Source organism: Rhinolophus hipposideros (assembly GCF_964194185.1).
Source record: "Rhinolophus hipposideros genome assembly, chromosome: X".
NCBI classification, from domain to species: Eukaryota; Metazoa; Chordata; class Mammalia; order Chiroptera; family Rhinolophidae; genus Rhinolophus; species Rhinolophus hipposideros.
The window spans coordinates 56,537,813-56,661,230 of NC_138046.1; the positions used below are offsets into that span (position 1 = coordinate 56,537,813).

The following is a 123,418-nucleotide window of genomic DNA, read 5'->3' on the forward strand; positions in this document are numbered from 1 at the left end:
GTTGTACACTTGAAACTTATATAATATTATTAACCAATGTTACTTCAATAAAAAAATAAAATAAAGCACCCATGTAAAAATGTCAGTGTCCCTGGGGAAGATTCACACAAAGGGGTATTGTCAGTCATTCATGCCCTAGTGGGACTTAATTTAATATGCTGCTTTGTCTTTTGCAATGAAGTAAAATACTGGCACCTGGAGGTGGAACTCACTTCAGCTAATAAGGGATTGGTAGAGCTTCTGAAAGTCACAGAGACCTACAGAGTGGTGCCAAGTTAATAAGTGCCAAAACAAGAGTTAATAATGCTAAGAATTATTTAGATTTGTAGCAATGTTTTCTTTTTGCTCAATGTGTTGTTACATTGTTTATCAATATGAATAAACATCGCTGGTCCTCCTCCTCTTCAAAATATATCCTAAATCCACCCTTCCTATCTCCACTGCTTTGACTCTAGACCACGCCACTCTGATCACATGCCCCACTCCCATAATCAGTTCTTTACACCACTACCAGAGTATACTTATAAAAAATGGAAACAAGATCCCATCTCTTCCCTGCTCAGTACTGCTTTCTATCACATTTAAAATAAAATCCAGGACTTGGGGAGACATTTCTCTAAAAAGGACATACAGAAGGCAAGAAGACATATGAAGAAATGCTCAACCTCACTAACCATCAGAGAAATGCAAATAAAAACCACAATGAGATACCACCTCACTCCAGTCAAAATGGCTATTATCAATAAATCAACAAACAACAAATGCTGGCGCGGATGTGGAGAAAAGGGAACGCTAGTGCACTGTTGGTGGGACTGCAGATTAGTGCAGCCACTATGGAAAACAGTATGGAGGTATCTCAGGAATCTGAAAATGGAACTACCCTATGATCCAGTAATTCCACTCCTAGGCATCTACCCAGAGAAATCCAAAACTCCAATTCAAAAATCTGTATGCACTCCTATGTTTATTGCAGCACTTTACACAATAGCCAAGATATGGAAACAACCAAAATGCCCATCGGTAGATGACTGGATTAAGAAGCTGTGGTACATTTATACAATGGAGTATTACGCAGCCATAAAGAAGAAAGAAATTTTATCATTTGCAGCAACATGGATGGATCTAGAGAACATTATGTTAAGTGAAATAAGTCAGAAAGAGAAAGACAAGTACCATATGATCTCACTTATATATGGAATCTAAAGAAAAGACTATGTGAATGAACTAATCAGAGACAGTTTTGGGGACGCAGAGAAAAAACCGAGAGTGGTTAGATGGGTGTGTGGGAGGGGGTTGGGGATAAGGGGAAAGGTGAACGGATTTGGAAGCAGCTGGTAACCACAAGATGGCCTCAGGGTTTTTTTTGAAAATTAATGTGGGGAAGGTATTCTATAATGTTGTAAAGATTTTGTTGGGTATCCGATGGACATGCGTCCTATTTGGGAGACCACCTCAGGGATACTGTGGATACCTGATCATGGCATTGTACACCAGAAGCTAAACATTAATGAATGCCAACTATAATTTTATATATATAATGTGATGGTTCAGTGTGAGGTCGGAGGGATAGTGGATGGGGGGAGGGGGGTTCACAGTATGAGGGATATAAATGATGAACGTCTAAGTATTACCTTGTTTTGTACACTTGAAACTAATAAATAAATAAATTAATTAAAAAAATAATAAAATAAAATAAAATAAAATCCAAACTCCTTACCATTTTATATCATATATGTGCAATGTTTTATCTTATCTATAATTTACTTCAAAACACTTCAGTTTCACTGTGCAATTTATCTTATTTAATCTACTCTAAGATGTATATTTTTTCACTTTTTATTACCTCTGAAATTGGAATGAATTTTACCATTAATGGTACGTCATAGTTTAATTGAGAACAATTTTTGTTTCTTGGTACATAAAAGAATGATGGGTCCTATAACCTATGACATCTTGGATTTATGGAAGCAATGATTTAATGAAATGATGTGTATCTGTTCACAAAATTGTTTTTTGAAATACTGGTCTAGGGTGAGGGCAGTCGAGGTAAGAAGAAGGCATGGATTTAGTATGTATTTGGAAATGGAGAAGAACCAGAAAATGTTTATTCATACTGATAAACAATTTATACAGGTTATTGTAAATTAGTTTTAACTCACACTCTCTGGGTGGTTAGTTAACATTTGAATTATACTAATCAGGAATATGCACTCAGGAGTGCTTAGTCAGCATTTGAAACACACTAACTCAACCCCATGATGTTCACATTTTCCTACCTGAATATGTGCTATACCAGGAGTTCTTAAACTTTCTCTGTGCCATGGGCCCCTTTTGTCAACTGGTGAACCCTTTTCAGAGCCACATTTTTAATGCACAAATTAAAACACATAGGATTACACTTAAAACAAATTGTGGTGAAATGCAATTATCAAAATAATAAAGTTACAATTTTGACAATAATATGTGTGCTTCTTTATTAACCTAGCAAATAACAAGATCTAGCAGCAGGTCTAATAATTTTGAAATAGTTATGAGCATAAATGATCTTTTTAGATATTGGCAACAGCTGTAATGTGAAGTGAAAATATCTTCAATATGTGTTGGTGACCAAGTCATAGGTACTGCTAATAAGACTGTTGACTACATTCAATTAGAAATTGATAGAAATAAAGACATAACTTTTTCCCATTAAAGTCCATGGGCTCCCCTGAGCTCTACCCACAGGACCCAAGGTTAAGAAAACTTGCACCACAGACTCTATTAATTAGCATGAGGTGTAAGAAATGATATTTCATTGGTAAAAAGAATTGTGTTCAAAATATGTGGAGTGGCTAGAAATATTGTCCAGGTGCCTGTAGTCTTTCATGAATAGAACACGGTAGTACCTCGGTTTTCGAACGTCTCTGTTGACGAGAAAACCGGAAGTAAATGCTTCAGTTTTCGAACACACCTCGGAAGTCGAATATGTTGCACAGCTTCCACTGAGTGCAAGATCCTGAGACCTAGCTGTCGGCTGTTTTCAAATGTTTCAGAACTCCAACGGTCTTCCAGAACAGATTACGTTCGAAAACCAAGGTACCACCGTATAAACATCTAGCAAGCCAGTCCCACAGTTCAGCACTCCTTGGAGTGGCATTCTAGGCCTCAGACTCTGTGTGGTCCTCCATGCCACTATGTGTCCCCAGTGATGCCTTCTTTGTGTAGTCCCTTCCCACACTGAATAGGGGCAACCTGTATAACCAGTAGGATATTATGGAAATGAAAGTGTATGACTCCCAAGACCACGAAAAGATATTGCAGCTTCTGTCTCTCTCTGCCTTGGATCATTGCTGTGATCTTGTTATGAGAACATGCAAGCAGCCCTATGGAGAGGTCCAGGGGGGGAACTGAGATCTCTTGCCAAGAACTAACGTGAACTTACTAGACATATGAGTGAATCACATTTGGGAGAAGATCCCTGGCCCATTGAAGCCTTCAGACGGCTGCAGCCTTAGCCAACATCTTGACTGCAACCTCATGGGAGATTCTCAGTCAGGACCACCCAACTAAGCTGCTCCCAGACTTCTTTTTTTTTTAATTTATTGGGATGACAATTGTTAGTGAAATTACATAGATTTCAGGTGTACAATTCTGAATTACATCATCTATAAATCTCATTGCGTGTTCACCACCCAGAGTCAGTTCTCCTTCCATCACCATATATTTGATCCCCCTTACCCTCATCTCCCACCCCCCATGCCCCTTACACTCTGGTAACCACTAAACTATTGTCTGTGTCTATGAGTTTTTGTTTCTCATTTGTATGTCTTGTTCTTTTGTGGTTTTTGGTTTATATACCACATATCAGTGAAATCATAGGGTTCTCTGCTTTTTCTGTCTGACTTATTTCACTTAGCATTATACAATCAAGATCCATCCATGTTGTCACAAATGTTCCTATATCATATATTCTTTCTGCCGAATAGTATTTCATCGTGTATATATACGACAACTTCTTTATCCATTCATCTATCGAAGGACATTTTGGTTGTTTCCATTTCTTGGCCACCATAAACAAAGCTGCAATGAATATTGGAGCACACGTGTCTTTATGTATAAATATTTTCAGATTTTTTGGGTACATTCCCAGGAGAGAGATTGCTGGGTCATATGGTAATTCTATTCTTAATTTTTTGAGGAACTTCCACACTGCCTTCCATAATGGCTGCACCAGTCTGCATTCCCACCAACAGTGGATGAGGGTTCCTTTTTATCCACAGCCTCTCCAACATTTGTTACTGTTTGTCTTGTTAATGATAGCCATTCTGACTGGGGTGAGGTGATATCTCATTGGGGTTTTTATTTGCATTTCTCTGATGATTAGTGATGTTGAGCATTTTTTCATATGTCAATTTGCCATTTGTATGTCCTCTTTGGAGAAATGTCTCTTTAGGTCCTCTGCCCATTTTTCAATTGGGTTGTTCGTTGTTTTTTTTGTTGTTGTTGTTGTTGTTGAGTTGAATGAGTTCCTTGTATATTTTGGATATTAGCCCCTTATCGGAGGCATGGTTTGCAAAAATCTTCTCACATTCAGTTGTTTGCCTCTTTATTTTCTCGATGGTTTCTTTTGCTGTGCAGAAGCTTTCAAGTTTCATATAGTTCCTTTCGTTTATTTTAGCTTCTACTTCCCTTGCCTTTGGAGTCAAATTCATAAAATGCTCTTTGAGCCCAAGTTCCATAAGTTTAGTACCTATGCTTTCTTCTATGCAGTTTATTGTGTCAGGTCTTATGCTTAAGTCTTTGATCCATTTTGAATGAATTTTGGTACATGGTGACAGATAGCAATCCAGTTTCATTCTTTTGCACGTGGCTATCCAATTCTGCCAGCACCATTTATTGAAGAGGCTGTCTTTCGTCCATTGTATGTTTTTACCTTCTTTGTCAAAAATTATCTGTCCATATTTATGTGGTTTTATTTCTGGGTTCTCAATTCTATTCCATTGGTATATGTGTCTGTTTTTCCGCCAATACCAAGCTGTTTTGATTATTGTAGCCCTGTAGTACAAGGAAAAATCAGGGAGTGTGATACCTCCAGTATTGTTCTTTTTTTTTAATATTGCTTTGGCTATTCGGGGTCTTTTGTGGTTCCAAACAAATCTGATGATTTTTTGTTCTATTTCTTTAAAAAATGCCATTGGGATTTTAATGGGGATTGCATTAAATCTGTATATGGCTTTGGGTAATATGGCCATTTTAACTATGTTGATTCTTCCAATCCATGAGCACGGAATGTCTTTCCATTTCTTTGTGTCTTCTTCAATTTCTTTCAAAAATGTGTTATAGTTTTCAGCATATAAATCCTTCACATCCTTGGTTAAGTTTATTCCTAGGTATTTTATTCTTTTTGCTGCAATTGCAAAAGGAATTGTTTTTTCTATCTCTTTTTCTGAGATTTCATTGTTGGTATATAGGAAAGCAATGGACTTTTGTACGTTGATTTTGTAGCCAGCAACTTTACTGTATTTGTTGATTGCTTCTAATAGCTTTTTGGTGGAGTCTTTAGGGTTTTCTATGTATAGCATCATGTCATCTGCAAAGAGTGACAATTTAACTTCTTCATTCCCAATTTGCATGGCTTTTATTTCTTTCTCTTGCCTGATAGCTCTGGCGAGGACTTCCAACACTATGTTGAAAAGCAGAGGTGATAGGGGACAACCTTGTCGTGTTCCTGAACGTAGAGCAAAGGGCTTCAGCTTTTCACCATTAATTATGAGGTTAGCTGAGGGCTTGTCGTATATGGCCTTTATTATGTTGAGGTATTTTCCTTCTATACCAATTTTATTAAGTGTTTTAATCATAAATGGATGTTGTATCTTATCAAATGCTTTTTCTGCATCAATTGATAGAATCATATGATTTTTGTCCTTTATTTTGTTTATGTGATGTATCACATTGATGGATTTGCGAATGTTGAACCATCCTTGTGCCCCAGGGATGAACCCCACTTGGTCGTGATGAATAATCTTTTTAATGCATTGTTGTATTCGATTTGCTAGAATTTTGTTTAGGATTTTTGCATCTGTATTCATCAGAGATATAGGTCTGTAGTTTTCTTTTTTTGTGTTGTCCTTACCAGGTTTTGGTATCAGGGTAATGTTGGCTTCATAAAATGAGTTAGGGAGTACTGACTCTTCTTCAATTTTTTGGAAGAGTTTGAGCAGGATTGGTATTAGATCCTCTTTGAAGGTTTGGTAGAATTCACTGGTGAAGCCATGTGGTCCAGGACTTTTGATTTTGGGAAGGTTTTTGATGACTGATTCAATTTTCTTACTGGTGATCGGCCTGTTAAGATTTTCTAGTTCTTCATGATTCAGCCTTGGAAGGCTATATGTTTCTAAGAACTTGTCCATTTCTTCTAAGTTATTAAATTTGGTGGCATATAGTCCTTCATAGTATTCTTGGATAATCCTTTGTATTTCTGTGGTGTCCGTGATAACTTCCCCTTTTTCATTTCTGATTTTGTTAATTAGTGTCTTCTCTCTTTTTATCTTAGTGAGTCTAGCCAAGGGTTTGTCGATTTTGTTAATCTTTTCAAAGAACCAGCTTTTTGTCACATTAATTTTTTCTATTGTCTTTTTGTTCTCTATTTCATTTAGTTCTGCTCTGATTTTTGTTATTTCCTTTCTTCTGCTGACCTTGGGTTTCGCTTGTTCTTCTTTTTCTAGTTTTTTAAGGTGTAACATGAGGTTATTTATTTGGGATTTTTCTTGTTTCTTGAGATAGGCCTGTAATGATATAAATTTCCCTCTTAAAACTGCTTTCGCGGCATCCCAAAAATTTTGGTAGGATGTATTTTCATTGTCATTTGTTTCTATGTATCTTTTGAGCTCTCCTCTAATTTCTTCTTTGACCCAGTCGTTCTTTAAAAGTATGTTGTTTAATCTCCATGTATTTGTGTTTTTTCCTGCTTTCTTTTTGCAGTTGATATCCAATTTCAAAGCTTTGTGATCAGAGAATATGCTTGGTATGATTTCAATCTTCTTAAATTTGCTGAGGCTGATTTTGTGTCCCAATATATGGTCTATCCTTGAGAATGTTCCATGTACACTAGAAAAGAATGTATAGTCTGATGTTTTAGGATGAAGTGCTCTATATATGTCAATTATGTCCAATTCCTCTAATGTGTCATTTAGGGCTGCTATTTCGTTATTTATCTTCTGTTTGGATGATCTATCCATAGCTGTCAATGATGTATTTAAGTCCCCTAATATAATTGTGTTTTGGTCAATTTCTCCCTTTAGTTCTGTTAGTAGTTGCTTGGTATATTTCGGTGCTCCCTGATTGGGGGCATAAATATTGGTGACTGTTATGTCTTCTTGTTGTATAGTCCCCTTTACCATTATGAAATGTCCATCTTTGTCTCTTGTTATCTTTTTCACCCTGAAGTCTGTTTCATCGGAAATCATTATGGCTACACCTGATTTTCTCTGGGTACCATTTGCTTGAAGTGTCAATTTCCACCCTTTCACTTTGAGTCTATGCTTGTCCTTGTAGCTGAGATGTGTCTCTTGTAGGCAGCATATGGTTGGGTTTAGTTTTTTGATCCAATCTGCTACTCTGTGTCTCTTTATTGGTGAGTTCAGTCCATTTACATTCAGGGTGATTATTGATATGTGAGGATTTCCTGTCATTCTGTCTTTAGTTCTCTGGTAAGGCTGTGTCTCCATTGTTTCTTTGCCTTTTTGTTGTTGTCTGTTATTTCTATGTGGTAGTATTCTATGATGTTTCCCTCTGTTTCTTCTTTTATTACAGTATATATTTCAGATTTGGATGTTTTTTGAGTGGTTACCCTTGAGTTTATGTAAAAGAAAGTTTGATATTTAGAGTATTCCAGTTTCTTCAGTACGCTTACTTTCTCTATTCCCATATTCCAGTTCAGGCCTTTACGCTCCCCCTTTTTATGTTTCGGTTGCCACAAGTTGTCCCTGTTGATGGTGGTCTAATAGCCTCCTTTAGTATTTCTTGTAGTGCAGGTCGTGTATTAGAAAATTCCCTCAGCTTCTGGATGTCTGGAAAGGTCTTTATTCCTCCTTCATATCTAAAGGAGATCTTTGCTGGATATATTATTTTTGGCTCATGATTTCTCTCTTTCAATAGTTTGAATATTTGGTTCCATTCCCTCCTAGCTTGTAGAGTTTCTGCTGAAAAATCTGATGATAATCTAATGGGCTTTCCTTTGTAAGTTACCGTCTTCTTTTCCCTGGCTGCCTTGAGGATTCTTTCTTTATCATTGATTTTAGACAGCTTCAATACAATGTGCCTTGGTGAAGGCCTGTTGGGATTGAGGTAATTAGGTGTTCTATTTGCTTCTTGGATTCGAGGATCCAGTTCTGTCCACAAGTTTGGGAAGTTCTCATCGACGATTTGTTTGAATATATTCTCTGTTCCCTTCCCTCTTTCTTCACCTTCTGGTATACCCATTATTCTTATATTGCTCTTTCTAATGGAGTCAGAAAGTTCTTGTAGAGTTCTTTCATTTCTTTTAAGTCTCAAGTCTCTTTCTTCTTCCCTCTGTGTAAATTCCAGGTTCCTATCTTTGATGTCACTGATTCTTTCCTCCATCTGGTCAACTCTACTACCTAAGCTGGATATTTTATTGTTAATTTCTTCTATTGAGTTCTTAATCTCCAGAAATTCTATTTGGTTCTTTTTCAAGATTTCAATCTCTTTTGTAAAATGCTCATGGTGTTCTTTGATTGTGTTTCTGAGTTCATTAAACTGCCTTTCTGTGTTTTCTTGCATCTCGTTCAGTTTTTTCAGAGTTGTGAGACGTGGCCCAGAGCAATGGCGGCGACCACCACCACAGCCAGTCCTGCTTCCACAGCTCCCTCCCCTTTGCCGGAACTAGTTGAGCTGCGAATCTGTGTCTGCGGTCCACAGTTCTCAGAGCAGCAAATATTCTGTCCTTTGATCCGACACTGCTACTTTATCGCTTCTAGCACCGGGCAGGTGGGGGCGGGGCGAGCTCTGGGAGGGTAGGGAGGGGGCGGCTAGTCTCCGTGCCTAAGGCTTCCGTTCTCCGCTCGGCAGTGAGGGCTTAAACCACCGATTTCAGCCCTCTTCCCTCAGTCTTTGCTCCGAGGTCTGCCGTGAGCGAGCGTTGGGTTCAGCGGTTTTGTATGCTGCCCCCTCAGCCCTGTGGGCCGTAAGCGGAGCCCTAGCAGTCCGAGTCCTTCCCTCTCCCGCAGCTGCGGAAGATCCGGGAGCAGCGGGTTCCGAGCACTGAGCTAGGTCTGTGTCCTGCGCCCGCGCGGCTCCGTCTCCGCACTTCTCTCCCTCCTCCCCCGCTCGCGCGATTCACCCACCTGGAGGTGAATTCAGTAGTCGGCCTCTTCGTCTTGCCTGTCTGCTGTGCAAGGAGTCCTTTGTGGAGTTATTGTTGTCCGATTCGTTGTAAATTCCAGGGGAGCGTTACAGAGCCTCACCTCACGCCGCCATTTTTTTTCGTCCAATACGTTCTTCATTTTAAAGTCTATTTTGTCAGATATAAGTATTGCAACTCCAGCTTTTTTCTCATTTCCATTTGCATGAAATATCTTACTCCAACCCTTCACTTTCAGCCTGTGTGTGTCCTTTAATCTGAGATGAGTCTCTTGTATACAGCATATAGAAGGGTCTTTCTTTCTTATCCACTCAGCCACTTTATGTCTCTTGATTGGAGCATTTAGTCCGTTTACATGTAAAGTGACTATTGATAGGTACATAGTTATTGCCATTTTTAAATTTGTAGTTAGATTATTTTCATCTTTCTTATATTTATAGAAGTCCTTTTAGTATTTCTTGCAATGCTGGCTTGGTGGTAATAAATTCCTTTAGCTTATTCTTTTCTGGGAAGCTCTTTATCTTTCCATCAACTTTAAATGATAGCCTTGCTGAATAAAGCAGTCTAGGTTGTAGACCTTTGTTTTCCATCAGTTTGAGTATCTCCTGCCACTCCCTCATGGCCTTCAATGTTTCTGTAGAAAAGTCATTTGAAAGTCTTATGGGAGTTCCCTTGTGTGTAACCCTGTGTCTTTCTCTTGCTGCGATTGCAATTCTCTCTTTCTCTTTAAGCTTTGCCATTTTAACTATAATGTGTCTTGGTGTGGACCTGTTTGGATTTATCCTGGTTGGAACTCTCTGCACTTCCTGGGATTGTATGTTGGTTTCCTTGATCAGGTTAGGGAAGTTTTCGGACATTATTACCTCAAATATGTTCTCAAACCCTTCCTTCCTCTCTTCACCTTCTGGTATTCCTATGATGCGCATGTTGTTGCGCTTGATGTTATCCCAGAGGTCTCTTAAACCATCTTCATTGGTTTTTATTCTTTTTCCTTTCTGTTGTTCTGTTTGGGTGATCTCTGCTAACTTGTCTTCTAAGTCGCTGATTCGATCCTCTGCTTCATCTGACCTGCTGGTAATTCCTTCAAGTGAGTTCTTAATTTCGGTCATTGTGTTCTTTAGTTCTAACTGGTTGTTCATTATGATTTCTACATCCTTTTTTATGTCGTCTCTAAGCTCCCTAAACATTCTAATCACCAGTGTTCTGAACTCTGTCTCTGATAGGTTTGTTACCTCTGCTTCATTTGGTTCCAGTTGTGGAGGTTTCTTCTGTTCTTTTATTTGGGACATGTTTCTTTGTTTCCCCATTCTGTCTGACACTCTGTGTTTGCTTTGATGTATTAGGTAGATCCCCAAGAGTTCTTAGTTCTGAGTTCTGGTTTATCTGATGTAGTATGTGTCCTTTATATTTGACTTGCACTACTTCGTTCTTCTCCTCTACGTGTGCTCTAAAGTTGACTCTTGTGTTGTGTGTATTGCCCTGTTAAAGAAGATCTTTAATTGCTTTTCACTTGTGAGTATGTGGGGATAACTCCGAGACTGACTAGTTGTGAGACTTGGCTCTGCCCTCTGCAGGATATTCTGCTGCGTGAGGGTTGACCACTTAAATGTGGTTAGGCCTCTATGGGCTCTTATGCCTGTAGAGAATTCCCTCTGGGTGTGTGACTTGTAGGTCAAACCCGGTAGTACTCTGGTTTGGTCCAGAGTTGGCCTCTGGCTATGTTGAATCTTGTGCCTCTGAAGCTGGGCCCTGGTAGGGCAATTTCAGAACAAAGCAAATCACCAAGCACAACAACAACAATAACAAAGAAAAAAAATCAAATACATTCACATGTAAAAACAACTTACAACCCCCACTCAACACAGGCAAAGATATCAAAGATATAAAGACAAGACAAAACAAAAACACAGCCAAAAACAAGCAGCGCCACTCTTGGCTTAAGCCCACCAAGTAATATCCAGGTTGTCCTGTGCTGTACCAAACAGTCCCCTGCATGTTGTGCAGGCAGAGCCGGTCACCTGGTGCCCAGAGTGACTTTGGGACTGTAGATTTAGATGCCTGGGGCTGAGAGGTCTCGATGGTAGTTTTTACAAAGTCAGTGCAGTTTCTGCCCTTGCCTGCACATATGCACACTGAGAGTAGCAACACCAGCCCTGTGTCCAGTTCTCCTGAGTCTTAGGGCACTTCTTTTTGTAAGAGTAGGTTAGCATAAGAAAGGAAGCCATTTTCTGAATGACCTTAACAAGGTGTGGACCAGATGTCCTGTTTGAAAAGAGCTTATCTTGTTAACTGCCGACTGGGTGGGGTACAAGCCAGCTTATCTTGTCAAATCCCCAGAATGTGGAACAAGCCCATGATATGTATACTCTTTGAAGCTATGGAAAATTACTGGATGCTTTAAAGATGCTATATAAACCCTTGGCTTTGAGTGCTCGGAGTCCTTGTTGAAACCCGCTGCGTCGGGCAGATACTTGGACCCCAGCTAGCTGGAAATAAACCTCGCTGTGTGACTTGCATTATCGCGTGTGTCCTCTGTCCAATTGAGGGGCGGTCGATTCTAGACCTTAACATTTTGTTCATGTGTGTGTGGTGGGTGGGACATTTCTGAGATGCTGAAAGCCGGGAACTGAGTCTGCCACTTACTGCTGATCTCTGGGAGTGCCTTCGCAGTTGTTCTTGACACGCCCTAGGCAGGTCAGAAAGGGTGGGGGCTGGGGATGGAAGGGTCTTCTCTCTCCCAGCCCAGCTGTGTCACACACTTTCTGCAGGCCAGAAATGGGGGTGGCTGGGGAGGAGGCGTCTCTTCTCTCCTAGCCCAGCATAAATCACATTCTTCCCAGCCTCTTCCCTGGGTCAGAGCTTCCTGCCAGTCTTCCCAGAGCCTGAGCACTAATGCTCCTCTGTAATCTGACACTACTCCTCAGTTCAGGGGCCAGTTTAAGTATCTGGAAGGGTGGGGGTAGGATTGGAAGAGCAGGAGGGAGGGGCCCAGGTATGGAATTTGTGTTCTTTGTCCACCCTAGGGCCCACCTAGTTGCCCCCTCGGCAGGAGAAATCAGCTGTGGGACGCAGGGAAGGAGCCCACCTCCTGGCTTTTGTGTTGTCTGTTCTGTCCTGGGATCCCCTGCATCTCTGCAGCTGTGGGTGCCAGCCGCATTTCCACCACCGCAGATGCGGGCCTAGTCTCCACAGCCGAAGGTGCGGGCCACGTGCCCACAGTCACAGGTGCGGACTGTGTCTCAACTCCGCTCCCTTCCTCTTCCCCTGCTTGCCCAATTTGCGCACCTTCAAGTAATCCTTCCACGAGACACTTAGCTGTTCTGAGTGATGAGCTCAGAGTCCTTTGATAGGCTAATGTCCAGTTTGTGATGAGATTCGGAGAAAAACTCAAAAAGTGCGCCCCGCTGCCGCCATTCCTATGACGTCATCTCCCTTTAGTATTTCTTGTAGTGCAGGTCGTGTATTAGAAAATTCCCTCAGCTTCTGTATGTCTGGAAAGGTCTTTATTCCTCCTTCATATCTAAAGGACATCTTTGCTGGACATATTATTCTGGGCTCATAATTTATCTCCTTCAATAGTTTGAATATTTCGTTCCACTCCCGCCTGGCTTGTAGAGTTTCTGCTGAAAAATCTGATGATAATCCAATGGGCTTTCCTTTGCAGGTTACTGTCTTCTTTTCCCTGGCTGCCTGGAGGATTCTTTCTTTGTAGTTGATTTTTGACAGCTTCAATACAATGAGCCTTGGAGAAGGCCTGTTGGGATTGAGGTAATTAGGTGTTCTATTTGCTTCTTGGATACGAGGATCCAGTTCTGTCCACAAGTTTGGGAAGTTCTCATCGACAATTTGTTTGAATATATTCTCTGTTCCCTTCTCTCTTTCTTCTCCTTCTGGTATGTCTACTATTTTCATATTGCTCTTTCTGATGGAGTCAGAAAGTTCTTGTAGAGTTCTTTCATTTCTTTTAAGTCTCAAGTCTCTTGCTTCTTTCATCCGTGTCATTTGCAAGTTTCTATCTTCGATGTCAGTGATTCTTTCTTCCATCTAGTCAACTCTACTACCTAAGCTGGCTATTTTACTCTTAATTTCTTCTATTGAGTTCTTAATCTCCAGAAATTCTATTTGATTCTTTTTTTAAATTTTAATCTCTTTGGCAAAATGGTCATGTTGTTCTTTGATTGTGTTTCTGAGTTCATTAAACTGCCTTTCTGTGTTTTCTTGCATCTCATAGAGTTTTTTCAGAACTGCCATCTTGAATTCTCTGTCATTTAAGTCACATATTTCCATATCTTTAAGTTCCTTTTCTGAAGACTTCACTTTCTTTCTGAGCTGTCTTGTTGCCTTCGTTATTCATGGCAATTGATGATTTATTATTTCTCTTCCCAGATATCTACAGGAGTGGCTTCTGCAACGGATTGATAGAAAGAGGTCTTCCTTTTGTTTTCCAGTACTTGTTGGTAGAATGTTTTTTCTCTCCGACTGCAGCCTTTTTCTCTCTCTCACACGGTAGTGCTATGTTTTCTCTGTACTATTACAGCTTCTCACACAATGGGGGGATTCCCTGGGAGACAGGCTTCTCCTCTGTTAATAGTTTGCCTGGATCACAGGGTGCAGTGTTCGTGTGGGTATGCAGAGAGCTTTTGAAGTTCCAAAGCATTTCCGGCACCAGATTCAGAGCCGGTATGTTTCAGCAGTTCTGTTTTCTCCTGCAGGGATCTACCCAGACGGGTGGGGCCAGGGGCAGGGTGAGTTGTGAGAGGTGGCCCAGAGCAATGGCGGCGACCACCACCACAGCCGGTCATGTTTCCACAGCTCCCTCCCCTTTGCCGGAACTAGTGCTGCGAATCTTTGTTTGTGGTCCCCAGTTTTCAGAACAGCAAACATTCTGTTCTTTTGATCTGCACTACTACTGTTCCACTTCTAGCACTGGGCAGGTGGGGACGGGACTACTCTGGGAGGGTAGGGAAGGGACAGCTAGTCTCAGTGCCTATGGCTTCTGTTCTCTGTGGCAGTGAAGGCTTAAACCATCGTTTTCATCCTTCTTCCCTCAGTCTTTTCTCCGAGGTCTCTGCCGTGAGCGTTGGGTTCAACCTTGTTATATGCTGTCCCCTCAGCCTTGTGGTCCATGAGTGGAGCCCTTGCAGTCCGAGTTCTTCCCTCTCCAGAATCTTTGGTAGTTCCAGGATGCAGCGAGCTCAGAGCACTGAACTAGGTCTGCGTCCTGCGCCTGCGGGCTCCGTCTCCACACTTCTCCCTTCCCTCCAACCCTGCTCGCGCAATTCACGCACCTTTAGGTGAATTCTGTAGTGGGCTTCTTTGTCTTGTCTGTCTGCTGTGCAGGGAGTCCTTTGTGGAGTTATAATTGTTGGATTAGTTGTAAATTACAGGGGAGATTTACAGAGACTCACCTCATGCTGCCATTTTGATGATGTCTCTCCTCCCAGATTTCTGACACACAGAAACTGTTTGTTGTTTTGAGGCAGTACATTTTGGGGTATTTGTAGCATAGCAATAGATAATCACTGAAAAGAAGATTTTCCTGCTCCACCCAGAATATAGACTGCTCCTGTTACCACTTTATTAGGCCATCTGTTTTAGGTAAATTTTTCATGCAAGGAACTTGCTGGAGTTCCTAAAGGTCAGAGAACATGTATGTCAACCAGTTCACAAGAAGAGGTTATGTGACTGCTTTATTCCATTATCACTAATAACTGTATGAGCCATAGAATTCAGTCTCACAATTACCTTCACTGTATGGTTCTTTTTAGTAAGGAGGCTGAGGGAGAGGTGACCTATAGCCCTCACCTACCTCTAATCTTCAGAGGCTCCCTAAAGTCTACTCAAAACAATGGGTTTAGATCTATTTGCAATACATTGCAAAGGCCTGCAAGGCCCTGCATGTCTAATCTGACTTTTATCTACTTCTCTGAACTCATTTCTTAGCACCTACTATCACTTCCTTCCGGCAACACTGGCTGTATTTGTTTTCTAGAGCTGCCGTAACAAAGTACCACACACTGAGTAGTTTAAACAACAGAAATTTGTTGTCTCACATTTCTGGAGGCTGGAAGTTGAGATGAAGATATTGGCAGGATTTGTTTTCCTGAGAGCTGTAAAGAACACTGTTGAAGAATAATCTGTTCCGTGCCTGTCTCCTTGTTTCTGGTGCTTTGCTGACATTTTTGGGCATTCCTTGGCTTATGGAAGCATCGCCTTGATTCCTGTTTTCATCTTCACATAATTTTTCTCCCCATGTGCATGTCTGTGTTCAAATTTCCCCTTTTTATAAGGACGTATTGGAATAGAAGTCCACCCTACTCCAGTCGGACATCATCTTAACCAATTACATCCAAATAAGGTCACATTCTGGTATACTGGGGATTATGCCTTTAACATGAATTTTTGAGGAGACACGACTCAACCCATAATACTGGGCTTCTTGCTGCTCCTCTAGCACACCAAACTCATTTCCACTTAGGTCCTTTATACGTCATACCAGTCTTTCCATCTAGAATTCCAAAGAAGCATGACTGTTTCCTTCTCAGCACTTCAGTGTCATCTCATATATGTCAAATTCTCAAAGAGATCTTCTGATTATCTAGAATAGCCCCTCCAGCACACACACACACACACACACACACACACACACACACTGTTCTCTGTTCAGAGAACCCTTACCTGTTTCAGTTTTCTTTTCTTTCTTTTTTTAAAAATTTTATTGGGAAATATTGGGGAAATGTGTGTTTCTCCAGGGCCCATCAGCTCCAAGTCGTTGTCCTTCAATCTAGTTGTAGAGGGCGCAGCTTACTGGCCAATATGGGAATCGAACCAGCAACCCTGTTGTTAAGAATTCATGCTCTAACCAACAGAGTCATCTGGCTGCCCCATTTTTCACTTTTCTTCATAGTACTCATCACTACCTGAAATCTATTTTTTTTTACTTTTCAAAAATTATATTAGTTTCAAGTGTACAAACAACATAATGATTAGACATTTACACCCCTCACAAAGTGATACTCCCGAATTCTACTACCCCTCTGACATTGTATATAGCTGTTACAATACCATTGACATCCCTCACAAAGTGATACTCCTGAATTCTACTACCCTTCTGACATTGTATATAGCTGTTACAATACCATTGACTATATTATCTATGCTGTACTTTACATCCTGTGATATATATATATATATATATATATATATATATATATATATATATATATCTCAGTGGTGCCAAAAATGTATACACATTTTAAGAGATGTTAACACGTTGGTCAACGTAGCTCAAGCAGTAGTTTGCCATAATCAAAAGTGTCTGGACACTGGTGGTAACCACTTTGAGCACCTCTTGCAACTGCAGAAGTGAAACATGACTTGTATTCATCTTTTGTTATCAGTATATATTAATACAGTTTTTCCCTTTATACATTTTTTTGGCTCTCTCTCTCTCTCTCTCTCTCTCTCTATATATATATATATATATATATATATATATATATATAATTATAGTTTTATATATATATATAATTATAGTCTCTCTCTCTCTCTCTCTCTCTCTCTCTCTCTATATATATATATATATATATATATATATATATATATATATAATTATAGTTGACATTCAATATTCTTTTACTTGAGCTTCATGTGTACAGCACAGTGGTCATGCATCTACACAATCTATGAAGTTATCCCCTCAATAAATCCAGTACCCATCTGACACCCTACATACCGTGTTTCCCTGAAAATATGACCTAACCAGAAAATAATCCTTAGCATGATTTTTCAGGATGACATCCCCTGAACATAAGTCCCAATATGTCTTTTGGAGCAAGAATTAATATAAGACCTGGACTTATTTTCGGGAAACACGGTAGTTTTTACATTATTGACTATATTCCCAATACTGTATTTCACATCCCCATGTCTATTTTGTGACTACCAATTTGCACTTTTTAATCCCTTCATTTTCTCCATCCCTCAGACCCCCTCCCATCTAGCAACAATCTGTTTTTTCTCTGTATATCTGAGTCTGTTTCTGTTTTGTTTGCTCGTTTATTCTGTTCTTTAGATTCCACATATAAGTGAGATCATGTACACTAATTCCAAAGAATATGTGCACTCTTATGTTTATTGCAACACTATTCACAATAGCCAAGATATGGAAACAAACGAAATGCCCATCAGTAGATGTATGGATAAAGAAACTGTGGTACATTTATACAATGGAGTATTACTCTGCTATAAAAAACAATGAAATCTTACCATTTGCAACAACATGGATGGACCTAGAGGATATTATCCTAAGTGAAATAAGTCTTTTTCCTTGTTTGTATTAGTCCTTGTCACCAGAATATTAGTTCCATGAGGACAGGGAACTTGTCCATCTTATTTATTGCTATACCATCAGCTCCTAACACAGTACCTGTTAAAGAGTAAATATTTAATAAATGTTTGTTGAATAAACATTGAATGAGCAAATGCTCACTTTGTTGATTCTCTGATTTAGTCTTTGGAAAGCCCAGTAGAATCAAGTTTTCCATGAGAAAATGGAACTTATCTCAAACTCCTTGAGGTACTCATTTCCCCCTTTTAAAATGAAACAATCCCCTCTAAAAGACCAATTACAAAGCAGTAAAATAATATTACTTCTCTCCCCCAAAGTTATCTGTTTACCCTCTGTACTACCTAGAAACCACCCAAGGGTAGAAAAAATCAGAGTGAAGAGAGGTCTGTTCTGAGTCAGAGGCACATTTTCAATCTTTCCTCAAAAATTGTCCACTACCTGCTCTCATTCCAGACGGGCTATTTTCAGGTTCAGTAGGCACAAATAAAAAAGCCTGTCTGGACTACCTATTAGGGAAAAATGGAGATCCCATAATTGGACCAATTTGCTCAGAAAATGCCAACGAACTAAGCTGACTTTCAATTGAGATTTCTAAATGTAAGAGCCTTAAGTCAAAGAAATAGCTATATTTTGTTCCTCAAAGGTTTTGTTTGTTTGCTTGCTTGCTTGCTTGTTTTAAGAATTGTCCACTTTGAGACTCGTGGAAGGTTTGCTTTGGGATGCGCTAGTTGGGCAAGCGAGGGAGGAGAGAGGGGCGCGAAGTGGAAACGCACCCCCCCCCACGGCGGAGCCCAGGCCAGACAGCAACTGCTGCGCTGCGTGGCTCCCAGGACGGAGCGGAGACTCATGGAAGGTTTGCTTTGGAGTGCGCTAGTTGGGCGAGCAGGGGAGAAGCGAGGAGGGCAAGAGGAAACGCGCCGCCCTCTCCCCACCCCCCATGGTAGAGCCACGGCCCTGCAGCGTGCCCACAGCAGCAGCGGCAGGCAGCACCCGGGGCTCTAGAGTCCCACGGGAGCCCAGGGTGCAGCGGAGAGCGCAGGGTCCAGGAGGTGGGCTCTTTCCCTGCGTCCCACAGCTGGTCGCTCCCGCCGGGGCGGGCAGCTCGTGGGCCCTATGGCAGACAAAGAACTCAGACGCCACACCTGGGCCCCTCACCCCACTTTTCGAATCCTCCCTCCGCCCTTCCAGAGACTTAAACTGACCCCTGAACTGAGGAGTAGTGTCAGATTACAGAGGGGCATCTGTGCTCAGGCGCTGGGAAGATTGGCAGCAGTTCTGACCTTTGGAAGAGGCTGGGAGGAGGGGATTTTCGCTGGACGAAGAGAGAGGAGACTCCCACACCCCCAGCCACCACCTTTTCGGGCCTGAGGGAGGAGTGTGACGTGGCTGGCCTGGGAGAGAGAAGACCCCTCCATCCCCAGCCCCCACCCTCTCTGGCTGGCCTGGGGCGGGGCAAGGGCAACCGGGGAAGCACTCCCTGAGTTCAGCAGTAAGCGGCAGACGCAGCTCCTGGCTTTCAGCAGCTTAGAGATTTCCCGCCGCCCCCTCCCACACACCCACGGAAGGAGGGCCCTAAGACTCAGGAGTACTGGGCACAGGGCTGGTGGAGCTACTCTCAGCTTGCATTTGTGCAGGAAAGGACAGAAACTGCACGGTCTCTCAGAAAACTGTCATCCAGACCCCTCAGCCCTTCGCATTTAAATCTACACTCCCAAATTCACTCTGGGCACCAGGTGACCAGCGCTGCCTACGCAATAGGCAGGGAACTCTTTGGCACAGCGGAGGACAACCTGGAGATTACTTGGTGGGCTTAAGCCAAGACTGGTGCTGCTTTCTGTTTTGCTTTACTTGGTGTTCTTTTATTTTCTGCTTGTTGTGATTTGCTTTCTTCTGCCTTTATTTCTTTGATATCTTTGCCTATGTTGAGTGGGGATTGTCGGTTGTATTTTACATGTGAATGTACTTGATTTGTTTTCTTTGTTGTTGTTGTCGTTGTACTTGGTAACTTGATTTGTGCTGAAACTGCCCTAACAGGGCCCAGCTTAAGAGGCACAAGATTCAACATATCCAGAGGCCAACTCTGGACCAAACCAGAGTACTACCGGGTTTGACCTACAAGTCATACACCCAGAGGGAATTCTCTGACGGCACAAGAGCCCATAGAGGCCAAACCTCATTTAAGTGGCCAACCCTCACCCAGCAGAACACCCTGCAGTGGGCAGAGCCAAGTTTCACAACTAGACGGCCTAGGAGTTAAACCCACCTACTCACAAGCAAAAAGCAATTAAAGTTCTTCTTGAACAGGACAATATACTAAACATACGAGCCACATGTGGAGCACATGCAGAGGAGAAGAACGAAGTAGTCCAAGTCAAATATAAAGGACACATACTACATAAGATAACCCAGCAAGGACTAAGAGCTCTAGGGGATCTTCCTAATACATCAAAGCAAACACAGAGTCAGTCAGAATGAAGAGGCAAAGAAACATGTCCCAAATAAAAGAACAGAAGAAACCTCCACAACTGGAACCAAATGAAGCAGAGGTAACCAACCTGTCAGAGACAGAGTTCATAACACTGGTGATAAGAATGTTTAAGGAGCTTAGAGAAGAAATAAAGAAGGATATAAAAATCATAAAGAACAACCAGTTAGAACTAAAAAAGGATGTAGAAATCTTAACGCACAATCAGCTAGAACTAAAGAACACAATTACCGAAATAAAGAAATCACTTGAAGGAATGACCAACAGGTTACATGAAGCAAAGGATCGAATCAGCAACTTAGAAGACAAGTTAGCAGAGATCACTCAAACTGAACAACAGAAAGAAAAAAGAATAAAAAACAATGAAGCAAGGGATTGAGAACATATTTGAGGTAATAATGTCCGAAAACTTCCCTAACCTGATCAAGGAAACCAACATACAATCCCAGGAAGTGCAGAGAGTTCTAACCAAGATAAACCAAAACAGGCCCACACCAAGACACATTGTAGTTAAAATGGCAAAACTTAAAGACAAAGAGAGAATCTTAAAAGCAGCAAGAGAAAGGCAGAAGGTTACATACAAGGGAACTCCCATAAGACTATCAAATGACTTTTCTACAGAAATATTGAAGGCCAGGAGGGAGTGGCAAGACATACTCAAAGTGATGGAACACAAAGGCCTACAACCTAGATTGCTTTATCCAGCAAGGCTATCATTTAAACTTGATGGAGAGATAAAGAGCTTCCTAGAAAAGAACAAACTGAAAGAATTTATTACCACCAAGCCAGCATTGCAAGAAATACTAAAAGGACTTCTGTAAATAGAAGAAAGATGAAAACAATTTACTACAAATTTAAAAATGGCAATAACTATGTACCTATCAATAATCACTTTAAATGTAAATGGATTAAATGCTCCAATCAAGAGACATAGGGTGGCTGAGTGGATAAGGAAGCAAGACCCTTGTATGTGCTGTATACAAGAGACTCATTTCAGATCAAAAGACACACACAGGCTGAAAGTGAAGGGTTGGAGTAAAATATTTCATGCAAATGGAAGCGAAAAAAAAGCTGGAGTTGCAATACTTATATCTGACAAAATAGACTTTAAAATGAAGAACATATTAAAAGACAAAGATGGGCACTATATAATAATAAAAGGATCAATCCGACAAGAGTACATAACCCTAGTAAACATCTATGCACCTAACATAGGAGCCCCTAAATATATAAAACAGGTACTGATGGACATAAAGACAGAGATCAACAGCAACACTATCATAGTAGGGTACTTTAACACACCTCTGACAACAAGGGACAGGTCCTCCAAACAGAAAATCAATATGGAAACAACAACCTTAAATGATACTTTGGACCACTTGTATTTAATTGACATTTTCAGAGCATTTTACCCCAATGCTGCAGAATACACGTTCTTCTCAAGTGCACAGGGAAATTTTTCCAAGATAAATCATATGTTAGGACACAAAACAAGCCTTGATATATTTAAGAAAATTGAAATCATACCAATTGTCTTCTCTGACCACAGTGCTATGAAATTAGAAATGAACTACAGGAAAAAAAAAACCAGGAAGACACACCAATTCATGGAGGCTGAATAACATGTTACTAAATACTGAATGGGTCAAGCAGCAGATCAAAGAAGAAATCAAAAGATATCTCGAGACAAATGAGAGTGAGAACACGACGACCCAAATTCTATGGGATGCTGCGAAAGCAGTGCTAAGAGGGAAGTTCATAGCACTGCAGGCCTACCTAAAGAAACAAAAAAACATCACTAATTGACAGTTTATCTTCACACTTCAGGGATCTGGAAAAAGAACAGCAAAATAAGCCCAAAGGGAGCACAAGGAAGGAGATAATAAGGATCAGAGCAGAAATAAATGAAATAGAAACCAGAAAAACAATACAAAAGATCAATGAATCCAAGAGTTGGTTCTTAGAGAAGATAAACAAAATTGACAAACCTTCACCCAGACTCATTAAAAAAGGGAGAGAGAGGACCCAAATTAATAAAATCAGAAATGAAAGAGGAGAAGTGACAACAGACACCACAGAAATACAAATTTTAAGAAATTACTATGAGCAACAATATGCCAACAAATTTGACAATCTGGAAGAAATGGACAATTTTCTAGAGGCGCACAACCTTCCAAGGCTAACTCAAGAAGAAACAGAAAGCCTGAACAGTCTGATTACCACCAGGGAAATTGAATCAGTAATCAACAATCTTCCAACAAACAAAAGCCCTGGACCAGATGGCTTTACAGGTGAATTTTTCAAAACGTTCAAAAAAGAATTATCACCTATTCTCCTCAAGCTCTTCCAAAATATCCAGAAGGAAGGAAGACTCCCAAACACTTTTTATGAAGCCACTATCACCCTGATCCCAAAATCAGACAAAGACACCACAAAAAAAGAAAATTACAGGCCGATATCTCTAATGAACATAGATGCAAAAATTCTCAACAAAATATTAGCGAACAGAATTCAGCAATACATTAAAAAGATCCTACACCATGATCAAGTGGGATTCATCCCTGGTATGCAGGGGTGGTTCAACATCCGCAAATCAATTAATGTGATACACCACATTAACAAAAGTAAAAATAAAAATCACATGATCATATCAATAGATGCAGAAAGCATTTGATAAAATACAGCAACCTTTTATGATAAAAACCCTTAAGAAAGTGGAAATAGAGGGATCATATCTCAACATAATAAACGCCATATATGACAAACCCACAGCTAACATCATACTCAATGGAGAAGAGCTAAAACCATTCACCCTAAGATCAGGAACAAGACAAGGTTGCCCAGTTTCTCCACTTCTATTCAACATAGTGCTGGAAGTACTAGCCACAGCAATCAGACAAGAGAAAGAAATAAAAGGCATCCAAATTGGTAAGGAGGAAGTAAAGTTATCATTATATGCAGATGATATGATACTATATAGAGAGAACCCTAAAGACTCCACCAAGAAACTATTAGAACTGATAGATGAATTTAGTAAAGTAGCAGGATATAAAATTAATATTCGGAAATCAGTTGCATTTGTATATACCAATGATAAAATATCAGAAGGAGAAGTTAAAAAAACAATTCCATTTACAATTGTTCCAAAGACTATAAAATATCTGGGAATAAATTTAACCAAATATGTAAAAGATCTGTACTCAGAAAATTATACGACACTGAAGAAAGAAATGAAAGAAGACATAAATAGATGGAAACACATTTCATGTTCATGGATAGGAAGAATTAATATAGTTAAAATGTCCATACTGCCTAAGGCAATATACATATTCAACGCAATTCCTATCAAACTACCAACGACGTTTTTCACAGAAATAGAACATATAATCCTAAAATTTATATGGGACCATAAAAGACCCCAGATAGCCTCAGCAATCTTGAGAAACAAGAACAAAGTGGGAGGTATAGCGATACCTGATTTCAAACTATACTACAAGGCTACAGTAATCAAAACAGCATGGTACTGGCATAAAAGTAGACACATAGATCAATGGAACAGAATAGAGAGTCCAGAAGTAAATCCATGCCTATATGCTCATCTAATCTACAACAATGGAAGCAAGAATGTACGATGGAGTAAAGACAGCCTGTTCAATAGTGGTGTTGGGAAACCTGGACAGACACATGCAAGAAAATGAAGCTGGACCACCTCCTTACACCATGTACAAATATAAATTTAAAATGGCTTAAAGACTTAAATGTAAGATCTGAAACCATAGAATATCTAGAAGAAAATATAGGAAGAAACTTCATGGACATTACCTGGAGTAAGATTTTCACTGATATATCCCCTCGCGCGAGGAAAGTAAGAGAAAAAATAAACATGTGGGATTACATCAAACTAAAAAGTTTTTTCACAGCAAAGGAAACTATCAATAAAACAAAAAGGGATCCTACTGAATGGGAAAAGATATTTGCCAATGATATATCTGATAAGGGATTAATATCACAAATCTATAAAAAACTTACTCAACTCAACTCCAAAATAACAAACAACCCAATTAATAAATGGGCAGAGGACTTGAGGAGACATTTTTCTAAAAAGGACATACAGAAGGCAAGAAGACATATGAAGAAATGCTCAACCTCACTGACCATCAGAGAAATGCAAATAAAAACCATAATGAGATACCACCTCACTCCAGTCAAAATGGCTATCATCAATAAATCAACAAACAACAAATGCTGGCGCGGATGTGGAGAAAAGGGAACTCTAGTGCACTGTTGGTGGGATTGCAGATTAGTGCAGCCACTATGGAAAACAGTATGGTGGTATCTCAGGAATCTGAAAATGGAACTACCCTATGATCCAGTAATTCCACTCCTAGGCATCTACCCGGAGAAATCCAAAACTCCAATTCAAAAATCAGTATGCACTCCTATGTTTATTGCAGCACTTTACACAATAGCCAAGATATGGAAACAACCGAAATGCCCATCGGTAGATGACTGGATTAAGAAACTGTGGTACATTTATACAATGGAGTATTACGCAGCCATAAAGAAGAAAGAAATCTTATCATTTGCAACAACATGGATGGATCTAGAGAACATTATGTTAAGTGAAATAAGTCAGAAAGAGAAAGACAAGTACCATATGATCTCACTTATATGCGGAATCTAAAGAAAAGAATATGTGAATGAACTAATCAGAAACAGTTTTGGGGACACAAAGAAAAAACCGAGAGTTGTTAGATGGGCGGGGGGGGGGGTTGGGGACAAGGGGAAAGGTGAAGGGATTAGGAAGCAGCTGGTAACCACAAGATGGCCTCAGGGTTTTTTGAAAATTAATTTGGGGAACGTATTCAATAATGTTGTAAAGATTTTGTTGGGTATCCGATGGACATGCGTCCTATTTGGGAGACCACCTCAGGGATACTGTGGATGCCTGATCATGGCATTGTACACCAGAAACTAAACATTAATGAATGCCAACTATAATTTTATATATATATAATGTGATGGCTCGGTGCGGGTTCAGAGGGATAGTGGATGAGGGCAGGGGTGTTCACAGTGTGAGGGATATAAATGATGAACGTCTAAGTATTACCTTGTCTTGTACACCTGAAACTAATAAATTAAAAAAAAATTTTTTAAAAAGCTAAGGGAAAGTATATTGAAAAAAAAAAAGAATTGTCCACTTTGAGTTCTGACCTGACTGAAAGTGGAAGCGTCAACTTATTGACCTTCCACTTGCCTCCCAGCTCTTGGCTGTATGACCTATAACAGGTGCAAAGATAAAGTGATATCTAAACAGTCTCTTAGGGGTTTTTGATTATTGTTTGTTTCCATATTTCCTTAAACATCAAAAGAGGACTCTAACCAGAACCTTTGGTATTTATTCACCTAAACTCATGCTCTTCCTGTGATAAAAAAAAAAGGACTGTTTGTGGCTTGTGAACTGGGAAGATTCAAGCAAGAGGTGGGGGGAAGGAGGTTTATTTTCTACTTTTTAAAAGAAATTTTTGTTTAATAAAAGCAGAAATGAATTTAATACACTATTTTGTTTGATCAATTCCCAACTTCTTTTCCATTTAATCTTTTCTCAACACTGCTTAAGTCTGCAGTTTTTGAGCCCTATGTGTTGCAGACCCCTTAGAGCAGGGCTTCTCAAATTTAATATGTGCATGAATCACCTGGTAATCCTGTTAAAATGATAATTCTGAGTCAGTGGGTCTGGAGAAGAAATTATAGGGCAGATCAAGAGGGTTTTCAAGCTTTCCCTTTCAGGCACGTACTTTGGCTTCAGCGGACCTCCAAACACCCAATGCAGCCCTGTTTTCCAAAGCCCTCTCCTTCAGTACCCCATTCTTACCACCCTTCTTGCCAGAAACCTGTTTACAGAACTCTCTGTTTTTACCTTGCCTTCAAATTTACCTGTCCTAGGTCCCTTTCTCTATGGATCCTGCCTTCTGTGAAAATATAATCGTTAAGCCATATTTAGGCCAGGAGCAGAAACCTTATCTTAAAAAAGCCATCTTGTCTTGATCCCATCTTGCTTTATCCCTCAGGAGCCTGTGATCAGGGGGCCTGGGAGGGTCTGCGTGGTCCAGACGGTGAACTGGGGCCAGGGTGTGGAGCTGGAGGGCCTGGTCATGCCCTGAAACCCTTTGTCAATGAAAACCCCCTGAAGCATTGAAGGGGGAACAGCCTCGTTTACCCCCTCTATAAAACTTCATACCCCTCTTTGCTCAGAGAGGTTATGGTCTTTTCTAGCCTGACCTCCCACAGCTCAAACACACCAAATAAATTCCAATAGACTAATTTTGGTCTCCCGCGACTCATTCCTTCAGCCAGGCCTAACAATAATGAGTAAGAGGTAATAGATAAGTGAAAAAAAAAACCAATCACAAGTCACATATGGTATGATTCAAAATGTCCAGAATAAGCAAATCCATTAAGAGAGAATAAAGATAACAAGGAGCAGAAAACAATTGCTAGGGACTGGGGGAAGGCAAGCATGGGAAATTACTGCTTAATAGGTATGAGGTTTCTTTTCATGGTGATAAAAGTTTTCTGTGACTAGATACTGGTGATGGTTGTGCAGTATTGTGAATGTACAAAGTGCCACTGAGTTGTGTACTTTAAAAATGGCTAACATGGTGAATTTTATGTTATGTGTACTCTTGCCCATGTTCAGACCAGAGGAACAGTAGGCACAGGCCCTGGGTGCAGGGGTTACCGGGGTCTCGGTTCTTCTTGCCGACACAGTGAAGAATCAAAGGTCAGCAAGCTGATTAATATGCAAGCAGAGTTTATTAATGATACATTCTCAGGGAAGAGAACAGACCTAGCTGAGGTGTGTGTGTTGTGTGTGTGTGTGTGTGTGTGTGTGTGTGTGAGAAAGAGAGAGAGAGAGAGAGAGAGAGAGAGAGAGAGAGAGAGAGAGAGAAGAGAGAGAGAGAGAGAGAAAGAGAGAGAAGCCTAGGTCCCTGGTGTTAGTGGTACGTTCTGTCCACGAAAAAACATCCAGGCTAAGAAAAAAGCTTATAAGAGTGTATTTGAGCCAAACTGATGACAATTGCTGGGAAGCAAAGTCTTAACGGATTGAGAAAGTGCTCCAGAAAATGGCCATTTTGCAACTTATTTTATGTTGCTTTACAGCTGCCAAATTGTTTGTTCCCCCAAGCTCTTCCCAGAATTTCACAAGGGAGTGTATCAGCAAACTGAGGCCTGATGGAATCATATCAGAGAATCTTCTTTGAGAAGATGTCTCAACAAACTGAGACCCAATGGAATCATAGCCATCCCTCGCCTTCAATGGATCCCCTGGGTCCCCTGGGGATGTGCGTATGTGTGTGAAGGCAAAGTACAAGCTGGAGCACAATGGGGACTTTTGGGAAGATAGCCAGCAGGCCCGTAACTCACAGATCTTGAGATTGACAATCTTTACCTCCTCAATTGTTAAATGATAAAAGCCATGTGTTGGCCCAATTCGGGGCTCAGTCCTTGAGGCTTGAGTCCCTTGGCCACGCTTGCACTCTACTCTTGGCTACTGTCTTTCTTAACCCTGCGCCACACGTCTTGATTCCCACAGCTCTTGTCGTGCAGGACACGACAATTTTATACATTAGAATCAAAGGAGGAGGGTCACATGAAATCTATTGGTTGTAGATTAAGGGGGTGGGTGAAAGCAAAGCGGGGAAGTCTCTGAGATTGGATAAAAAGTGAAATGGAAAGACACACATTTGTTTTACATTGGTGGGTACAGGATAGTTAATAGCATTTTACAGCACCTAGAGATGGTATTTGGGGAACGAGATAGCAGTGAGGGATTTTGTAGTTTCCTGCTCTGGTGTGCTGGGTTGTGCCCCCTGGAGGGTCCAGAAAAAGGGATTACTCTGACATTCCAAGGGTATGTTATCTTAGATGCAAAAAGACCACAGATAGGCTCACTTAAGGTAAAGACTGACCTTTGTCAAGGAAGCTACAGGCCAAGGATGTAACTTCCCGCCATGGCCCACCTTAGTGAGGATGTTTATGTTCACGCCATCCTATGTGGTTATTTTCAGTTCTCCTGAGCTTGTCAGGTTTAACATGTGGCCCCTTTTCCATCCACAGTTCTCAGGGAAGAGAACGGGCTGAGGTGGGGTGGAGGGGGGAGAGAGAGAGAGAGAGACAGAGAGAGAGACAGAGAGAGAGACAGAGAGAGAGAGAGAGAGAGAGAGAGAGAGAGAGAGAGAGAGCCCTTGTAAAGTTTGCTGGGCGGGATGAGGGAGTTACATATTGATTTGGCGGAAAAAGTGGTGCATGCTCTTCCACGGGAGGGCGTGACCTCCTAAGATGGGTGGAGGTCTGTTGACTCAGATCCTTATCTTGCTCCAGACCACCTCTTGTCACCTGTCGTAAATGACCGGAGACAGTCACAGTTAGTTATGAGCTTTTTCTGTAGGCACTCTGGATCCCCTCCCACCCCTCCTCCTACATTTTCTGACTTCTACCTAACATTACACTTTAGTGTGGCTCTTCTCTCAGTACACTTGACTAGCTGTAGGTGTGGGGACAGCCTTCTAGGATTGAGCCCCAGAGCAGCTGGGCCACCTTCTCTAACCCATTTAGCAATTCTCTTCTTTGTCTCCCCCACTTGGAATCCTCCCTGGGTTTCAGGATCCCTCTTCTCTATCCAAAACCCAGTTCTATTTTCTTTACCAAGAGACCTTGATCACCCAAATCCTAAACAATCAAAAACCTTTTTTTTTGACATCAAGAAAAGCTCAGTCCTCAAAATTTAGGTAATCTCATCTTTTACTCTCTGGAAAGGAAGACAAATATCTGCATCCTGTTGTGGGAGAGTTCCCTTACCCCTAGAATGAGCTGAATATCTCTAATACAATAAAGGAAAAGGGTTTTTAAAAAGCAGTTGCATTTCCTTATTAAAAAGACCAATCATTTATATCTTGCTTTACTTGCAACCAAAACAGTTCTAACTCATTTACCCAACTGCACGTGTTATGCTAATGGTAGAGATCATAGTCTGTCAACCTTTAGCTCTGAAAACTTGAGGCTCATAATTCTTTGTTAGGCGGAGTAGGAAGTTTAGAGCCGGTGAATAGTCACAGGAAAGTCATTTATTGCCATTTGTATTCGTTTCCTGTTGCTGCTGTAACAAATTACTACAAATTTGGTGGCTAAAAACAACACAAATTTATTATCTTACAGTTTTGGATATTAGAAATCTGCAATGGGTCTCACTAGGCTAAAATCAAGGTTTTGGCAGGGCTGCATTCCTTTACTGTAGGTCGTAGGGAAGAACCCGTTTTTTTGCCTTTTCCAGCTTCTATACTCCTTGGCTCATGCTCCCCTTCCTCCATCTTCAAAGCCAGCATAGAGGGTTGAGTTCTTCTCACATCACATCACTCTGACCTCTCCTTCTGCCCTGCCTCCCACTTTCACTTTTAAGGATACTTATGTTTACACTGGGGCCTCTCTGTATAACCCAGAATAATCTCCCTGTTTTGAGGTTAGCTGACTAGCAACCTTAATTCCATCTGCAACCTTAATTCCCCTTTGCCATGTAAGGTGACATAATCACAGAGCTTAAGATGGGACATCTTTGAGGGTATATACTGCCTTCCGCACCATCACTTGACAAATGTTTATTGAGTACTTACTGTGCATGGACAGTTTCATGCTCTGACTTAGAGAGCCATCTGGATGAGACAGGACTTATTCATGACAGGTAAATAACAATAAAAGTTTTTTATAGGCTGCAGGAGAGATAAGACAAGAGGAAATTCTGCTATGAAAATTAGAAGAGGGTGTGGTGTGATTGTTGAGGTGTTCAGAGAAGGCTTCCTGGAAGAGGCAGAACTTGCTCAATCAGTCTTAAAGAAAGGACAAAACTTGAATATTGTTTCAACAATATTTAAATATTGAACTGAATTCAATGAGATAAACAAGTCTTACATTCTGTTAAATTAATTAAACAAGGAAGCCATTAGACTGAGGTGGCTCTAATGCTTTGGTGGCCTATGTAAGCAAACCAAAACCTGTGCCTATAAATGTCTCAAGGTTAAGAAATAGAATCCTATGGATACCCAAATCACAAAGATCCAACTAGGCTTTAAACCACAGCCAATCAAATAATTTTTTTTTTTTTGCTTCCCTACTTTCTTTAAATAAGTCATTCCCCTAGCTCTTGTGGAGCACTCATAACCACTTCCGGTTTGGATCTGCCCGATTCAAAATGACTTTTGCTCAAAGAAACACTTCAAATTTTTAATATGCCTCGGTTTATCTTTTAACAACACACATTTCTGAGTGCAGCTTTCCAATGTAGCAGTTGTAAAATGAAAGTACTCACTGCTATTCAAGTGATGCCACCATAACACTTATCAGCTTCAAAAGCACTTTTATAAGTTCATTTGATGCTCATTATAGCCCTGTGAGGGAAGTAGGGAGGGCAGAGAACCACATGAATTTGTCATCATTAAGTCTCCAAGCCTAGGTCTGCTCCCCATGTTCCTTCTTCCTTGTAGCCACAGGGACATAGCCTGTTTACTCTCCCGTTGGGAGCTGTCTTTCTAAGCCTAGCTGAAGAATCAGACACAGTCTCTCCACCTCCCCCACTTCCTTGCTGCCATTTAAACCAAGCAAACAGGCTCATTTAATTTAAGATTTGTCTGCTAACTGCTTTGGATAAACAGAGAATAAAGCTAAGAGATAAGGGAGTGGCAAAGGTTCCGTAATCTTACAAAGTTTATATAATGATGGCCTCTAATATATAGTTTGTATTCCCTATTTCAGTGGTAAAAGAAGGTACCATTGGGTTCAGGCCCTCAGCTTATATTTTCTTAGGGATCATTATCATCATAGCCCCAAGCAACTATGGAGTACATTGTTCCAATTGCTTTACATATTTTAACTCATTTAATTTTCACAACATTTAATTGTATGGGTAAGTAAAATCAGGCAGACTTCAAACCCAGATAGACTGGCTCTGGAATCTGTTTCTTACCAGTGTACAATACTGCCTCTTCCTTACCACTACCTACCTTCTGTGGTCAATATAGGCTACCACTTGGACGTTTTCTCTATGAGGAACCACTGCACTAAGTTACAGATGAATAAACTGAGTCCTAGAAAAGTTAGACTTTTCTAAGGCAACATTGGTAGTGAGTGGGGAGCTAGGAGTTAAATCCAGCTCCATCACTCCATGTTGTCTTTAAGAGAGACTGCTTTGTGAGATCTGGTTCTGATCCAACATAGTGAAAAGAACTGATTTCAAATGATCCCACATGCATCAATCCCTCTTATCATTATGGGATATTTCATCTTTGAGCACTGTGATCAAAGACTGATTAATACCTTTAGAAGCTGTAAGCTCTAAAAAGAGAAGGATGTCCTCCCAGCACCATCCTCTATGGATTCAAATTAAAAACAATTATAAACAGTAAAATAAATACAACAGAGTACATATTTTCTCTTTCATGACTACTTAAATTTTTCTTTTTGAAATCCTAACAATCAAATACTTAAAATAATTCTTAGAAGCATTTTTTTCTGGGTGTCCCAATCACATGTTTAAACTGTTAAGTAATTCAGTACTGACTGTTACATATTACTTCCTGGAAAAGGTGTACATGAGTTATAATTGTCAAGGCAAGTTGGGGACAAACGATGACAGAGACAAGTGATCAGGAAGAACACAGAGCAAGCAAGTCAGGGCAGGGCTCTGTGTTAGCAATTTATCAAAATCCACCTACCATGGGTGGGAACAACGGTCTACGGGAAATCTTTCCAAAAGACTGTGCCCTATAGTATAACTGTGGATAAGTTACTGATGACATTTAAGTACTCCCTAGAGATCTCCAGGAAGCAGCAAACCTCAAACTTAATATCAATCTATAAACCTGGGAAGTGCAAACATTAAGACAGTCTGGTGAAACAAAGAAGGAAGGGAGTTATTATGTCTAGAGCCAAAAAAAGGAAAGTGTTTCTTGGAGGATTTACAAGAAAGGGAGATGGATAAGAATTTTTTAGTGTATAATATTATTAGAACTAATAATGAGTTTAGCAACATTGCTGGATACAAAAATCAGTATGTAAAACACCTGTTGCACTTTTAAATAATAGCCACAATTAAAATAAAAAGATAAGTTACAATTAGATAACAATACAAATTACTTAGCAGTACATGTAACATAGGAAGTTCAAGAGGAAGTTCAATACAAAATTTCCATGAAAGTGCAAAAGTTCAAGAACAGCCAAAGCACTCTTGAAGAACAAAGTTGGGGTAATTTGCTTTATCGGATATCAAGACTTATCATAAAACCATAGGAATTATGGCTGTGGCATGGGGTGAACTAAACAGAGAGTTCAAGAAGAAACCCACCCATATATAGACATTTTATGTATAATAGAACTGACATTTTAGGTCAGTGAAGGAAGGGTACTTTTCAAAAATGGTACTGGCACAATTAGTTTTCCCTATGGTAAAACAGTAAATTGCATATACAGCATATACAAAAAATTAACTCCAGATGGGTTTAAAATATAAATGTGAAAGCAAAAAGTATAAAACTTTTAGAAGAAAACATTAGAGAATATTTTAATGATATCTGGGTAGTGAAGGATTTCTGAAGAAAGGCAGAACATGTATAAAGGAAAATACTGGTAAATCAGAGTACATTAAAACTAAAAACTTCTATTTATCAAGAAAACCATATTGACAGAGTGGAAAGACAAGCCACAGACATAACCAATCAAGGATTAATATCAGATTGTAAAGAGAACTCTAAGAATCTATAAGCCATAGAAAAATAAACCAATAGAAATATAAGCCAGAAACCAGAATAGGCACTTCTCAAGAGAGAAACCTCAAATGGCCAATAATTGAATTAAAAGATGCTCAATCTCATTTGTAACCAGGGAAATGAAAATAAAAATCACAGTAAAATAGTATTTCACATTCACTAGAATCATAAAGATAAAAAAGTCTGGAAAGTACCAAGTGTTGGTAAGCACGCAGAGGAAGTAGAATGCTCATCGATGGCCTGTGGGAGTCTACATTTATGTGAGCATCTGCAAAAGGGTTTGACATTACGTAGTAGAGTTGAACGTGTGCAAATCTCAGGACCCAGGAATTCCACTCCTGGGTATGTACCTTAGAGAAACTGTAGCACATGTTCATCATTCCATCAACATTGTTCCATCAGCATATCCAACAATAGTAGAATGGTTTATTTAAACCGTGGTGTATTCATGCCATGGAATATGATACAGCAGTGTAAATAAACTGAAACTATATGTATCAACATGTATGAATCTCAAAAACACAATGTTGAGTGAAAGAAATCCCAGGAGCATATATACATACAAACAGCTAGGTTCCATTTATTAAAGAGTTCAAAAACAGAAAAAGCTAAACAACAGATTGTTCAGGGATGCATTTAGTTAGTAAAACTATAAAGAAAAACAAGGCGATGATTATCCCCAATTTCAGGATAGTGGTTATATCTGATGGACAAAGAGAGAGGGCCAGCAGGGGGATGTGATCAGGGAGGGCCCCACAGCGGGCTTTAAGATACTGGAAATAAATGTTCTATTTTTTTTAACTTAGGTAGTGAGTACATAGATATTCATTCCTTAAAACAATTCTTTAAGTTTCATATATGTTTTATATACCCTTCGGTGACTATTTTGCCATTTTAGAAAAGGAAAAAAATCAGTGCCCAGAACTGAACTCACAACTCTAGCTAATCAATCATACTAGGAGACAATCACCTCCCTCATTTTGAGTACTAAGACTCCGTTTTGTGAACTGAGGTGTACGCTTATACTGTTCAATTTTCTCTTATTCTATTTGGCCATTCGTTTCACTTGTTCTCCCAGCCAGTCAAGCTCTCCCCAGAGCCAGATCATCCTCTTGGATACTGATCACCCTGCAGATACTGAAATTTCTGAGCCAGCCAGGCTTGATGTCCAAATCACAGCTGGCAGATGTGGAGGCTCTTCTGAAAGCTTATGTTAAAGCAACTTCCTAAACATGCTTGCTTCCTGTCCTGCTTCTCCTGAGCTTATCTGTTTATAGCCCAGCCTAATGTCTTTCTTCCAAGGAACCTTAGCAAATGCCTTATCAAGGAAGGCAATGCTTCACATTAGGTCATGTTGATAAGATGATGAGAGCATATTCTCACCCAAGAAGACTGCTATTTCCTGAAGAGATAAATCCCCACTAGGGAAAACCCCGGTGGTTCTCATAGGTAGGGCTGGTCTACCAAAGCTGATAACATAGTTCCGTCCAGAGGAGAAAGGCCGAATGTACTTATTTATTCCTGGAAGCTTTGTGGGTAGATGTGCATCTTTCATCTCTTAAATATGCACAGCCCCTAGCTGGACAGAGGTTCCAACCCTGAAGAACCTCTCCAGAATCCAGGTTGCTGAATCTTCCTGCTACCCAGAGAGGTTCCAAAGCACCTCTTGACAATGGGAAACTGGGTGGTTAACCACTGGCTGTCAGTTTTGGTTCTGGTAAGTGATGTTGTACTGCCTATTAATTACTTTTAACAGAGTAAAGAGACATCATGTTTGTTAATATTTGTAAAGTTATTTAAAGGGAAAGATTCCATGCCAATATTGGGCTTGTCAAGGCCAGTTATCAGTTAAAAAGTCCAACTCTAGGACTGCAGATATATGTTTTATATAGTCTTCTATGTATATTTCACCATTTTAGAAAAGGAAAAAAATCCAACTCTAGAAATTGATAAAGGGACATATAATATGCAATTGCTCATGTTTTCAAGCCACAAGTATTTGGAATTTCAATCTGTTTACATTTTCTGTCTTCTCTTTTCCTTTTCCATTTCACTTCTAACTACTGTTACAGAGCATTCATTTCTACCCATCCTTCCTATACTGCTCACATCGAGATTTCATAAAATCATTGAACATTTGAGTTAGAGGTGATTTTAGAGACCATCTGGCTCAGCGCTGTCCACAAGAAATATAATGTGAGTCACATATGTGATTTTTAAATTTTCTAATGCTTGAAAAAGTTAAAAAGAAACAGGTGAAATTAATGTCTAGTAATATATTTGTTTAACCCAATATGTCGAAAATGTTATCCTTTCAACATGTGATCAATATTGAAAATATTAATAAAGGTATTTCTAGCTCTAAAATCCTCTGCGATTTTTATCCCTCTCTTATTTTTTTCTCAGAGAGTTTATCGCCCATGGTGGTGACTCACATTTAACAATCTATCTTTGAATTTCCTCCATCCTTCACCAATCCTACTGGCAGGCTCAGACTTCTTGTTATCTCTGACATATACTCCTATGCACTACTTTTTTAAAATGAAAACTAAATTACTCAAAAACATTTTTACTCCTTTTTCCTGAAAGGTATTCTATTCCACTTTATTTTTCATTTACAGTGGAGGAAATGATAGGCGAGGTGAGAAATGGAACTCCTGACTCCCAGATGTCACTGTATCTCATCATTTGCCTTGTCTACAATTGATTATGGGCGGACACAGAGGTTGTTGCCTCTCTGTCCCTCTCGGATCCCGAAACGTTTCTGCTCCCTCTAAATAAGTTTCTCTCCTCTATCTTCTAAATCTTGAGGTATCTGTGGCTTTCATCTCTTTTTCCATTAGCGTCAAAGAATCTCTCGAAGACACTCATCTCTGAAAGGGTCTCTAAGCAAAGGATGTAGGAAGAAATTAATTGGTAAAGCCAGTCTGGTAACAATGCAACTCTAGCCAGCATTCATTGAGCTCTTACTATGCACCAAGCATGATATTAATTGCTTAACATGCATTATTTCACATAAGCCTCACAGCAGTGCTGTGAGGTAGATATTGTCATTATTCTCATTTTACAGGTAAAGAATTGAGGTTCAGAGAGTTAAATCACATATCTGTCTAAGACTAGAGCTAGAAAGTGGTGGAGCTAGAATTTGAGCCCAAGGAGTTTGATTCCAGTATCACACTTTAAATCACTAGGCCATGCTGCTAGAGGTGTGTAAGTAGTTCAGATCTAGTGAATCTGAATGGGCGTGGATATGCTTTAGAAGTATCCCAGTGCCCTAGCGTCCTGCTCAGTTACAGCCGAGCACCTCCAAGCTTGGGCTAAATCCCAATTGGTTGGTCTCTAAGGCAGTGGGCAGTGGGTTCCAATTATCCCCCTTTGCCAATGCAGAGGCAGAGCTTGGAATAGACAAAGCAGTCTTAAGAACTCAAATGAGTCCAAAGCAATGATAGGTTAATTTGAAAAGAGACTCACAATCTAAAAACAGGAAAATGTGTGTCAGGGTGTAATTAAAGAGGCAGGCCCATCTGGAATGGTTTAGTTCTTTTCAGATGAGTATTGTTGCAGCTGTTAAATTTGTTCTTTTTGTTTTTTTCTTTAGAAATCTATATTCACTGATTGCCATATTTTAGGTAATATAGTCCAATTCTAGTCCAGGAATTGGCCAATGTTTTCTGTAAAGTTCTGAGTAGCACACTTTTTAGGCTCTGCAGGCCATATGGTCTCCATCACACCTAATCAACTCGTTCACTGTATCATGAAAGCAGTCATAGATAATACAGATGTAAGTAGGCATGGCTAAGTTCTAATACCACTTTATTTATAAACACGGAAATTTGAATTTCATATAATTTTCAGGTAATAAAATGTCATTCTTCTTTTGATTTTTTCCAACCGTTTAAAAATGTGAAAACAAAAAAATGTAAAAATTGTTCTCAGTTGTAGGTTGTACAAAACAGGTAATGAGCCAGATTTGGCCCATGGACCTTTGTTTGCAGACCCTACTCATCAGTGTCTAATGCATGTATTGAAGTGCTAACTCACTCTGAAAATAAGTTAGATACTAGAGGAATTATATTGATTTAAGATGAAAACAGATAAATGCAAAATAGCCAAAGGATGACACTATTTTCTACTCCTTACGTCCTCCTGCCCATACCCAAATTTCCCTTAATTCTTTGCTTGTTTTACTTGTTTTCTTCTAGGCTACTTGGTTGGGGCTGAATGTTTTCTTGTTTGTGCATACCTTCCTATTATATGAGAAAGTCAACAAGTACTACTATACAAGAGAAATCCTGGGGGTGAGTATCACAGTTGTAATGTGGGGAATCTCGGCATTTTTCTTATTTCCGACCCTGGCTCCTTTGAGGCACAATGCCCCTAATTCCTCTAAGGCTAGAGTTGCCAGAAAAAATACAGGATGCTCAGTTAAATTTAAATTCCAGAAAACTAACAAACCGTTTATTTTGGTATAAGTGTCTTCCAAATATTGCATGGGTCACAGGTATACAGTAAGTCCTTACTTAACGTCGTCATTAATAGGTTTTGCGACTTTAAGCAAAATGAAGTATAACAAAACCAATTTTACCATAGGCTAATTGATATAAACACGAGTTAAGTTCTTATGGCTTCTGATCAACACTATTATGAAACGACCTTAAATAAAAGACTTTATTCTAGAACCTGCTGTGCTCAAAAATTACAGGTTTCCCCTGCTATCTGAAAGTAGAGTGTTCCTATGAAACCTTTTATAAGCCAAAATGGCATAAGTCAAAGAAGCAATTACCATTAATTTATATGGAAAACTTTTTGAGAATTCCTAGAATCCCCCCGCCAATAACCTACCAAATCATACCAAATATGTTTAATTATGTCCAGTTTTATGCTAAGTGAAACACCCTTATAAGCTCTGATACCTTAAAACACATCTGGCTAACATATGCACGAAATGAATCTAGATAAAGCACAGATGTTCACAGACACAGTTCAAAGCTATGGCGGCTTGGTGCTGAGATGCTAAGTGTGATTCCTGGGACGAGATGAGGCTGGCCACTCTTGCTGCTGAGCGTTCACTCTGCCTCTATAAGGGCTCACTGCAAAACAAACGCTGAACACCACTTTCACTTTTCATTATTGTTTTTATTTTATTTTTTATTTTTTTGGTTAAAGCAATAATCCTCTTTGGATTTTTATCAGTTAGTGAAAACAGGTACTACCATGTATGTATGTCATTTGTAAAAGCTAAGTGGAATAATGCGAACTTTCAAAAAAAAAAGAGAGAGATATCTGCATTCATTTTTTAAGTCTGATGTTCAAATTTAGCTGGATGTTCTGTATTTTTGTTCATTAAATCTGGCAGCCCTATCTAGGGCACACTCCCCAGACCTATTAATGAAGAAAATGATTAAGCAGTGTTTTCAAATTGGTTTCTGCAGAAACTCAGGTGCTCCTACAGGGTGTGAGGAGACGGCTGACTTGTAGTGCTCTTGCCCCTGGGCCTACTGCAACCAAAGCAGCCTTCATCTGTCTTACGGACTCCTGCTTACAATTTTATGAGTTTAGTTAAAAATAAATAAACAACTTAAAACCACCACTGTGATGACCTTCCATCAAACAAGATGGATACTCAGGGAGGTGTGTGGGGCTGCAGAACTCAAGGCCTGCAGAAAGGTGGGGGTCAGGTCAGAGGAACAGGATGGAGAAGGCTACGGAAGTGGCAAATTAAGAATAGAAGACATGGTGCATATATATAAGAGAATACTAGTCAGCCATAAAAAAGATGACATATTACTATTTGCAACGACATGGATGGATCTTGAGAGTATCATGCTAAGTGAAATAAGTCAAAAGTAAAAAGACAAGAACTGTATGATTTCACTCATATGTAGGATATAAAACAAAAGGTAACAAATGGACAAATAAACAACCCCCCCAAAAAACCCCCAAACAAACAAACAAAAAACTGGTGGATACAGACAACAAAATGGTGGTTACCAGAACAGAAGGGGAGGATGGGGAGGATAAAGAGGGTTAAAGGGGTCAAATACATGGTGACAGAGGGAGACTAGACTTCGAGTGGTGAGCACATAATAGAGTATACAGATATCGTTTTATAAAGTTGTATACTTGAAAATTATATGTTATTAACCAATGTCATCACAGTAAATTTAATAATAAAAAAGAACAAAAGAGGAAGGGTGGGGGTGGACAGGGCACATTGGTGTGGAAGTTTCTAGGAGGAAGCAAGGAGGTGAGAATGGTTCTCTCACAGGCTCGTCAATCTGGCCACTACCCGATTAGAGAAGCAAATGTGACTGCTAACTCTAGTAAGTTATTCAGTAATGGGTAAATGATTTAGTTAAATCCCTTTCTTAATGGTGTATTTTTCTGTTAGCTTTCCACAAAGACCTGTCTCATGTACGAGTTTAAAGAGATCTTGTCTTTTTGAAAAAAAGTCCTTTTTTTTTTTTCTATAATCAAAGGATTCATGTTGAGATCACAACTAATTTGAATGTTCTGTTCATGGCTTATTTCACCCTGCTGTTTTCCATTTTAAATGTTGGTTTTTGATCCTTCTTTGGAAACTATAACTCCAAAGGAAATGTTAATTTGCTTTATAATAGCTTTTTTTGAAGAGAATGATGCAATAAATGTGACTAATTATTAAGAGCTGAATTGCTTTATGACCAAAAAGTCAACAGCGGAAAAATGAATCATGCCTCATGCTGATATCCTGTGGACATTTCATTTTTAAAGGTCTTCTCTATTAAAAAAAATAATTATAAACAATACTGCTTTCAGTGAGGTCAAATGATATAGGAGTGTATAAATAAAATGTGAAAATCACCTTCCCATCTCATTGCCTAAAGATAACCACTGTTAATAGTTTGGTGTGTGTGCGTATGTAGACATACTGAAATATGCTCACAAATGCATCAGACATATGGATTTTGTTTTGTTTTTGAGGTAGGTATACTATTCTTATTCACTTTGTTTTCCTGTATATGGTAAAATTTGTTCTTTTTGGTGTACTGTTCTTTGAGTTTTGATAAACACATTCAGTAGGACACATAGTTTTTGTTTTAACCAAAAAAGGAATCACGTTGTAGAAATTGGCTAGAAATTTCTTCTTACACTTGGTTTATCTCAGATATCTTTTCGTGTGGGTATGTAACCAGTGATGTGCTGGAACCAGCTAATACCAGCTTGCAGTAGCCAGTTGTATGAATCTCTTACCAACCCTTCATTCAGTGGTGTTCAATGACATCAAGTTGGTATCTTGAGATCTGCCACGGTGGGAGTATTTACATCATGTAAATTGGCAAATGCTGCAAATCAAGACCCCTGTTTCCCCCCAAAAGCTGATTGTTAAACATTTACCATCTCTACACCACTTCACATAGCTCTCATCCTTTTAAGAGCATAGCAGTCCATGCCATTGATGTGCCATAATTTATTTAATCATTCTGTAGGGTATTTCTTAAATTCATGCTCCCTCTAGAAAAATGCAGAGACTTATTTAATTCACTATGAAGCACAGCAAATAAGTAGCTGAAGAAGGAGTTTAAATCCATAGTCAATGAGGCATTAATGACAGCAGCAGTTGAAGTAGAACATCAGTTACTGTTGATGTTGAAAAGTGCACATAAATTGGGATATTTCAATGTGCTGCAATGGGAAAAAAAGATTTTCTCTAAAAAGAATTCATCCTATACAAATGGCCCCCACTGTGTGAAATTGTAGTTCTATATTTTCAATTCACTTGCCAATTTTAGCCTTAAGAAACCTCTGTGACTCAAATAAGCAAGCTGTGGGAACCAATGTGCAAATGCAGGATCTTTGAGATAAGCAGAGAAGTTTTACTCAGAAATGGAACAGGCTGTCTCTACCAAAAGCAGTTGGAGTGTGACTCAGCAGAGGGAGAAACACAGGTCATGTGGAAGAGCAAGAAATGGAAAACAGTAGGGCAGCTCTTGTTCACTGCACTGCCTGACAAATTGTAAGCCATTATGGACGTGAGGCAGATCTTGTTTTGGCTTACTAAACCGATGTCATGTTGCCCTGGGTTTGGGGTGTATGGAAAAATAGTTTTTGTGCCAAAAAGATTATTAGAAAAAAGTCTGAGAAATTGTTAACTCGAACCCATATTCTTCCTCTTAGCAAGTCATTGACAGGCACACACGTAAGGCTAACCTGTTAGCTGAAGTGCAACAATAACTGTGTGGCTGCTGTGAGACTGTCACACTCCATAGCCTGCAGTTCGAAGTACATGGAGCTGACTCAGACCAGTTGTACAGGGTTGGGGAAAGAATTTGGATTTAGCTACCATGGAGTTGACCATATTCTGTCCAGCCTAGACCTAATCAAGCCTGTTTCTGGGCTAAATACTTCTTTGAAGCACTGATTCCTTGTCTCCTTTTCTATCAGTTTCTACTGGTGGATCAGATTAGTCTTGATGTCTGCTGCCTGGCCACCCTAGGAAATCAGTTTGAAATTCTGTTTGCAGAAGCTCTCCCTTTTCAAATCTCTAAGTTTAAACTTTTTGCTCTGAGAGGTTCACTAGTTTTGCCTAAGCTTTATTCAATTATTAAAAACGTCTTAAATACAAGTGCTTAGATCTTGACTTATTTTTATTACACAATTATTACATGCTTGTAATTGCTATCTTAGAAAATACAAAAAAAGAGAAAAAATAGTCACCATCTGTAATTATACCTTTAAATATATACACTTTATTTAAAATGCAAATAAAATATATATGATCCTCAAGATTGTTTCACAAATGATAATAAAATCACAACTGAGTGCATTAAGCAAACATGCTTGTTGCAAAGTATTACAACAAACAGATTGTGTTTTTTAACATGGAATTATTAAATCCTGTTCTTTTTCATACTGATAAATGTACAGTCAAACATTTTCAAACCACCGTCATAGGAATTTCTCAGATCAATACTAAATTCAGCACATTTTTGGTCATTTGCAAACGGAGGGTCTGGCCTGTTTGTTCTAGTTACTGAGAAAGAGGGGAGGAAGTTGCAGCCTGCCCATTTTAAGGTCTCAGACAAGTGCTCCCCTGCTGGATGGTGAAATGAAGCAGCTGATGGTCTCTTCTCTCCTCTGCTCTAGTCGGCGTTGGCCTGGGCTCGAGCCTCTGCTCGCTGCCTGAATTTCAACAGCATGCTGATCCTGCTTCCCATGTGTCGAAACCTGCTGTCCTTCCTGAGGGGCACTTGCTCAGTGAGTTCCAACCACTCGTAGGTCAACTTTCACATTAAAGACAAAAGACCCTGGACTCCTCAGGCAGACAGCCCTACACCAAGGCCCTAGGAATAGAAGCCAGAGGTCTCCTTTGGTAGCCAAGAGTATGGGCAAATGTGGGTGGGTATTGGCGTGCTCTATGTAAGACATGTTGGTTATGGGTTAGTGAGTTTCATAAAGCCATCTGGAGACACCTGACTTCGATCACTTTACATTTATAGTTTTGCAGGTGCAGCCTGAGAAAGCAACTGGATCACAACCTCACCTTCCATAAGCTGGTGGCGTATATGATCTGCCTACACACAGGTAACTGAGGCTCCTACATATTCAGAATCTAGTTTCATTCATCCATGCATATAGACATTACAATATGGTAATAACTGGGTATAGTTTCAGGTGGGTACTAGACAAGTCAGGGAGATCACTTCTTAAATTATGTAAATGTCTAACCAAATGGCTATACACCTGAAATTAATATAAAATAATACTGAATGTCAACTGTAACTGAAAAATTTAAAAAGCAGGGGGAAGAGTGGAGGGTAATAAGAGGTTCAAATTTCCAGATAAAGCATATGTCATGGGGATGTAATGTACAGCATGGGGAATATAGTTAATAATATTGTGATAGCGTGGTACAGTGTCAGATGGTTGCTGGACTTATCATGGTGATCACTTCTTTAGGTATATAAATGTTGGATAACTATGATGTACCCCTGAAACTAATATAACACTGTATGTTAACTATATATTTATTTTATTATATTTTAACCATATTGTTAATAAAAACATTTTTAAAAATAAAAAGAAATTTTTATTTTACACCTGGCACCGTTTGCCAGGCAGTGTTCTAGGCCTACGTTTTTTTTGTTTTTTGTTTTTTTTTGGTTTTTTGAAACTTACATTCTATACCTTTGGGAACAGAATATCAAAAAGATCTTGGATCTGTCTGTAATCAAGGTTTATTTGGCACTTTCTGTGGACTTGGCATTCTGCTAGACACTATGTATAGGATTCTCGTTTTCTAAAGGGCATGCCTGCCATGATGTTCCTGAGACAACTCTCATATCCCTTTCCATCTTTCCATTTAGCTATTCACATCATTGCACACCTGTGTAACTTTGAACGATACAGCAGGAGCCGACAGGCAACAGATGGATCCCTTGCTTCTGTTCTCTCCAGCCTATCTCAAGAAGAAGGGGTTTCTTGGCTAAATCCCATCAAGTCTCCAAACACAGTGAGTTGACTCAATGGCAAGGCATCTGAGTTCTTCTCATGAACATCGAAGCCATGCTATCCTTAGTAGATACTGTGTCAGGCTGACACTTCTCCTTTTTTTTAAATAAAAGTTTATTGGGGTTACAATTCTTAGTAAACTTACATAGATTTCAGGTATACAATTCTGTATTACATTATCTATAAATCCCATTGTGTGTTCACCACCCAGAGTCAGTTCTCCTTCCATCACCATATATTTGATCCCCTTTACCCTCATATACCACCTCCTCCCCCCTTATACCCTGTTAACCACTAAACTATTGTCTGTGTCTATGAGTTTTTGCTTCTCATTTGTTTCTCTTGTTCTTTTGTTGTTTTTCATGTATATACCACCTATCAGTGAAATCATAGGGTTCTCTGCTTTTTCTGTCTGACTTATTTCACTTAGCATTATAATCTCAAGATCCATCTATGTTGTCACAAATGGTCCTATTTCATCTTTTCTTACTGCCGAATAGTATTCCATTGTGTATATGTACCACAATTTCTTTATCCTTTCATCTATTGAAGGACATTATGGTTGTTTCCATCTCTTGGCCACCATAAACAAAGCTGCAATGAACATTGGAGCACACGTGTCTTTATGTATAAATGTTTTCAGATTTTTTGGGTAGATACCCAGGAGAGGGATTGCTGGGTCATATGGTAATTCTATTCATAATTTTTTGGAGAACCCCCACACTGCCTTGCATAACGGCTGCACCAGTCTGCATTCCCACCAACAGTGTATGAGGGTTCCTTTTTCTCCACAGCCTCTCCAACACTTGTTACTGTTTGTCTTGTTGATGACGGCCACTCTGACTGGGGTGAGGAGATATCTCGTTGGGGTTTTCATTTGCATTTCTCTGATGATTAGTGATGTTGAGCATTTTTTCATATGTCTATTTGCAATTTGTATGTCCTCTTTGGAGAAATGTCTCTTCAGGTCCTCTGCCCATTTTTCAATTGGATTGTTTGTTTTTTTGTTGTTGAGTTGCATGACTTCCTCGTATATTTTGAATATCAGCCTCTTATAGAAAGCACTGTTTGCAAAAATCTTCTCCCATTCAGTTGATTACCTCTTTATTTTGTCGATGGTTTCTTTTGCTGTGCAGAAGCTTTTCAGTTTCATATAGTCCCATTCGTTTATTTTAGCTTTTACTTCCATTGCCTTTGGAGTCAAATTCACAAATAGCTCTTTGAACCCAAGGTCCATAAGTTCAGTACCTACGATTTCTTCTATGCAGTTTATTGTGTCAGGTCTTATGCTTAAGTCTTTGATCCATTTTGCATTAAGTTTGGTACATGGTGACAGATAGCAGTCCAGTTTCATTCTTTTGCATGTGGATTTTTAATTCTGCCAGCATCATTTATTGAAGAGGCTGTCTTTTCTCCATTGTATGTTTTTTGCTTCGTTTTCAAAAATTATCTGTCCATACTTGTGTGGGTTTATTTCTGGATTCTCAATTCTATTCCATTGGTCTATGTGTCTGTTTTTCTGCCAATACCATGCTGTTTTGATTATTGTAGCCCTGTAGTACAAGCTAAAGTCAGGCAGTGTGATACCTCCAGCATTGTTCTTTTTTCTTACGATTGCTTTGGATATCCGGCGTCTCTTGTAGTTCCAAACAAATATGATGATGTTTTTGTTCGATTTCTTTAAAAAAATGCCATTGGGATTTTCATGGGGATGGCATTAAATCTGTATATTGCTTTGGGTAATATGGCCATTTTAACTATGTTGATTCTTCCAATCCATGAACACGGAATGTCTTTCCATTTCTTTGTGTCTTCTTCAATTTCTTTTAAAAATGTCTTATAGTTTTCAGTATATAGGTCTTTCACATCCTTGGTTAAGTTTATTCCTAGGTACTTTATTCTTTTTGCTGCAATTACAAAAGGAATTCTTTTTTGGATTTCTTTTTCTGAGATTTCATTGTTAGTATATAGGAATGCAATGGACTTGTGTACGTTGATTTTGTAGCCAACAACTTTACTGTATTCGTTGATTGTTTCTAATAGCTTTTTGGTGGAGTCTTTAGGGTTTTCTATATATAGCATCATGTCATCTGCAAAGAGTCACAATTTAACTTCTTCATTCCCAAGTTGGATGCCTTTTATTTCTTTCTCTTGCCTGATGGCTCTGGCAAAGACATCCAACACTATGTTGAAAAGCAGAGGTGATACAGGACACTCCTGTCGTGTTCCTGAACATAGAGCAAGGAGCTTCAGTTTTCACCATTAATTATGAGATTGGCTGAGGACTTGTCATATATGGCCTCTATTATGTTGAGGTATTTTCCTTCCATACCTATTTTATTAAGTGTTTTAATCATAAATGGATGTTGTATCTTGTCAAATGCTTTTTCTGCATCAATTGATAGAATCATATGATTTTTGTCCTTTATTTTGTTTATGTGATATATCACATTGATGGATTTGCGGATGTTGAACCATCCTTGTGCCCCAGGGATGAACCCCACTTGGTCGTGATGAATAATCTTTTTAATGCATTGTTGCATTCGATTTGCTAGAATTTTGTTTAGGATTTTTGCATCTGTATTCATCAGAGATATTGGTCAGTAGTTTTCTTTTTTTGTGTTGTCCTTACCAAGTTTTGGTATGAGGGTAATGTTGGCTTCATAAAATGAGTTAAGGAGTACTGTCTCTTTTTCAATTTTTTGGAAGAGTTTGAGCAGGATTGGTATTAGATCCTCTTTGAAGGTTTGGTAGAATTCACTAGTGAAGCCATCTGGTCCCGGACTTTTGCTTTTGGGAAGATTTTGGATGACTGAATGAATTTCTTTACTGGTGATTGGTCTGTTTAGATTTTCCATTTCTTCATGGTTCTCATAGGAAGGTTATATATTTCTAAGAACTTGTCCATTTCTTCTAGGTTATTGAAATTGGTGTCATATAGTCCTACATAGAATTCTTGGATGATCCTTTGTATTTCTGTCGCATCAGTGATAACTTCCTCTTTTTCATTTCTGATTATGTTTATTAGTGTCTTCTCTCTTTTTATCTTAGTGGACCTAGCCAAGGGTTTGTCAATTTTGTTAATCTTTTCAAAGAACCAGCTCTTTGTCACATTAGTTTTTTCTATTGTCTTTTTGTCCTCTATTTCATTTAGTTCTGCTCTGATTTTTGTTAATTCCTTTCTTCTGCTGACCTTGGGTTTCACTTGTTCTTCTTTTTCTAGTTCTTTAAGGTGTAAGGTGAGGTTATTTATTTGGGATTTTTCTTGTTTCTTGAGATAGGCCTGTAATGACATAAATTTCCCTCTTTAAACTGCTTTTGCTGCATTCCCAAAATTTTGGTACGGTGTATTTTCATTGTCATTTGTTTCTATATATCTTTTGATCTCTCCTTTAATTTCTTTTTTGTACTGGTCATTCTTTAAAAGTATGTTGTTTAATCTCCATGTATTTGTGTTTTTTCCTGCTTTCTTTTTGCAGTTGATATCCAATTTCAAAGCTTTGTGATCAGAGAATATGCTTGGTATGATTTCAATCTTCTTAAATTTGCCGAGGTTGAATTTATGTCCCAATATATGGTCTATAGTTAAGAATGTTCCATGTACAGTAGAAAAAAATGTGTCGTCTATTTTAGGATGAAGTGCTCCATAAATGTCAATTATGTGCATTTCATCTAATGTGTCATTTACGGCTGCTATTTTGTTATTTATTTTCTTTTTGGATAATCTATTCATAGCTATCAATGATGTAGTTAAGTCCTCTAGTATAACTGTGTTTTGGTCAATTTCTCCCTTTAGCTCTGTTAGTAGTTGCTTGGTACATTTTGGTGCTACCTGGTTGGGGGCATCAATATTGATCACTGTTATGTCTTCTTGTTGTATAATCCCCTTTACCATTACGAACTGTCCATCTTCGTCTCTTGTTACTTTTTCACCCTGAAGTTTGTTTCATCTGATATCAGTATGGCTATACCTTATTTTCCATGGATGCCATTTGCTTGGAGTGTCAATTTTCACCCTTTCACTTTGAGTTTATGCTTGTCCTTGTAGCTGAGATGTGTCTGTTGGAGACAGCATAGGTTGGGTTTAGTTTTTTGATCCAATCTGTTACTCTGTGCCTTTTTATTGGTGAGTGCAGTCCATTTACATTTAGGGTGATTATTGATATGTGAGGATTTCCTCTCATTCTATCTTTAGTTTTCTGGTAAGATTGTGTTTCCATGGTTTCTTTGCCTTTCTGTTTGTTGTCCATTATTCCTGGGTGGTAGTATTCTTTGATGTTTCCCTCTGGTTCTTCTTTAATTACAGTATATGTTTCAGTTCTGCAGTTTTTTTCAATGGTTACCCTTAAGTTTATGTAAAAGAAAGTTTGATATTTAGAGTATTCCATTTTCTTCAGCATGCTTACTTTCTCCATTTCCATATTCCGGGTCAGGCCTTTAATATTTCCCTTTTTATGTTTTGGTTGTCACAAATTGTCCCTGTTGATGGTGGTTAAATAGCCTTCTTTAGTATTTCTTGTAGTGCAGGTCATGTATTAGGAAATTCCCTCAGCTTCTGTATGTCTGGAAATGTTTTTATTCCTCCTTCATATCTAAAGCATATCTTTGGGGGATACATTATTCTTGGCTCATAATTTCTCTCTTTCAATAGTTTGAATATTTGGTTCCACTCCCTCCTGGCTTGTAGAGTTTCTGCTGAGAAATCTGATGATAATTTAATGGGCTTTCCTTTGCAGGTTACTGTCTTCTTTTTCCTGGCTGCCTTGAGGATTCTTTCATTGTCGTTGATTTTAGACAGCTTCAATACAATATGCCTTGGAGAAGGCCTGTTGGGATTGAGCTGATTAGCTGTTCTATTTGCTTCTTGGATTCGAGGATCCAGTTCTGTCCACAAGGTTGGGAAGTTTTCATCGACAATTTGTTTGAATACATTCTCTGTTCCCTTCTCTCTTTCTTCTCCTTCTGGTATGCCCATTATTCTTATATTGCTCTTTCTGATGGAATCAGAAAGTTCTTGTAGAGTTCTTTCATTTCTTTTAAGTCTCAAGTCTCTTTCTTCTTCCATTCTTGTCATTTTCAGGTTTCTATCTTCGATGTCACTGATTCTTTCCTCCATCTGGTCAACTCTACTACTTAAGCCCTCTACTTCATTCTTAATTTATTCTTTGAGTTCTTAATCTCTCTAGAAATTCTATTTGGTTCTTTTTTAAAATTTCAATGTCTTTGGTAAAATGTTCATGTTGTTCTTTGATTGTGTTTCTGAGTTCATTAAACTGCCTTTCTGTGTTTTCTTGCATCTCATTGGGTTTTTTCAGAAGTACAATCTTGAATTCTCTGTCATTTAAGTCACCTATTTCCATATCTTTAAGTTCTTTTTCTGGAGACTTTCACTTTCTTTCTGAGCTGTCTTGTTGCCTTCATTATTCATGGCAATTGATGATTTATTATTTCTCTTCCTGGACATCTACAGGAGTGGGTTCCGCAACAGGTTATTAGGAAGTGGTCTTTCTTTGTTTTCCAGTTCGTGCTGGTAGAATGTTTTATTTTCTCTCCAACTGAGCCTTTTTTTCTCTCTCACGCACTGTAGTGTTGTTTTCTCTGCACTATTCCAGCTTCTCACACAATGGGGGGATTCCCTGGAAGTGGGACTTCTGCTCTGTTAACAGTTTGCCCGAGTCATAGGGTGCTGCTTCCCTGTTGGGATACAGAGAGCTTTTGAAGTTCCAAAGCTCTTCCTGCACCAGATTCAGACCCGTGTGCTTCAGCAGTTCTGTTTACTCCTACAGGGATCCATCCAGATGGGTGGGTACAGGGGCGGGGTGAGTGTGAGAGGTGGCCCACAGCAATGGCGGGACCACCACCACAGCCAGCCATGTTTCCATAGCTCCCTCCCCTTTGCCTTAACTAGTTTGGCTGTGAATCTGTGTCTGTGGACCACAGTTCTGAGAACTATAAATATTCTGTTCTTTTGATCTGACACTGATACTGTTCTGCTTCTAGCACTGGGCAGGTGGGGGTGGGGCGAGCTCTGGGAAGGTAGGGAGGGGGCGGCTAGTCTCAGTGCGTAAGGCTTCTGTTCTCTGCTCAGCCGTGAGGCTTAAACCACCGTTTTCAGCCTTCTTCCCTGAGTCTTTGCTCCGAGGTCTCTGCCATGAGCGTTGGGTTCAGCCATGTTATTTGCTGTCCCCTCAGCCCTGTGGGCCATAAGCGGAGCCCTAGAAGTCCAAGTTCTTCCCTCTCCTCAGCTGAGGTAGTTCCGGGATGCAGCGAGCTCGGAGCAGGGAGCTGCTCTGTCCCTGCACTTCTCTCTTCCCTCCTCCCCTGCTAGCGCAATTTGCCCCCCTTTAGGTGAATTCAGTAGTGAGCCTCTTCGTCTTGCCTGTCTGCTGTGCAAGGAGTCCTTTGTGGAGTTATGGTTGTTCAATTTGTTGTAAATTCCAGGGGAGATTTCCAGAGGTTCACCTCAAGCTGCCATTTTGATGACGTCACTCTCTGATATTTCTCCTTTCATAGACAGTGACGTATGTGACATTCACCAGCATTCCTGGTCTCACCGGAGTGATCATCACAATAGCTCTGGTTCTCATGATGACTTCCGCTACAGAGTTCATCCGGAGGAATTATTTTGAGGTCTTCTGGTATACACACCACATTTTTATTATTTACTTCATCGGCTTAGGGATTCACGGCATTGGGTAAGGTGCTCAAACTCCTTTCTCATGCACCAGACCCTGACCTTGCATAATTCTTCACTCCAAACTGTCCTCCTTTGTCTATTTCAGTGGAATTGTACGGGGTCAAACGGAAGAGAGCTTGAAGGACAATCATCCTCACAGGTGTGCAGAGTCTTTTGAGAAGTGGAATGATCATAACTCCCACTGCAAGCCTCCCCAGTTTGAAGGGAACCCCGCTGAGGTAAAAACCCTATGGACAAGGATAGACTCTTGTTAGGAGCTGTTATTGTTGTTATTATTACTTATTATTATTATTAGCTCAACGGCTATATTCACAAGGTTCCTACCATCAAGGAATTACGATATCACTGGCAACAAGCTAGTGAACTGTCATTAGCAGATAACCCTGAAAAGGAACGAGTAACGGTTAGTGCATGTTGTGAGACCCTCTCGAGAGGAAATAATGATAACCTGCATTATTAATATTTACCATGGGCCAAGTTTGCTGCATAGCATAGATTATCTCATTTATACATAGCAATAACCTATGAGGTAGGTACTTCTTTTATCTCCATTTTGAGACAAAAGGGCTAGGATTCAGAGAGATTAAGTGAATTGTGAAGCTCACACAGTAAGTAACTTGTGGAGCTGGAATTCAAGCCCAGGCCTTTTGAATCCCAAAGATTATGCTGTTGACCACTGTACTATCCCAAAATTTATTTGTGAGAACCCAGTCAATGTTTTTGAGAAAAAGAAAACTTTTTTTTAGCTTTATTGAAATATAGTTGATAAAATTGTATATACTTAAAGTGTATAATGTGATGAATGATATATGTATACTTTGTGAAATGATTACTGCATTGAGGTTAATTAACACATCCATCACTTTACATAGTTACCATTTGTGTGTGTGTGTGTGTGTGTGTGCACGCGCGCACACGATGAGAATGCTTAAGATCTATTCTCTTAGCAAATTTCAAGTACGCTGTATGGTACTATTAACTAACATCACCATATTGCACATTAGATCCCCATAACTTATTCATCTCATAACTGAAGGTTTGTACCCTTTCACCAATATCTCCCCATTCTGCCCCCACCCTGATCCCCACCACCATCCCCTGATCAACCACCTTTCTACTCTGTTTCTATTAGTTCAACTGTTTTTAAAAGCACTCTTGAGGTTGGCTTTCATTGGTGTAATAAGAACATACTTGGAAATTATTGTTAGACAATGGATGATGAAGAAACTGGATTCCAGGGAATCCAAGGTGTGCCTCAGGGTAATTATGTGAATATAATGACTTATCTTTGATTGCTCATAAAATATGTTAGATTGAGGAATAAATGGAAAAGAAAGGTTAACTTGTGTTGCCTCAAAGTGATCTCAGGATGGTTAAAGTCTTTAAATCAGATGCAGAATGAAGAGCAATAGCTCAGTCCTCATTGAGAAAGGGAAAAATATCTAAAAAATATGCCGTAAAGTTGTCAATTTAAATCAGTGGGGAAAAGATACAGTATTTAATAATTTTCTTTAGGATAATAGAATAAACATCTAGGGAAAAAAAAGCTGTATCTTTATTCTACACTTTACACTAAAATATGGATCAAGGATGCATGCATCAATAATTTAAATGTTAAAAAAAATAAAGAAATCATAAAAGCCCCCTAAGACCACATGGGAATTTTTTTTCTAATTCTGGAGTATTAGTAAGAAATACTCTCTAAATAAGATAAAAAATCTCGAAGTCAGAAAAGGGAAGATAATAAAATTGGATAAGTATATATTCAAACTTATTATCCTTTATTTATATAATATATATACATATATATTATATACATATATATATATATATATATATATATATATATATAATTTTGTGTGGCAAAAAAACACATCATAAATAAAGACAGGCAACAAATTACTAAGGATGAAAAGTATTTACAACTTATAGATGAACTAATTTCCTAATATATGACACCTACAAATCAATAAGAAAAAGCTTACTATGCTATATACCTGAAACTATATAACATAATATTGAATGTCAACTATAATTGAAAAATTATAAAGGGGGGGAAGCTGAAGGGGAATAAAAGGTTCAAATTTCCAGGTATAAAACAAATAAGTCTCGGGGATGTAACGTACAGCATGGGAAATATAATCAATAATATTGTGAGAGCATACTACAGTGTCAGATGGTTGCTGAACTTATCATGCTGATGACTTATTTAGGTATATAAATGTTGAATAACTATGGTGTATATCTGAAACTAGTATAATATTGTATGTTAGCTACATTTTAATAAAAATCTTTTAAAAAATTATCAAGATCATCAAAAACAAAGAAAGTCTAAGAAACCATTACAGCCAAGAGGAGCCTAAGGAGACATGATGACCAAATGTAACATTATATCCTGGATGGGATCCTGGAAGAGAAAAAGGTCATTAGACAAAAACTGAGGAAATGCGAATAACATACAGACTTCAGTTAAGATTCATGTCTCAATATTGGTTCACTAATTGTAACAAATGTAACATACTAACGAAAGATGTTTTTACAATAACAGGGGAAACTGCATATGGGGTATATCAGAATTCTCTGTACAATTTCTCCTCTTTATTCTGGAAATTTTCTACAAATCTGTTCAAAAATAAAATGTTTACTTAAAAATAAGAAAAAGCCTAACAACCAAATAAAAAATAATAGAAGATATGAACAGAAAGATCACAGAAATGAAGATTTATGTTAATCTTAAATATATAAAATGATGCTTAATGTTATTCATAATGGAAGAAATGCAAAATAAAACTACATTAAGATACTCTTTTTTTAACCAAACAGATTAGCCAAGATCAAAGAGCCTGTCTGTTCACGAGCTGTGTTGGCATTGCTCTCGTGCATTACTGGTGAGAGTGTAAACTTATACAACTGCTTGTAAGAGTGATTTGGCAGTATTTACCAAACTTTAAAATTCTACTTCGAGGAGGTTTTCTAAAAACATACTTGCATAGGTGTTAAATTACATATGTTAGGTTATTCATTGTAGCAATGCTTGATAGAACAAAAGATTGGAAATCACTGCCCATCAATAGAAGACTAGTTAAATTATGGGAACTTCCTACAATGGAATACTCCACAATCATTAAAGTGAAAGAGGCAGCTGCATAGGTACGAACACGGACCAATCTCTAAGATGTTAAATAAAAAAAAGGCAGGGTAGTGTGTATAGTCTGCTACCATTTGTACTTAATGCAATGTTATCACTTAAATGCGTATTCCCAGAAGGATTCACGAAATAATAACATTCATTGTCTCTGGGGAGCTGGGTGACAGAGATAGAAGGGAGATTTGTACTTTTGAATTTTGTGCAATGTACATGTATTAATTATTTAAAAATAATTTTAAAAGGACATACCTGGCATATGTTAACAGTACCTTTCATTTCAAAAGTCAGAGGAACTGTAAGTTATAACCAGAGACCTGTATTATTCGACAAGAGGCCCTTAAAGACAGGAACCTATAAAGCTTGATCAGCACCTTACTAGCTGTTAATTCCCTGTCTTACCTTGCACATCGACGCCTATCATTTTCTCCTAGATTGCCTGAGATAAGGTATATTTGGCCTATTTGGAGGTAGACTGAAAACTCAAGTGTTGCTTTGATTGGTCAAGTGATACCCCAAGGGAGAGGACACCAGTTTTGCCACCTATTTGAATGTACAGGTTTGTTTCTTTCGTAAACATTAAAAAGTACTCTCTCCACATTCTCCCCATTTAAAAATTATAAAAATAACACATTTATGTATAGTTTGGAAAACGCAGAAAAATATTCAGAGGAAAATAAAAATTTCAGAGTTCTACCACTTAGAGGTAATATTTTTTTCCTCTTCATCTATATCATTGGATACTTTCTTCTGTTGTCAAGTATTTTTTCTGAAACATCTGTTTTTAGAAAGCTGTATGGTATACCATTTTTCATATTTTTTCTACATGGTTATTTTTAATGACCTTGCGGGCAATAGGCTAAGTGAAATAAGTCAGACAAAGACAAATACTGTATGGTCTCACTTTCATGTGGAATCTAATAATAAAAAAAAAACTGAGCTCATAGATACAGAGAAGAGATTAAAAATTACCAGAGGCAGGGGATGGTGGTGGATAAAATAGGTGAAAGTGGTCAACAGGTACAAACAAATAAGTCCTGTGGGTATAATGTACAGCATGGTGACTACAGTTAATAATACTGTATTGCACGTTTGAAAGTTGCCAAGAGAGTATATCTTAAAAGTACTCGTCATAAGAAAATATTTTTGTTACTATCTAAGGTGTTAACTAGACTTGTGGTGATGATCATTTTGCAATGTATACAAATATCGAATCATTATGTTGTACACCTAAAACTAATATAATATTATATGCCAATTATATCTCAATTCAAAAAGATAAATTAAAATTTTAAAAAGTTTGGTATTGACAAAAAAATATATAGTACAACATTTTGTCTTTTTTTTTTTCCTTAGGGAAACTAATGCGGCCATTACTATACTTGTATACTTTGTGCACACTTTAATTATTTCTTTTCTTTCTTTTTTTGGGGGGAGGTGAATTCATGTCTTCTGAATTCAGCTAGGGATTTTTTCCAAATAAGAAGTAGCATCAGATTGTATAATACCCACTCTCAGGTTCACTAGCCCCATCTCTGCCCCTTTTCTCCCGAGTTACCCAAGGACGTTTTTTACCTGAAACAGAATAAGAAACCTCATTCCACACAGTTCTGATGTATCACACTTGAACAATTGTGCAAGAAAGCACATGACTTAACGTTGCCAGGGAATACGTTTTCAGTGACTCCTGTGCATATAGAAGCAACTTGCTACCTTTAAGAAGATCTCAGGGATAGAAAGGTTGCTTTGAAAAAAAATGTAGACAAGATGAAAAACATATTACTATGTTAGATGTTTTGATTACCTGAGAAAAGAGGTGATGGATAAGTACCAAGTTTTATATATTGTTGTTATCAGTAGTGTCAGCCACGTACTTTCCCTTTTGTGTTACTTTTGTTATTAACCATCTGCTTCTATTCCACATCTACTGTCTCTGTTGGTTTTTCAGATTAGACAAGTTGTCCTGCAAAACAGTCTTAGGTTCTTAAAATTATATATATATTTACCATGTACTTAATTTCTGTGCTTTTCTTTTGCTTCCTGGTGAAACCTGTAAAATTTCAGGAAGTGATCTGCTTTATGAATAACAGATTAGCAAACAAAACCATTGTAGTTTATTCCTTTCCATTTGTGTCCTCAAGATTTGGTAAAACTAGTGGCTTAATAATGATACACATGAGACAACTCAATCAATATTTATTGAATGAGGGAACAAACTGCTACACAAGTAAATTCTAGAAAAAAGATTAATGTATAACCACATTCTTTACTGTGTTTCTGTGCAGTCTTGGAAGTGGATCCTTGCACCAGTTGTTCTTTATATCTTTGAAAGGATCCTCCGATTTTATCGCTCCCAACAGCAGGTTGTTATTACCAAGGTAAAGCATATGCAATTACATTTTGCCATGATAAGAGTTCTGTTATTCCTGATTATAGAAATAAATTGCCATGTCGTCACCCTGAAGAGAACAAAAAAAGAATTTGGGGGTAACATAATACTTCAGTTCCTCCAGTGCTGGACAGAACCATGGGAAAGAGGGGTTAGACAGAAATCATCACTATGGGTCTATGTCTGAGACTGCAAAACTGGCAGCCTGCGCCAGATCTAACCCACCGACGTATTCTATTTGGCCCACACATCTGATTGTTTAGAATGTCAAACTGGTTGCTAACACTTAAAAATCTGGATGGAGGCGTTTACATTAAAAATGACATTTCTGGCTTCTCTTTAAGAATCAGGTGAACTGATAGCATTGAGTCGCCATCTGGTAGTGCCAACATTGTCTGGGCTAAGTAACTGCTGCCCCCATTTGAAAGGACATGCTCACAGTTCACCACTGTCTCCTGCCCTCCAACTTAACTCATTTACTTTGTCTACCTGCCCCTGTCTCCATTTGAAATTGTCTCCTTTGGTCTCTGTGCTTCATTCACAGGTTGTCATGCATCCATCCAAAGTTTTGGAATTGCAGATGAACAAGCGTGGCTTCAGCATGGAAGTGGGACAGTATATTTTTGTGAATTGCCCCTCAATCTCTCACCTTGAGTGGCATCCCTTTACTCTGACCTCTGGTCCAGAGGAAAACTTCTTCTCCATTCATATCCGAGCAGTAGGGGACTGGACAGAAAATCTCCTAAGGACTTTTGAACAACAGCATTCACCAGTTCCCAGGTAGGTCCTGGACATTAGCAGAGACCCAGATGAGGAATGCCAACAGGCAGGAAAAAGAAAACAAATCCTTGTTGAACCTTAAGTCTGGTACAACAGAATATGATAAAAATAAACAGGCCCCAAATCAGCCGTGGAAACCCCTAAGTCTCTAGGAGGATGTTTGAGGTTGGGGGTGGAGGTGAGACTTCACTTGCCCGTTGTCTTCTGTCTTCCGCCAGGATTCAGGTGGATGGTCCATTTGGTACCGTCAGCAAGGATGTTTTCCATTATGAAGTGGCTGTGTTGGTCGGAGCAGGAATTGGGGTCACCCCCTTTGCTTCCATTTTAAAGTCCATCTGGTACAAATTCCGGCATGCAGATCACAGCCTCAAAACACAAACGGTACACTCCTTCATACCACTTTTCATCTGGTCTGGGCTTGACTAGTGCATTGCTTTCGTGGGTTGAGCTCTTTACAATTGACAAGAGTAACCCCTCCCTGGAGTTATGAGAGCAAGCGATCACTTCTCTCTGCCAAGGCATCTGCTTACAGATTAACCATAAGAACAGGGTCTTCATTTTCAATTTGGAGTTTGAAATCACCTTGAACCAAAGATGACATTGGAGGTCTCTTTCCATAAGGCAAGTTGTCAGGACTCTGGACATTCATGCTGGCTAATGTTTGCTGCTCCGTAGAGGTGATTTTTCAGGTTACCCTACACTTGACCAACAGTTATAGAGTATATCTACCTGATCATGTCACCACAGTCCATATCGTAAAGGGAACTTAATAAGGCTATGTTTTCTCTTGCTGGTTCCAGATCTATTTCTACTGGATCTGCAGGGAGATAGGTGCCTTTGCCTGGTTCAAAGACCTATTGGCTTCCCTGGAACAAGAGATGGAGGACTTAGGCAAAGTGGGTTTTCTAAACTACCGTCTCTTCCTCACCGGATGGGACAGCAACATCGTGAGTTCAAACAACACACTAATTCCCATGTTGGATGCAAGCTGAATGTCAGACAAAAGATCATGCATGCTGATGGGAAATAATTATTTCTTGTGATTTCCTACACGTCCTCACTCTCACGTCCAAGTTTTAAAATGGCTGAAAGAAGAGACAGTTATCAGGACCTGCTTTTTCTAACTTTTTATTTCTCTGACTCCAGGCTGGTCATGCAGCATTAAACTTTGACAAAGCCACTGACATCCTGACAGGTCTGAAACACAAAACCTTCTTTGGGAGACCTATGTGGGACAATGAGTTTTGTACAATAGCTACCACCCACCCCAAGTAAGTGTATTCTCCTCTGGTTAGTTGAGTTAGCAGAACTAAGGTTTGGGAAAGGTATTACAACACGTTGAACACCCTTTGGGAAAGATCTCTGGGGCAGAAACTATTTGCACCATTCTTAGATTCCTGCTTAAAACTGAGGAAATTCCACCCGGGGTTTTAGCCAAATAAGGGTCATGATCTTGTAATTGAGAACATGGTTGCTGCTCCTACAAGCTCCTATTCAAATAGTGAGGCAAGGAGACTCAGTTCTGATCTGTATTACTAAACAAAATAGAGAACTGGAACAATTCAAATGCATTGCTTTTGGCCTTAGTGAGCTCTACTTAAAGTAGCAAGTGTTGGGAGTACATTATCTAATTAACTGATTACCTGACCGTGGTCTTTCTGGAGGGGTATTGAGACATGATAGAGCATATAGGAAAACGTGGTGCCATGAGATCAGCCATTCTGATGGGAAAGAGATTAAGCTGATCATGTTAGATAAATTCCCAGAACAAGTTGGCAGGCGAAGATCAATTCAATTCCACAAACATTACTGGTTACCTTCTATAAGCTCAGCACTCACTATTCAGGAAGCTTTGGAGGCTGAAAGACAAACTCAATATGGTTCTTGCCTTCAAGGAGCACACATTTTAATATGAGATGCATACAATCAACTCAAAGCAGAACGATGCACTCCATGAAACAAGTGCGTGGACATTGAGGGAGGGAAACTCTATGCCCAAATGGGGTGACCTGGAAAGGATTAATGAAGGCAGTGGTCATTCAGTAACTTGAATTCAGATGATCCTGGGTCCTAATGCTAGTTCTGAGATTTCCCAGGTCTGGGATCTCGAGCTAGAAGACCCTCTGATCTTCAGATTTCTCGTCTGTAAAATGGGGGTTATGTTAATAGATGCCTGCTCTCTCACTTCCAGGATAGTTGTGAATATTAGGCGAGACTATGTTCTGTAAGCAGCACATAAGCAAGAGAGAATATTTTAATTAGTGTGTCGAGTTGACCATAGTTGAAATTATGAGATTGTTAAGAGTGATAGAGACAGACTACAGAGTATTAAGGAATGCTTACGTCATGTAGGAAGGGAGAAAGATGAACAGGGAAGGAGGAGGACAATGTGGAGAAGTAGTGTCATAGAATCCAAGGGAGGAAATATTAGAGAAGTGTGGTCAACAGTTTTGGAGGAGTGGCAGGGTCCGGGAAATGCTTGTTTAACATAAAGATGATCTAAGCATATTTAGACAGACCAGGAGCAAGTAGATAGGAATAAAATAAATATACAAAAGGGGGAGAGGGCTAGGATTGCCATAATAAAAAACAGGCAATAATAAGAGTTGACAAGGAAGTGGAGAAATTGTAGGAGGGTTCCTCCTACATTGCTTGTTGGAATGTGAAACGGTGCAAACCTTGGGGAAAACGCATTTCCTCAAAATGTTAAACAGAGAGTTATCACATGACCCAGCAATTTCACTCCTAAGTATGTTCCCAAGAGAAACAGAACATATGTCCATGAAAAACTTGTACACAAATGTACATAAAATAGCCCAAAAGTGGAAACAACCAGTGTCCATCAATAGATGAATGGATAAACCAAATGCGGTAGATACATACAATGGCATGATATTCAACTGTAAAAAGGTATGAGACACTGATACATGCTACAACATGGGTGAACCTTGAAAATAGTATGTAAAGTACAAGAAACCAGACAATAAGGCCACATACGATTTCATCTACATGAAATGTTCACAATAGGCAAATCTAGAGACAGAAAGTAGATTTGGTTGTCTAGGGCTGGGGGTGAGCGGTTAGGAAGGAATGAGGAGTGACTGCTAATTTGTGTGAGGTTTCTTTCTGGGATGATGAAAATGTTCTGATTAGAAAGTGGTGATGGTTGCCCACCTTTTGGCTATACTAAAAAGCACTAACTACACACTTTAAAAGGATGAATGTTATGACATGCGAATTACCTCAATTAAGTAAAAATGAGGGGAAAAGAAGGTATGAGAGGAAGAGGGTGAGACCCAGAGAATACATTACCCTCCACTGCCTTTTCAGTGAGAAATTTTGAAGTGGGGTTCAAGTGGATGATGGGTTTAATCATCCCATTGGGCAGCTGACACATATGCACTTGCTATGTGCCATGCATTTTTCTGACTGCTTAATGTATATTGTTTTCATTAAAACCTCAAAACAACCCTACGAGGTGGGTACTCTTTTTGTCCCCTTTTGACAGGTATGGGGTGGGGTGGGGAACAGTAACACAGAGAGGTTAAGAAACTTCCCGAAGTCACACAGCTGGAACAAATGTCGGAGCTGGGATTTGAACTCAGGCAGACTTGCTTTCTAGTCTAGCTAGTACTTAACCACCACAGGGCACAGAATCTCCTGTCTGTTCTCTATAGGCTAGGCAAGACTGAGTGCTAAGGGCTGGAAGCACATTTGGGGCTTACAAGCAGAAAAGGAGAGAAAAGTACTATGAAGAACGTGAGGGGAGTCAACAATGGAATTTTTATACAAGATTGTTGGGAGTAGTAACGGCCTGCAGAGGCCGGCTCTCCATTCTCACGAACATCACAGCCTTTGATGCATTCTAGCGCTAAGTACTGTTCTATCCGTGCAGGTCTGTGGTGGGAGTCTTCTTGTGTGGCCCTCAGGCTTTGGCAAAGAGCCTGCGCAAGCGCTGCCACCGATACTCCAGTCTGGATCCTAGGAAGGTTCAATTCTTCTTCAACAAAGAAAATTTCTGACTTACAGGAATAAGGATGCTAATCTGCATTTAGTCTCTCCTTTGTATCGTCAACAACTGACTTGGTATGGTCAGGTTTGGGCAGCCACTTAAGACAATAACATCTCGTGTAAGCCTTGACTCCCTGGCATTTGTTTTATGGATTCAACCTTGTTGTCACTGAGGTTCAAGAACCTAAGAACTTCAGAAGTCACAATACTTGCTAAGCCCACGGAATCTTTCTTGGGAAAATAACTAAATCATTCTGGAATGCCATGACTACAGCAAAGCCTGATAACAGAGGCGGTTAACAACTTAACCCAGGGTGATGTGGTTGATTCCAGTCGTTACTATTCCTGGACTTCGGGTCATATTCTCCCCTCCCTCCCACCCTCAAAGAAAATTTCTAAGTACGGTGATTTTTTAAACAAAAATTTATTTAAGAATTATGAACAAAAACATAATAAGCATAAATAAAACAAACATGAAATTACCAAGAACCCCAACACTATATTTACACTATGTACATTCTTACTGTTATTTTAAACATGGTCTTTTCCAGTGTGAACAGCAATTTATGCTTTATTTATTTTTGCTTGTCAAAAAACAAAGGACTTTCTTCTGTTTTATCAATAAATCTTTTGTTATTTTATCTAGGCTCTTCGTTTGGGAAAGAAAATCTGGAAAGTATGCTAATCATAATTGTATAATAATTGAAAGTCAGCTATATTGTCATTCGCATGCATTGCTCTGTTGGAAATAATGGAAACTTGAACTCCATCTTTGGATGATTTATTTAGTCAACAATGGCTCTTTATCACCATTTTTATTAAGAGGGTTTATTAATGTCTAGTTTTAAAATAAGGCAATTTAGAATTCTGATAACTTTTTTTGCTCCTACTTACTTATTCATTAGGGAAATCATTCACCTAATGACATAAGCAAAATGCCTTTTTCTTCTCCTGTCAAAATGCTTTTTATTTCTCCCATCCACCTGGCTCTGGGATGTTAGTAGTCACAGTGAATCAGCAGAAAGGAAAGACCAGGTCCCTTAAAAGAGGGAAAAACCCCATACTTTATTGTGCCCAAAGACAATTCAACTCCTTAGGTTTATAAGAATGTTTCTACTGAATTAGCATTATAGCACCTATTTTGCTACCATTAAGTGATCAAAAATGGATAAATGGTTGTTTCCAATTACCCAGAAACCTATATGACTTGAAGGATTAGTAAGATTTATTTTTTCAGTCACTAGTCTGAACAAAATAAAGGTAGGTCAGGAACTCATGGTAGTGAACTGTTTCATTTATTAATTGGACATAAGTAAAAAATACTACCGTGTTTCTCCGAAAAGAAGACCTAGCCGGACAATCAGCTCTAATGCGTCTTTTGGAGCAAAAATTAATATAAGACTCCGTCTTGTTTTACTATAATACGGGGTCTTATAATACAATATAATATCCGGTCTTATATAAGATCTTATATAATTTTTTATATGTCTTATATTAATTTTTGCTCCAAAAGACGCATTAGAGCTGATTGTACAGCTAGGTCTTATTTTCGGGGAAACACGGTAATGGAGGCTTCCAAAGGAATAGATTGGGATACCCCCACTGTTGCCAATTTCCTGGATGTCAGCTGTCTAAATTAAATTTAGTAAGATTTTAGAAAAATGCTCAATGGAACCTTGACAATATGGTTCCTATTAGACAACTGCTGACCAAATGATAATTTGATCTTCAATGACTTTGATTTGGAATCTTAAGTGTCCTTGAAACTTATAATGAGTTCCTAATGAGAAAGGCTTCACTCTTGGTCTTAATGTCTAAATATATTGACACTTCAGGTTATGACTGCTGCTAAAATCAACGTATCAAGGTCTAGAATATTCATGGAAGTAGGCAGAAAAGGTAATAATAATAACAAATCCTACATGTAATCAACATTCAAGCCCAAATTGGGGATGTGCAGGATACTCAGAAAGCTCCTCAGCTGTTTTGAGCAAGTTTTCCTTCTTCAGTTGTAATCTGAAGTATCTTATTCAGCAAATTCTTGTTGTAGTAAAGGCTTATATATCAGAGTAGAAAATCCCTCAATTTCAATGTCTCTCAAAAAATTGATTATCTTATCTTTGCATTCTTTTGCTTGACATGTAAGCAATATGCTATTACTTTCTCTAAGCCTATTGGCAGGCTTTTAATTCACTTGACCATAATCCTAACCTGGGTGTAGGATTCTGAGAATATAAATAGGCTCGAGTAGTTCCAGTGGAACTTTACTAATTATTAAGGTACCTCATAACCTCTTGAGGTTGGCCTGATGGAGAGACATCACGTCCCTCTTTAATGCCACTATGAGAGAGAGAACAGTAGGCTGGAAGAGCCACAGGGTAGAGCTGGGGAATTAATTATGTTCGGATCTATCTGCAAGGAAGCAGGTGGCGGAGGGGCTAATGTGCAATCTGCTTGTGCTCTACATTTTGGTCCTCTTAAAATAAATAAGAATGTAAAAGTTTTAGGGTTTTCTCTGTCCCAGAATAAATTTGGTTATAGATTAGTGACTATCTAGAAGGTAGGATAACATGTATTTTGTTCACATTTCTGTTCAGTTTTTCTTTCACCATGAACATATGGAAAATTTAGTGGATTTTTAAACTTTTAAGGTTGACTACCAAGACTGAAGAGGGCTTTTTGGTATCCATGCTTTTCTTATCAAATATGCATTAGAACAGACGAGTAAATGTCAACAGTCTCTTGTGTTGTCGACACACTCAAACCAGTGGCTTATACAACATCTTTGTCTTAACTCTGAACTATGCATGTAAATAGACCTACTATTGACAAAAAAAAGCATTTTGATATTTTAATTTTTCTAAACTAAATACACTAGCCTTTTTGCTTTGTTTGGCCTTCTGACCATTTTATAGCTCTAAGCACGTGCTATTTTCTCCCAGTAGACTCAAAAGTTCTAACAAGTTCTCAAAGGGCAAATCTCATTATTCCTGCTGGAAGCAAACTAAGTAAAAACTAAGTTTCAGAAAACATGGTTTCTGAGAAATTCTCAAATATCATCAAGGAGAATAAATGGTTAACTTAAAAGGAAAAACAGAGCTACAGCAATGTAACAACCAAATACAATACTGCGGTAAGGGCAGAAAATACATCTAAGGTTTCACCCTTGGTATTCAGCTTTTTAAAAGCAAAAAGGTCATGTATATCAATTTGCAGTATACTAAAATTGTGTTCAAAGTTTATTTCAAGTCACAGAAAGTATACAAACTCAGACAACAGAATGAACTGGTTTCGTTCTGAGAGAAGGTGATGGGAGGCCTCCACCAGGCACCAATTTGAGTCATTCAAGGGTTAGGATGTAGAAGTCATCTTTTTGTAACATTTCAACAAGTTGTGGAATTAACTTCCAGACTAGTTGCCAGGTATTTTTGAAAACCTGTAAGGAAAAGTTGGGAGAAAGCCATTAGTAGTGGAGACAAAGTTCTCTTCCCCAAACCTCAGGGGAAAAAAATTAAAGGCGCGGGAGGAAGGCTATGCATAAGAGCCAAACACCAGGGGCAGATTCCCAAAGTATCTGCCTCCTGCCTCCCCAAAGTAATCATCCTTTACAGCAAGGTTTCTCAACCTCAGCACTACAGACATTTGGCACCAGATAACTCTTTGTTATGGGGGGATGCCCTGTGCATTATAGGATGTTTAGTAGCATCTCTGGTCTCTACCTACTGAATGCCAGCATAGTCCCTAAAGCTGTGACAACCAAAAACGTCTCCAGACATTTCCAAATGTCATATAGCGGGCAAAACTGCTTCTGGCTGAGAACTGGTGATCTAATGGTAAAGGCATGTAAACCTGTCAGTGACAGCAGAGATGGATTAAGACTAGCGAGGTATAGGATGGATGGAGAGCCAACATTTTGACTACAGTATGCACAGATACCAGTAAATACATGTTAAAACCTTGCCTGTGTAAAACTGCATAGAACTGCACGCACACAATACACACACACACACACACACACATTAATGTATTTTTTTAAATGGTGAAAACTGAGTAAGGTCTGTAGTCTTGTTAGCAGTAATGTACCAATGTCAATTTATTGGTTTTCCACTACAATCCAAAAAGGTATCGTACAACAGCTTCTCAAGATGTTATCATTGGGGGAAGGGTACAAGAGGCTCTTGGTACTATTTTCCCAACTACCTGTGAATTTACAATTATTTCAAAATAAAAGATAAAATAAAAAACCTTATCCTGTGGTTTATGTGCAAGTCTCTGATATGAGATATAAGCAAGAATACATGATGAAAGAATTTACCTCCACTACCCCAAAACAATCATTTCCTCACATTGTAGAGAATACCTTCTCTGGCATAAATAAATTAGAAAAAGTAAAAGAGGAAGTGTTTGTTTTTCATCTGTTCCTCTGAATATAATAAGTAGTCTATACTCTTACTGAAGAACACAGAACGCCTATTTGGTATTTGGACTAAAAAGTTAAAGTGCTGGTCATACCGACAGTCTAGCTAGCCATTCATCCACCACAGATATGATGCTTATTTCAGGTCTGGATGCTTCAAAGACATTACAAATACGGATTAAATACAATGTATTTGGTTAAGACTGCTAATTAGTGTAAATGAGTTCACTATTACATGATAATATATGGATGGAAATTATAATACGAATGGGGTGAAAAGGAGAAATTCAAAATATGATGTTCCAACTGACACTGGGACAATGTGACTTGTAAAGTGTTCTTAGGAAACAGAATTGTTTATGAAATACAGATGTTGGGGGGAAATTTTTTAAAAGAAACACCAATGCATGTAATCTAGTTAGGTCACATGATCATGATCCTTTTTACCTGGCCGATGAGCAGGAAAGACAAGGGCAGCAGCGTACAGCAACCTGTAAAATGTATCGGAACTGACGGTGACGGCGGACACTCACGATCTTAATTATGCGCCACAGTACTTCAACCTCCAAACATTCAATATAAAACAAATACTGGGAACTAAAACATTAATACACTTTACTGAAATGCTTTGTATTTTTTTCCATTTATATGGGACAGTTTGGAATAAAATAACTGATTATCTGGAAGAATATACACGAAACTATATTTAAGAAGTTATGTCTGGGGACCAAGATTGAGGATACAGTGCTTTTTACCCTGAACTTTTTACTTGCTTGTTTTTGATTAATTTTGTTAAGCTGATTGTATGTTACTTTTGCCACTAGGAAGGAGAAGTTAAAAAAGATGACAACTAATGCAACAAATGCCCTGTAGCCTTCCACTATCCTGATAGGGCTGAGCAACTAAGAGTGAAAAGTCTAGCCAAGGAGTAAAGGCCTCAGAGCCTTGAGATCAGGACAGTTTTGTTGGCGGAGGTTGAAAGTACATACTCCAAATACACATGGAGCTTGTTTCACTCAAGTGAGGTGGGTCTGCTCACCTTTCAAGGTGCTCCAGTGGATTTCTGTATCTGTTCCTTTAAGATCAGGATACTCTGCCTCTGCTCAGGAGGCAGCATGGCGATCTGGTCTGCAGTCAGTTGAAGGACCTGCATGATCAAAGCAGCCTGTGCAGAGAAAAATAAAGGAAGTTTTCATGACAGCAGCTAAAAAAACACCAGCTTCTGTCCAAAAAGGACGGATATTTCACACATAGAAAACAGCCCCCCGCCACCAAATGAACCCAAACCACACAAAAAAAACAAAAGCAGCTGGTGAGAAAAGCCACACTAAAAAGCACAGGGACAATAATACCCAAGATTAGAAGACTCAAAACAGACACCTTCAAGAACCCAAAGCTCTTGCAGACTAAAGTGGTATCTGTGGGCCCTGGGAAGTCTTCCATTTTTAATCCTGCTTTGCAAATCTCTCCTTTTTACAAGTTTCAGCCTTTCCATCAGACATAAGCTCCCCAAAATGGTCAAACATAGAAACAAAAAGATATTCGTGGGGAATCTGCTTCTGTTTTCAGGGATAAAATAGAAAAGGGAAGGAAGGGATTTGGATTTTCAGGTAAACTGGGCCTGCACAAAAAAACTGCTATTGGCAGATAAACTTGAAATGTAAGATAAGCTGCCATTTACATACATCCATTTAAGGATTTTAGGACCGGCCCACAAATTTTCAGGTAACAAGAACATCAAGAGTTCGAAGAGTAAATGTCATTTCCAAAGGGACTCCGAAAACCCAGGACTTGCACACGGTAACTAAAAAGAGGAAGACAGCATATGGAGGCAGTCAGCACTGCTTACCTTCTCATGGTCTTGTGGGGTGACCTGGTTCTGGCCAGGACTAAAGCCACCAGGCTGGCCTCCACCCTGGATGCTTGCTCCTTGCATCCCTGTACCCTGCATGACTGGGACCTATGTGCACAAAGAGAGATGAGGAGAGATGTCGGAACTTGTCATCTAGGTAACCAGAATCCAGTAACAGCAATGTGAAAAACAGGATCTGATATGGATGTAAGAGAAGCAAATTAATGACTATGAAGATCAGTTCCCACTGCTAGCAACGGCAGAAGGCAGGGTGTAGGCAGAGGCCAACGAGCAAGTTAGACACGTCTGCTTACCACAGCTCCAGCATCATCACCAAATACCACAGCACAACAGGATACCATCAAATCAAGTACAATTCAGCCACGTGAGCACAGAGAAAACTGACAGCATCCAGGAAACTAGTGCTCAGTGGAAACCGACAGTCTAAAGATAATGTCTGCTGGTCCATGGGGAAGCTCCATTCACAGGAACACCGCCTACCTCTGGTTCAATTAGACACAGGTGGTTCATCTCAAAGGGCCCATCCCACAAGTAAGGCAGAAATGATAAAACCAGCAGAGGCAGAAAAGAGATGGGAAGGCCTCTGGAGAGAAGACTGCCATTAGCCAAACATTTGCTTTTTGTAATTTCCAGCGAATACACAGCAGATGCTTTCTGCTAAAGACAGACCAAGAAATATGACTGACCTGAACTAAAAGAACAAAGTGCAGTTATATCATACCTATTGGTATTTAAGATCTTCAGTGAGTTCAACCTTTGGGAAGACTACCAGAACCCAAGAAAAGGCCTCAAAGCACTGAGAATAACTGTTAAAAGGTCCCTGTGCTGGAGTTATGTTCACACTGAGGCATTCACCCAGAGCTTAGGTATTCTTATTAAACACAAACTGTTAATAAACGTGTTACCTGCTTCCCCAGCATATTAGAAGCAACGAAGCATAAAAGAAATGTCGACAGGTTCCGATCAAAATGGCAGCGTGAGGTGAGCCTCTGTAAAGCTCCCCTGGAATTTACAACTAATCAAACAAACAATAAATACAAAAGGACTCCCTGCACAGCAGACAGGCAAGACGAACAGGTCCACTACTGAATTCACCTACAGGTGGGTGAATCGCGCAAGCCAGGGAGGAAGGGAAGGGAGAAGTGCGGGGACGGAGCCGCGCGGGCGCAGGACGCAGACCTAGCTCAGTGCTCGGAGCCCGCTGCTCCCGGAACTACTGCAGCTGCGGGAGAGGGAAGGACTCGGACTGCTAGGGCTCCGCTTACGGCCCACAGGGCTGAGGGGGCAGCATATAACACGGCTGAACCCAACGCTCACGGTGGGGACCTCGGAGAAAAGACTGAGGGAAGAAGGCTGAAAACGGTGGTTTAAGCCCTCACTGCCTTAGGCACTGAGACTAGCCGCCCCCTCCCTACCCTCCCAGAGCTCGCCCCGCCCCCATCTGCCCGGTGCTAGCAGCGGAACAGTAGCAGTGTCAGATCAAAGAACAGCATATTTGCTGTTCTGAGAACTGTGGACTGCAGACACAGATTCGCAGCCCAACTAGTTCTGGCAAAGGGGAGGGAGCTGTGGAAGCAGGACCGGCTGTGGTGGTGGTCGGTGCCATTGCTCTGGGCCACCTCTCACAACTCACCCCACCCCTGGCCTCACCTATCTGGGCGGATCCCTGCAGGAGTAAACAGAACTGTTGAAACGAACCGGCTCTGAATCTGGTGCAGAAAGAGCTTTGGAACTTCAAAAGCTCTCCTCATCCCCACAGGGACGTGGTGCCCTATGACCCAGGAGAACTGTTAACAGAGGAGAGGAGAAACCCGTTTCCAGGGAATCCCCCCATTATGTGAGAAGCTGGAATAGTGCAGTGGAAACATAGCACTACTGTGTGAGATAGAAAAAAAAAAAAGGCTGCAGTCGTAGAGAAAATAAAACATTCTACCAACAAGTACTGGAAAACAAAAGAAAGACCTCTTCCTATTAACCTGTTGCAGAAGCCACTCCTGTAGATGTCTAGGAAGAGAAATAATAAATCAGTAATTGCCATGAATAACCAAGGAAACAAGACAGCTCAGAAAGAAAGTGAAAAATCTCCAGAAAAGGAACTTAAACATATGGAAATATGTGACTTAAATGACAGAGAATTCAAGATTGCAGTTCTGAAAAAACTCAATGAGATGCAAGAAAACACAAAAAGGCAATTTAATGAACTCAGAAATGCAATCAAAGAACAACATGAGCATTTCATGAAAGAGATTGAAATTTTAAAAACGAAACAAAAGGAAATTCTGGAGATTAAGAATTCAATAGAAGAAATTAAGAACGAAATAACCAGCTTAGGTAGTACAGTTGACCAGATGGAGGGAAGAATCAGTGACATCGAAGATAGAAACCTGGAAATGACACAGATGGAAGAAGAAAGAGACTTGAGATGTACAAGAAATGAAAGAACTCTACAATAACTTTCTGACTCCACCAGAAAGAGCAATATAAGAATAATGGCCATACCAGAAGGAGAAGAAAGAGAGAAGGCAAAAGAGAATACATTCAAACAAATTGTTGGGAACTTCCCAAACTTGTGGACAGAACTGGATCCTCGAATCCAAGAAGCAAACAGGACACCTAATTACCTGAACCCCAACAGGCCTTCTCCAAGGCACATCGTATTGAAGCTGTCTAAAATCAACCACAAAGAAAGAAACCTCAAGGCAGCCAGGGAAAAGAAGACAGTAACCTACAAAGGAAAGCCCATTAGATAATAATCTGATTTTTCAGCAGAAACTCTACAAGCCAGGAGAGAATGGAACCAAATATTCAAACTATTGAAAGAGAGAAATTATGAGCCAAGAATAATATATCCAGCAAAAATATCCTTTAGATATGAAGGAGGAATAAAGACCTTTCCAGACATACAGAAGCTGAGGGAATTTTCTGATACACGACCTGCACTACAAGAAATACTAAAAGAGGCTATTCGACCACCATCAACAGGGACAATTTGTGGCAACATAAAAAGGGGGAGAGTAAAGGCCTGAACCAGAATATGGGAATGGAGAAAGTAAGCATGCTGAAGAGAATGGAGTACTCTAAATATCAAACTTTCTTTTACATAAACTTAAGGGTAACCACTCAAAAAAAATCCAGAACTGAAATATATACTGTAATAAAAGAAGAAACAAAGGGAAACATCATAGAATAACACAACAAAGAAACAACAGACAACAACAAATACTGTGAAGGACTATATGCCACCAAATTCAATAATCTAGAAGAAATGGACAAGTTCTTAGAAAAATATAGCCTTCCAAACCTGAACAGTGAGGAACTGCAAAATCTAAACAGACCGATCACCAGTAACGAAATTGAATCAGTCATCCAAAACCTTCCCAAAAGCAAAAGTCTGGGACCAGATGGTTTTACTAGTGAATTCTACCAAACCTTCAAAGAAGATCTAATACCAATCCTGCTCAAACTCTTCCAAAAAATTGAAAAAGGGACAGTGCACCTTAACTCATTTTATGAGGCCAACATTACCCTGATAGCAAAACCTGGTAAGGACAACACAAAAAGAGAAAAATACTGACCAATATCTCTGATGAATACGGATACAAAAATCCTAAACAAAATTCTAGCAAATCGAATACAACAATGCATTAAAAAGATTATTCATCACGACCAAGTGGGGTTCATCTCCGGGGCATAAGGATGGTACAACATCCGCAAATCCATCAATGTGATACGTCACATAAACAAAATAAAGGACAAAAATCATATGATTATATCAATTGATGCAGAAAAAGCATTTGAAAAGATACAACATCCATTTATGATTAAAACACTTAATAAAATAGGTATAGAAGGAAAATACCTTAACATAATAAAGGCCATATATGACAAGCCCTGAGCTAATCTCACAATTAATGGTGAAAAACTGAAGCCCTTTGCTCTACGTTCAGGAACATGACAAGGTTGTCCCCTATCACCTCTGCTTTTCAACATAGTATTGGAAGTCCTTGCCAGAGCCATCAGGCAAGAGAAAGAAATAAAAGGCATCCAAATTGGGAATGAAGAAGTTAAATTATCACTCTTCGCAGATGACGTGATGCTATATATAGAAAACCTTAAAGACTCCACCAAAAAGCTATTAGAAACAATCAACGAATACAGTAAAGTTGCTGGCTACAAAATCAAAGTACAGAAGTCCATTGCATTCCTATATACTAACAATGAAATCTCAGAAAAAGAAATACAAAAAACCAGTTCCTTTTGCAATTGCAGCAAAAAGATTAAAATACCTAGTAATAAACTTAACCAAGGATGTGAAGGATTTATATGTTGAAAACTATAAGACATTTTTAAAAGAAATTGAAGAAGACACAAAGAAATGGAAAGACATTCTGTGCTCATGGATTGGAAGAATCAACATAGTTAAAATGGCCATATTACCCAAAGCAATATACAGATTTAATGCAATCCCCATCAAACTCCCAATGGCATTTTTTAAAGAAATAGAACAAAAAATCATCAGATTTCTTTGGAACCACAGAAGACCCTGAATAGCCAAAGCATCTTAAGAAAAAAGAACAATACTGGAGGTATCACACTCCCTGACTTCAGCTTGTACTACAGGGCTACAATAATCAAAACAGCATGGTACTGGCAGAAAAACAGGCACATAGACCAATGGAATAGAATTGAGAACCCAGAAATAAAACCACATAAATATGGACAGATAATTTTTGACAAAGAAGCTAAAAACATACAATGGAGAAAAGACAGCCTCTTCAATAAATGGTGCTGGGAGAATTGGATAGCCACGTGTAAAAGAATGAAACTGGACTGCTATCTGTCACCATGTACCAAACTTAATGCAAAATGGATCAAAGACTTAAGCATAAGACCTGACACAATAAACTGCATAGAAGAAAACATAGGTACCAAACTTATGGAACTTGGGTTCAAACAGCATTTTATGAATTTGACTCCAAAGGCAATGGAAGTAAAAGCTAAAATAAACAAATGGGACTATATGAAACTTAAAAGGTTCTACACAGCAAAAGAAACCATGAACAAAATAAAGAGGCAACCAAGTGAATGGGAAAAGATTTTTGCAAACAGTGCCTCCGATAAGGGGCTAATATCCAAACTATTTAAGGAACTCATGAAACTCAACAACAAAAAAACAAACAACGCAATTGAAAAATGGGCAGAGGACCTGAAGAGACATTTCTCCAAAGAGGACATAGAAATGGCAAATAAACATATGAAAAAATGCTCCACATCGCTAATCATCAGAAAAATGCAAATAAAAACCACAATGAGGTATCACCTCACCCCAGTCAGAATGGCTTTCATCAATAAGACAAATAGTAACAAGCGTTGGAGAGGCTGTGGAGAAAAAGGAACCCTCATCCACTGTTGGTGGGAATGCAGACTGGTGCAGCTGTTATGGAAGGCAGTGTGGAGGTTCCTCAAAAAATTACGAATAGAATTACCATATGACCCAGCAATCCCTCTCCTGTGTATCTACCCAAAAAATCTGAAAACATTTATCCATAAAGACACGTGTGCTCCAGTGTTCATTGCAGCTTTGTTTACGGTGGCCAAGACATGGAAACAACCAAAATGTCCTTTGATAGATGAATGGATAAAGAAGTTGTGGTGTATATACACAACGGAATACTTTTTGGTTGTAAGAAAAGATGATATAGGAACATTTGTGACAACATGGATGGATCTTGCGAGTATAATGCTAAGTGAAATAAGTCAGACAGAAAAAGCAGAGAACCATATGATTTCACAGGGATGTGGTATATAAACCAAAAACAACAACAAGACAAATAAATGAGAAACAAAAACTCATAGACATAGACAATAGTTTAGTGGTTACTAGATGGTAAGGGGGGCGGTGGGGGGAGGGAGATGAGGGTAAGGGGGATCAAATATTTGGTGATGGAAGGAGAACTGATTCTGGGTGGTGAATACACAATGCGATTTATAGATGATGTAATACAGAATTGTACCTGAAATCTATGTAATTTTACTAACAAATGTCACCCCAACAAATTAAAAAAAAGAAAACTGCAGATAATTATCTCCTATAACCTTAGATGCAAAAATCCTCTACAAAATATTAACAAATTGAATCCAGCAATGTATGAAAAGAATTTAAAAACCATGATCAAGTGATCAAGAAGATATGCATCGAGTGTATCCATACCATGCAATAATAAGAAACAAACTGTTGACACACTCAATGACTTTGATGTACCTCAAAGGAATTAAACTAAGTGAAAAAAAAAACAGTTTCAAAAGGTTAAAAAAAAATGTCGACAGACCGTTAGAAGCAGATACCATGACAGAAATGGGAGGAGCCAGGTGACAGCCTGATGGTGAAGGAACCAGAAACCAAACAGGAGATAACTGTGTTTTCTATTTCTATCATACATATACAATAATGGGTACATGTAATGATGGCCTTGAGTAATCAAAAGGATTAGAATCATTTTGTATATGCTGTTTAAGAAGGGAAGGAAGCATAATACACCTTCTAAATTATTTTTCATTCAAGTAGTTTAAAAACTTGGTAGAATATTCCTGTTACCTGAAACATTCACATACATGTATTGCTCATTTCCCAAAGACACAAGAGATGATACATGATGAGTACAGCTTTGTACAGATTGCTAGAATATTATCACTTTCTGTTCTTTATTAATACTGAATCCAGAGACTGGTCTGAACTTTCAAAATCTGTTACGGATCTGAAACATCTCTGAGAAGAACCTTTTGAAACTTCACTCAATACTAATTTGAAGTACTACAATGTGATCTGACCATCCACTAATTGCCATTTAAAGTTTCCAGGAGCACCTGTTCTAGGCAGATAAGTAATAATATGGGTGATCATACATCTAGGTTTGCCCAAGACAGTCCCAGTTTATGCTTTTGTCCCAGAGTAATTACCAATAGCACTCTCACTCTCAAACATGTCCCTGTTTGAATATGTTATGTAATCGCTCTACTAATAAGCCTTTTACCGACCAATTTCCAACTTAGGTGTATTGGAGTTAATTTTAAAATCTGATTTAAAATTATTAAGGATATACTGTTAAGTAAAAAACCAAGGTTCAGAACAGTGAGAGGAGGGAAATATAAGAGTATATGTATATTCATATTTGAAAAAATAAGAATATATATTCTTATTTGCTAGAAGGATACATTAAAAAATCTAGTAACAATTACCTATAGGAGACAGGGATCACAGGGAAGATTGGTACAGGGGAGAAAGTAAGATTCTTATTGTGTATCTATTATATATGAGTGAATGTATTTTATATATTTATTTATAAGCTAACACTGATTTAAACAATTTTTAAAAGGTTTGAAGATAATTTTTTTAAAATTTTTTTCTACCTCAGATCTAATTAGCTGTATAGAATCTACTAATGAAAACTATATAAATCTGATATCACATAGTAATGAGTTCAAGCACTAGCAGAGATAAAGGAGCAAGACATTATCCAGAAGTGGTTTTCCAACCATTCTTTTCAACATCTTTTTCCACAGAATTATCAACAGATTTATATAAGCATATCATGTAGTTATTTCTTGTTTGCCTGTCCAACTAGAACGCAAGCCTAATAGGACAGGGACTTCGTTTTGTTCACACTGCTACATCCTAGTACATATAGCTCTGTCTGGTACATAGTAGGTGATCAATAAATATTTGTCAAATGACTGAATGCAAAAAAACTATTTATATGAGGCTACTGACCATAGAGGGCACAATAAACATCAACGTCTATGAACACATTTTTTTTTAAAGCACAACTTGAAAAACAACAGAAAAGATTTCTTCTACACATACCAGAAACAATATGCTCAGATTTCATATTAAAGAGGGGGTGACACACCTGTACACATATATAGCATGCAGATAACAGTACAATTGAAAAAACAGTGGATCCTATTCCTTGCTCTGCCACTTTTCAGTTGTGTGAATTTAGATTTAAGTCAATTGAATTCTTGGGTCTCAGTTTCCAAACTTACAAAATGAAAGAACTGGAAGATTGACATGTTCCATTTTAGCTCTCACATACTCTTCTCTCTCTCTCTCTCTCTCTCTCTCTCTCTCTCTCTCTCTCTCTCTCTTCCCCTCTGTCTCTCTCTCTCTCTCTCTCTCACATACACACACACACACACACACACACACACACACATTCACACACGGGGAGGAAGGCACAGAAGCATATGGAAGAGGAAAGAGAAGTACATACAGGAAGGAGACAGACACATACAGGAAAAAGGAAGGTGGAGGGGGTCGAGGGAGGTGAAGGTTCTAGCATATAAAAACTCAGGGAAGAAACGTATACACCACCTCCCCACAACCAATTGGGGGTGAAGAGGGAGGTGGTGACAACGCAAAAATAATCAGAGACTACCATATACTCATAGATGGAGAGAGGTAAACAAAGAGAAAGTAGAGATAAAAATTCAGTCCCATGGGTTTTAAGGTTAGCATTAGTAAATTGCCTTTCATACTCCACTGTTCACTGAGGCTATACAATCAAAGTAAATTAAAATAGGTTTATACAAACCTAAGATTATCCAAACGACCACTAAGTGCTCTTCACATGCTCTAATGCAAGTGGCTCTTAGTGTTGTACATTAGAATTGTTTGTGGGAGGTTTTCAAATGGCCCATGCCAAGATTCTATGGATATACTACCTCCTGAATTTCCAGGGCCTCTTCTCTGAATGGAAGAGCTCCTGAAATAGTGGGACAAGGTTGCTCTTTTGGATTACAATCTTGGTGGTCAGAAAATCACCACCCTAAGGGACAGAGAAACCAAAGGAAGGGAGATTCTAATCTTCCCTTTCTAACAAACCGAGAAATAGCCCAAATCAGAAAGCAGTAATAATCAGGTTCAATAATAAATTCCTCAATAGATCAAGATTTCACATAGAAGCTAGAAGTGTTTCACATACCTGTCGGGACCCCTGAGGGCCAACTGCCCCCATGTTCATTGGACTGGGACCCTGGATTCCACTAGGTATAGGGCCTCTCGGACCAGGGACAGGGCCCCTTGCATCCATGCTTCGTGCCTCCATCCCTCTGACTTCCATCGCACGGGCTTCCATCGCACGGGCCTCCATCGCACGGGCCTCCATCGCACGAGCCTCCATCGCACGGGCCTCCAATCCTCTAGCATCTAATCCTCTTGCCTCCATGGCTCGTGCCTCCATGGCTCGTGCCTCTATGCTTCTAGGATCTCTTCCACCTACAAAGCAAGGTTCAAGAAAACTACTGTGTACCTATTCACCTTTACTGCAAATGGAACCAACAACCCAAGAAAGACAGAAATCTGTTCCTTTAGTCACACCTCCCCCTAACTACGTAAGACTACTTTCTCCTCCCCAATTTCTCAGATTTGCAGATAAACCTTAAAAATACTTACCAACCCTATCACTCCAGCATTCTGTATCCTAGATTAGCGCCTAAGACAGTCAAGTTTATCATCAGCCCGCCATTACCTGTCTGTCTTGTGACGTGGTTTGCCCTTACCTCTGCCATCCAAGGGTGGACCCCTCTGATCCAGCATGGGTCCTCTTGGCTCTGCCATTAGAGGTCTGGGCTCAGCTAATGGTCCTCCCCTCATCTCATGTGGGGGTGGGCCACGGCCGTCATGGCCAGGGACATGGTGCATGGGTGGGCCCTGATGAGGTGGTCCCAGGTAACCTCTACAGATGGAAAAACACGTTATATTTTGAAACAGAACAAAACAACAAGACAAAAGTGTTAGCCAGGAAGATCAGTTAAGTAAAAATCAGATAAAGAAATGATGCAAACATCAGTCTATAAATGCTAAGAGAATAACATCAAACAGGTTGAAGCTATGGAGATGTAAATCAACATATTTTAGAATTTCATATTTGGTCAGGGCACTTATAATTAAGGACGGATTAATGGATATCCATTACATATAATGAATATGCAGTATAGTGCTTCAGGACATAATTACCGTATGGGTTCAAACATAGGCTCCATCACTTATTAGCTGTGTGATCTTGGGCACACTTACATAACTTCTCTATGCCTTGGTTTTTTCATCTATAAAATGGTACTGATATTAGTATCAATCTCACAGGGTTGTTGTGTGGATTTAATGAGATGATCTACGTAAAGTACTCAGAGCAGAGTCAGAGGCACAATCCTCATGAATATCAATTATTATTGTTGTCACGATTAATATGACTATTACCAATAAGCAACATAAGTTTTTCCTGTTCAGGTATGTGTGCTAGATTTTCCAATTTCTGAAGATGGAGTAGCCATCGTTCAAAATGACAGACTCAATTACACAGTTCTGCCCAAGGAGAGGTGCTTAGTTTTGGACAGCAGCCTACAGATACAACTAGTATGGAAAGACTTTGTTCTCAAAGCAAGGGAAAACTGTGATTCCTCTAAGCTTTCCCTTCTAGTCACTGCTTACCTAGGCTCTACTTCTCCAGTTACAGAAAGTAAAGTGCCTCCACGTGGGTCATTGGGAGCGTCTCCTAACAAACCACGAGGAGTTGGGACGTTGGCAGGCAAGGGTCCACGCTGCATAGCTGCTCTGGGGTCTTGCATTGGCACTGACGGGGAAACAAATGGGGATTTACTGTTGTGAAGGACACAGAAGGAAACCAGAAACGACTCTACAGACCATTGACAACATAATTCAGACACGTTAGAGTGGGTGAAACCTCACCACAGCAGACTCCTCTTGCAGCTCAAGAATAGTGTAGGCAGAATCTGTGCCATGTCAGAGGTATGGATGGAATTATACAGAAGAGCAAACTGGGGAGCAACGTGCCCAAGACTAGCACTGCAACCTGAAGAAATTTATGCTCCTGGTTCTCCTTATAATTAATCTTAGTTCAAGGACCAGAGTCACAGAAGACAGGTAGGGTTGTGGCATATGTGAACACTGCCATGGCTCTGCCAGAACCTGCTGTCTCCTTACACTCTGCTATTTCATCCAAGCTTCCTGACACCAGTAGGGAGGGAGTACAGCCTTGGACAGACCCCTGTATCATCCATGTTCTCTGCCCTGTGTGAGATGATCAATCTTAGGCTTGTGGCCCCCAACAGTAAAAAATTAAAAAACAAACACCCAAACCACTACCCTTCTGGGTTCTGACCGTGAAGATGACTGCCAAGCAGCCCTTGTCCTTTCAACGTCCCACCCTGAACACCACAGGCAAAAGGAAACCTGCAGACACAATGGGTACCTTGAACTCGCTCAATTGATGCAGGCCCGGCGGGTCCCACGGGCGAGTGCTGTAGTGTTCCTAGGTGAGCAGTAAGTTCAAAAGGAGAAAGAGCAGACACTTAAAATAGCTTCCACACACATGCAGAAACATACGCGTACAGACACTGGAAATTTATACACGTACGTTAAGAAGCCAAGAGTTCATTAATTTGCCCCAGGCTACAAAATCTTCCTGAACTATACTAGTTTCTTTGGGATCTGAAGTTCTTCTGCTTTGATGAGATTGCTTCCTAAGCTGAAACAGGTGGGCCACTGATTTTATTTGGGCAGGAATAACCAACTATTTTCAATTTTCAGCTCTGCCCCTGATTCCCCCTAAATCTCCTTATGATACCATTAGAAAAAAGAAACAAAATGTTAAAAGGATGGTTCTGAATCTCTAGTTAGGTAAAAAACAGACATATGACATAAGGAAAAATCAAAGAAATTATACTGCATCTGGAAGGCAAAATTTATTCTGGAGAGGCCCATAACAGTTACTATTTTGCCATATTTTAAAGCACAAAAATTTCTGCTATCAAAAAGTATCAAATGGGGAAATGCAGTGAATGGATTTTAGACAAGGAGAGAGAGCATCACTCCTCAAGAAATATTCCACTACTGCGAGTCTTTGATAATAAATAATCACGACAACAGCAAACAAAGATTAATGAGATGACAAGGACACCGATACTAGACAAAGGTGGCACAAGGCAAGAGGAAGTATCTTCTTAAACATATCACTGTCTCCTTTCTCCATTACAAATGTGCAAAAGAAGCAAGGATTCCAGGGGGGAAAAAAGACAAACTAGGCACAAAGGGAAAGATTCTTGCTTCCTCTGCTGGGTACTGAAGGAAAACTATAAAAGGAAAGTCATCTCACTTTGTCTCCTCATGAAGGCAGCCTTGATATACCTTCAAAACTTGAGTCACTTCCCTTCGTTAACTTTTGACCAGGAGGGTGAAGATAACTACTGCAGGAAAGAAGATGTCTGACAATTAAGTTTGAAAACTTGCTGCAATGATGTTGCTAACTTTTCTGATATCAGAGGGATTATTCATTATGAATTTGTACCAACTGAACAGTTAACCACGTTAACTATTTAGAAGTGCTGAAAAGGCTGCGTGAAAAAGTTTGATGACCTGAATTTTTCGCCAGCAATTCCTGACTCTTGCATCACGACAATGTACCAGCTCACACGGCACTGTCCGTGCGGGAGTTTTTAGCCAGTAAACAAATAACTACATGGGAACACCCTGACTACTCACCTGACCTGGCCCCCCAATGACTTCTTTCTTTACCCGAAGATCAAGGAAATATTGAAAGGAAGACATTTTGATGACATTCAGGACATCGAGGGTAATATGATGACAACTCTGATGGTCATTCCAGAAAAAGAGTTCCGAAATTGCTTTGAAGGGTGGACTAGGGGTTGGCGTCAGTGCATAGCTTCCCCAGGGGAGTACTTTGAAGGTAACCATAGTTATATTCAGCAATGAAGTATATAGCACTTTTTCTAGGATGAGTTTGCAAACTTAATTGTCCCTGTATATTAAATAGCTCTAGCCTGACTGATGACTTGGGGAGAGGTAAAAGTATGACTGAAATCCCAACTCCTTCTCACTACTGCAAAAATACTTTGGGGTAATACACAATCTACTGATTAGCCAAGGGGTGGGGCACAATAGCACAAAAGCATGGGCTGCTCAGATGAGGGATTTAGTCAAGAGCTTGTTCCACTGTCAACCATCTACAAGATTATTAGTCTGTCACTTCAGTAACCAACCCCAGTGTACAAACTATAGACAAGGAGTACAGTACATATGCCTATTTCTTAATATTTTGCTTAAAAAATAGGTTTCGCTTACAGGCCATGTGCTAAGAACAAGTAACTTAAGCTTCTCTCTGTGTGTCCAAAGTTGTTCTTTTTCATCACAAGGACATAATGAATAAGAAAAGGAGACACTGCAGAATATTTTTGGAAGTTAATATGGGTAGTGTGGATTGACAAAAAGAGGATAGATTCTAGAATCAGAGACTTCGGAATTTTAGATGGGAAAGAAGATGAATGCACCAAGTCCAGTCCCGGCTATTCAGATATCGGTATTTTTACCATGTCCCCTTGAGTAAGTAACTTAAAACTCGGCTTTCATCTCTTTATCTGAAAACTTGAGGTGCTGCCCCTTAACTCACGAGATGGTTTATGAAAATCCAAGTGCCTGACCTATAGCATGCACTCAGTTTTATGGTTAGTTCCTCCTGTTTTCTCACTCTTTCTCCTCCTAACATCAATTTTAACTGAACCACTGCACTTTCTTTTTCTTCAAACTCCAATAACATAGAGAAATAACCTGGAGATTTTTGAGCAGTTGCTACTGTGGTATCCAGTGTTACTGGCACAGTATAACATACACCTATCAAATAGGCTTCATAGATCTTTGATCCCCTCCCAGTTTTCTCTGGGGTTTCAATGTAGTCTTCTATATACCCGGCTGCATATTACTTGCTCATTATTAAAATTCCTTACTCAGTCAATAGATATTCATACAGGGAGAGCAAACATGTCAGCAGAATCATTAGACTATCGGGAAAAGATGATGTAAATTAAATGGAAACGAAGTATCCACTTGCTTTGTCATCAGTTCTTGCAGAGCTGGGCTCTGAATCACTAGATGGAAAGTCTAGACCAGTGGTGTCCAATAGAACTTTCTGCAATGATAGAAATGTTCTATATTTGCAATATCCAGTAGGGTATCCACTGGCCACATGTGGCCATTGAGCACTCGTAACATGGCTAGTGTGAATGAGGAACTGAATTTTAGATTTTAGCTAAATGAATTACTTTAATATTCAAATAGCTATATGTGGTTAGTGGCTGCCTCATTGCCATCTTAGTGCAGGTATAGAACATTTCTAATCCAGTCCACATTAATCAGACATTACTATTTATTTACCTTGTCCCCGTTCCATGGACACTGGTCCACTTCCTGGCATTCCAACCTGGGCCTGCATTCCTCCTGGAAGACAAAGGGCCAGAAAGAAAACATAAATTAGGACCGCTGGAAACAAAATTGGGATAATGGCTGAATTAAGAAATTTCCTCTTTCTGCCCTATAAGCAGAAACCTACCAGGAAGATAACTATCATCAAACAATGCAGTTATACAGAAGATGGAATTTGTTAGTGTACTTTAGACTTCAGTGACAGAAAGTGCATTATAAGAATACTTAATCTCATTGGTTATCAATACCTTGGCAGGAAGGTCTTCTGTAATACAGGAGAACAATGGCACTTACTCATGTAACTCCTCTCACGGGAGGCAGTAATATTCACAGGGTGTTTGGTAATGTGTGGGTATACTGTTTTGGTTGTGACAAAGATTTGTGAGGGCAAAGCTGGTGTTTAATGACTATTCAAAAAGATACATGCACCCTATGTTCATTGCAACACTATTTATAATAGCCAAGATATGGAAGCAACTCAAGTGCCCATCAATGGATGATTGCATAAAGAACATGTGGTACATATATACAGCAGAATATTACTTGGCCATAAAAAAGAATGAAACCTTATTCTTATTATAAGGTATTCTTATTCTTATTTCATTATAAGAATGAAATCTTATAATTTGCGACAACATGGATGGATCTAGAGGGTATTACGCTTAGTGAAATAAGTCAGACACAGAAAGACGGGTACCATATGATCTTACTTATATGTGGAATCTAAAGAACAAAATAAATGAATAAACAAAACAAACAGATTCATAGATACAGAGAGCAAACTGATAGTTGCCAGAGGGGGGGCTGGGGAGTTTGGTGAAAAAAGTGAAGGGATGACAAAGTACAAAATTGTCACGGGGATGTAAAGTACAGCATAGGAAATATAGTCAATAATGTTGCAACGATTCTGTACAGTGCCAGGTGGGTACTAGACTAATCGGGGGGATCACTGCATAAATTACATAAATGTCCTACTGCTACGCTGTACACCTAAAACTAATAAAATAATACTGAATATCAACTGTAACTAAAAAAACAAGACATGAATAATTAAAAAAAAAAAAAACTCTGGCGTTTAATGAGAACCCAACAAGGATACTAGATGTCCTGCAATGTATAAGATAGACCCACAAAATTAAGAATTACCCTGTCTTGTAAACTTTCACTGATGTCAACAGTTGTGTTATTTGAGTTGCCAAAAAAATACCTATATCTGTCTACATTTGTAGCTTTTACATTTGTGGTATAGGTGCAAGCACTTGATTCCTATCTTTTGTTTTCTAGTGCAGTTGTGCCTCAACACTTGCATATTAAAAAATACTTTTTATTATAAATTGATTTCCTTTTACTTACCCTTTACATTATAGTTAGGGCATTATACTGATTTTTTTTGGAAATCATGTTAAGTAGCTTCTATCATCTGTGCATTTCCTTTCCGGATAGTAAAGAGTCACTGCAAACTACTTGTTATGAAGAGAGACCGCTGGGTCTTACAGAGTTGAGAAGCACTGGTTTATTCTAACCAGTCAAGGTATGATGACTGCTCCATAAAGAATAATCATGTACCACAAGTCCTCGTCTGGCCCTTTCCACAAAGCAATAATTCTGTTTTCCTCAAAGGAACAATATATGCTGTGAGTGGGGAGAAAAGACAATCTGAACTGTTTGCAGTCATTAATACCTAAACTATCAAAGTACACTTCACATTCGCTTCCATTCCATTTTAACATGCCAGGCATCAAAGAGTCATGGATAAAAAACCTGAATCTGTGCTATCCCTACCCCTGCTACTAAGTAATTCTCATTTTGAGCAAGCGATCTGATAAAATTAACATATTTCCAGGCTTCCTCATCTGTAATGTGAAGGAGCTGGCTTAAACCAGTGGTTCTTAGAACATGGTCCTCAGACCAAGTGTCAGCATCACCAGGGACTTGTTAGAACTACAAATCCTCAGTACCCTACCTCAGACCTGCTGAATTAGAAAGTCTGGGGATGGGGACCAGCAATCTGTGTTTTATTAAGCCCCTTACGTGATTCTAATGGAAACCAAAGTTTGAGAACCACAGATCTAACGGATTTCAAAGCTCTCTTCTAGCCATAACATTCTATGATTTATTTAGACTACTCACCAAAACAATACAAAGATTTAGGATTTGAAGAAATTGGTAGTAGAAGGGCATCATTTCTCATATTATACACTCACATAGCAGTGCTTTCCTTGTATGGGCTAGCTTCCCAGAAATGGAATTGGTGGGTCAAAGTGTATATGAGTTTTTAATATGAGATTACTTTCTTAAAAGTAACTTCACAATTCCACCCAGAATCTATACCACATTCCCCACCAACATTCCCCACCAATAGTAAATGTTATCTCTCCTTGAAATTTTTGCTAGTCTGATGGGTTTAAGTAAAGCGAAATGTCGTTATTTAATTTGCAACCTCCTGACCATAAGTGAATTTGTTTTTGTTGCCATTTGGATTTGCACTTCCATGAAGTGCCTACTCCTCCACCCCAACTCCGGTTCAAGCCATTGTTTCAGTCTAGTTGTGTAGGACGCAGCTCCCTGGCCCACATTGATATTATGAGCCTTGCGCTCCCCTCCACCCTGCTGAGGCAGTCGGTCACCACTGACGGCAGCCCAGGGCTGCCTAACTCCAGGTAGAGCCGTTGTTCACAATCTTAGCTGTAGAGGGCACAGCTCACAGACCCATGTGGGAATTGAACTGGCAACCTTGGCGTTAGGAGCACAGCACTCCAACCACCTGAGCCACTGCGCTGCCTTCCCTACTCAATTTCTTTGCTTACTTTCCTAATGGGTTATTCGGCCTTCTCATCAACTGTCAAAGCTTTGTACAGGGTACCTCAAAAATCTTAAGTGAAGTTTTAATAACTTCAGAAGTATAAATGGTACAAACACAAAAAAAAACACTTGAAAATTAAATTATTTTAAGTTTCTTTTACACTTACTTTCAGCTTTTATATGTATTAATGTCCTCTTCTTGGTATCTTTTTTAAAAATTATTTTTCTAATTCTTTAAAACTAGTCGAGTTCCTTTATTCCTTAATAGTATAGGTATTTAAGGATATTCATTTGCCTTTAAGTACTGCTTTCACTATTTCCTGTACTTTTTTTGTATGAAGTGTACTACCTTTTGTTCTCTTGTAGATAATTCATAAATGTCTTTCTATTTCCTCTTTAATTCAAGAGTTAACTAGAGTATGTCCCTTAATTTTCTAAGTGAAGGTTTTTTTCAATCACCTTTTAATTACTTTACTTATTTCTAATTTTACTGGCCTATAATCAGTGAATACAGCCTGTAAAATACCCATATTTTAAAATTTGTTTTTATTTTATGGCTAAGTACATGGTCATTTTTCTTTTTTTTTTTTTTACTGTTCCATGGTCATTGGTGGGGGGCAGTGCATTCTCTAGTCAAGAGATACAATGTGCCCTCTGTATAGTAAAATCAAGCTTATTGGTTCCACTATTTTATTCCTTAATGCCCTTCCTTATTTTTTGTCCACTAACACAATGTTACTCAAATTGTGGTTCACAGACAATGTTGATCCATGCTCTGTGTGTTAACAGTTCATGACAATGTAAGTATAGAAATGGAGAGCAGACACTTAGAAACTTTCATAGCAATCTGGCACTGCTGTGACATCCAAGTGAGTGATCAGTGCACTTGTCTCACTGAATAGGGTATTCAGGTGTTTTTCAACTCATGTAATGAGCTGTATTATGTCCTGGCTTGTATACTTGTCATGTGTAGTAGGCCCACATTACAAATTGTGATATTTTATGGTAAACTACTCACCTATAACTCAAAAATGTATAAATTACAGAATCTATTTCTTTCACTGAAAGATAATTTAACTATTACTCTATAGGATAAATAAAAATTGTGAATTTGCTGAAATTTCTTTAAAAATTCCTTCTTCCATTCCTTGTCAACTTTGCTCTGTATAAAACAGAAAAATTTAGATTAAATTATCCCCCATGAGTAGTGTTACAATCTAACCTAAATTAGATGAATTATCAAGAAGCAAGTTCGTTGCACAAAAACTTTCAATATTGATATACTTGTGTTCATACAGGCATTTCATATGGAGATCACTATTTCACCCATAATTTTTTTAGTTATGATTGTTGAATGATAAAAAGCTACAAGTGTAATAGCAATACTCTATTAATTCCTATATATACACTTCTCGTGAAAATATAGTTTCTAAAATCCTTTTTTCCTTTTGTTCTTTGGTCTGATTATTTTTATGAAATGCAATTTTATGTCTGTTAAGTATAATAAGGAGAAACATGACCATGTATTCTGTGTGTTTTTTTCATGTACTTTTTAATCTCTGGCTTTTAATGGGAGAATTCATTCCATGCACATTTAGTAAAATAATCACTATACGAGATGCTATTCCTTCCACCTTACTCTACGTTTATTACTACTTATTTCACTATGTCATATCCTTTTCTCTGTATTTACTGGATTGGTCTAGTTTTCATTCATTCTAATTTTCCCTTCGTTAATCTGGAGGTTTTACTGTACTTTTCCACTTTACTGTCTTGTTCTTGTAATCAGACATATAGGATTTGTATATAAAAAAACAACTATTTCCTCCATTTAGGATATATGCTTCCTAGCTGTGTATTAATCTTATATCGAGATCTATCCCATTCGCTATAATAAAACCTGAGCAAAATACCAAAACAGTGAAGGCTGTAAATGAAACCTACCTCCAGGAGCTAAGGCACCAGGGCCAGGTCCTGTTACAGCAGCTGGTATCTGTCCTGGTGCTGGGACTCCAGCCTGCATAGAAGCTTGCATCAAAGGAGGTGCGCCATTGACATGCATTCCACCCTGACCAAGAGAAAAACTGCAATCAACACACATAGCTTACAGCCTTAAAGAACTCTTCAAATTGACACCCTCCAATAGTCTACCAAATATCCTCTCTGTAGAGCGTATCTCATGCAGCATTAGATTCATAAAACACTTTGAACAGAAGTTACAATACACGTGAAGAGTATGGTTATAACATGGTTAAGATGGACCATATTCTAAAAGTCGAGACTGACACGTCTTATCTGTGTGGTGAGGCTGCAGGCAACACCTATTGTTGACTTCATGACTGGGGCCTGGTGATAAGAGTAGGAAAAAAAATGCCTTGAATCCAAGGAGAAAAAGAGGAGACTGGGACTTTTTAATAAAGAAACTGCTGGCAGCCTACACTTTTAACATGAAAAAAATTTTATTTGATGAATCTTTTCTCATCCCTGTCCTCAGATATAATTCTGCTTTGGGGGGAATGTTAATTTTTTTTAATGCTACATTAAAGTTCCTGGAGGAGGGGTAGGCGGGTGGGGGCAAAGCCAGGGCCGAAGTAGAACGGCGGCGACAGCAGTGGCTATGGCAGCTTGGGACTGAATACAAATAACAGAATCACTATGATATTTCAGAGGCTCTTCAAGGTCTCCTGTCATTCAGCCTGCAATCTCAGCCCATTTGAGGAGGAATATTGGTGTTACAGCAGTGGCATTTAATAAGGAACTTGATCTACACAGAAACTCTTCGTGGACAAGATTAGAGCATGTAGAACTAAGTGACAGTCATCTGGAGAACCTGTTGATACTGGCCCAGATTATCAGCAAGATTTGGAGAGGGGGCTTTCTGAGCTTAAGCAAATGTATGGCAAAGTAGACAGGAATTTGGCATAGTAGACAGGATTTCAAATTTGAAGTCATTGAAAAATCCCAGTCCTGAAAAAAGTGTAAAATTTATCTGGTAATTTGTCCTAGATAAATTGTACAGCTGATCACAAGTATCAGAATAAATATACATTTCACAACTTAAAAAAAAAGAAAGAAAAAAACCTCCAGGAACAAAAGGGAACGTTATGTTTTCACCTGTGTAGTCTCCAGAGAACTGAGCAGTCCCTTAGAATAGAAAGAGCCCAATTAAGAAAGAATAAAAGCTAAGTTATAAAAAAATATCACATATACTCTCAGAGAACACAAAACTCTAGAACAGAAAATTATATAGTGAGGTGGCTAAGAGAAAACAGGCTATGAGGTCAGACAGAACCAGGTTCAGTTCCTGAATTTGCCATTTACAACTATGTTATTTTTGGACCAGTTAACTTCTCAGGGTCATAATTTATTTCCTTTCTATTTCCAAAAAAGTATTTATTGAATTAGAGCAGGGGTCAGCAAACTATGGCCCATGGGCCAAATCTGGCTTACTGCCTAGTTTCATAAATAAAGTTTTATTGGACTATAACTACGCACATTTGTTTATGTATTGTCTGTAGCTGACTTCAAATTCCAACCGCAGAATTGACTAGTTAGGAGAGACTCCACGGCCTGCAAAGACAGAAATATTTACTATCTGGCCATTTACAGAAGTTGTTTGCTGACCACTCTCTTAAACTTTTGTATGATCCATCCAAGTTGTTTGCCTCTGCCAATCTGACAGGTGAAAAATGGTAGTTTATTGTACTTTCTGTTTATATTTATCTTGTTTCGCGGTTGAACACTTTCATATATTTAATATATATTTGGATTTCCACTTTTGTGAACTGTTTATGCCCATTGCACACTTTTCTACTGGCTTATTGGTAATTTTCTTACTAATTTATAGGAGGTCCTTTTTTATTATGAAAAATTCCAGATATATAATTTACATATAAAATAAAATTAACCACACAGTTTAAGAAATAAAATATATATGCAATTAAAATGTCCCATGTGGTCTTCCCCAATTGCACCCTATATCCTCCTTTTAGACAACCACTTAAGAATTCTTATAGATGTTTTGAAATTTTATGTAAATCATTACATACTGAACATATTCTTTGTAACTCATTCAAAATATTTTTGGGATATACGCAGACACATATTTCCCCTATTTTGGGAATGGTTCCACATTCTTATTTTCACTTCCCTATGGTATTGTCTTTAAGTTATCTGTGATGATACTACGTTCATCTTAACTGCTTTATGGAATTATGTTTTTTAAAGTAATTCATGGTGACACATGTAGTTTATTTAACTGTTACAGAGCATAGCACATTTTCACCACTCTTCTGCTGATGTATATTTAGGATGTTTCTAATTTCTCACTTTATAATGTGGCAATAAACATTCCTGAACATGATTGAGGGCTCTTAAGTAATCAGCCTGTTGTCCATCATGTGTATGGCAAATACTTTTCCCCCAATTTGCCATTTGTCTTTGGTGTTTATTTCTTTTTTTCCATAGAGAAATTTTTCAATTTTCAAATGTACTGATCTTTTATGGCTTCAGGGTTTTGCGTCACTTAGAAAGCTAGCTTTACTTTTTTCATTGGTAAGAATGGAGACAATAAGAGTGCCACACTCATACCACTGTTGTAAGTATTAAATGAAACAGTGTAAATGGAAAAACAAAGTGTCAACCAGTGCCACACATGCACATATACACAAAATTAACATAAACGTGAGCATACAGGGGCTGGCCTGGTGGCTCAGGCGGTTAGAGCTCCGTGCTCCTAACTTAGAAGGCTGCTGGTTTGATTCCCACATGGGCCAGTGGACTCTCAATCACAAGGGTGCCAGTTTAATTCCTCCAGTCCCGCAAAGGATGGTGGGCTCCGCCCTCTGCAACTAAGATTGAACAGGCACCTTGAGCTGAGCTGCTGCTAAGCTCTCCGATGGCTCAGTTGGTTGGAGCGCGTCCTCTCAACCACAAGGTTGCCGGTTCGACTCCCGCAAGGGATGGTGGGCTGTGCCCGCTGCAACTAGCAACCGCAACTGGATCTAGAGCTGAGCTGAGCCCTCCACAACCAATATTGAAAGGACAACAACTTGACTTGGAAAAAAGTCCTGGAAGTACACACTGCTCCCCAATAAAGTCCTGTTCCCCTTCCCCAATAAAATCTTTAAAAAAAAAATGAGCATACAGGCAGAATCTCTTTGTTTTACAAACCTGGCACCCGATCTATATTCATTCAGATGCCAAATAGTCTGCAACTTGGAAACTGCTTTCATGCCTGGAAATTCAAATTATCATCTCTGGCTCCTGACTACTCTTCTTTCAATATATCCTCCTAAAATGAAAATCACATTCTAAAACAGATAAAGGAAATGTTAAGGGGCAAATCCCTACCAAAGGCTGGGCCTGAGGGGCCTGAGGATTCTGCTGGTTCATTGACACACTGGATCCTGAGGCAGGCCCAGCGTTGTGGACTGGCTGCGGGTTGCCTGTAATTAGCGTTGGGATATTTGTCTGGCGATGCAGAATTTTCTACAAAGTGAAAAGACAAATCTATGAGCTGTCTGTTTAACAAAGCAATCAGGTAGTTCCCACCCCACTCATGCATTACCCTGGCATTTCCATAAAAGAACCAGAAGTACTCACCAGAGCAATCTCTGGATCCACAATTCTCATCACTACCTGTGCTTGTAGCAAAGCATAAGCCAGTTGAGGATTTTGGAGTAACATGTTCCGTGCTTCCTGGGGACTATTCTGGACACAGAGCTGAGAAGATAAACAGATTCATCATCAGGTTTAATATTTATTACTTAGAAACTGATAGTTATTTAGAGCCATTCCCACCTGAGAAGTGTAATATTCCAGAGGCTTTTTAAGCTGTCACTGGTTTTTGCACAGCACACACAATCTTGGTCATGGCAGGCAAGAGAAGAGGTATTTCAAATACATTATCATTTAGGGAAAAAGCCACATTTTAATATCTATATCTGTTAGCTATGGGTCACAGAAATACAGCCAGATGGTGTTGGTGTTTGTGCACAAAAATGGAAAGCTCTCTGCATGAAATATAAAACACACCAGGTACACATGGAATATTGAAGGTGCAAGAAATGGTGGTCAACAGGCATGCCTTCTATTTGAGCTCAGGAAATCATTTCCATTAAATTTATCAATTAACTCTTGAAAATTCGATGTGATTGGATTTATTCATCACTTCATCCCCCTCCCACCTTCATTTGTTTCATCAGCTCAAACATCTGCTCTGGTGGAAGACTGGCAACTGCTTTGCTAATGGACTCAGGGGCATCCTCGGGACTGATGGTCTCTCCATAAGGTGACTCAATGACGGGGGCACCAGTGCCAAGACCTGATTAGGAAGAAAGTGTGAAAAAGTTAAGGAGGCAAAATAAAGAGATAAATCATTTCAAGTATCTACTCTCCAGGGCTGTTTAAGGACCCACTGATAACTTTAAATTCTCTAGAGCTAAGAAATAAATGATTTCCAAGTCTCTTACTTCTGTGGAGGAAAGTGACAGAATGTATTTTCTGTTCTCAAGAGTAAAGCTGGGACCAGGATCATATAGGTGGACAATGTTAACCTAAACTAGGGATTAGGCACGTTAACTTTCTTTGACAAGCCATTTCAGAAGCAAAAGGATTAAACAGAAAAATATGCTAATTTCAAAATGGAATTCCTGGATCTATAAATCTCATTTAAAAAAAAAAGCCGTAAGAACGCTAATCTCATCACCAGATATAGAACTGGCAACATAGTTACAGGAGTGGCAAACACCAAGGACATAGTTAGCACTACTAATCGCTTGGTGAGCCTGAAGTCATCTTCAACTGGAACCAACTCCTTGGCAACTGAAGGACTTCTAGTCAACTTTACCTTGTTTCTCAAAGATATACACTACCCTAATGCACACACCTCAGGTGGGTCAAGTAAAGAAGCTGAGTGGGTACCCATTTTAGCAGATACTAAAACATATCATAAATGGAAAAGCTTCACTATTACATCTTACAAACACGAGTTAGTAACTTTCTAGTTACTAACATCTAGTTAGTAACATCTTTACTAACACTCGTGTTGCACACAACTTGGGTTTATACTCACTCTTCAGCTCTTCTTTGTTCTTTTCACTGGCAGCATTGTCTACTCGAAGCGCTCTCCCACTGAATTCACGCCCATTCAGGTTTCGCATGGCACTAAGTGCTGTCTCTTGGTCTTGGTATTCACAGAAGCCATAACCCTTTGGCTTTCCTGTCTCCCTATCATATACCAACCTGGAGAACAGAACCAAGTATAGGCACAAATGTTACATACACACAGGGTTCTTGCTAACATTGCCATATTCCAATTTGGTCAACTGTAAGACAAATAACCTTATAACTCACTGAATATTTTTTAAACACTTTTTTTTTAATTTATCAATTACAGTTGACATGCATAAACATTTTTTTTAAATGAATCCCTCCCCCAGCTCAGTTGACAAGAAGATTTTCCAGGGCAGGACAGGTCATAAGGACCAGTAACTTCTCTGTGACTAGTGAAGGGGCTTGCTCAATTTGGTGTGGTAGGAAAAGCCTACACCCAGCAGTGTTGTCTGTAGAAGTAACAATTACAGGGGCGGTGGAGTAGGGAATGCTCACAGCTCCACTAGCGTGAGGTTGTAATCCTTGTTGGAGAGAGCGTATTTTTTTGCTTGACTGTGTGCATGTGCAGCAGATTCTGCAGAAAACCCAAACTAGTTACACATATCTGGCTGACCTTAAAGCTGAACATGTGCATGGGAAACACAAAAGTGCCTAGCAGAGAATAAAAGCCTGGGCATACTTGAAAATGGCATGCACTTTGAATGCCACCTGCCCATACCCGCATACATTTAAAGAAATCTATCTTTTAGTAAAAATGAATGGTATGTGAATTATATCACAATGAAGCTGTTACAAATAAACAAACAAACAAAGGAGAATGCATGTGAAAAGTCACCAGTATAAATCTTGTCATAATTACTAAGGGCCAAATTTTGTGATGATTTTAAAGAAACTCCCACCAGGTAGTGAAAAGGAACCTCACCTGAAACTAACAACAGGTCCAACTTCAGAAAAGATGTCCTTTAATTGCTCTTCAGTAGCCTCGTATGGAATGTTCCCCACTAAGAAAATAGATAACATTAAAAGTCTGAGTTTGTAACCTACATCTTTATTAAGAAAATTCAGTACCTATTTATATCAGAAAATGTGACAACTTGCTCAAAATACAGTGCTCCTCCAATCCCAGTTCCAAGATTTCAATCTTGTCTGCTAACTTTAATTGCAAGAGAAATAAACCACTGAAACTAAATACAAAAGGTGCAGACATTCCTAAACAGCTTTATCAATTCTCAGACTGATCTGACAAGTGTTGGATTTTCCTTAACTTTGGTGAAAAATACTTAGGCATTGCTATTTACCTGAAGGGCTGCAAGTCTTATCAATAACTACTAAAAACAGCAACATTTTAATTCTCAAAACCGGCTCATATGTCCGGATCACTCCCCCCCCCCACCCCCAGCCCCACCCCCACTCAAAGGAGAATGATCGGGGAAGTAGTGGAAGATGTTTAATAATTATTATTAAGTGTTTTGTCATGTCCCTTCCAAAAAGTGATTTAAAATCACCACACATACTTTAGAAACACAACTTATTTCGGCTGAAAAGATTCCTTAGAATAGATTCGATCCTCTTTAAAATTTCTTCCACGAGGTCTTAATCGTTCATTCATTCATTTATTTACAATCCACCTTAAGACGCCAGGTTGCCGCTACCACTATCACGAACTAAAATGTTACGGGCTAAAAGCAGAGGATGAAAGTCGTTAGGCGCGAGCGGAAAGTGGACACAAGGATCCCAGCACATAATCTGTATTCTGGGAGAGGGGATGAGAAGTAGTAGGGGACAGCTGCCATGCGCATTCGCTTCTAGAAAATTGAAGCTCGTGCAAGAAGACACGCATAGAAGTTGAACGCTAGTTTAACTTCCTCAGCCACATCGTGGTAGGGCTGCAAAACCTCGGAGTAAGGGGAGCATCCCTTTGCCCACAAGTCCACCAGCTTGCCCGCCGCACAGAAGGCAGGGAGAGCTGTACGCCGGCCCCATCACCGGTTCCCGCGTCGATTCAGGAGATGCAGGGGGCGTTCCTCGCCGCTCACTGCCTCTTTCTGTCCCTTCCCCATGCTTGGTTTCACCGAATTCCTCTCACCGAACACTGAACGTAGCGAACGATCCACCGCAGGGTCTCTCACAGTCAAACCCGCCATCGCTCTTCTCCCGAGGCTTCCGGTGCGCCAGGGCACACTTCCGTAAGACGCGTGCGTCCAGCGCCCAACACGCTTCCGTATTGTGCGTGAACCGGAAACATCTGGCCCGGGGGACGCAGGGCCCCTCCCCTGGCGTCATTACGTCACAGCCCGCGCACGTTACTTCCAAGAGAGCATTAACCCTTTCGGGCAGGGCTGCCGCTTGTTCACGGTCGGATTCGGGTAGGCTCAGGCTAATTTGAAGCCTTCATTGTTCATGTTTTACTTAGGCTAACGCAAGTAATTGTCGACCACAATAAAGATGGAAGCAGTGGCTTTACCATAGTAACGGAGAAGTCATTTGCTAACAACCTTGGTACTTTAATTTTCATTACGCCCTTTTGGGGGAGGGAAATGCTTGGCCGCGCCCCACCGGCGTGCACATTATCATTTTGCAAATACTGTGAGTTTACGGAGTGCGATGGGGAAAGGAAAGTCGCGGCAGCCTAGAGAATAAGAGAGTGAGGGGCACTCAACGTTAAGGCGTTAACATAGCTGAGCGGATGGGGAGGTAAAGGGTGAACAGACTCCTATCTACGCTGGTCTAGCCCCTGGGCTCCATGTTCCTGGTAATGGGGGCGGGGCGGGGCGGCCTAGGACATTGGCCGGCAGGGTACCAGAAAACATCAGAACAGGAAACATCATTGACCAGTGGTACACAACCAGCAGCTAAAGCGTGATTTGAACTCAGGTTGCTTTGGCTCCAGAGACTGAACGCTTACTGCTGTATCTATTGCCTCCCAGGATAACTGAGAGAATATGGGTGGCTCAACATATAACCATTGCTGGAAAAGAACTTAGAGCATGTGACCTGATGATGTTGGGTCAATGACTCACAATAATAAACCACCCAAACCTAGGTTGAAGCACTTAGCCAGAGCTTGTTCTGCTGCGATTAATCATCTGTGGAGAACTTACTGTTGGTTCTATCATTTCATCAACCAACCCTACTCTACTGGTTATAAAAGAGGAGGTGTGTGCAAGGAATATTTCCTAAGTTTTGCTTTTTTATATTTGAGTTTCACTTGTAAGGCTATGTGCTAGTGACCCCATCCTCAGTGTCTTTTGTCTATGAGAGTCTGGGGAAACTTCACTGTGACACTCCCAGAGTGACACATTTCCTTTGCCTTCCAGTTATAGCGAAATAAAGACGGAAGATGGGACGTCTGACACTGTTGTAGATATTATGGCTTGGCTTCATTTAACACAATGATACAGGTACAGTATGAAGAGGTAGGAGGAAAACTAGGAAAGACATTACTACACAAAAGGGACTAAATATATAGGATAGGTGTTATTTGGGGGCCTTGAGCAGAAGAGAAAGGCTTTGTATGTAGCGGAGAATCAAAGGATTTGGGAAATCACAGGTAAGATTTGTGGGTCATTGGCAGAAAGTTTTGTGGAAAAGTTCTGAGTTCTTATCCAATCTTGTTGATGACACTAAGAATCTTAGATAATGTACAATTAAAGCAAGCAAAGACATTCAGAATTGTGAGGGCCCAGAGAATCGGGTTCTTTCTTCTGACCATAGAAGGTCAAACTTCCAAGGCTGGTTAAGTACTACTTCATGTTTGACCCACATTTAAAGCTCCTCAAAGAGTCTTGGAATGAAATCCCTCGTTGTTCCTCCAGGGAATATCTGGGAAGGCAGCAGCTCCTGGACAGACATCATGGCATGAAAAAGATTCCAGATGGCACTGTATCCATGTTAGGAGAAATCCTCAATAAGTAATGCCTGAAGAGCTAAGGAAACTGGGAGCCCTCAGAGAGCACCTGAATGCTGAAACAGATCCTAGTCTGTATCTGGACGTAGGTACAAATTGGTTTGCTTTCCAGAAAGAAACATCGTTCCTAAGTTTTGCACTACTGCATTATCACACTGGTTCTGCAGCAATATCTGTACTTTCTGGGAATATTTAAGGGTTCAGCTCTGAGCTACTCTACAGAGAATTGTCCAGTCCATCAAAGCTGGTCATTCTGGTCTTTTGATTTTAGCATTTTCATTTTTTATTTTTTTTTATTTTTATTTATTTTTTTATTGGGGAAGGGGAACAGGTCTTTATTGGGGAACAGTGTGTACTTCCAGGACTTTTTTCCAAGTCAAATTGTTGTCCTTTCAATCTTAGTTGTGGAGGATGCCTTTCAGCTTCAAGTTGTTGTCCTTTCAGTCTTAGTTGCATGGGGCACAGCCCACCATCCCTTGCGGTAGTCGAAACCGTCAACCTTGTGGTTGAGAGGACACGCGCCCACCAACTGAGCCATCCGAGAGGCAGCTGAGCTCAAGGTGCTGTGTTCAATCTTAGTTGCAGGGGCGCTGCCCACCATCCCTTGCGGGACTTGAGGAATTGAACTGGCAACCTTGTTGAGAACCCACTGGCCCATGTGGGAATCGAACCGGCAGCCTTCGGAGTTAGGAGCATGGAGCTCTAACCGCCTGAGCTACTGGGCCTGCCCTTATTTTTTATTTCTTATCTAACTGCTTTTGCTCTCAGTTTATGCTCAGTGAATACATTTTCTGTATTCCTTTCCCAGAAGGTTCAGAATTCTTCACCTGCTCCAAGGCTTCCTTGTAAGATACATTGCTTGGCAGCAGGCCAAGGAGCTGGGTGATCAGCTGAATTGGAGGAAGATTTCCCCTGTTCTTGGCAATGGCATGGTGACCTCTTCTTGCTGAATGAGGACTGCTTCCAAGCCAAACACTAGGGAAAACAGAATAAGAGGAGGAAGTCTGAGTTCTTTCCTTAGAATCCACCAACCTTGTCTAAAACTTAAGTCTTTTGAGGGACTTGTTCTGTTTCAGAACCAGAACTCTGGGAAACTATTGGCTTGGCACTTGGAATCCAGAATTTAGTAAAACAAAAGTGGATGTCACTGGACAGCATTTAAACTCCAACATTGTGCTGCTGGGTGAGCATGACTGGATAGAGCATGTGGATAATGGTGTCAGATTGGGGTTAACAGGGTAATAATGATTAAAACAGCTAATATTTGTGAAGGGCCATATAGAATACAAAACTTTTCTACATAGATCTCACTTGATTCTCATAATACCTGGGAAATAATTTTAGTATGCAATTTTTTATTGTAAAATAAAATTTACCGTTTTAACCCATTTTAAGTGTACAATTCAGTGGCATTAAATATATTCACATTGTGCAACCATCATTACTATCCATTTCCAGAACTTTTTATTTTCTTAGACTCGAACTCTATACCCATTAAGCATTAATTCCCCATTCTCCACTACCCCCGTCCTCTGGCAACCATCACTCTACTTTCTGTCTCTGAATTTGACTACTATAGGTACCTCATATAAATGGAATCATAACACTATTTTTCCTTTTGTGTCTGGCTTATTTCACTTAGCATAATATTTTCAAGGTTCATCCATGTTGTGACGTGTCAGAATTTCCTTCCTTTTTAAGGCTGAATAATATCCCATTGTATGTATATACTACATTTTGTTTATCCATTCACCCATTGTTGGACACTAGGGTTGATAAAGAGATACATAGGGTGAGGTCTGGGAGGGCCCCAACTGCAGGAACTTCTTTCTCCATGGAGTTGGGGACCCTCCTGGTACATAGATGTGTTCACCCAGCTGGAAATTCTTTGAACTCCCTCCATTTGTGACAGTTATGGAGGCATCAACACATAGGCATGATCAATCATTAACTCCATTTCCAGCTCCTTTCCCTCTCTGGAGGATGGGGGGGTTGGGCTGAAAATTCTAAGCTGATAATCATGGCTTGGTCATCCCATCCAGGAATCCACAAATTGTTGCCTCATTAGAACAAAAGGTGCTTCTAATGCTCTTATCACTTAGGAAGATACAAGAGTTTTAGGAGCTCTGTGCCAGGAACTGGGGGCAGAGACCAATATATCTATGTTTCTGTTATCGCATACTTTTTTTTTTTCTAATTGGGTAATATTAGGGAACTGTGTTTTTCTAGGACCTATCAACTCCATGTCAAAGTCGTTGTTTTTCAGTGTAGTTGTGGGGGGTGCAGCTCAACTCCAAGTCAAGTTGTTGTTTTCAATCTAGTTGTGGAACGCGCAGCTCACTGGCCCATGTGGGTCTCGAACCGGCGACCTTGGTGTTATGAGCACTGCACTCTAACCACCAAGCCAACCGGCCACCCACCCTGGGCTCAGCTCCAAGCTCAAGCCATTGTTTTTCAGTCTAGTTGTGGAGGGTGCGGTTCACTGGCCCATGTGGGAATCGCACCAGCAACCTTGTTGTTAAGAGCTCGAGCTCTAACCAACTAAGCCGTCCAGCCGCCCGGTTATCTCATACTTAATGATCAGTGAGGTTGAACATCTTTTAATGTGTTCATTGCCCATTTATAAATCTTATTTTTTTGCAGAAATGTCTAAGTCATTTTCCCTTTTTTTAAATTGGATTATTTGTGGGTTTTTTTGTTGTTAAGTTGTACGAGTTATTTAATAGATTCTGGATACTAATCTTTTATCAGATATATGATTTCAAAATATTTTAAATATTTGTAAATGTCTTTTCCTATTCTGAGGGTTGCTTTTTTACTTATTTGATAATGTTCTTTGATGCATAAAAGTTTTTAATTTGTTTTTCATTTTGAGGGAGTGTATTTTTTTTTATTAGTTTCAGGTGTACAAAACAAAATAATAGTTAGACATTTATAATTTATAACCCTCCCACAGTGATAACCCCCCACTCCCCATCTACTACCCCTCTGACATCGCAAACAGCCGTTACATTTCCACTGTCTCTATTCCTAATGCTGTACTCCACTTCTTGTAACTATATATGTATGTAAAATTGCAGTTGACATTCATTATTGTTCAGCTTCAGCTTCAGGTGTACAGTGCAATGATCAGGCATCTACACCATCCCCGAAGTGGTCTCCCTAATGAGACAAGTGTCCATGAGATACCCTACAAAATATTTACAACATTATTGAGTCCGTTCCCAAAATTCACTTTCGTATCCCCGTGGCAATCATGTGGTTACCCACTGTGCTTTCTAAGCCCCTCACCTTCTCCCTTATACCCACCTCTCCCTCCCATGTAGCAACCCTCAGTTTTTCTCTGTCTCTGAGACTGTTTCTGATTAGTTCATTCATTTATGCTTTTCTTTAGATTCCACATATAAGTGAGATCATATGGTTTTTGTCTTTCTCTGTCTGACTTATTTCACTTAACATAATGTTCTCTAGTTCTATCCATGTTGTTGCAAATGGTAAGATTTCACTCTTTTTATGGCTGCCTGATACTTCATTGTATAAATGTACCACGGTTTCTTAATCCAGTCATCTACCGATGGGCATTTCAGTTGTTTCCATGTCTTGGATATTGTGTATAGTGCTGCAATAAACATAGGGGTGCATACATTTTTTTGAATTACGGATAGATGCCTAGGAGTGGAATTGCTGGGTCATAAGGTATTTCCATTTTCAGTTTTTTGAGATACCTCCATACTGTTTTCCATAGTGGCTGTACCAATCTGCAATCCCACCAACAGTGAACAAAGGTTCCCTTTTCTCCACATCCTCCCCAGCACTTGTTGTTTGTTGATTTATTGATGATAGCCATTTTGACTGGGGTGAGATTATATCTCATTATGGTTTTTATTTGCATTTCTCTAATGATTAGTGAGGTTGAGCGTTTTTTCATAGGTCTGTTGCCATCTATATGTCCTCTTTAGAAAAATGTCTCTTCATGTCCTCTGCTCATTTTTTAATTGGGTTGTTTGTTTTTTTGGAGTTGAGTTGAGTGAGTTTTTTTATAAATTTTGGATATTAACCCATTTTCAGACATATCATTGGCAAGTATCTTCTCCCATTCAGTAGGCTCTATTTTTGTCTTGTTGATGGTTTTCTTTCCTGTGAAAAAAACTTTTTACTTTGATGTAATCCCACATGTTTATTTTTTCTCTTCCCTTGCCCGAGGGGATATATCAGTAAATATCTTACTCTGGATAATGTCTGTAAACTTTTATCCTGTATTTTCTTCTAGTAGTTTTATGGTTTCAGAGCTTACATTTAAGTCTTTAATCCATTTTCAAGTTATTCTTGTATATGGTGTAAGGAGGTGGTCCAGCTTCATTTTTCTGCATGTATCTGTCCAGGTTTCCCAGTACCATTTATTGAACAGACTGTCTTTACCCCACCATAAATTCTTGCTTCCATTGTCATAGATTAAGTGACCATATAGGCATGGATTTATTTCTGGGCTCTCTATTCTGTTCCATTGATGTATGTGTCTGTTTTTATGCGAGTACTGTGCTGTTTTAGCCTTCTAGCATAATTTGATGTCAGGTATTGTTATACCTCCCACTTGGTTCTTATTTCTCAAGATTTCCGAGGCTATCTGGGGTCTTCTATGGTTCCATATAAATTTTAGGATTATATGTTCTATTTCTGTGAAAAATGTCCTTGGTAGTTTGATAGGAATTGCGTTTAATCTGTATGTTGCCTTAGGCACTATGGACATTTTAACGGTATTAATTCTTCCTATCCTTGAGCATGGTATGTGTTTCCATCTATTTGTGTCTTCTTTAATTTCTCTCTTCAGTGCCTTATAATTTTCTGAGTACAGACCTTTTACTTCTTTGGTTAAATTTATTCCCAGGTATTATATAGTCTTTGAAGTAATTGTAAATGCAATTTTCTTAATTTTTCCATCTGATATTTTCTTATTGTTATATACAAATGCAGCTGATTTCTGAATATTAATTTTATTTACTGCTACTGTACTAAATTCATGTATCAGCTCTAATAGTTTTTTGGTGGAGTCTTTAGGGTTCTCTATATATAGTATCATGTCATCTGCATGACAATTTTACTTCCTCCTTACCAACTTGGATGCCTTTTATTTCTTTTTCTTGTCTTTTATTTCTTTTTCTTGTCTGATTGCTGTGGCTAGAACTTCCAGTACTATGTTGAATAAAAGTGGAGAAAGTGGACAACCTTGCCTTGTTCCTGATCTTAAGGGGAATGGTTTTAGCTTTTCCCCATTGAGTATGATATTAGCTGTGGGTTTATCATACCCACATACCTTGATTATGTTGAGATATGGTCCCTCTATTCTCACTTTCTTAAGAGTTTTTATCATAAATGGCTGCTGGATTTTGTCAAATGCTTTTTCTGCATCTATCAGTATGATCACATAATTTTTATTTTTCATTTTGTTAATGCGGTGTATCACATTAATTGATTTGTGGATGTTGAGCCACCCTTGCATACCAGGAATGAATCCCACTTGATCATGATGTATGATCTTTTTAATGTATTGCTGAATTCTGTTCGCTAATATTTTGTTGAGGATTTTTGCATCTATGTTCATTAGGGATATTGGCCTGTAGTTTTCTTTTTTTGTAATGTCTTTGTCTGATTATGGGATCAGGGTGAAAGTGACCTTGTAAAAAGAGTTTGGGAGCCTTCCCACCTTCTGGATTGTTTGGAATAGTTTGAGGAAAATAGGTGATAATTCTTTTTTGAATGTTTTGTAAAATTCACCTGTAAAGCCATCTGGTCCAGGGCTTTTGTTTGTTGGGAGCTTGTTGATTACTGATTCAATTTCCCTGGTGGTTGTAAGTCTATTCAGGTTTTCCATTTCTTCTTGAGTTAGCCATGGAAGGTTGTATGTTTCTAGAAAATTGTCCATTTTTCCAGATTGTCTAATTTGTTGGCATATACTTGCTCATAGTAATTTAAAAATTTTTTTTTGTATTTCTGTGGTGTCTGTTGTCACTTTTCTTTCATTTCTGATTTTATTAATTTGGGTCCTCTCTCTTTCTTTTGATGAGTCTAGCTAAAAGTTTGTCAGTTTTATTTATCTTCTCTAAAAACCAGCTCTTGGATTCATTCATCTTTTCTATAGTTTTGTATGTTTTTATTTTTTTGGTGTCTATTTCTGCTTTGATCTTTATTATCTCCTGCATTGTACTCATTTTGGGCTTATTTTGCTGCTCTTTTTCCAGATCCCTGAAGTGTGAAGATAAATGGTTAATTAGTGGTGTTTCTTGTTTCTCTAGGTAGGCCTGCATTGCTATGAATTTCCCTCTTAGAACTGCTTTTGCTGCATCCCATAGATTTTGGGTCATCGTGTTTTCATTTTCATTTGTCTTGAGATAGCTTTTGATTTCTTCCTTGATTTCATTGTTGACACATTCATTATTTAATAATATGTTATTCAGCCTCCATGTATTTGTGTGTCTTCCAGTTTTTTTCCTGTAGTTGATTTCCAATTTCAAAGCACTGTGGTCAGAGAAGACAATTGGTATGATTTCATTTTCTTACATTTATGGAAACTTGTTTTGTGGCCTAACATGTGGTCTGTCTTGGAAAATGTTCAATGTGTGCTTGAGAAGAACGTGTATTCTGTAGCTTTGGGGTGAAATTCTTGGAACGTATTGATTAAATCCAACTGGTTCAATGTGTCATTTAAAGCCATTATTTCCATATTCATTTTCTGTCTGGAAGACCTGTCCCTCGTTGTCCGAAGTGTGTTGAAGTCCCCTACTATGATAGATAAGTGTCACTGTTTATCTCTGTCTTTATGTCAGTCAATATCTGTTTTATATATTTAGGTGTTCCTATGTTGGGTGCATAGATGTTTACTAGGGTTATGTCCTCTTGTTGGATAGACTCCTTTATTATTATATTGTGCCAATGTTTGTCTTTTAATATATTCTTCGTTTTAAAGTATATTTTGTCAGATACGAGTATTGCAACTCCAGATTTTTTCTCATTGCCATTTGCATGAACTATCTCACTCTAACCCTTCACTTTCAGCCTGTGTGTGTCTTTTGATCTGAGGTGAGTCTATTGTATACAGCATATGCAAGGGTCTTGCTTTCTTATCCACTCAGCCACCCTATGTCTTTTTTTTTATAGTTTTATTTTATTTTATTTTTACATCCCTCACACCATGAACCCCCCTCCCCCCATCCACCACCACCCTGACCTCACACCGAGCCATCACATTATACACATAAAATTATAGTTGGCATTCATTAATGTTCAGTCTCTGGTGTACAATGCCATGACCAGGCATCCACAGCATCCCTGATGTGGTCTCCCAAACAGGACACATGTCCATCGGACACCCAACAAAATCCCCAAATACTATTGAATAAGTTCCCCAAAGTAATTCTCAAAAAACCCTGAGGCCATCCTGTGGTCACCAGCCGCCCCCCAATCCCTTTACCCTTCCCCCCATTCCCAACCCCCTCCCCCCCGCCCAACTAACAACTCTCCTATGTTTATTGCAGCACTTTACACAATAGCCAAGATATGGAAACAACCGAAATGCCCATCGGTCGATGACTGGATTAAGAAGCTGTGGTACATTTATACAATGGAGTACTACGCAGCCATAAAGAAAAAAGAAATCTTATCATTTGCAACAACATGGATGGATCTAGAGAACATTATGTTAAGTGAAATAAGTCAGAAAGAGAAAGACAAGTACCATATGATCTCACTTATATGCGAATCTAAAGAAAAGAATATGTGTATGAACTAATCAGAAACAGTTTTGGGGACACAAAAAAACACCCTATGTCTTTTGATTGGAGCACTTAATCCATTGACATTTAAAGTGATTATTGATAGGTCCATAGTTACTGCCATTTTTTAAATTTGTAGTTAGATTGTTTTTATCTTTCTTCTGTTTACAGAAGATCTTTTAAAATTTCCTGCAATGCTGGCTTGGTGGTAATAAATTCCTTTAGCTTATTCTTTTCTGGGAAGCTCTTTATCTCTCCTTCAATTTTTTTTTATATAAAAGTATAGTTTGCATTCATTATTGTTCAGCTTCGTGTGTACAGTACATTGATCAAGCATCTACATCTTCCCTGAAGTGGTCTCCCAAATGGGACCTGTGTCCATCAGATACCCTACAAAATCTTTACAACATTATTGATTACGTTCCCAAAATTATTTTTCAAAAACCCTGAGGCCATTTTGTGGTTACCGACTGTTTTCTAATCCTTTTACCTTTCCCCTTATCCCCACGCCCCCGCCCATCTAAGAACCTTCAGGTTTTCCTCTTTGTCCCCAGAACTGTTTCTGATTAGTTCATTCACTTATTCTTTTCTTTAGATTCCGCATATAAGTGAGATCATATGGTACTTGTCTTTCGCTTTCTGGTTTATTTCGCTTAACATAATGTTCTCTGGATCCATCCATGTTGTTGCAAATGGTAAGATTTCTTTTTTCTTTATGGCTGCGTAATACTCCATTGTATAAATGTACCACAGTTTCTTAATCCAGTCATCTACCGATGGGCATTTCGGTTGTTTCCATGTCTTGGCTATTGTGTATAGTGCTGCAATAAACATAGGAGTGCATACAGATTTTTGAATTGGAGTTTTGGATTTCTCCGGATAGATGCCTAGGAGTGGTATTACTGGATCATAGGGTAATTCCATTTTTAGATTTCTGAGATACCTTCATACTGTTTCCATAGAGGCTGCACAAATCTGCAATCCCACCGACAGTGCCCAAGCATTCCCTTTCCTCTACTTCCGCGCCAGCACTTGTTGTTTGTTGATTTATTGATAATAGCCATTTTGACTGGGGTGAGGTGGTATCTCATTGTGGTTTTTATTTGCATTTCTCTGATGGTTAGTGAGGTTGAGCATTTCTTCATATGTCTGTTTGCCATCTGTATGTCCTTTTTAGAAAAAGGTCTCTTCATGTCCTCTGCCCATTTTTTAATTGGGTTGTTTGTTTTTTTGGAGTTGAGTTGAGTGAGTTTTTTTTTATAGATTTGTGATATTATCCCCTTATCAGATATATCATTGGCAAATATCTTTTCCCGTTCAGTAGGATCCCTTTTTGTTTTTATTGATGGTTTCCTTTGCTGTGAAGAAGCTTTTTACTTTGATGTAATCCCACATGTTTATTTTTTCTCTTACTACCCTCGCGCGAGGGGATATATCAGTAAAAATCTTACTTCGGGTAATGTCTGTGAAGTTTCTTCCTATATTTTCTTCTAGATATTTTATGGTTTCAGATCTTACATTTAAGTCTTTAAGCCATTTTGAATTTATTTTTGTATATGGTGTAAGGAGGTGGTCCAGGTTCATTTTCTTGCATGTGTCTGTCCAGGTTTCCCAGCACCATTTATTGAACAGACTGTCTTTACCCCATTGTACATTCTTGCTTCCATTGTCGTAGATTAAATGGGCATATAAGCGTGGATTTATTTCTGGACTCTCTATTCTGTTCCACTGATCCATGTGTCTATTTTTATGCCAGTACCATGCTGTTTTGATTACTGTAGCCTTGTAGTATAATTTGAAGTCAGGTATCGTTATACCTCTCACTTTGTTCTTGTTTCTCAAGATTGCTGAGGCTATCCGGGGTCTTTTATGGTCCCATATAAATTTTAGGATTATATGTTCTATTTCTGTGAAAAACGTGGTAGATAGTTTGATAGGAAATGTGTTGAAGATGTATATTGCCTTAGGCAGTGTGGACATTTTAAATATATTAATTCTTCCTGTCCATGAACATGGAATGTGTTTCCATCTATTTATGTCTTCTTTCATTTCTTTCTTCAGTGTCTTATGATTTTCTGAGTACAGATCTCCTTCAATTTTAAATGATAGCGTTGCTGGATAAAGCAATCTAGGTTGTAGGGCTATGTTTTCCATCACTTTGAGTGTCTCCTGCCACTCCATTCTGGCCTTCAATGTTTCTGTGGAAAAGTCATTTGATAGTCTTATGGGATTTTCCTTGTATGTAACCCTCTGTCTTTCTCTTGCTGCTTTTAGGATTCTCTCTTTGTCTTTAAGCTTTGCCATTTTAACTATAATGTGTCTTGGTGTGGACCTGTTTGGGTTTATCCTGGTTGGAACTCTCTGCATTTCCTGGGTTTGTATGTCGGTTTCCTTCACCAGGTTAGGGATTTTTACGGTCATTATTACTTCAAATATTGCCTCGATCCCTTGCTCCCTCTCTTCACCTTCTGGTATTCCTATGATGCTCATGTTGTTGCGGTTGATATTATTTCAGAGGTCTCTTGATCCATTTTCATTGTTTCTTTATTCTTTTTTCTTTTTGTTGTTCTATTTGGGTGATCTCTGCTAACTTGTCTTCTAAGTCGCTGATTCAGTCCTCTGCCTCATCTAACCTGCTGGTAATTCCTTTAAGTGTGTTTTTTATTTCCATTATTGTATTCTTTAGTTCTAACTGGTTGTTCATTATGATTTCTCTATCGTTCTTAATGTCCTCACTAAGCTCCTTAAACATTCTTATCATCAGTGTTCTGAACTCTTGTTCTGATAGGTTGGTTACGTCTGTTTCATTTGGTTCCAATTCTGGAAGTTTCTTCTGTTTTATTTGGGACATGTTTGTTTCTCCATTCTGGCTGACTCTCTGTGTTTGCTTTGATATATTAGGTAGATCCCCTAGGGTTCTTGGTTTTTGCTAGGGTATCTTATATAGTATGTGTCCTTTATGTTTGACTTGCACCGCTTGCTTCTTCTCCTCTGCATGTGCTCCAAAGGTGACCCTTGTTTTGTGTATGTTGTCCTCTCAAAGTTGAGCTTTAATTACTTTTGGCTTGTCAGTAGGTTTGATTTACTCCTAGGTTGACTAGTTGTGAGTCTTGGCTCTGCCCACTTTGGATGATCTGCTGCATGAGGGTTGACTGATCAAATGAGGCTTGGCCCCTTTGGGCTCTTGTGCCTGTAGAGAATTCCCTCTGGATGTGTCCCTTGTAGGTCAAACCGGGTAATAGTCTGATTTCGTCTGGAGTTGGCCTCTGGGTGTATTGAATCTTGTGTCTCTTGGGCTGGGTCCTGGTGTAGGGCAATTTCAGAACAAAGGAAATCACCAAACACAACAACAACAAAAACAACAAAGAAAAAACCAAATATAGTAATATGTAAAAACAACCAATAACCCACAGATAACCTATACTCAACACCGTCAAAAATGTCAAAAATACAAAATCAAAACAAAACAAAAAAAAGCAGTACCAATCTTGGCTTAAGCCCACCAAGTAAATCCAGGTTGTCTTCTGCTATACCAAAGAGTCCTCTACGTCTTGTGCAGGCAGAGCTGGTCACCTGGTGCCCAGAATGACCGTGGGACTGCAGTTCTAGATGAGTGGGACTATGGGGTTTGCATGATAGTTTTTACAAAGTCAGTGCAGTTTCTGCTCTTGCCTGCACATATGTGCACTGAGAGTAACAGAGCCAGCCCTGTCCACAGGTCTCTTGCGTTTTAGGGCACTTCTTCCTTGTGTGTGTGTGTGTGTGTGTGTGTGTGTCTGTGTGTGTCTGTGTGTGTGTCTGTGTGTGTGTGTGGAGTGCACGAGATTTCTGAGCTGCTGAAAGCCCAGAGCTGCCTTTGCCACCTGCTGCTGACCCCTGGGTGTGTCTCCGCAGTTGTAATTGCCCTGCCTTAGGCAGGCCAGAAGAGGTGGGGGCTGGGGATGGAGGAGTCTTCTCTCTCCCAGCCCAGCAGTGTCACACTCTTCCCAGCCTCTTCCCTGGGTCAGAGCTGCAAACCATGTCCTCCCAGATCCTGAGCACTACTGCTCCTCTGTAATCTGACAGTACTCCTCAGTTCGGAGGCCAGCTTGAATCTCTGGAAGGCCAGAGGTACGATTGGGAGAGTGGCGTGAGGGGCCCAGGTATGCCTCTTATGTTCTTTGTCCGACCTAGGGCCCAACTGGAGATCTCAACTGAGGTTACTGCCTCAAAGGCTGGATATGCTGCTCTCTTGGCAGGAGAGATCAGCTGTGGGAAGCAGGGAGAGAGTCTGCCTCCTGGCTCTTGTGGTCTCTGTTTCGTTCTGGGAACCCCTGCGTCTCCGCAGCAGCGGCTGCAGGCTGCATCTCCACTCCGCTCCCTTCCCTCTTCCCCTGCTTGCCCAGTTTGCCCACCTTCGAGTAATCCTGGTACAAGTCTCTTAACTGTTCTGTGTGATGAGCAGAGAGTCCTTTGATGGGTTATAGATGTTCAATTTGTGTTAAATTCTGGAGAACTCAAGAAGACCATCTCGCTGCTGCCATTCCTATGACGTCCCAAATTTTTGAATTTTGATGGAGCCCAACTTACCTATTTATTTTAAAATTTGTGGTTTGTGCATTTTGTGTTATATCCACGAAATCTTTGCCAAGTCCAGTGTTAAGAAACTTTTCTCCTCTATTTTCTTCTAAGAGTTTTGTAGGTTTAGCTCTTACTTAGGTCTTTGATCCAAAATGATTTAATATTTTTATATGGTTTAAGGTAAGGGTCCAACTTCTTCGTTTTGTATGTGGATGTCCAGTTTTCCCAGTACCGTTTGTTGAAAGAACTGTTCTTTCCCAATTGAATGGTCTTGGTACACTTGTCAAAAATCATTTGACCTTGTATGTGAGGGTTTTTTTCTGGGCTTTCTATTCTATTCCATTGATCTATGTGTCTTTCTTTATGCCACTACCACATGTTTTGATTATTGTAGGTTGGTGGTAAGTTTTGAAATCAGGAAATGTGAGATCTTTAACTTTGTTCTTCCTCAAGATTGTGTGACCATTCAGAATCGCTCAAGATTTCACATGAATTTTAGGATAGATTTTTCTATTTCTGCAAAAAATGTCATTAGGATTTTAATAGGGATTGCTTTGAATATGTAGATCACTTTTGGTAGTATTGATGTTATAACAATATTGAATCTTACAACTCATGAACATGGGATGGCATTCCATTTATTTGTGTATTCCTTAGTTTCTTTCATCAAACTTCCATAGTTTTCAGTGTAAAAGTCTTTCACCTCCTTGGTTAAGTTTATTCCTGAGTATTTTATTCTTTGCTAGATAGATCGATAGATAGATAAATAGATAGGTATAATTGACATATAGCATTATATTAGTATCAGGTGTACAATGTAATGATTCGATATGTGTATATATTACAAAATAATCACCACAATAAGTCTAGTTAACATCTACCACCACACATAGTTACAACTTTTTTTCTCGTGATGAGAACTTTTAAAATCTACTCTCTTACCGTGTTTCCCCAAAAATAAGACCTAGCCGGACAATTAGCTCTAATGTGTCTTTTGGAGCAAAAATTAATATAAGACCCGGTCTTATGTAATATAATGTAATGTAATATAATATAATATAATATAATATAATATAATATAATATAATATAATATAATACTGGGTTTTATATTGTATTATACCCCGTTTACTATAAGACCCTGTCTTATAGTAAAATAAGACCGGGTCTTATATTAATTTTTGCTCCAAAAGATGCATTAGAGCTGATTGTCCAGCTGGGTCTTATTTTCGGGGAAACAAGGTAGTAACTTTCAAGTATATTATATAGTATTATTAACTATAGTCACCACTTCCAGGACTTATTTATTTTATAATTGGAAGTTTGGACCTTTTGACCACCTTCACTCATTTCACTCACTCCCCATCCCGTGCCTCTGGCATGCATCAATTTGTTCTCTGTGTCTATGAATTCATTTTTTCCCCCAGATCCCACATATACGGTGTTTCCCCGAAAATAAGACCTAGCTGGGCAATTAGCTCTAATGCATCTTTTGGAGCAAAAATTAATATAAGACCCGGTCTTATTTTGCTATAAGACCGGGTCTTATATAATTTTATAATGTAATATATAATGTAATGTAATATAATATAACATAATATAATATAAAATTTAATACTGGGTCTTACTAATTTTTGCTCCAAAAGACACGTTAGAGCTGATTGTCTGGCTAGGTCTTATTTTCGGGGAAACAGGGTAAGTGAGATCATATGGTATTTATCTCTCTTTGATTTATTTCAGTTAGCATAATGTCCTCAAGGTCCATCTATGTTATCACAAATGGCAAGATTTCATTCTTTTTCTTTGGCCGAATAATATTCTGTTTTATATGTATTCCACATTATGTTTATCCATGCATCCATCCATGGACACTTAGCTTGCCTCCATGTCTTGGATGTTGTAAATAATGCTCCAGTGAACATAGGGGTACATATCTCTTTTCAGGGTAGTGTTTTTGTTTCCTTTGGATAAATGCCCAGAAGTGGGATTACTGGATCATTTGGTAGTTCTATTTTTAGTTTTTGAGGAATCTGCATACTGTTTTCTGTAGTGGCTGCACCAATTTACGTCCCTCCAACAGTGCATGAGCATTCCCTCTTCTCATCCTTGCCAACACTTGCTATTTCTTGTATTTTTGATGTCATTCTAATAGGTATGAGGTGATACATCATTCTGGTTTTGATTGGCATTTCTCTGATGATTAGTGATGTTGAGCACCTTTTCATGTACCTGTTGGCCATCTGTATATCGTCATCTTTGGAAAAATGTCTATTCAGATTCTCTGCTCATTTTTTAATCATATTGGTTCTTTTTGTATTGTTATTGAGTTGTATGAGTTCTTTATATAGTGTGGATATTAACCCCTTATCAGATATATGATTTGTAAATATTTTCTCCCATTTGGTAGGTTGCTTTTCCTTTCATTTTGTTGATTGTTTCTTTTGCTGTGCAGAAGCTTTTTAGTTTGATGTATACGCGCTTGTTTATTTTTGCTTTTGTTGCCTTTGCTTATTCTTTTTGATACTATTATAAATGGTATTGTTTTCCTAATTTCCTTTACAGGTTGTTCATTTTTAGTGTATAAAAAATGATTGTTGCATATTGATTTTGTATCCTGTAGTTTTGCTTAATTCATTTTTTCTGCTGGTTTTTTTGGGGGGTTGGGTATTTAGGGTGTTCTACATACACGATCATGTCATCTGCATACAGAGGTAATTTTAATTCTTCCTTCCTTTCCAATTTGAATGCCTTTTATTAATTTTTCTTGCCTAATTGCTGTGGCTAAAATCTCCTTTGTGGTGTTAAATATTGTTTATCTGAAAATGTCTTAATTTTGCCTTTATTTCTGAAGGGCAGTTTTGCTAGGTATATAATTTCAATCGACATTTCGTTGTTTTTCTTTTAGCCCTTTATTACCGCATCCCTCTGGTCTTCAAGGTTTTCACTGAGAAATTTGTTGATAATTTTATTCAGGATCGCTTGTATATGAAGAGTTGCTTTTTTCTTTTTTCTTGCTCCTTTCAAGATTCTGACTTGGGTTGTTGAGAGTTTAGTTATAATGAATCTTGGTGTAGGCCTCTTTTGGTTAGTCTTATTTCATTGTGATTCTTGGACTTGTAAATCCATGGTTTTCCTGAGCGTCACAAAGATTTTAATGATTATTTCTTTAGATAATCTCTCTGCCCAAAGAGAGATTCCTTTCTTTCTCTTTTAACCTTCTGGAACTCTCATAATGCATATATTGCCTGCTGATGTTCCATAAATTTCTTCATCTTTGTCCACTTTTTTCTTCATTCTATTTTTTTTCTCCTTAGACTTGATAATTTCTAATTATCTATCTTCACCTTCACTGATTCTTTCTTCCTGTTTGAGTCTGCTGTTGAACATCTCTGGTGAATATTTCAATTCAGTGATTATATTTTCAATTCTAGAATTTTTGTTTGGTTCCTTTTTATAATTTTTATCTCTTTGTTGTTATTCTCATTTTTAAAATACATTATTTCCCTTGTTCCCTTAGTTCTTTGTGCTTTCTTTAGCTCTGAGCATATTTAAGACAGTTGTTTTAGTCTTTGTGTAGTATTTCTGATGCCTGTGTTTTTTCAAGGATAGTTTCTGTCGTTTTCTTTTGAATATGGTACATTTTCTTGTTTCCTTGTATGCTTTGTGATTTTTTCTTTTGAAAATTTATTATTGGAAAAAACAGATTTGCAGATGGACTCTGTGCTGAGGAAGTTATTCACTAATTATCAGGGCTTGCTGTGAGCCTTGGGATAAGCCTCGTGTGAAGGCTTAAAGTCTTCTTAGATCTTTTCTAGGCATGCATCTTTTCTGGGCCTGTGTGTGTGCTTTTTTCAATTCCCCTAAATACACATCTGTTTTTAAGTGTCTTCATTTCCCAGAGTTTCACCTCTGCTTTTTCTGGGTACCTTTGATGTTCTATTGTGTTTTCTAACTCTAATCTCTTGCCCCAGGTGTTGTTAAGCTATAGTCCTTCTATAGCTTCCAGAAGCAATGTCCACCATTTCTTGTGGATTTTTCTAGCCTGAGATCCAAGCTGTGCCACTTTTCTCTGTCTGAACTCCAAGTTAGGTGACCCCGCAGGCAGATTAGAACATTGTAAAAAAAAGGTTCAACTTTCTCCAGTTAGAGGGATGGAACTGGCAGCTGGGCCACTGCTTCCCCTGGACGGTGCTGCAGTGCATATGGGGGAAGGTGGGTGTGGGGTACAGGTAAGTAAAAATACTGTGGTATTTCCTATCATTTTCTATGTGTCTTTTTCTTGATTAAGCATTTGCTTGGTTGCTGTAGACTGTGTTTCAGAGCTCCTATAAAATTATTTTAGCTAGTCTCTAGTTAAAATATTTGTTAAAATGTTAGCGTGGTTGGAGGAAGGAGGGCCTGGAGCTTCCTAGTCTGCCAAGTTGCAGATATCACTAAAAAAAGCAGTACTGTATCTGTTTTATAAACAGGGATACCAAAGCTTAGAAAGTGACCTGTATAGGGTTACACAGTTAATAAGGATAAAAGCTGGGATTTAACTCTATTTCTTCTTTTTCCGAGTTTTGTGATTATTTAAAATAAACTTTGTATTTTAAAATAATTTTAGATATACCAAAAAGTTGCAAAGATAGTACAGAGAGTTCCCATATCTACCTATCCCCTGCCCTGCACACAGTTATCCCTTTTATCAACATGTTAGATTAGTATGGTACATTTGTCACAATTAATGAACCAATACTGATTCATTATTACTAACTAAAATCTATACTTTATTCAGATATCCTTAGTTTTTCCCTAGTGTCTTTTTCTGTTCTAGGATCCAATCCAGGATACCACATTACATTGTTGTCATATCTCCTTAGACTCCTGTTGCATGTGACTGTTTCTCAGAATTTCTTTGTTTTGATGACCTTAACAGTATTGAGGAGTACTGCTTTCAGTTATTTTGTAGACTTTTCCTCAATTGAGATTTGTCTGATGCTTCCCTCATGATTAGACTGGGGTTATGGGTGTTTGGGAGGAAGACTACACAGCTAAAATACCATTCTCATCATATCATATCATATATCATATATCATATATCATATCAAGGCTTTGATCAGTTGGACAAAGCAGTACATGCTGGGTTGCTCTTCTGTAAAGTTACATTCCCCACTTTCTATACTGTTTTTTCCTCCCTTCCGCCTCCCCCCACCATTCCGGTTCAAGCTGTTGTTTCTATCTAGTTGTGTAGGACACAGTTCCCTTGCTCGTGCTGGTATGAGCTTTGTGCGCCCCCCACCCCCAGGCAGTCGGTCGCCAGTTGATGGTCGTCCGCTCACAGCAGCTCAGGGCAGCTCTCGTTGGCTGCCAGCTGCTCACGATGGCTGCCAGCCACTCATGCTGGCGGCAGCACTCAGCAGCCTGCAGCAGTTCAGGGAAGCCCACGGCAGCCCAGGTCCAGGGAGAGCTGTTGTTCACAATCTTAGCTGTAGAGGGTGCAGCTCACTGGCCCATGTGGGAATCGAACCGGTGACCTCAGCGTTAGGAGCACCGCGCTGCAATCACCTGAGCCACTGGGCCAGCCCTATACTCTGTTTTTTTAGAAGGAAGTCATTAAGTCCAGCTCACACTTGAGAAAGGCTGGGAAAGATAAAGCTCCACTTTTTGGAGGGCGAGAATCTACATAAATTCAGCATTCTTCCATAAGGAAGAATTGTTTGTCTCAAATTGTTTCAGTTTTGTCCATTGGAAGTTCTATCACTTTGGTTCCTATGTCCGCTTGGCATGACCCCATTTGTTGCGTCCCGCGCAACAAGGGCAGTGAGGGTGCGAGAAGGGGCGGTTTGGGTTAAGTTTTTAAGAAAGAAACAAACAGAGACTTAATGCTATTAAATCTCTCAGAAGGCCAGGGGTCTCTCAGTCTCAGAGGACTGGAGCCCAGAATAAGGCTGACTGAGGGTTTTTATTGATAAGTATACAGCTACAAGAAAGCAACATTGTTTTTTACAAGGTCTGTGAGACTCATACATCATAGTAGAAAAATGTCTATTCCAATCTCCCTTTGTCTGTAAACAGCCGAAGTACAAGGTCCCATGATGTCTTACCTAAGGTCTGTACCTTCTCAGGGTCAAGTCTCTCATATTGTAACAGCTCCGTTGAGATAAGTGGAGAGAACTGATCTTAGTTGTCCTCATGACTTCTCTCACAAACAGGTATGAGGGAAAAGCCAGGGCGCACAACAGACTTTCCCAGGCAGGGGGAAGGGGAGGCAAGGCCCCTTCCCTTATTCTTCTAAGGTAGCTCATTAGGGGTCTCCACTCAGTTCCACCTGGCTTAGCTTGTATCTCCCGTGAGATATCTTACCCGTCTTTGGCTACAAACCATCTTTTGGGACCAGACAGAGAGACATAATGTATAAACACAAGGATGGAACAGAGTCCCAGAAAGGCACAATCTCACAGACTCTTCTTTCCTTAAGGAAAGACATGGAGGGACAGTGGTCTAGGCTGTTGTGCGACTACACCCATTGTTTGTGTTTTGAGCACTTTCTTACTTTCTGGTACTACGAGATACTCATTTTATATATTCTTTGCCACAGCCATCGTAGAATCAGCCATTTCTCCAAGGAACCCTGACTCCTTTTAGTAAATCACAATGTCTTCTAGAATATGAAAGATCTAGTAGATTGTGGTAGAGCCAGTGGAAACCCATTCGGAAGGGTATGTGTGTATAGGAAGTGGTTAAGAGGGTCAAAAGAAAAAGAGAAAGGTGGAAGGGTCATAATCTAAAGGATAGTTTACTATACAATTTTTTTTTCCCAACAAGTACCACTATACCACACACACACTGGCATGCATACAGGGACTGAAAATATTAACAGTTACAACACAAAAAGAGCCACAAACTTTACTACTAGCTACAAATAAACAAAGATACTTTTTTTATTGTTAGTTTCAGGTGTACAAAACAAGGTAATAGTTAGATGTTTACACACCTCCCAAAGTGATAACCCCTCTCCCCCAATCTACTACCCCTCTGACGTTGTATACAGCTGTTAAAAGTCCGTTGACTCTATTCTCTATGCTGTGCTCCACATCCTGTGACTATATATAAATTAAATTATAGTTGACATTCAGTATTATTCAGCGTCAGGCGTGCACTGCAGTGGCCAGGCATCTATACTAGTCCATGAAGTGGTCTCCCTAATAGGACGTGTCCATTGTACTATACAATTTAAGAGCACAAACTAAGAGTCATACACCTTAGGTTAACATGCCAGCTCTGTCACTTTTTAGCTGTGTGTCTGTGGACCTAATTTTCTTATCTGTAATATGGGTTTAATAACCTCATGAGGTTGTTGGGATGATGATTAAATAATATAGAACCCACGCTTTGCACAGTGCCTGCCACATAGTAAGCATTTATATTTTAGCTATTGTTATTAGTTTCGATTCTTGTCTGAACTAGCTACTATAATGAACAACTGTGAGCCCTTGCTTTTTTTGTTTGATGCATGTATTATTCAGCCTCCCTCTTGTTATATTTCTTTCCCTAGGAATAATTTTGATGTGAGCCAGTGCATGTTCTCCTTTGAAATCATCACCGAGAAGCTGCAAGTGCCATCACTGCCCTGTACTGGACAAGCACTAGGGGGTTTCTATGAAGGTGACTTTTTATTGGGGAATATTGAAGAACAGTGTGCTTCTCCAGGGCCCATCAGCTCCAAGTCATTGTCCTTCAATCTAGTTGTGGAGGGCGCAGTTCAGCTCCAACTCCAGTTGCCGTTTCCAATCTTTAGTTGCAGGGGGTGCAGCCCACCATCCCATGTGGAAATTGAACCAACAGTCTTGTCGTTGGGAGCTCACACTCTAACCACCTGAGCCATCTGCCTGCCCCTCCAGAAGCTCAGCTGCAGCTCCTTGTCTTCAGTCTAGTTATGGAGGGTGCAGCTCACTGGCCCATGTGGGAATCGAAACTAGCAACCCTATTGTTCAGAGCTCGCCCTCTAACCAACTGAGCCATCCAACCACCGCTGAAGGTGACACTTCTTGAGACCACTGGCTTGAAGTAGCCACCTCTTCCGCAAAACCCTGTTCAGGTTCAGTCCACTCTTGAGTCTTTATCAAGGGGAGAAGATAAAGCTCCACTTCCTGGAGGGTGAAAAATTATGTTGTTTGAATATGATATATTCATATTAAAGTGCACTGAATACCAAATTTTTTTTTGTTAATAGAATAAAAATTCTTTATTGCCCTCCTAACAAATTTAATGTCCCCTTGTTAGGTGAGCTCTTTAAAGTGATTCCTTTAAGAAGAAAATGTCTTCCTTTTGATCATGTGGTTCTCCTCCTAACAGAACTTCCTATTTCACTATGGATGAAGTCTAAAATCGTCCTCCTGAGTGTCAACACCCACATTTTTTATACCTGTGAGTCTTCTCCCGTGATGCCCATGCCTGATATGTTCTTTTCTTATAATTTCCTTTGCTAGATTATCATTCAAATAACTTTTCAAACTCCACCTGGAGTAATTTAAGGAGTGCTAATACCTCCCTGTCTACTGTCTTTTGAACACTACTGTTCAATTATCTCCTAGAATGAACTGGCCCTTGATATGTGTACGGTTTAAATATTCTAAAGTATTCAACGTTTGGTCTATGTATCTTCCAAATATTTGTGATGTTAATGTTATGTTCTCCCTAAAGAACATGTATATAAGTATTCCAGTCAAGATAGTACTAAGTATCTGCTTATTGGTAACAAGGAGGAAGATAAAGACTCTCTCTAAGAGATCTAGAGTCTAGTCATCTACAAATTTGAACAAGCGGACTTCTTACATCTGAGATCATCTGTTTTACTGTGCCTTCTTTAGTCCATTGGCTATGATTATAAGAAATTAACTCCTAACTCAGTCCAAAACTGGGTGTTCCCTTAAGACAATTGCTATTTCTGAGTCTCAGAAATATGTTGGAACCTTTCTTTATGGTTGGCCACTGGGGCCCATGATTTCAAGCAGTGTCTAATTTTTCTGTAGGAATCTACTGTTCTACATTGCCATTTCTAGTACATGCTACTGCGGCCTCCGTCCATGCCTGTGATTGGAATCCTCATGCTGTAGCTGCTCTGAGGCAAAAATCGAGAGATAAATCGTATAGCAGATGGGTGTTAAATATACTTTGAGGATAACAAGAAGGTGAGTGCAGGGTAAATATATCTTTTGACAACGCAGAGTGAGTTTCCACGTATACTCTCAGGCAGCGACTTTCAGAAAACTTTTCTCCAAAAACCAAACAAGACCAACTGTATTGCTTGCCTTCATCATCTTACTATGCAAAGTACTGGTCTCATACTGAAGGATTTTACTCAGAGAATTTGAGTGACATAATGTAGAAAGTTAATTGCATGTTATTGGTTGGGGGAGGAGATGAGGTAAGCAGCCAAGGTCTGGAACCAGTAAAGTAAGATAATAAAATGGTTGAGATAAAACTATGGGACTTTAGACTGTGAGTGCTATTTAAAGATGTGGACTGCCTGCTCTAAAAGAAATTGGAGAGGAAAACAATGGGGAAAATGTTAAGCTGGAGTGGTAACTCATGAAACGTGAGTTATCCTCATTTTCTACAGAATAAAGTGGAGAAGAATTAGCTCTTTTCCCCTTCTTTTCTTTTCAAAATACACAACTAGAAAAGAGAACTGGGAAAATCTACGTGGTCATTTTTCTTCTTGCCATGCTATGGCTATGTCCCATTTGACGGTACTGCTGTTGTTCCTCATTTCATTGTCTTTACACCTCTTATAGCTGAAACTGTTGTACATCGCTGATGGTGTAATCCTCGGGATGGTCCTCAGCACTGAAGAAGGCTGCTTCATTGTCTGCCAAATGTTACATCAGTACCCTGGGAGCATTTTGCATGTCCACCAAAATGTGGAATCTTTTCTGGGAGAAGAAGCACTGTCATTATCCTCAGCAAATTATCAGTGACCAGTGGAAATATAAAGCTACCAGGGTTTCTGTGAGGGAAATGCTAGTAGTAGCCACCAAGCCAGAGTGGCAAAAGTGGGCTCAGTCTGCAGAAACTCCCGTTGCCATTCTTCATCAGCAAGAGTACAGTAAGGCATGGAGGACACAGATCCGGAAGACTCAGCCAGTGAAATCCAGTGCTGCCCATATGGATCACAGTCCTGGATCTGAGCTGTAACCCCTGTCCTCTGCTAGAGGAGATACATCCTGTGGCACAAGGGTTCCATGTGTGAGTTAGCCTCCTTAGTCGATCCCCTTAACTTATTAGCTCAACCCAAGTTCTAATCCCCTTGCCTCCTCGTGAACTGTTTTAATTTGTTGTTTTTTTGTTTTTAGAAAAACAGCTTTATTGTGATATATTCACATTTAAAGTATGCAATTCAGTGGTTTTTAGTATATTCACAGTTGTGGAACCATTATCACAGTCATTTTTAGAATATTTTTATTACCTCAAAAAGAAACCCTGTAACCTTTAGCTGTAACTACCCTAATGCTACATTCCCTCAAGCCCTGGGCAACCACTAATGTATATTTTGTCCTATATATTTGTCTGTTCTGAACATTTCATATATGGTAAATGGAATCACATAATATGTGGCCTTTTGTGACTGGCTGCTTTTAGTTAGCATAGTTTTCAAGGTTCTTTCCTGTTGTAGCATATTAGTACTTCATTCCACATATATGTGTGAGTGTGTGTGTGTACACATAGCAGCTATATTGAGATATTATTCATATAACTTACAATTCGCACATTTAAAGTGAATAATTCAATGTTACTTAGTATAATCACAGAGACATGCAATTATCAGTAGTTTCAAATCGTTTTAGAACATCTGTTTTCAATTCTTTTGGGCATATACCTAGGAGTGGAATTGCTGGGTCATATGGTAATTCTATGTTTATCTCTTTGAGAAGGTGCCAAACTTTACATAGTATAGTGGCTGCACCAACAATGTACAAAGGTTCTAGTTTATCCACACACTCAGCAACACTTGTTTCTGTTTTCTTCATTATGGCCAGCATAGTGGGTATAAAATGGTATCTCCTTGTGGTTTTAGTTTGCCTTTTTCTAATAATGCTGTTAAGCATCTTTTCATGTGCTTTTTGGCCATTTGTATATCTTCTTTGGCAAATGTCTGTTCAAGTCTTTTGTCTATATTTTAATTGGGCTGTTTGTCATTTTGTTGTTGAATTGTAAGAGATCTTCAGACATAATTTGCAAATATTTTCTTTCATTCTCTGAATTGTCTTATTTTTTAAAGACTTTATTTAGAGTAGTTGTAGGTTCACAGAAAATTTGAGAGAAAGGTACAGAGATTTCCCATATAGCCCCTGCCTCTACACATGCGTAGCCTCCCCCACTTTCATCATTCCTCACCAGAGTGGTACTTTTGTTACAATTGATGAACCTATATTGACACATCATAATCACCCAAAGTTCATAGTTTACCTTAGGGTTCACTCTTGATGTACATTCTATGGGCTTGGAAAAATATGTAATGGCATGTATCCATCATTGTAGTATCCTACACAGTATTTCCAGTGCCCTAAAAAATCCTTTGTGCTCAGTCTATTCCTGCCTTGCAATCCCTACCGACCACTGATCTTTTTTTTTTAGATAATTTATTGTTAAATGAAGAAGTCACAAAGCAAAATGGAGTGGGACAGATGTTGAAGACAAATTTTTAAAAAATAGTATTTGTCAGATACTATTTTGGATTCCTAAGGTTAAGAAAAGTGTCAGATGAAAAGGTAATCATTCTTTTGAAAATATCTGGATTTGAAAACAGATTTTCTCTGAAAATTATTACATAATTTAACAGACTGAGAAAAAAGACTTTTTAATAAGTAAGCTGTATCTCCCACATACACTTAGGAATGTTTGGTTTTATTGAGTGAGTTTTAAAAATCATTGTTTCCACCTTGCAAACCAACATGAATCCACAGTTTGCAGATGTCATTTACCTACCCTGAAAGTGTCCCATTGTGTCTTCACATGCTTCCTTTTCTGCAAGTTGCAGCCAATCAGGTTTGAAGAAAAAGGATTAGAAAGAACTAAAGTTGGTTCCCTAGTGAATAACTTAACAAAATAAAATCTGTTTTCCCATTAGCATTACATGTTCATGGTGGCTGACTTCTACTTACTTTATTGATACAGTTCAGATTCTCTCCACACCTAGAATGATTTGCCTGATCTTAATCCAGTCCCCCTAAGCAAAATCTCATATGGACCTCTCAGAACATCTCTGTGATCAAAGGTCATGTTCTCCCACACCTGTCTCTTCTGCCAAGCTGTCTACCATAGCGATAGTGTTCTGAGCTCATTTAAGTGTCCCCATGGGGCCAGAACAAAGCTTTAGGAATTCTCTTAACATAACTTAAAAGTTGTATTAACCACTTGTCTTAATTGGCAAGATTATGGAATTAGAGAGAAAAATCCATTTTTATCACCAATGCAGTGGCATTTAGTCTTCCAAACGCAGGACGTATTTGTTGCTCTGCATGACTGAGGAGACTACAGTGTCCCAGAGTGCCCATCTGAGGGGTCTCCGCTGAGCCTCACCGCGGCAAACTCCGGACGACCAGCCCACTGCAGGCTCCCCTGAGGGGGTGCGTCCAATTAAGAGCATGGACAGACTAAACATTGTTAAATCTGAAGAGGACACCCAACAATTTGGCTTTGTAGGCCTTCAATCACTTTAAATGAGTGTGATTATCATCATACCTGCTCTCCTTGGAACAAATCCCTGCTGTGGCTCCAGGGTATGCGTAGAACCATCAATTCTGCTTTCAGGACAGATGGAAGCTGTCAACAGAAACCTGGAGCTACAGTGGGAGTCCAAGCTTACAATAAATACTCTGAAACCCTTGAACAGTTGAGCACTTGACATAATTTAGATGTATTCAGAGGACGTACTTACAGTTTGTTCTTTCCAGAATTGGAAGAGAAAGAACCATTTGCCCCTTTCTTCACTCAACCTCAGGGATTGGCAGGAGGAAGAAGTAAGGGTTGGGGTGAGGCTGAGCGAGCAGGTAGTGAAGCCAAAGGTGGCCTAGCCCACTGCACCCTCCTAGCCCAGCTGCCCTCCCTGCTTCTGAGGCCAGTTCAGCTGAATTTAGTGTCTTCATTTCACACCTGACACCATCACTGTCACACTAAATTGAACACTTAAATGTGTACCATCAAAACTGCACCCAGGTTTTGGAGTTGGACTTGTAACATCATTCCCTATTTTGAATTCACCTTTGCTTCACCTGAGAAGGGGCTGCAATTTCCTTGCTTATGGCTTAGACCTAAGGCACCTGCAGAATCCTCTGCAATGTTGACACAAATTTCTAAAAGCAGTTGACCCAGGGTCCCTGGAGACAACATCCTTCCTGATGAACCAGATCACCCAAAACATCCACAGCCACCTCCTGCCAGACTTCGCCAGGTCCCAGGTGTGGCCACCTGTTCCTGTCGTGAGTGAAACCACCCATCGTGCAGTCTCCAAAGGCATTTTTCCTAAGCATTCTTTTAAAATGCTGTTTCTCAAAAGAAAATGCCATTCTCTATGCTGTGTTTCACCTTACTAAAAAACCGGAAAGTGTTCTAAAACACCAAAATACATATCAGGAGAGTTACACAACCCTTTGGACACATTACCAGGTGCCAAGAGTGTGAGGCGCTATGCCAGAACCTGAGCTCAGAAACAACCCGTGGAAGGAACAGGAATGGAAGCCATTGCTCACAAATTCGGTCAGTTGACCTGTCCCTCCTGAAGAGGTGAAAACAGGATGAACTATTTATTTATTTATTTATTTATTTATTTATTTATTTATTTATTTTAGTTCCAGGTGTTCAAAACAACATAGTGATTAGACATATACCTTACAAAGTAATAACTCCAATAAGTCTGTGACCCATCTGACACTGTACATAGTTATTACAATATTATTGACTATATTCCCTATGCTGTACTATATAGCCCGTTACTTTTTAAATTGTAATTGCCATTCAATATTATATTAGTTTCAGGTGTACAGCGTAGTGGTTAGACATTTATATAATTTATGAAATTATCTCCCCGATTAGTACTCATCTAACAGTATGCATAGTTTTCACATTGTTATTGACTATATTCCCTACACTGTACTTTATTTTACATCCCCGTGACTATTTTGTAACTACCAATTTGTACTTCTTTAAAAAAAGTTAGTTTCAGGTCAGAATGCCTATAATCAATTTGTAGTTCTTAATCGCTTCACCTTTCTCACCTCCTCCAATCTAGCAACCATCAGTTTGTCCCCTGTATCTAGTTCATTTATTTTGTTCTTTAGATTTTGCATAAAATTGAGATTATATGGTATTTGTCTTTCTCCATCTGACTTATTTCACTTAGCATAATGCCCTATAGGTCCATCCATGTTGTCACAGATGGTTAAGATTTCATTCTTTTTTATGGCAGAGTAATGTTCCATTACACACACACACACACACACTGTGCCATAAAATGTATACACATTTTAAGAATGAAATCTTACCAGTATCATGTCATTTCCAAATAATGACAGTTTTACTTCTTCCTTTCCTTTGGATGCCTTTTATTTCTTTTTCTTGTCATATTGCTGTGGCTAGGACTTCCAATACTATGTAGAACAAAAGTGGTGAAAGTGGACGTCCTTGTCTTGTTCCTGATCTTAAGGAAAATGCTTTTTGCTTTTCCCCATTGAGTATGATATTAGCGGTGGGTTTGTCATATATGGCCTTTATTATGTTGAGATATGTTCCCTCTTATCCCACTTTGCTGAGAGTTTTTATCATAAATGGGTGCTGGATTTTGTCAAACACTTTTTCTGCATCTATTGATATGACCATATTTTTATTTTTCATCTTGTTTATATGGTGTATCACATCAATTGATTTGTGGATATTGAACCAGCCTTCCATCCCAGGAATAAATCCCACTTGATTCTGCTGTATGACCTTTTTAATGTATTGCTGAATTCAGTTTCGTAATATTTTTTAAATTTTATTGGGGTGACAATTGTTAGTGAAATTACATAGATTTCGGGTGTACAATTCTGTATTACATCATTTATAAATCCCATTGTGTGTTCACCACCAACAGTCAGTTCTCCTTCCATTACCGTATATTTGATCCCTCTTACCCTCATCTCCCTCCCCCCACCCTCCCTTAACTCTGGTAACCACTAAACTATTGTCTGTGTCTATGAGTTTTTCTTTCTCATTTGTTTGTCTTGTTCTTTTGTTGTTTTTGGTTTATATACCACATATCAGTGAAATCATATGGTTCTCTGCTTTTTTGTCTGACTTATTTGGCTTAGCATCATACTCTCAAGATCCATCCATGTTGTCACAAATGTTCGTATATCATCTTTTCTTACCGCCAAATAGTATTCCATTGTGTATATATACCACAACTTCTTTATCCATTCATCTATCAAAGGACATTTTGATTGTTTCCATGTCTTGGACACCGTAAACAAAGCTGCAATGAACATTGGAACACACGTGTCTTTATGTATAAATGTTTTCAGATTTTTTGGGTAGATACCCAGGAGAGGGATTGCTAGGTTACATGGTAATTCTGTTCGTAATTTTTTGAGGAACCTCCACACTGCCTTCCATAGTGGCTGCACCAGTCTGCATTCCCACCAACAGCCTATGAGGGTTCCTTTTTCCCCACAGCCTCTCCAACACTTGTTACTATTTGTCTTGTTAATGATAGCCATTCTGACTGGGGTGAGGTGATATCGCATTGTGATTTTTATTTGCATTTCTCTGATGATTAGTGAGATGTTGAGCATTTTTTCATATGTCTATTTGCCATTTGTATGTCCTCCTTGGAGAAATGTCTCTTCAGGTCCTCTGCCCATTTTTCAATCGGGTTGTTTGTTTTTTTGTTGTTCAGTTTCATGAGTTCCTTGTATATTTTGGATGTTAGCCCCTTATCAGAGGCACTATTTGCAAAAACTTTCTCCCATTCAGTTGGTTGCCTCTTTATTTTGTCGATGGTTTCTTTTGCTGTGCAGAAGCTTTTAAGTTTCATATAATCTCATTCGTTTATTTTAGCTTTTACTTCCATTGCCTTTGGAGTCAAATTCATAAAATGCTCTTTGAACCTAAGGTCCATAAGTTTAGTACCTGTGTTTTCTTCTA

At 39.1% G+C, this 123,418-nt stretch overlaps 2 protein-coding genes and 1 pseudogene across 9 annotated transcripts; 2 read left to right on the forward strand and 1 right to left on the reverse strand.

The window, feature by feature from the left end:
* Positions 1-34,597: 34,597 nt before the first annotated feature.
* Positions 34,598-60,535, forward strand: NOX1 (NADPH oxidase 1; the record flags this gene model as incomplete). 3 transcript variants are annotated; one of them, XM_081042324.1, is made up of 13 exons in its annotated part: positions 34,598-34,728; positions 37,214-37,309; positions 42,138-42,248; positions 42,491-42,575; positions 43,358-43,503; positions 50,016-50,197; positions 50,285-50,417; positions 55,630-55,722; positions 56,278-56,513; positions 56,732-56,894; positions 57,314-57,460; positions 57,660-57,784; positions 60,409-60,535. In XM_081042324.1, 13 exons carry the CDS (start codon positions 34,684-34,686, stop codon positions 60,533-60,535), a joined length of 1,689 nt encoding a protein of 562 aa, XP_080898450.1. The 3 variants fall into 3 exon arrangements, with proteins under 3 accessions (XP_080898450.1, XP_080898449.1, XP_080898448.1); XM_081042323.1 differs by lacking the exon at positions 57,314-57,460 and having other exon boundaries at positions 34,684-34,728; XM_081042322.1 differs by lacking the exon at positions 42,138-42,248 and having other exon boundaries at positions 34,684-34,728.
* Positions 60,536-60,938: 403 nt separating this feature from the next.
* On the reverse strand, positions 60,939-93,269 carry CSTF2 (cleavage stimulation factor subunit 2). Of its 5 annotated transcripts, XM_081041902.1 has the most exons (16): positions 93,109-93,227; positions 91,945-92,023; positions 90,982-91,151; positions 90,095-90,231; positions 89,511-89,630; positions 89,259-89,396; positions 85,851-85,974; positions 81,057-81,119; positions 78,082-78,141; positions 77,301-77,442; positions 76,373-76,548; positions 75,796-76,088; positions 66,791-66,901; positions 65,981-66,106; positions 65,389-65,432; positions 60,940-63,960 (listed from the first exon to the last, which is right to left on the reverse strand). In XM_081041902.1, exons 1-14 carry the CDS (start codon positions 93,164-93,166, stop codon positions 65,984-65,986), a joined length of 1,794 nt encoding a protein of 597 aa, XP_080898028.1. In that variant the 5' UTR covers positions 93,167-93,227; the 3' UTR covers positions 60,940-63,960; positions 65,389-65,432; positions 65,981-65,983. The 5 variants fall into 5 exon arrangements, with proteins under 5 accessions (XP_080898031.1, XP_080898027.1, XP_080898029.1 ...); XM_081041905.1 differs by lacking the exon at positions 78,082-78,141 and having other exon boundaries at positions 60,939-63,960; positions 93,109-93,242; XM_081041901.1 differs by lacking the exon at positions 65,389-65,432 and having other exon boundaries at positions 60,939-63,960.
* Positions 93,270-93,378: 109 nt separating this feature from the next.
* On the forward strand, positions 93,379-119,253 carry LOC308495025 (tRNA wybutosine-synthesizing protein 2 homolog; annotated as a pseudogene). Its single transcript, XR_013995425.1, has 7 exons — positions 93,379-93,521; positions 94,340-94,423; positions 94,838-95,014; positions 114,792-114,901; positions 115,592-115,663; positions 116,251-116,383; positions 117,064-119,253. The product of XR_013995425.1 is annotated as a tRNA wybutosine-synthesizing protein 2 homolog (transcript).
* The last annotated feature ends 4,165 nt before the right edge of the window (positions 119,254-123,418 follow it).

Bases quoted from the DNA above. Each gene is read 5' to 3' on its own strand.
- CSTF2 (XM_081041901.1), bottom strand. From the start codon at position 93,166: ATGGCGGGTTTGACTGTGAGAGACCCTGCGGTGGATCGTTCGCTACGT. The intron at 90,232-90,981 runs GTGAGTATAAAC...CTTCCTAATCAG, and splicing joins GAACAAAGAAGAGCTGAAGA to GTCTTGGCACTGGTGCCCCC. The intron at 81,120-85,850 runs GTAGGTTTCATT...TTTGTCTTCCAG, and splicing joins TGGTGCCTTAGCTCCTGGAG to GAGGAATGCAGGCCCAGGTT.